General features: G+C 28.8%; 14 protein-coding genes, 1 long non-coding RNA gene, 9 other non-coding genes and 1 pseudogene across 31 annotated transcripts; 5 read left to right on the forward strand and 20 right to left on the reverse strand.

Annotated features, from left to right (window-relative positions):
* Positions 1 to 12,685: 12,685 nt before the first annotated feature.
* Positions 12,686 to 19,259, forward strand: LOC114190050 (putative glutamate carboxypeptidase AMP1). Its single transcript, XM_028078806.2, has 10 exons — positions 12,686 to 13,767; positions 16,441 to 16,683; positions 17,019 to 17,171; positions 17,288 to 17,359; positions 17,559 to 17,646; positions 17,764 to 17,847; positions 17,958 to 18,046; positions 18,260 to 18,373; positions 18,488 to 18,622; positions 18,866 to 19,259. Exons 1-10 carry the CDS (start codon positions 12,829 to 12,831, stop codon positions 19,046 to 19,048), a joined length of 2,100 nt encoding a protein of 699 aa, XP_027934607.1. The 5' UTR covers positions 12,686 to 12,828; the 3' UTR covers positions 19,049 to 19,259.
* A 351-nt stretch (positions 19,260 to 19,610) lies between these two features.
* Positions 19,611 to 21,194, reverse strand: LOC114192666 (uncharacterized). 2 transcript variants are annotated; one of them, XR_014983931.1, is made up of 3 exons: positions 21,050 to 21,194; positions 20,861 to 20,917; positions 19,611 to 19,787 (listed from the first exon to the last, which is right to left on the reverse strand). It is a non-coding gene; the product is annotated as an uncharacterized LOC114192666 (long non-coding RNA). The 2 variants fall into 2 exon arrangements; XR_003606136.2 differs by lacking the exon at positions 19,611 to 19,787 and adding an exon at positions 19,849 to 20,616.
* Positions 21,195 to 21,747: 553 nt separating this feature from the next.
* Positions 21,748 to 21,820, reverse strand: TRNAR-CCU (transfer RNA arginine (anticodon CCU)). Its single transcript has one exon. It is a non-coding gene; the product is annotated as a tRNA-Arg (tRNA).
* A 1,553-nt stretch (positions 21,821 to 23,373) lies between these two features.
* Positions 23,374 to 23,446, reverse strand: TRNAR-CCU (transfer RNA arginine (anticodon CCU)). The gene has a single exon. It is a non-coding gene; the product is annotated as a tRNA-Arg (tRNA).
* Positions 23,447 to 25,570: 2,124 nt separating this feature from the next.
* On the reverse strand, positions 25,571 to 26,985 carry LOC114189989 (uncharacterized). The gene is made up of 3 exons (XM_085675517.1): positions 26,867 to 26,985; positions 26,571 to 26,725; positions 25,571 to 26,374 (listed from the first exon to the last, which is right to left on the reverse strand). The coding sequence occupies exon 3, from the start codon at positions 26,198 to 26,200 to the stop codon at positions 25,571 to 25,573; it is 630 nt and encodes a 209-aa protein (XP_085531643.1). The 5' UTR covers positions 26,201 to 26,374; positions 26,571 to 26,725; positions 26,867 to 26,985.
* On the reverse strand, positions 26,208 to 26,985 carry LOC146884522 (ubiquitin C-terminal hydrolase 12 pseudogene; annotated as a pseudogene).
* Positions 26,986 to 33,719: 6,734 nt separating this feature from the next.
* On the reverse strand, positions 33,720 to 35,220 carry LOC114189990 (MATH domain and coiled-coil domain-containing protein At3g58370-like). Its single transcript, XM_085675332.1, has 4 exons — positions 35,096 to 35,220; positions 34,847 to 35,004; positions 34,032 to 34,611; positions 33,720 to 33,989 (listed from the first exon to the last, which is right to left on the reverse strand). Exons 1-4 carry the CDS (start codon positions 35,218 to 35,220, stop codon positions 33,821 to 33,823), a joined length of 1,032 nt encoding a protein of 343 aa, XP_085531458.1. The 3' UTR covers positions 33,720 to 33,820.
* Positions 35,221 to 52,104: 16,884 nt separating this feature from the next.
* On the reverse strand, positions 52,105 to 53,355 carry LOC114189993 (protein RESTRICTED TEV MOVEMENT 3-like). Its single transcript, XM_028078727.1, has 3 exons — positions 53,234 to 53,355; positions 52,982 to 53,142; positions 52,105 to 52,775 (listed from the first exon to the last, which is right to left on the reverse strand). Exons 1-3 carry the CDS (start codon positions 53,353 to 53,355, stop codon positions 52,105 to 52,107), a joined length of 954 nt encoding a protein of 317 aa, XP_027934528.1.
* A 2,441-nt stretch (positions 53,356 to 55,796) lies between these two features.
* Positions 55,797 to 56,671, reverse strand: LOC114189995 (TRAF-like family protein). Its single transcript, XM_028078731.2, has one exon. It carries the CDS (start codon positions 56,669 to 56,671, stop codon positions 55,913 to 55,915), a length of 759 nt encoding a protein of 252 aa, XP_027934532.2. The 3' UTR covers positions 55,797 to 55,912.
* A 1,650-nt stretch (positions 56,672 to 58,321) lies between these two features.
* TRNAR-CCU (transfer RNA arginine (anticodon CCU)) lies at positions 58,322 to 58,394 on the reverse strand. Its single transcript has one exon. It is a non-coding gene; the product is annotated as a tRNA-Arg (tRNA).
* Positions 58,395 to 59,599: 1,205 nt separating this feature from the next.
* Positions 59,600 to 62,641, reverse strand: LOC114192505 (MATH domain and coiled-coil domain-containing protein At3g58210-like). The gene is made up of 3 exons (XM_028082245.2): positions 62,463 to 62,641; positions 62,044 to 62,204; positions 59,600 to 60,481 (listed from the first exon to the last, which is right to left on the reverse strand). Exons 1-3 carry the CDS (start codon positions 62,579 to 62,581, stop codon positions 59,751 to 59,753), a joined length of 1,011 nt encoding a protein of 336 aa, XP_027938046.2. The 5' UTR covers positions 62,582 to 62,641; the 3' UTR covers positions 59,600 to 59,750.
* Positions 62,642 to 72,583: 9,942 nt separating this feature from the next.
* On the forward strand, positions 72,584 to 74,631 carry LOC114190148 (MATH domain and coiled-coil domain-containing protein At3g58280-like). The gene is made up of 4 exons (XM_028078930.2): positions 72,584 to 72,810; positions 72,945 to 73,090; positions 73,337 to 73,491; positions 73,639 to 74,631. Exons 2-4 carry the CDS (start codon positions 72,969 to 72,971, stop codon positions 74,442 to 74,444), a joined length of 1,083 nt encoding a protein of 360 aa, XP_027934731.1. The 5' UTR covers positions 72,584 to 72,810; positions 72,945 to 72,968; the 3' UTR covers positions 74,445 to 74,631.
* A 3,402-nt stretch (positions 74,632 to 78,033) lies between these two features.
* Positions 78,034 to 79,831, forward strand: LOC114192712 (Adenine nucleotide alpha hydrolases-like superfamily protein). 3 transcript variants are annotated; one of them, XM_028082504.2, is made up of 4 exons: positions 78,034 to 78,319; positions 78,651 to 78,733; positions 79,082 to 79,200; positions 79,662 to 79,831. In XM_028082504.2, the coding sequence occupies exons 1-4, from the start codon at positions 78,085 to 78,087 to the stop codon at positions 79,756 to 79,758; spliced, it is 534 nt and encodes a 177-aa protein (XP_027938305.1). In that variant the 5' UTR covers positions 78,034 to 78,084; the 3' UTR covers positions 79,759 to 79,831. The 3 variants fall into 3 exon arrangements, with proteins under 3 accessions (XP_027938305.1, XP_027938302.1, XP_027938304.1); XM_028082501.2 differs by having other exon boundaries at positions 78,041 to 78,319; positions 78,627 to 78,733; XM_028082503.2 differs by having other exon boundaries at positions 78,041 to 78,319; positions 78,630 to 78,733.
* A 404-nt stretch (positions 79,832 to 80,235) lies between these two features.
* LOC114192711 (nucleic acid binding / methyltransferase) lies at positions 80,236 to 84,234 on the reverse strand. Its single transcript, XM_028082500.2, has 5 exons — positions 83,871 to 84,234; positions 82,780 to 82,938; positions 81,686 to 81,767; positions 81,383 to 81,528; positions 80,236 to 80,646 (listed from the first exon to the last, which is right to left on the reverse strand). Exons 1-4 carry the CDS (start codon positions 84,186 to 84,188, stop codon positions 81,383 to 81,385), a joined length of 705 nt encoding a protein of 234 aa, XP_027938301.2. The 5' UTR covers positions 84,189 to 84,234; the 3' UTR covers positions 80,236 to 80,646.
* Positions 84,235 to 87,041: 2,807 nt separating this feature from the next.
* On the reverse strand, positions 87,042 to 90,081 carry LOC114192466 (small ribosomal subunit protein uS7-like). Its single transcript, XM_028082198.2, has 5 exons — positions 89,939 to 90,081; positions 89,762 to 89,856; positions 89,284 to 89,555; positions 87,366 to 87,569; positions 87,042 to 87,283 (listed from the first exon to the last, which is right to left on the reverse strand). Exons 2-5 carry the CDS (start codon positions 89,852 to 89,854, stop codon positions 87,229 to 87,231), a joined length of 624 nt encoding a protein of 207 aa, XP_027937999.2. The 5' UTR covers positions 89,855 to 89,856; positions 89,939 to 90,081; the 3' UTR covers positions 87,042 to 87,228.
* On the reverse strand, positions 87,724 to 87,806 carry LOC114192857 (small nucleolar RNA Z102/R77). Its single transcript, XR_003606176.1, has one exon. It is a non-coding gene; the product is annotated as a small nucleolar RNA Z102/R77 (small nucleolar RNA).
* LOC114192858 (small nucleolar RNA Z102/R77) lies at positions 87,966 to 88,046 on the reverse strand. The gene has a single exon (XR_003606177.2). It is a non-coding gene; the product is annotated as a small nucleolar RNA Z102/R77 (small nucleolar RNA).
* Positions 88,204 to 88,284, reverse strand: LOC114192859 (small nucleolar RNA Z102/R77). Its single transcript, XR_003606178.1, has one exon. It is a non-coding gene; the product is annotated as a small nucleolar RNA Z102/R77 (small nucleolar RNA).
* Positions 88,700 to 88,782, reverse strand: LOC114192855 (small nucleolar RNA Z102/R77). Its single transcript, XR_003606174.1, has one exon. It is a non-coding gene; the product is annotated as a small nucleolar RNA Z102/R77 (small nucleolar RNA).
* LOC114192860 (small nucleolar RNA Z102/R77) lies at positions 88,981 to 89,061 on the reverse strand. Its single transcript, XR_003606179.1, has one exon. It is a non-coding gene; the product is annotated as a small nucleolar RNA Z102/R77 (small nucleolar RNA).
* Positions 90,082 to 91,826: 1,745 nt separating the features above from the next.
* On the reverse strand, positions 91,827 to 93,187 carry LOC114190384 (small ribosomal subunit protein eS28). Its single transcript, XM_028079239.2, has 2 exons — positions 93,129 to 93,187; positions 91,827 to 92,193 (listed from the first exon to the last, which is right to left on the reverse strand). Exon 2 carries the CDS (start codon positions 92,190 to 92,192, stop codon positions 91,995 to 91,997), a length of 198 nt encoding a protein of 65 aa, XP_027935040.1. The 5' UTR covers position 92,193; positions 93,129 to 93,187; the 3' UTR covers positions 91,827 to 91,994.
* LOC114192856 (small nucleolar RNA Z102/R77) lies at positions 92,480 to 92,562 on the reverse strand. Its single transcript, XR_003606175.1, has one exon. It is a non-coding gene; the product is annotated as a small nucleolar RNA Z102/R77 (small nucleolar RNA).
* Positions 93,188 to 98,837: 5,650 nt separating the features above from the next.
* On the forward strand, positions 98,838 to 104,844 carry LOC114189752 (homogentisate prenyltransferase). 2 transcript variants are annotated; one of them, XM_085676093.1, is made up of 11 exons: positions 98,838 to 98,923; positions 99,075 to 99,349; positions 100,596 to 100,720; positions 100,812 to 100,958; positions 101,210 to 101,435; positions 101,559 to 101,632; positions 102,009 to 102,101; positions 102,314 to 102,431; positions 102,522 to 102,584; positions 103,898 to 103,930; positions 104,555 to 104,844. In XM_085676093.1, exons 2-11 carry the CDS (start codon positions 99,158 to 99,160, stop codon positions 104,627 to 104,629), a joined length of 1,146 nt encoding a protein of 381 aa, XP_085532219.1. In that variant the 5' UTR covers positions 98,838 to 98,923; positions 99,075 to 99,157; the 3' UTR covers positions 104,630 to 104,844. The 2 variants fall into 2 exon arrangements, with proteins under 2 accessions (XP_085532219.1, XP_027934225.1); XM_028078424.2 differs by having other exon boundaries at positions 98,876 to 99,349.
* A 1,034-nt stretch (positions 104,845 to 105,878) lies between these two features.
* LOC114190924 (calmodulin-binding family protein) lies at positions 105,879 to 110,768 on the reverse strand. Of its 2 annotated transcripts, none has more exons than XM_028080002.2 (9): positions 110,528 to 110,768; positions 109,265 to 109,532; positions 108,600 to 108,714; positions 108,439 to 108,504; positions 108,276 to 108,364; positions 108,100 to 108,187; positions 107,765 to 107,995; positions 107,383 to 107,484; positions 105,879 to 107,105 (listed from the first exon to the last, which is right to left on the reverse strand). In XM_028080002.2, exons 2-9 carry the CDS (start codon positions 109,525 to 109,527, stop codon positions 106,398 to 106,400), a joined length of 1,662 nt encoding a protein of 553 aa, XP_027935803.1. In that variant the 5' UTR covers positions 109,528 to 109,532; positions 110,528 to 110,768; the 3' UTR covers positions 105,879 to 106,397. The 2 variants fall into 2 exon arrangements, with proteins under 2 accessions (XP_027935803.1, XP_085532218.1); XM_085676092.1 differs by having other exon boundaries at positions 109,241 to 109,532; positions 110,528 to 110,739.
* Positions 110,769 to 113,297: 2,529 nt separating this feature from the next.
* LOC114189898 (DNA-directed RNA polymerases II, IV and V subunit 8B-like) lies at positions 113,298 to 117,140 on the forward strand. Of its 3 annotated transcripts, none has more exons than XM_028078624.2 (5): positions 113,298 to 113,332; positions 113,471 to 113,551; positions 114,439 to 114,596; positions 116,239 to 116,327; positions 116,815 to 117,140. In XM_028078624.2, exons 2-5 carry the CDS (start codon positions 113,473 to 113,475, stop codon positions 116,924 to 116,926), a joined length of 438 nt encoding a protein of 145 aa, XP_027934425.1. In that variant the 5' UTR covers positions 113,298 to 113,332; positions 113,471 to 113,472; the 3' UTR covers positions 116,927 to 117,140. The 3 variants fall into 3 exon arrangements, with proteins under 3 accessions (XP_027934425.1, XP_027934424.1, XP_027934423.1); XM_028078623.2 differs by having other exon boundaries at positions 113,308 to 113,332; positions 113,457 to 113,551; XM_028078622.2 differs by having other exon boundaries at positions 113,310 to 113,332; positions 113,433 to 113,551.
* Positions 117,141 to 122,742: the final 5,602 nt, after the last annotated feature.

The following is a 122,742-nucleotide window of genomic DNA, read 5'->3' on the forward strand; positions in this document are numbered from 1 at the left end:
AAATACTAACAACTAACATTTGTTGAAAAAAAAAATTGTTCATAAAAATACTATAAAAGGTAAGGTGAACTACAAAAGCTTATACTCATACAATGATAAAATTTAGTTAACTAACTTCACATTGAAAAGATAAATCACAACTTGTTTAGAAAAAAGAATTGAACTAATTCATTTTGATGTGTTGCTTTTAAAATGCTTTTGACCTTGTGTTTGTAATTTTTTTTTATTTAACATAAAAATACAATATTAGTAAATATTTTTGTCAAAGTCCACTTGTGTCTAACAACTTCTCAACTTATCTAAAAGTTTGACTCTAGACTATCGAGCATTCATAGTTTGAGAGGGAATCTCAACATTCGAACTTTAATCACATCTAACTTTGTGTGTGCCTTAACTAGTTCATTAAAATAATTTAGTAATTTAAAAGTATTTTTCAAATTTGATATTAAACATAGAACTATACAATATAAAACTATATGCATCATTATATTCCTCCTTGAATATATACACAAGTATATACATCCCATGTTTTTCAAATAAGAAGATAAATCAAAAGAAGGAGGCAATATTCATAATGCTTAATGTTTTACATTAGTAGCAATCCACTATACTCTACTCCAAGGCAACCTCTACACTAGGATCCTCACCTGTAGTATTTCCTATTGATCACGTGTACCCATACATGATTATAACAAAAGAAGAAAACAAAAAGAAATGGAGAAGGATAAGCTAGTGGATCGTCACTTACACTCAAAAAGAGGTCATTTCCTACTCTCTCTTAGTTTAATAAACCTCCATCGATTCTCATAACTAAATATCTTATTCTATGTGAGTTGAGATATATAGTAGAGTCTAGATAATCTCCTTTAGAATCCATATTCATATATTCCTAACACAACAAAATAAAATTTTACTGATAATACATATAAGAAAAATTTCTTCTTAATTCCACTTCAAATTCAAGTTGTATCGTAGCTCTAACTAACAAAATCTATATCTATTAAAAATAGAAATTCAAAATTCAAAATAAAAAAGAAATTAACTAATACTTGATGGAGTATATATTTTTCATATATGGTTATAATTATTGAGAGATTATGATTTTATATATATGACATTAGTCTTACACATATAAGATATTTGACACCACTTTTACTCTAAAATCTTAAATCAATGGTGTTATGGAACTTTGATCTTATATAGTGTTTAACTTTGTCTATTCTATCCAATGTGTGGAATTTTTGATTCATACTTGAACTATTTCCAACGATACTTCAGTTTTTTTTTTTTAAATGTTAAATTGTAATTTGATGTTAATTTAAGATTCGTTTCACCAGATACAAGAGCTTTATAGATTTTGCACACATCTGAACCAGAAAATGTTCTTTATAATCATTATTCAAGCCTTTTAGTTTCTTATGTAGAATCTTGAACAAAATAGCCTTTGTGCAAAACTCATACACTCAAACTCATATCTTAAGCATATAATATAAACTTGAAACTTACAAATATATTATATATAGAGAGAGAGAGGACATAACAGGGAAAGTAAACCTAAGATATCTGTGTCAGAGGGTTTTGGGTGTGTGATAAAAAATTAGTAATTGAGAAGCACTACAAATTTGGGCCATAAAGAGTACATGATTGTGGTCCAGTGGCCATAAGTGAATTGAATGAACCTGGAATATTTTGATATGGGTTGTCGTGAATGGTAGTGTTTTCATTCGACTATGAAAACGTTGGTTCTGTCTGGTGTGCATGCATATGTTTGTGGAGGTGGTAGAGGCACGTAGCACAACCATATATACAATCTCAGCTAACTGGGACCTATCATGGGTTTGCTTAATCAACCTTCTCTCATTTTCTTTTACACCTTCAGTTCCATCATTAGATATGGTAAAAAAAGATCCATGACTAGATGAACATAAAGATAAACCCTAGTTAAAGTATACCTAAGAAGAAGAAAAGAAAATATACACGTGGAAATGCAGAGTTTGGTGTTTGAGAATGATTGGAAAGAGAAGGGGTCCATGAAAAGCACGTTACAATGATTGCATGGCTACGTAGCACACATCTTTTGGAAAGAAAGACATATTGGAAATGCTCTCCCCCACTGAGTTTTGGCACGAATCACCCATCACTGCTGCAGCGTGGCAATCAAACAAAAGTGTGAGAAAAGACACTATCGATCCTCGTTCATTCTCCATCATCTCTTGCGTTGTTGTGTTGCATGCATGGTGCCAAATAGAGGTGGAAAAACAAACATGAAGCAGTGAACAGACAAAGGTTTTCACGCATGAGGTTCTGTTCAGGGCCACTTTTGAGACAATTTACGGGCCACAAGTTTGGCTATTCTTGGAATCACTGAGCAGAAGACCAAGATATTCATGTGAGTTGTGACAGGCTTTTCTGGTTTTTGATATCCACCTAGATTGTTCTGTAAATAGGTTATTATTATTTGTGTAACAGTAGAAGGACATGAAAAATAATAAATGTTGAGTGTATAATTATATATGTATGTTACTATACTACACTAGTGCATAATTCTCATTTTACCTCGCCTTATATGCCTCGGTTGGCTAGGAACCGAAGCATATAATGGCGCGGTGGCATTTTTGCAATTACAGCCAAGTTTTAGGCCTCGGTTCTCCAAATACCCGAAGCCAAAGAAGGGTATAGGCTGCGGTTCGCTCAAAACCGGTGCCAAAGAGGTGTTTAGGCCTCGGTCCATCAGGACCCGAAGCCAAAAAGTGGCTGGAAGTCAGGGTATAGGCCTCGGTCCAAGGAGAACCGGTGCCAAAAGGGGTCAATGGCTTCGGTTCTTCTGACAACCGAAGCCATAGGGTTTATTTAGGGTTCGAAAATCGCGAACCCTCTTCTTCCTCCCCGCGCCAGCCTCTGCAACTCTCTCTCTCTCTCTGCTGCCTCTCTCCTCTGCACCACACCTTCCGACCAGTGCAACCACCACGCGACCTCCTCCTCCGGCCACCATTTTGTGTCTCTCTCTCGCGCGCTCTCTCTCTTGCGCGCTCTCTCTCTCGCGTGCTCTCTCTCTCTCTCTATTGTGGTTTCTATCGTTGGGACTTCCGGCAAGGGTGTTCCATTTTGATTTGATGCAGGAACGTTATGCAGGTTCGAATCTGGTGCTGCAATGGATTTGGTGCTGCAATGAATCTGGTTCACACGCGTTCATGGCGGTCCGGTGACAATGGCTGACGACATCAGGTTTCCTGGAGCTTTCATGGCTTTTTTTGCAGTGAGCGACTTCAAGAGCGGTGTTGTTTCGTTTCTAGTGCAGGGATGGCGTTGCGGCAACGAAGATGCTGGTGCGTGGTGCTGATTTGTGGAGGTTCGTTCATGGTGTTGCTCGTCGCTGTTGTGCGTTGCAGGTGCAGTGGCTATGGTGGCGGAGCTTCTCTTCTCCTCTGGTGGCTGCTGGTGCGCGAGTATAGAGGCGCTGTTGCAGTGTAGTGGTGCGTGGAGAGAAGATGGAGGTGCTGCTCACGAACGGTGGCTGCTTGCGACGTTGACGCTGCAGTGCGAGGCTGATGGCAGTGGGAGGCGCTGAAATGGTGGTCCGGCGATGTGGCTTGTGCAGGTGCGTGGTGGTCGTGACTAGTGGTGGCTGCCGGCGAGAAGGATGGAGGAGATGATGATGTGGCAATGTATGATTGGCCAGATTTAAAAAAAAAGAAGCCCATATGGCCTCGGGTGTATCCAAAACCGAGGCCAAAGGGGTATCAAATTAAAAAAGAAAAAAAAAGAAGCCCATATGGCCTCGGGTGGAACGTAAAACTGAGGCAGAAGGGGACTCTATGGCTTCGGTTCTTAACCGAGGCAAAAAGCTATGACCTTTTGGCCTCGCCCCAATATGCTTCGGTTCCCGAACCGGTGCAGAATATTGAAAACAACCGCTGCCAAAGACCCTTTCTGCACTGGTGCTAGTGTCTTTAAATTAAGTTTCTACTTTAATAATCAAGAGGGAAGACACCAATACTAATGAAATTTCAATCAAGGTTAGCTATCTATAAAGTTAATTGATATTAGTTATTTTTAATTTATATATGTTTTTTATCTTTTATTATTTTTTTACAAATATTTTAATAATATATTACTTTATAATCAAGTATGAGGTCAGAGTTTTATACAAAAAATACAAATGTGTTAGGAATTCAAGTGAGTCTAAGTCTAGTATTGGTTAGAAATGAGTAAGTGGAACATTATATAAGAATAAAGACTCATAAATTCATTAAATTCATTGTCTTAAGGTTTTGAGTTAAGAGTGATGTCAATATTTTATGTAGTTAAACTCATATCTTATTAATGTTATATCTTTAATATTATAGTCACCCATTTATAACATAGTATGTCTATAAATAACAAAAGGAATCATGGAGAGAATAGTTGTTATACAAAGATGAAAAAGATATAGATAGTAAAAAAAAGGTTATAAAAGGAACAACGAATCATAAAAAGAAAGTTATAAATAGAAGAAAAATAAGAGTCAAAAGTAGGCAAGAACATACAACTTTAAATTATTCAACTTTAAGCATAACTTCTTAGATATAGTATGTGGAATTATCTTACCCATTATTCCATACTTTGAACTTTGTCATTTTTTTAACTATATTCTTTTTGAATGATCTTTTTCCACACACCATTTCCATATTTTCACTCGACCTTAACTATTTTATTACTTATTTAAACATTTTAAATATATTAAAATAGTACGATTAATCCTTGTTATTATAATTTATTGATTTATCAAATCAGTGTTTAATACAGTCTCAGTAATAAGATAAATTAAACAATACCGTATTAAATAATTTTGTAAGTAAAATTATTTCCTAAACCATTTTTTAATTTTTTTTATCGATAAAAAATAAAAATATATAAAAACAAAAGGTTCTAAAGAATTTTAATGATTATATAAAGTTCAACACTATTTAGAAAAACTCTACGAAGGTCATAGCACAAATTTGCTTCAAGATTTCTAAAGATTAAATATTTTGTTTACTCCAAGAATTCTAACAATTAAATATTTTTTTCACTACTCACAATCAAATGTTACAATAAATATATACTTGAAATTTATAAAAGAAAAAAAGACATCAAACACAATAACATTAAGTAATACAAAAATCATCATCCTCTTCTTCTGACCTTAAGTCATTTTCTTCCGACCTTAAGTCATTTGTAAAGTTATTTTTTCATTTATTAAATTATTTACAATGTTTGATACATTTTAGTTTAAATGTCAGTTTAAATCATTATTTAACACATTTATAAAATTAATATGTTTGAATTAAAATAATTATATTTATTTACTTTTTTAAATTTAAAAACTAAATTGTATAAAAAATTTAGACAAAAATAATTACAATTTCACGATTAAGTTTAAGGAATAAAAACAAATCCTACTTTATCATCTTTGTATCTTAGAAATGTATGGTTTTGTAACTGAAATACCTACAAATAAAAAGTAAAACTAATACTTAAGGACTTGAATTTTGTTTGGCTCCAAATATTTTTAACTTCAAATCTCACTTTTTATCCTTTCCCCTTCTTTCGTTCTTCCATTTGGAACTGTAGATTCTTAACCGAAAAAATTATCATTGAAAATACAAATATTATGACACTCCATTATCCAAATATATGTATAATAACGAAAGAAAGTAATTAACACAATTCAAAAATAATTACTATATTTTAAATTAATTTAGTGAGAGACTTCTAAAAAAAAATAGTTATCAAAATTATACAAGAATATATTTTATTATAAGTTTTATAAAATCTTCATTAAATCATGTTCTGGATATGTCAAAGATGAAGAGAGAGATGTATCACATTATTGGGTTTATATTTAATCTAAACTTTAACACTTAGTATATAAATATAATATAATATATAAATAAAATTAGTATCCTTGAAATTACTTAATCTTAGGGGACCTTTTGGTGTGTGGGTTTCAAGAATGGGTTTATATTTAATCTAAGTTTCATCAGAAAGAAAAAAAAAATATATTAATGATTATTGACGATAAAATTTTGTTAGTATCAAGTTTATTAATGAATATAAAAATTTTGTCAATAATTTTTTAATGGTAAATATCATGGTTTATTTTTCTTCTTCCTTTGTTATATTTGATTTCTTCTCTTTTTCCTCGTCTCTTTCTCTGTTGCTAATGTATTGTCTCCTCTTCTTTCTCTTTCTCCTTCTCATTTTTATCTTACTCATCCCAATTAATTTATAATAAATATTAAGTGAAACTACAGGAAATTTGACATATTTTAACACACGGATAATAAAATTTCTAAATTATAATGATTTTAAGTTACACATAAAATTTAGTGACAAATTTTACCGATTGATCTATTATCGACAAATGTTTTCATTGGTAATGAAAATTTTAAAATTCATTAATAAAATTTGTCAATAAATTATATTTTACAAAAACAAATTTCCCTAGAGTAATTTATTAATTTTTTGTAGTATTTAGGTTTACCGTTGATAGTATTAATTTAAGTTTGACCAAAATAAGGGAGGACTTAACCCACAAAATATATTTTTTTAAAAAAAATTTTAGAGAGGACTTTACCCTCACTATTATTAATATTTTTTTTTAAATATAAAATGTTAATGACAGTTACGACTAATATATTTCTAAAAATAAAATATGGATACAGAGGAATGACGAATGAGCTTTAACATCATTTTTGTAAGTCAATCGTGGCAGTCTCACTCCAATGAATTAGCTCTCCCTATTATAAGGATGAACTCATTTGTTGAGATTTATTTTTTTATTTTCTTTGCACAATTTGTAATGTTAATGATGTCACTTAAGGATAAGTTATTCATATATACCCGAAACCGGTTCCTTAACACTTAATATACATTTAAAAAGAAAATAAAAATAATCAATTTATAAGTTATATAATGTGATACGAAGAAAAATAGAAAAATAATATATATATATATATATATATATATATATATATATATATGTAAGTATGAATAATTACTATTTGTGCAACTTTAATAAGTTGTATATTAAAAAGAAATACATTAAAAGAAATTATCATATTTTTTTCTAAAATTGACAGGAAGGACAAGTGTATTCTACTGGGCTTGTTTGTTTATACATACTAAATTAACTGTTATTTTTTCAAATAATTGGTAATCAGCGTAATTGATAATAAACATGATTACTTATTATATTATATGATTGATACGTATGATACTTATATGATGTATTAATTTTTATGTAAATATTATTTGTATTAACTAGTTGATTTATTATTTATTTTCTTTATGGATTACATGTTGTATATATAAGTAGAAATTTTTTTATTATTAATAATACATAAATGAGTTGTTTCTTATTTTCTCATTTTTCTTTCTTATTAGATTCATTTCATATGCTTCAACCAACTGAGGGTTACATGAAGTTTTTTTTATTTTTTAAGGACAATGTTCTACGTGTCTCAATCCTTTCTTCATTTATAATTTTATCTTATATTTTTATTCTTGTGATAAGAATTGTTTGACTTTATCAATTTTCTTCTCCTGTCTTATTATTATTATTATTTTTATTATTATGGTGATTACTATTATTATTATTATTATTTTATGTGCTAGTTCTAAACAAGCAAAATGTTACAAAATTTGAATTTGTAACCCTTGATATTACAAGGAAAAATTACTTATATTAGATATTAGATGTTGAAATACATTTAGATGCAATGGTCTTGGTGATACCATTAAATAAAGAAATAAAGCATCTGAGCAACTAATTTGTTACTGCGAGAACAATATTGTGAACAAAGATTTCACAAATATTATGAATTTATTTCATGCCTTTATATGGCTGAACAAAGCAATGAAGCTTTTGATGAAAAATCATGAGAGCCATCCAATCTGCTCCATTCCCAGAAGTGAATGCATCAATAAATATTATGAATTTAATTCATGTCTTTGTATGATTGAACAAAACAATGAAGCTTTTGATGAAAAATCATGAGATCCATCCAAAATCTGCTTCATTCCTATAAGTCAATGCATCCATAAATATTATGAATTTATTTCATGCTTTTGTACAGTTGAACAAAGCACTCAATTTTTAATAGAAAATCATGAAACCTGTCCAATTGGTTGCTTCATTTCTAGAAGTGAATGCAACAACATTTTATTTATATTTTCTTGATCGTGGTATTGATTATAGACATGGTTATAAAGAAAATTTCAAAGACACATTTTGTCACCAGAAGTGGCATAATAATGTGAAAAAGGGAAAAGAAAAATGTGAAAATATTGACAAATAAGACGAAAATATATATTATCATTACGATAGTAAAGACCATTTGAGTTGTACTTGTCGTACATCAAAGCATCTTACAAATAATAGAAACATATTTTGCTTATGAAGATGGTGATTCTGATTATGGCCATATGGATGTTACTCATCTTAATATTATTTGTTTTTTTGGTTAAACCAAATGGAAGCATTGATCACCTCATTGGTTATGAGAGTGTTAAAAAAAATCTCATATTGATATATATGTTTATATGAAAAATGAATGTTGGCACCAACATTGATGATGAAGATATGTGTCTAATTAATAGTGCAACAACTAATACAATTCTTAAGAGTAATTTTTTGGTAATGTAACACATCAATGTTAGTATTATTTATATTACTACAAATATATGTGAAGGCTCCAAAAGAGCTATTATACTTCTATCCAGAAGTTGAATAGAAACTTATTAAGTTTTAAGGATATTTGTCTAATAGATATCATATTGAGACAAACAACGATGAAAAAGATATGAAATATCTTTATATCTCTACAATTGAGTTGAAAAAAAATGTGTATTGGAGAAATTATCAAACTTTTCTTATAGTTTACACATATATTAGTACAATTAAGATGCATGTCATGGTAAACTAGAAGTTTACGAATCAAAATGAATGCCTTGTTTGGCATTATCAATTGCATGGTTTGTACTACACATATATCAGTACAATTAAAATGCCTCTCATGGTAAACTAGAAGTTTACGAATCATAATGAATTCCTTGGTTGGCATGATCAGTTATTATGATGTGAAAAGAAAAGGTTGAAAAACTCATGTGGACGGACATTTAAGAGTCAGAAGACTTCTTCAGACCAATGAGTTCTCATGTACTATACATTCACAAAGGAAAGTTGATAATAAGACCATCATAAGCAAAATTAGAAATGAGTCAATCTCATTTTCAAAACGAATGCAAGGTGATATTTGTGGTCCAATACACCCACCATGTGGATCATTTCATGGTTTTGATTGATGCATCAACTAGATGGTCACATCTTTTTTTATTATCAATTCGCAATCAAGTATTTGCAAAGTTATTAGTACAATTCAGAGCTCACTTCTCAGATTATCCGATTAAAAAGATCATTTTTGATAATATTGGTGAAATTACATCTCATGCTTCTCATGAGTAATGTATATCAATTGGAATTGAAGTTGAGCATCCAATAGCACATGTTCATACTCAAAATAGACTTGCGAAATCATTACTATAACGTCTAAAATTGGTTGTAAAACCATTACTTATGAGAGCTAATCTTTTGATGGCTACTTGGAGATATGCGATTTTGCATATTGCATTATTGATTCGCATCAAGCCAACAAGTTATCACAAATACTCTATTATGTAGTTGGTTTTTGGTTGGTGACCTAATATTCTCATGTAAGAATTTTTTGAATGTGGTGTATATGTTTCAATTTTCCCACCAAAAGGGACTATGATGGATCCTCAAAGACGATTGAGAATATATGTTGAATATGATTCTCCCTCAATAATAAAATATCTTGAACTAACAATAGTTATACTTATTTACAGTTCGACTTTTCGACTATTACTTTGATGAATAAGTTTTTCCAACATTAGGGGGAGAAAGAAAACAATTGGAAAAGAATATTGGTTGAAATGAATTATAATTATCTTATCTTGATCCTCGTACAAAAGAATGTGAACCATAAGTTCAAAGGATAATTCATTTACAAAATTAGTCAATCCATTACCAAATGTTCTTATATACCAACTGCTAATGCTTCAAGTATATTACTCTTTATGTAAATATTTGTATTAACAAGTTGATTTGTTTACTTTATGGAATACATGTTGTTGTATTTATATATAGGACTAATGCTTCAAGTATATTACTCTTTATGTAAATATTTGTATTAACTAGTTTATTTGTTTACTTTATGGAATACATGTTGTTGTATTTATATATAGGACTCTTCTTATCAGTAATAATACACAAATGCACAAATGAGTTGCTTCTTATTTTCTCGTTCTCTATCCTTTTTCTCCTTCTCCTCTTTCTTATTAGTTTCATTTCATAACAATTATATTATTTTATTATGTTAAAATTTAATTATTACATTTTAAATATTAATGTGTAATTTAATTTCACATTTAATAACTTTTTAACACATTTGTTTATATAGCTTTTTCTTATGCTATTTTATTTAAATTAAAAATATTATTCGTGAAATCTAAATTTTAAAATCAACATAAAATGAATTCATTGAAAAGAAGAAGAAAAAACACGGAAGAGAGTAAAGAACTTAAAAATCATCACAAAACAAATAAAACCATTAGTCTTAATAATTAGTTAGAAGACGAATAAAAAAATAAAATAGTTATATATATATATATATATATTAAAAGATATATTAGACAATAAATACATAAAAAAAATTAACTTTATATAGTTTACTCTAACATTACTAATTACTTTTTATCAATTTCTTTTTATTAAATTATACATATACTTTATTTACTCGAAAAGAACCCTTAATTTATTCTGTTAAAAAAAGTAGAAAATTGCTTAAATTGGAAATAGACAATTCCATTGAAGTACGATTTTTTCTATTTCCATACAGATAACTGAATCCAGACCATGTAATGTAAGCCTTCATCATACGAAATTCACTTACTTCGACTATCAACCTAACAAACCAAACTTCACTTTAATAAGGCTTTTTTTCAATTTTAAATCCGTATTTATAAAATAAGATTAATTGACTTTCTTTTACAAGTTATTTCAATATTATTGTTTTTAATTATTAAGAATAAAATCAACTAAAAAATAGATTATTTAACTAAAATAATCAACATACATACATGACAACTTTGATCTTTAATTCAATTAAGATTACAAAGAAATCATTATTTATTGTAATAACTTTCCTTTCTTAAAAAAAACCTATAAATCATTACACTTAAATATTTAAATTATTTTATTTTTTTACAAGTGTAAAAAATTATAAGATAAAAATGTAAAAAATAAAATAATTTAAGTATTTAGGTGAAATGATTTGATGTATATATTAAAAAAAATTATTGTAACATGTATATATAAGTTGTAATTAAGTTTATTTACTAATTTGGTCTCAAAATTGAAAATGAAAAAATTAGATTATTTTAAAAAATAGGGTGCTAAATTAAACCAAAAATTTAATAACATGACACATGGCAGATTATAAATTTTCAGAAAAAATAAAATTTAAAAAAAAATTAAAATTAAAAAATTAAAAATTTCACAATTTGACACGTGTTCTATACGAACACAATTTTAACTCCAACTTAACAGAGATGACCAAATTATATCCTTTTAGATAATTGGAAAAATAAATTAAACTAACAAACTATAGACACCAAATTGAATTAAACCAGAAAATTAGGATATCAAATAAATAATTATACATAATAAATATTAGTGTTATTTCTCTTTAAAAATCTCAATCTTATTTACACTTTCTATAACATACCACATCACATTACAAATTATCCACTATTTATTATATAACTATCATTACTCTTTTAATATACAAATACAAAAATATTATATTTACTACTAATAATAGTAATAATATTTTATATTATTACATATATAAAGATGACTCATTTTCTTAACGTATGTTGAACCATTTTATTTATTTTGTTTTATTTACATATTTTCTTTCATTTCTCAAGTTTCATTTATTTTTTGTAATCACTTTAAAGTTTTTTATTCTCTTAAATCTCATTTTTTTTCTTTCTTAAATTAACTTTTTAAATTAGAAAACAGCATCAAATAAATAAATATATATTAGATTAAAAATATAAATTATTAGTACTTCTAGCATACTTTGAACATTGAGGAACTCCAAAATTTTCTCCATCTAATCTTAGCAGTGATTGCCTTCTCATTGCAATAATAAATAAATGTTAAATCAAACCTCCTCACCACACTCCATGAGAAGAAACCCTAAAATTTTTTATTTTCCAACTATTGCAAGTATAGGACGACGAGCAAGAATGAATGGGAGACATTACGAGTCTTAATAAATGATAAGACAACTTCAACTCTTTTTCAAACCCTTATTTTCAAATGTTAGGAGAACATAATCTCTTTCTTAAAACGTAAAGCAAGAACTGTTTGCCAACAGATAACGGAAAGGACTGATTTAATATACATTTACAAAGATGAAGACAAAATTGAGATCAATAAAAATAAGATGACCAATTTAAAATTTCTGAATCAAAACGAGAACCAATGGAATATTTTAACCTTAAAATAAAATAAAGTAAAAGACATGATAATACCGAAACTAATAGTAATAGTATATTATTTCAAGTTTCAAAACTATCGAGTTTCATTACAGAAAAACCAAAAACGAACACCAATAACCATTCGAACTCCATTACTAAACTAACACAAACTCTCCGTTCCACCGTCATTACAGAGCCTCCTACTCCGTTCGCAACCACTTCATTCACCAACAAAGAATGCTTCAGTCTCGGTTAAAACCTGTAACGGCATTCGCGGCGAAGCCGTCACCGTTGGTGGCTTTCGTAACGGTAATCGTCATTGGAGTGGTGGGGTTTTATTCCCTGCATTTCCCTTTCCGTTCCGCCGCTTCCCTCGACGCCTCGCGCTTCGACCACGTGTTCCTCTCGTCCTCCTCCAACGCCACGATCTCCAGCTACCTGCGCGCGCTCACCGTGCACCCTCACCTCGCAGGAACAAAACCCGCCTCCCTAACCGCGCGCTACGTGCTCAACCACTTCACCGGCCTCGGGTTCCGAACCACCACCGCGAGGTACCGCCCGCTGTTGTCGTACCCGCTGCGCTCGTCGCTCTCGGCGCATTTTAGTGACGGTTCGAGTTTGGAGTTTCGGTTGGGGGAGGGAGAGGGGAACGGGGAGGTGGTGGCGCCGTACCACGCGTACTCGCCGTCGGGGTCGGCGTGGGCGGCGGCGGTGTTCGTGAACTACGGGCGGGAGGAGGACTTCCGGTTGCTGGCGGCGGCGGGGGTGGGGGTGGCGGGGTGCGTGGCGGTGGCCAGGAGCGGCGGTGGAGTGGGGCGTGGGGCGGTGGTGGAGGCGGCGGAGAGGCATGGTGCGGCGGCGGTGGTGGTGTTCGGGGATGGGGATACGTGGCCCCGGGGTTTTGAGAGGGGACACGTGATGAGAGGGGGGATTGGGGACCCGCTGAGTCCTGGGTGGGGTGGGGTTGATGGCGGCGAGAGTTTGGGTTTGGATGATAATGAAGTTTTGAGAAGGTTTCCTAAAATTCCTTCCATGCCTTTGTCTTCTGAGGCTGCTGAGAGGATCTTGGCCTCACTTGGTGGAGCTCCTCTGCCCTTGGATTGGAGGGGTACCCTAAAGTCCTCCAAGGTTAGGAATGTTGGTCCTGGCCCCACCATCCTCAACTTCACTTATCAGGTAATTTTGTTTAGCTTCTTCAGATTTTATTCCATGCACATGCATGTAAAAATTGAGATTTGTTCATGTTTTGTGCCATAAATTTTCTGGAGAAGAAATTTTGAATTTTTAGGCTGTCTAAGCTTGTTCACTTCTACATCTTCTATCGCAAAACTCAAACAATTTTGATTACATTTATGGTTATTGGCTTTTGATTACATTTATGGTTATTGATTAACAGTATACAATTCTCGTGTATCCATGATGCACTGAGAGTGAAATTTTTTTTACTAGTCAGTTGTTTTAGGTTCGAACTTCAAAGTAATAATTAGTATAAAAATAAAGAAATTTTGTATGTTGTGACATCCCATTTAATAGATAAGTTATAATAAACAAAATATCATATAATCATAATATAAAATAAACCACGCAAATAGTATACAAGAATTAACCTTTTACAAATATCCAAATATATCGGAAAAGGAATACTAAGACACAAAATGCTACAAAAATTTTTCATGATGGAAAAGGAATACTAAGGCACGAAACAATGCTACAGACATGTTTCATGACGTAAATTCAGTTCTTCAAAGAGACTCAACAATGAGCAAGAACCATCATCACTTATCTAAACAACATCTCCTTCACCATGGTGATCATCAGGAATTTTCACATCTGCTCACCTCAAAGTTGGTGATCATTGCAAAAATGAAAAATCAAACAAGAAACAACACATATAAAAAGGGTAAGCAAGTGAAAATAATTTTGATATACATGCAAACAGATAATAAGCAGACAATTCATTGAGCACACACAACATGTAATAGCAAACAATCAAAGACCCTCTAACTTGATTATCTGGATAAATGTAATGGGATCGAATCACGAGTTGTTTGCACTTGTAGTGGCCTCTACTGCTCTGCAGAGTCATTGCGAATGGGTTTCACCTTACCACTTACCAGTCTACTCTATGTGAGTCTGACTGATTCATTAGACCTTGTTTGAATCCTCATTTCATTACATACACTACAACAACAACACCATAAAATCTTTCCTAGAGACTCATGAAATTACGTCAAGCACATGCCATAAATATATCCTCACACATCCATTATCATTTCATATTAAGCAAAACAATTTCAGTCTCATTACATCACATAAAACATACATGGCATCATTCTTTGTACTGTAAAAAGTAAATAAATCGGTCATGGAACCAATTCAGTAATTACAGTTTCCCTACACAAGTCTCGCTCATGCTAGAAGTCTTCGCTCATCCTCTTCCTCAAGCGAACACTTTTCGCCTGGACGAGAGTTCAAATAGTGGCATTGTGGAGTTTTTGCGAGTTCTCGCTTGAGCTAGATTACTCTTCACTCAAAATAGAAGTTCGTCACCTGAGCGACAACTCGAGCAGAAACCTGGGCGAGAGTAGCAAAAAACTCACCCAGGTTTCTGCTACTCTCGCTTAGGCGAGAGTTGCTCGCTTGGGCGAGAGTTGCTCGCTTGGGCGAAAATAGCATGCAGATCCAGAAACGCAAGCACAACTTCACCCAACATATTCATATTTTCAATCAACACAAACGTCAAACAAGCATTTAAAAATGTGATTCAGCAACCAACATACATGCAATACTCTTAAAAGCTTTAAACTCTAGTTTCCCTTACCTTGAAACTGAAAGCAAAACTGCGGGGAAGATGCCCTGACGGTAGCATCACCACAGCTCCAGAAACAAACTAGAGGGCTGAAAAACATGACCACAGGATCGAAGATGAGGTTCTAAGGAAGAATCCATGACAAAACCAACACAATAAAATTGGAAAAGGAGAAAAAAATAGAAGTTTGAGCTTAACTTACATAAAAGAAAGAACGTTCTGCTAGCTGAGAGGAGGGTTTCGCAACTGCCCTAGCTCAGTTTTTTCTTCAAAGGAGAAGAAAGAGTTGGAACTGTTTTGCATGCATGAGAAAAAGAGTGCAAAGCTGAGTGGGAAAGCTGAAGGGTTTTCTGAAGTGGAAACAAGTGGCTAGCCTAAGGCCTTTTTAGTCATCTGGGCCCAAAAGTTTAAAACAGAAGTGGGTTTTACATATGTACTATTTTCTCTGAAAGTCTTTTATACAGTCAACTAACTAAAATCACTCTAAATATAATTTAAGACAACCATGACAAAAGTGAACTCTTTCATCATACGCAACCACTTATGATTAGATGTGTAATCTAACGAAATTCTCGTTTGCATTATTAACAAAAATAGATCAACTTAGATATTGTCAATTTAATTTTTTTTTTGCATTAATATTTATCAGAAAACACATAATATTTAGATGTGGTAAAATAGTCAAATTCACTAATTATTTGTGCGAAAGAAATTAACCTTGTACTTAAATTAAAGGACAAAAGAGAAAATATTCAGTGAAATGTTGAGTATTTTTGAAGTTCAGGTTTTTGGCCATGTCTAATATGTGCCTAGGTAAACGTTAACCAAAACCTTGTAACACGAAAGCATTTCTAAACATCCTGGATATAGTATCCAATTTATTGTTCGTGTCTGTTGTTGGAATGTTTTTGATTATGACAGTATATCGAATTTTTTTATGCTCATCTTAACAACTAATAGACATTAATGTAGTACAACAATATTTAACTATGCTGTATGTTTTCTGTGCATGTTTTCGTCTGGCTTATTTGGTTTTTCAGGGAGAAATGAAAGTGGCCACCATTGAAAACGTTTTTGCCATTATCAAGGGACGGGAAGAATCTGATCGCTATGTTCTGCTTGGGAACCATAGAGATGCATGGACATATGGTGCTGTTGACCCCAACAGTGGGACAGCTGCCCTACTTGACATTGCTCGTAGATATGCTATTCTATTGCGTTTGGGGTGGACTCCACGGAGGACCATCATTCTATGCAGTTGGGATGCAGAGGAATTTGGAATGGTAGGTAGCTCCACTAATCTTGCGTTCATCATGGTTAACCACTTTCATTATGTGGCCACTGGATATTCATAAATGATAAGTCAATGAATCTGGACACATCTGGTGAAGTGAAAGTGAAACTCTACTTCCATTTGTCTTATTTACCTAAATTTGTTGCCACTATCTTGAGTAAGTCTCTTTCACACGCGTTAGAGTCTTTGATAAGATTTTTGCTTTAAAAGTTAATGCATAGTTGGTGCTTTTTATCTTGATCAATTTGCTTTATTTCAATGATGATGATGATGGTGTCACTTCTAGTAATGTGCTCTCTAAATCAAGTTTATCTGCTTCTGTAGATAGGATCCACAGAGTGGGTTGAACAAAACCTTGTTAATCTTCGTTCAAAAGCTGTAGCATACCTTAATGTAGACTGTGCTGTTCAAGGGCCTAGTTTCTTTGCTGGCTCAACTCCTCAGCTAGATGATCTCCTTCTCGATATCATCAAAAAGGTATTTGAAGTGATTATACATGCATATGCAAATCTGCATGTGGGTAGTGTTTGAACATGGTTGATCATGGTATTTGATTAATGCTTTACATCAATTGCCATGTCTGTTTATTTCAGGTCAAGGATCCTGACTCTGATGAGGGTACAACGATTTATCAGAATTGGGCAGCTGGTGGTGGAAAATCTAATGTAGGACTAACTTCTTGGCTGTATAGATGCCTTTCGAGTTTTGATAGATTCATATTTATTGTTTTCCCTTTTTCCTCTCACTGTTTTATTTAGGAAACTAATTTGAAATTGAAAAAAAAAAAAAATCTTTCAACATTAATTGATGATGATGAAAAACCATATATTTGCGGCTTAGCAGTTTTATCTTGGTTGATTGCAGATTCAAAGGCTGGGTAGAGTTGATTCTGATTTTGCTCCATTTGTGCAACATGCAGGGGTTCCATCTATTGATATGTATTATGGAAAAGGTACAGATTTCATTGATATGAACTAAAAGGGTTCCATATGATTTGAGAAAAAGTCGTGCAAAAATGTATCAGATACTCATGCATTATGTGTTGAATAATGTTATGTCTTTTCTGTAGATTATCCTGTCTATCACACTGCTTTCGACTCCTACAACTGGATGACAGAGTTTGGAGATCCATTCTTTCAGCGCCATGTTGCTGGTTTGATTTCTTGCTTAATACCCTTCTTAGCAAATGAAATTACTATTTTATTGGCGAATCCGTGTGTCAATCACGAGATGATATATCTTTTCTGTTCTTTGTTGTATCAGTTACTGGAATTTGGGGGCTTCTAGCCCTTCGCCTTGCTGATGATTCCATTATACCTTTCAATTATGTGTCTTATGCGGATCAGTTACAGGTATTCCTTTATCGTCATAAGTATTGTGATCTACTTCTTGCTAAGTACTATCTTTAGATATTAGAATTTCAAACCAGGAGTAAGGTTTAGTTAGATGGTTGATGACAAAATTATATGTTTATGAATTTTATCACTGCACTTCTATATCTTCCATCAATTCCAAAACATTCCTGTATCATTTTTGATTACTTAATCTTCGCCCACTTTGGACAGGTGTACAATGACAAATTGAGCAACTTGTTAGACAAGCAAATTTCTCTACATCCACTAACTGCGTCGATTCAAGAATTTGCTTCTGCTGCCAAAGAAGCTAATGAGGAATCAGAGGTAAAACGAAACTGCAATGGATTGTAATGTATTAGCATTATTTATGATTTAAATTTGACATAATTACTCTTACTTATCCTCCTGCCTTCTTCTACTTGTCTCTATGAACTGCAGAAACTGAGACTGCAAGAAAATTCAGATCATTTTGTGAATATGAAGATACGAGCATTGAATGATAGACTAATGCTTGCGGAAAAAGGCTTCTTGGATGTTGACGGACTTCGAGGAAGACAATGGTTCAAGCATCTTGTGAGTGTGCTTGCTTTCACTCTGCCTGTTAGAACTTTCATTAATGTTTAAGTTGACAAATACTTTCCCACTTATGAGATTAGATACTCTTCTGGTGCTAGTTGTAGGTTGAAAGATGTGATTGTAAGTTTAGGTTAAGAAACCTACCAACTTGACTGTCAGAGATCACCAGATTATGGTTATATTTAAACTTTTCATGTGATAAATTGCTTATTTGTATTAATACATTACATTACTGTACAGGTTTTTGGGCCTCCCAGAGACCAAGAAAGCAAGTTGGATTTCTTCCCTGGAATCGCTGACTCTATGTCCGAGATGTTTAAAATGAGTGAAAAAGAAAGGTTGGCTGCTATTCAGCATGAGCTTTGGAGGGTTGCCAGAGCTATTCAAAGAGCTGCTTCAGCACTAAGAGGAGATTTGGCCTAAGCCTAGTGGAAAAGATGGAAATATTTATCTTAGTTGAACAGTAAATTTCAGTTTCTATTTTTTGCAATAGTATGATTAGTCCAAGCTTCATTTTTACCTGTAAATGTCGCACTCTACATTTAGGTTAAATCACTTGCCTTCTTTGTTTATTTGTTTCTTTGATGAGAATTCTCTTTTTTAGTCGGCTTAAATGAACTTCATTGTTTTCTCTGGTTTGCTTTTTCCTTTTAAAGACTTACCAAAACAATATGGTAGTTATGATCTACTTTACTTTAATTATATATGGAGTTTTTCTTTTCAATAATTAAAATATGTAAGATGAAAACAAGTTGATTTATTGTGAAACACTGAACTGAACAATATTTTGCCATAACAGGGCAGATGCAAATTCAACCTGCTAACCTGCTAACATGTTGAGACATCCCTTTAATAGATAAACTCTAATAAATAAAATATCACATAATCATAAATAAATAGAGCAAGAAATATAAAGTATTAAAGAATTATTCTTATATACTTATTCAAAGTATCCTGACGAGAAGGGAAGATCAATGGCACAAAATAATGCAATAATGTGTTTTATAAAGCAAAATAGTCTAGTCAAAGATTGCTCACATAATAAAGAATTTAAAATAAAATTGTTCTTCAAAAAAAGACTCTAAGCAAAATCCAAGACAGCTAAACTACATCGTAACACCATCATCATGGTGGTCACCGGGGGTCTCTACATCTGTTCACACTAATATTGATGATCATTGCAAGAGGAAAATCAAACAAGGAAACAGACACAAAGAGAAAGATTAAGCTAGAGAAAAATAATTGTTAAGCAAGTAGATTTTAAATAGACAATTTAGTAAGCATATAAGACATATGATAGCAAACAATAAAAGATCCTCTAACTCAATTATCCAGATACATGTAATAAAATCAGATTCACTGGTTTCTTGCACTTGTGGTGGCCTCTACTACTCTGCAGAGCCATTGTCAATGGGTTTCACCCTACCACACACAAGGTTAGGTTAGTCAATGATCATCTAAGACCATTATTCTGCTAGAGACTAAGACTTCCTACTACTCTCACAACTTGAACCAGTTTGTTCTATGTGAGTCTGACTGATTCATTAGAGTGTCAGGATACAACCTTATTGAATCCTTATTTCATTACATACATTACAACACCACCACCACCAAAGTCTCCCCTAGAGACTCAGGGAATTACGTTAAGCTCAAATAGTACACATATTATCTCAAAACATAATCATCTCATGCCCAACATATGAAATACAGTTCCAAATATAACACCATACATGAACAACATCATTTATCATACTTTTAAGGAGTAAAACAGCCAATCATAGCAGAGAGCAAGTAATAAAACACATCCTTGCACCAGTCTCGCTCAAGCTAGAAGTTTTAATTCAAGCGACGAAGGTTCTCTCGCTTAAGCTAGACATTCTTGCCTGAGCGAGAGCTCAAACTGTGGCACTGTGAGTTTTTCGTGAGTTCGCTTAAGCGGGACCTTCTCGCCTGAGCGAGATTGTTCTTTGCTCAAAACTGAAGTTCCTCACCTGAGCGACAACTCGAATAGAGACAGAGGTGAGTTTTTGCTACTCTCGCTTATGCGAGAGTTGCTCGCTTGGGCGAGAATAACATGTTTCTCAAATGCTCACGCATGCACAGCCAAAATCCAAAATCAAACCATTGACAATTCATTTTCATACCCACACAAGCATCATCCAAGCATTTTAAATAGGAAATAGAACCAAAACAGGCAAGATATTTCAAACACGTTAAAACCTTAGCTTCCCTTACCTTGACTGAAAGCTAACTTGAGGAGAAGAAAGCCCTTAGTGGAAGGAACACCAGAACCTGAAACAACTTAAGAAACTGAAAACATAAGCACGGGTAGACAAAATTGAGACCACAATAGATATTTAGGTTGAACCAGAGTTTCAAAACAGAAAAGAAACAAAAAGAGATACGGGATTGAGTTCTACTTACGCGGAAGGAAGTGTTCAATAAACTCAAAGAAGGATGTAGCTTAAACCCTAAATCAGTTTCTACTTTTGTAGAGAGAAAGAAAGGTGAGAACTGTTTTGAGTAAATGAAGGAAAACTTAGTGAGAGGCCCAAAAATCTAAAAGAGAAAGTAGACTTTACACATGTCATGTTACTTGAACTTGTCCGAAAAAAAAAGTAAACAACTTTCAATTCATTCTTTTTATTAAAATTGTATCAATTTCATAGAATTTATTTATATACCTTGGTAAGACTCTTGGAGACAACAATTTTTTTTTCTATAAAGAGTTTAAATTAACTTATGCACTTAATTTGTGAAAAAAATAATTATTTATATGATTGTTAAAAGTTGTTATAGGTATTGAGAAGAAGTTCATCAAAATATATTCTTAAATAATTTGAAGTCATAATTTATACATTTAATTGTGTGTATGAGGAACTGATTTTATAGGTAAAATAAAGAAGCCCAAATAACATGAAAAGGAGTGAGTTTTTAACATCAAATAACCCAGCCTTTGTTATTCATAAAAGTTGGTGATGTTTTACAGAACTAAAGCAAATAATCAGTGGTTGGTTGACAAGAAATTACTTTAGAAATTTACAGTTAAATTAAACTTATTATACTTATTTCTTAAATTAGAATAAAAAATCATAACAAGAAGAAAAAGATAAAACAAAAAACGCGCCAGGTAGGGGTCGAACCTACGACTTTCTGCTTAGGAAACAGACGCTCTATCCACTGAGCTACAGGCGCTTGCATACTTGTTGCATCTTTTTATCTAATTGAACGCATCCTTTTTTAACTAAATTATATTTAACTTTGTATTTTTGCTTTGAAAACAACAAATTAATTTCAAGATATCAAAATATCCAATTTTTTTTTCGACTTATATAAATTCTTGGATAGTTCCCATATTCAAGATATGAATTATGATATAAACCTTATTTTTAAAATAATTTATTATAATAAATACTACACTAAAGATAAATAAAAAATAATAATTTAGTTTTTAAGCTTTATTTTTGTACGATAAAACTTATTTATAAGTATTATGTATGTATCTTAGATGTTGTAATTACACAACACTTACCATAGTCTGATAACCTATTAACTATAATGGAATAAACTATTATAAATATTATAATACTTAAACAAAGAGTTATTCGAAATACTTACCAAAAAAAAAGTCTTCTTTTGATTTAAAAAATATTAGAAATCAAAATCTTTCATATGTCCCAATTATAAATGATGTAACTCTTTCATGACTCAATTTATAATTGATGTCACACCAAAAATCATAATACATGCATATTCATAATATAATTGTACCTCAGCTCAAGGTACTCAAATATCAAGATACTTGAAATTATTTTTAAGATATTCAAAGGTAATATAAATATATATATGGAGTTGATTTTGAAATATTCAAAGTTTAATATAGTTTAATATGTAATTACATATACTCTAACTTTCTGGTTATCTAAACAACTCGGATCAAACTATTTAGATTTTAATAATATTGTGTGTAATTGAGTTTGTTTGTAGTCTTTAAAGGGCTCAAAAGAAGCCAATATATTATACAAAATATCATCGAATAATATTGTGTGTAATTCTTTCAGTGTTGCGGCTCCAAATCATAATCACTATCAAATAAATAAATAAATGGGCCACATAGTGAAACTATATTCATTAGATTGTGGGAAGATTAGTTTCAAATTATTATAATATATCACAATGTTTATTAATCTTTGATGCAATTAAAATACGTAGAATGTTACTATTCCTGACAGCAGTATAAGAACTTACTAAGTTTGCTACTAATAAATTGGAAGAATTAAGTACTAGTGAAATATAACTGTAGAGAAATTTTTACTTTTTTTTTTTTTCAAAAGTGAGTTATATCAATATTTTCTACTACATGTGCAAATATTTCTCATCAAAGTGGTATTATAGACTCGTGTGGTCATTGAAAATATCAAATTAAATTCTACATAAGTAATTTCTCAGAATTTTCAAAGCGAAAATTATTGTGTCCAATATGTTATGAGTAGGATAATTTATTTTCATAAACCTTTAACTTTCTAAAAAGTTAAATATCATTTTACTAAAATAATATTAAAAAATTATATGTTAGTTGCTTTTAAATAGAGAATTTTTTAAGTAGATCACTTAAATTAAATTAGGAAACAGTTGGCTGGGAAAATATTACATTAGGAAATACACTTAAATAAATTTGGCTTAAAAGATAATATATTATCTCTTTAATAAAAGTAATAAATATTAAAAAAATAAAATAAAAATGAGATCGCGCCAGGTAGGGGTCGAACCTACGACTTTCTGCTTAGGAAACAGACGCTCTATCCACTGAGCTACAGGCGCTTACGTAAGTTTGCACTTGATTACATTTATGGCGTGGTAGCATTAAAAAAAAAAGAACTAATTAATAGCTTCAATTTAATTAATTATTGAATTAATATTTTTAAAAATGAATTACAATATTTATTTATATTTCCAATTGATGAATGAAAAAGCATGAGATTCTCTTAATCTGAATCTTATCACAACTTGTAACAATCTATAGGATAAGATTGAGTGCATTATATAGATTATGCATGATTCATCTGATTGGGTCAAATTTTGGTCTCAAATTGGATAATATTTACTTATTCAGCTTAAATTTGAATTTTGTACTTATATTTTATGATAAAAAAGTTAACTTTCAACTAATACAATTTTTTTAAGATTAACTATTCCGCATTATTCATATAACTTTTTATGTTCTAAGTCGTGTTAATATTTTACAAATTAAGAAAATCAAACCCCGAACCTAACACTTTGAGATGTGGTGGTGACTATAGATCATGAATATAAAAATAGTGATTACATATAATCATTTAAATAAAAGAAATGTCAATCTTAAATCAAACACATTAAACTTAATGTCTACTTGTTTATATATAATTATTTAAATAAATTAAATGTCAATCTTAGATATGTAGGGTTAAATATATTTTTGTTCTTTTGATTTTCAATCAAAGTTGGAATTTGTCCTTTTAAAAAATTTAGACCAATTTAGTTATCAAATTTTAGAAACGTATGAATTTAATCCTTTTAACCACATTTTATTAAATTTATTTAACGTTTGATGATAGCATTTCAATTAATATTGAAGCAAAAATGTATCAAACGGTGTAAACAACTCAAATACTATCATAAAATGTGTTTAAAATATCAAATAAACTTAACAAAATCTGGTTATATTATATTACTTCATTTCTAAAGATAAATGACTAAAAATGATCAAAATTTCAAGAGGATACTAATTTCAACTTTTATTAAAAGTGAAGAGACTAAAAATATATTTAACATAACACAACTCAATAAATTGATATTTACTTCCAGTTTTTCAAGAAGCGAAGACGTACCATGTGTTCAAAGAGTTCTTATTTAAATAAAAACACTTGTATCAACACTTTTCATTGAAAATTAAATATTTTTAAACCTTTAAATTTTACAAACTAAAATATAAATATCAATGATGAAACCACACCAACATTTGGAATATAATCAAACTATGAATACAAATTCATCAATAAGTAACGTTTTAACATCCAAGTAACTACTATAAAATATAAAGATTGTAACATAGTTACCAAATTTTATGTTTTGGTCATCCCTATAGTAACAAAATTTGCCTTAAGATAAGTATGTAGTAACAAATTTATCAAGACTCAACAGATTATATTAGGTAAAAAATAAAATATAAAATATAAGGTATAAACCAAAATATAGAAAAAAAAATATAATAATTATATACTATTCACAACAACAATTTGAGATCAATTAATTCTCAATTTAGAAATTAAGTTTAAGTCTCACAAATAATGAAAAAGGAATAACAAATAATTGAAATAGAAAAATAGAATCATTAACGAATATAATTTAATACCCATTAATTTTTTTCTCATCAACTAAAACAAATTAATTAATTAAGAAATTAAATTTCATAACTTAACGTTTCAATTGAAATGAAATAAAGAAATTAATTAAAAACATTGGTCTAATTCAAATGAATAGTTATTGTTTACCTATGTAATTAATTATTATAATTAAGTTTTGAAAACCACCCTATACTTTAAATTTATCCAAAATTGATATAAAAGCCAAAAGACTTTTAAATGTCTTTATTATTTTTAAAGCTAATATAAGGTACTGAGATTTTAATTAACAATATAGAACAATATTCAATTTAACTTTTAAATATATTTGTCCTTAATCGTTTGTAATATATAACAATATTCAATTAAGATAAATAAGTATTTATATTGCAATTTATAGAACGCTATTCAATTAACATAATTAGTATTTATATTCTATTAAAAAAAAGTACTGACAAACGTAAAAGGAAGATTAGAGATAGTAACGGCTGAAGTTCATAAACAACACAGAATATAGAATGCATCATAAAATAAACCCCAAAACACCAATCTTCATGAGTCTTGACTAGAACCCTAAAAATAATGATTTTCCATATCCAAGTTCAGCGTCCAAATCACACTCTTCGGATCCTTTTATAGCTTTCACCAGATCTCTTTTTGCCATTTCAAGATTTACCTCTGCTTCAATTATCTTTCTCCTCAAAGCCTTTGTTTTCTCCTCTAAAGTACACACATTCTCCTCTAAAGTATCCACATTCTCCTTCAAAGTAATCACATTCTCTTCCAACCTTTTCACTTCAACAACTTTCTCAACACGAGTTTTAATGCCTAAGGCAGATTCAACATGTGGTTTTAACCAACCCAAATCAAATCCAAATGTCTGAAGTTCCTCCCATAAAGTTTGGAGATGATTGCAAGATTCATCATCCATGTCTCTCACCTTTTTAGTCTTCAGAAAATGAAGAACTCTACCCAGAGCTGTAAAAGCCCATTCAGTAAATCTTTGACTTTTCCTCTTCTTGCTATCGATAAGTGATGGATAGCATGAACAAACTTGTTCAAGTAGAGGAACAAAGTGTTTCTCTACTCTTCCTATGTCCCTAAAATCCACCATCTCAACAAATGATGAGGTTGGGATCATTTCCTTGGGTGAAACATTCTCGATGCTTCCAGCAACCTTTTCATCAATTTTCATCTCTGATTCAACAACTTCTTTCTCTTGTTCTGATTTTTTGAACCAGCATATGAACTTCAATTATACAAGTATCATTCATTATGAAACCACGACTAGAGTCACAAAGATCACCCAAAGGTACGAAGGATTTGTAACCATGATCATCCTCTACTAAATTGAAGGTGTGACTAGTTTCTGACAAATTCATATATGAAAAGTCAGTTGCTTATAAAATAGTTTAAAACATATATGAAATTGGAGAGTCTGACTATTCAGGAATTTAAGGTAGAAAAACATATTAAGGAAAAACATATAGATAGAAAAAGCTAGTTTCATTCGCCTGAGAAAATAATATTAAAATATCAACAAGAGAGAAAAGTGTGAAATATACCTTTGATTATATTCTTTCCGTGATCGAGCTGATTAATAAGATTGATTTTGAAAACTGCAAATTTTTGCCATCCATGAGGCATAGTAGCAGCACCAGAATCCAAATAAAGTGACAAATCCTCAACTTCATTCCCTTTTGGAAAGATAAGAATCCTCCTATAAAAACAAAGTAACAAACTTAATGAGAAAAAGATTTATCCTCCTATAAAAACAAAGTAACAAAACTTAATGAGAAAAAGAGACGAAATCATATGAAAGAGGAAGATAAAAAGTATGTATAATAATTAAATGAAGCACCATGTATGGCCATGGAGAGAAAACTTTTCCGAGTATATTTTGGAGTCTAACTTGGAGAAGTTGGTAATGGTCCATGTAAATTTCTCAAACACTTTATCCTCAGTATTCTGATCATCCATTTCAGTAACTCCTGAGTTTCAACCTTGCCACTGACAAAACAAACAGTGTTGAGTTTCACTTAGGAAGATCAAACCCATGATTAAACATGACAAATAAAGACATTTTATGGTCGAATAAAGTTTTATCAAGGATGGAAGTCGTTAGGAAAGAATCGGTTTCGAGTGAAACCGTTTTGGATCCTATCGGTTTTGCTTTTTTATTTTTTTTAAATTTTCATTTTTATATTACAGGTAAATTTATTAAATAATACTACATACAGTTTTATATTTTATGTTTATTAGGATTAAAAAATAATAATGTAGTTGACACATTTTACTAAAATAATATGTTTTGGAGTATTATATTGAGTTTTAAACTAAAATATGTAATACTGATATTAATTTTTAATATTTTTTATGTTTAAGCTTTTTTTAATTAATAGGCGTACTTTTTAGGAAAAAGAGGTTTAGAAAATTAATTAAAAAAGCACAACAAAAATCTGAAAATTAATAATATAAAATAAAAAAAAAGTATTACATTTTTTAGTTTTTTCTTAAAATAAACTCTAACCTTATAATATATTCTGCCATGACATGAGAGATGCAAACTAAAATCATGTAATAAAAATTAAAATAAATGTAATTGAAAAAATTTAAAAACCAAAACCGTTAGATCCAAACCGATTTTATTTGAAATCGGTTCTAATCCTAACCACTTCTATTTCTATTATTTCTATTGAAGTTGTTATCATTTATAACGTTTTTTACTTTTTAAAAATTTTAAAAGAAGACGGTGCCACTAACGACTATCTACTTCACTTAATGTATCGTTACCCATTTTCATTTGATGTATTGTTATCCATTATTTGATGTGTCGTTATTCATCATGACGATTTCACCCATCTTGTATAATATTTTAATCAATTGATTCATATTTGTAAATTAATCTTCAAGTGATCCAAATCTGTAATTTTGCCTATGTTGGTTGTTAGTTATTGGGTGTTTGAAAAACATAGAAGGCTGAAACATGAAAAATAAGCAAAATTTGAATAGCAGAAAATTATATTTTAATGTAAATTTAGGGAAATAACTAAATGAAACTTCATTTGGGTAACAGTAACAGTGGAACCTCAAAGATATCTATAAAATGGACAGCTATAGAATTAACATAGCATGTTACACAGCACTGACAACAATAGGAAATTCCGATGAATGAGAGAGATTGTGGCAAAATGAGAGCCAGTGAAGGTTTATATAGAAAGCCAAATGCTGCAGGTTTAATTAATAAATATAAATTTTATGATGAAACTTACTAATAAATAAAAATATTATTTTAAATTAAAAAGTATATATTCTTAAATTAAAAGAAGTTGTTAATATAAATCATTCATTACAATTTATAAACAATTTGTACGTATGAAATTTAAAATAATTATTTTATTTTTAAGCAATTCGGCCTTGGTAGACGCGATTTTATTGGGTTGCTCATTGAGAACAAGTTTAGAAAGTTGTTTTTACATTGTTAACTCTGTTTTCCAATGTCCTGGAAATTTAACCACACAATGATAACTGTAAAAGTCACAAATTTTAATAACTCTTCTTAGTGTCTAGTTTCAAAGTTGATTCATTTTCTTGGATGAAATTGAGTTCAATTTTATTTTCCCTGCTCAGCCTTTTTTATCCTATTCTTATTTTTATTTTAAATAAATTTACTCATATGATAAGAATACATAATTTTGTGAATAATAAAAAATGATGTTATAATTAATTAAGACAATAAAGCTACTTTCATTATATTATAATTATAATCATAATATCATTCTATATTAATTATAAAATAGAAGTCACTTCCGTCGTCCATTCTCTCAAATATTAAAGCAAACAAGTCACAAAATTTAATAACTCTTCTTGCCGTAGTATTTGAGAAATGTTTATTGATTTTCTTGGATGAAATGTCGAGTTCAGTTTTTCTGCTTTCTGTTTCAGCTTTTTTTAATCTATTTTTATTTTTTAAAATTAGTTTATTTATGTATTAAGATAATAGAAATTACTTGTCCTTTTAATACTATTCTATATTAATTACAAAACGTTACATTTTTCTAAACAATGAAAATGAGTAAGATGATGATAATAGTCACGCTATTTGGATAACAAAAAATTAAGATAAAAATAATTTTTTTTGAGCATTCAAGAAAAAAAAATTAAAAATTTTAAATTAAAAATATTTAACTTTTTAAGGGGTTTAAAATTTAATTAAATAAAAAACATATAAAACACTTGTAATAATAAAAGAAAATTGCTAATATATGGTAATAAACACTTCAAGAAAACTGTTTTGGGAAAATCATTTATTTTATTTCAAACATACGAAAATTTTCATATAGGTAGAGTAGTTTCAGAAGTTAATAGAAGTATGACAAAATATATATATATATATATATATATATATATATATATATATATATATATATATATATATATAAATAAGGTTGTAGGTTCAACACTTTCCTTGATAATTTCGAAATATAAGTTTGTATTACTAATACCAATTTATTTATATCATTAATCTTCCTATAGTTTTTTTTTTAATTTGAAATTATTATTAGTTATACCTCTCGTCATGGTACTTAATGAAATAAAATAAAATAAAATAAACAAATATAAAATAAAAAGTATAAAAAAAGTACCGCAAAAATACTGTGCACAACACCAATTTAAGATCAACTTTCCCCTTTAGAAATTAATTTGAAGTCTAAAAAAATATAAAACTGATGAAAAAAGGATAAAAATATTTTGAATAAAAAAATAGAAATTAATTGAAATGAATAATTATCTTCTCAATACTTGTGTAATTTACTATAAAAAGTAATATTTACAATTTCACTACGATCATAAAAACCCCTTATAATCTTAATCGTAATTTCAATTTTAATTATCTATATCACTCATGTTAATTAAGATTACGAACAACAAAAAGAATATACCATGCATCCTAAAAGAAATACATAAATGAACCCTTAAATATCAATTTCATACTCACATCATTTGTGGTCAAAGAAGTTCAAGACACAAAAATCATAATGATTATGAGAACATATAATTGTTCATAAAGTTAAAAAAAAAAAAAAAACATGTAAAAGAACTATAATAAATTATTCGACAAACAACATAAAGAATCATGATTTTTCATATCCTAGTACAGCATCTAAATCAAAGTCTTATAAGCCTTCTTTTAATTATATTCTCGTCCAATGAGCTACAGGCGTGCAAAGCGTTTGCACGGATTCGAGTTGGGTTGGATTGAGAAAATTTCAACTTTTTCAAAAGTGGGTTGAACTCAACCCGGCTCACTTAATCCACGGATTAAACGGGTTCGAGTCGGGTTGGCCCACTTAACCTACCAACATTTTTTACAATTTTTTAAAATTTTTTAAAATTTTTTTTTAATTTTCTTTTAATTTTTTTAATAATTATTTACTACTCCTATTATATATGTTCACAATTTCATATTTTTAAATGCTAGAATGTTGCTTAATTATATTTGAATAGTTTGAATGTTTAATTAATTTGATTGTCAAGTTATATATGTTGATACTTTAATCTGTAACTATAATCTTTATAGTAAATTATTCAAGTAATCGTCTTTTAAACAATTGTTTCTAAATTAGCATGAAAAAAATGTATAATTTTTTTATTTATATTTTGTTGAATAGCATGACGGAAAATTTATAATATTAGCTATGTTTTCTTAGACTATATGGATACTTTCTTAGAAATAATTCTTCATATATTGGTGGTGAGCATGATCAACACATTGGTTCTTGATTTTATTATGATTGTCATCTCATGGGTTACTTAAAAATTTATTTAAACATTTGAATACTAAAAAATAAATAAATAATTTTTTTAGGTGGGTTGGTGAGCCAACCCACTTAACCCACCAACTTGTGGTAGGTTAAGTCGGGTTACAAAATTTATGGCTCACCATAAAGTGAGCCGGGTTGAGTTCACTCATTTTCAATCCGGCTTGTGGTGAGCCAACCCGTGTGAGCCGGGTTGGTTCACTTTGACACGTCTAGTCCACACTTAATTATGTTTATTCACAATTATACTTTAGAAAACAAAAGAACTAATTAATAACTTCAATTTAATTAATTGTTTTGTCGAATTAATTTTTGTAAAAAGGAATTATAATATTTATTTATATTTCCAATTGATGAATGAAAGAGGATGACATTCTCATACTATAGGAGTTATGTAAGGTTAAATGGATTATCAGATTGAGTGCATTATTTAGATTACGCATGTTTTGGCATTTTTGTATTTTAGGATTTTTTTTACTCGAATTTGTAAAAATTAGTTTGTTGAATTTTTTTTTTGTAAAATAGGAACAAATCGTTAAGGCAGAGGACGACATTATAGGTGAAGTCGTCCTTCACCCTGCCAGTTTTCTTTTTTTCTTTTTCAAAAAGTGAAGTCATCATCTATAAAACCTGTTTTTATTAATTTAAAAAGTGAAATCATCCTAGCACATGACGACATTATTTTTCATTTTTATTTTTTGATGTTATAGTTATAATTTTTAGATGCTCTTAAAGAAGGATATTTAGGCATTTTTCATGGAGGGAGCAAAATCTCTACACCCTACTATTCTGCAGCTTTTTCTCCCTTTCAAGTTTGAATACATGTTTATATCTTATCATTTTTTTCAATTTTTTACCTCAAAGAACAAGCTGGGATTTATCCTTTTGGATTCTATGATAAGACTTTTAAAATAAGATATATTGAATGGAATGTTTACAAATAAATAAATTAGTTATATATATATATATATATATATATATATATATATGAATTTTACATAATTTAATGACATGACAAAAAAAATTGATGGATAATATTTGAAGCTAACTTATAACTTGATTTAAGAATATAGATCTTATAAAACTAAAATATAACCGTGTCGTAAAAAAAAATGAAAAGTGAATCGTCATGTACAATGACGACTTCACTTTTTAAGTTAATAGAAATCGGCTTCACCAATGACGATTTTGTTTTTTAAAAAAAAAGAAATTAGTTTGAAGACAACTTCACCTATAATATATCGTCCTCCACCATGACGATTTATTCCTATTTGACAAGAAAAAAAAATAACTGACCCACTTTTATATATTTAAGTTAGAAAAGACTCTCAAATAAAAAAAGCCGCATGTTTCATTTGATTGGATAATATTTATTTCTTCAGTTTAAATTTGAACTTTGTTCCTATTACTTAGGATAAAAAAAAGTTAACTTTTACCTTCCGTGCACATCTTTAAACCATTTTTTAAGGTTAACTAATTCGCATACATATAATTTTGTTATGTTCAAAGTCGCATTAGTATTTTACATATTAAGAACATCTGAACCTAATACTTTGATACGTGGTGGACTGTAGAGTCATGAATATAAAAATATTGATTACTTATGATAATTTAAATAAAAGAAATGTCAAACACAATAAACTTAACGTTAACTTTTTTACAACAAATTGGTTTCACCATTTTAAATTTAGTCATTTGCGTGTGATTTCAAATGAATGTTTCATAGTATCATCCCTTGACATGAGACATATTTTTCAAATAGCAAAGAAACATTGTGTCCAAAGAGTTCTTATTTAAACAAAAACACTTATGTCAATACATTTTTGTTGAAAATTAAATATTTTTAACCGAGTTAAGGATAAGGTATATTCAACGAACTAAATTATAAAAAAACCAATATGAAACAACCATACACGTTTGGAATATAATCAAAGTATGAATACAAACTCATCATCAGTAAGTAAAATTTTAACATTAAAGTAGGTACTAGAATGATAAAATAAAGATCGTAACGTAGTAACAAATTCTATGTCTTGATCAACCCTTTAGTAAAAAAACTTCTCATAAAGTAAGTATATAGTAACAAATTTATCAAGATCTCTCTATATATTGAATTAACTCTTTCACTTTTTCTTTTTCTTCAACTTTTTCAAAATGAAATTAAAGAAATATAACAAAATAAAACAGATCAATTAATATAAGTTATAACAAAAATACAGCAAAGATTATAAGAATTATATACTATTCACAACAACAATTTGAGATCAATTAATTCTCAATTAGAAATTAAGTTGAAGACTCAAAAATGATGAAAAAGGAATCACAAATAAATAAAATATAAAAATAGATTTATAGACAAATATAAATTAATATCCATGATCTAAAACTAACTAATTAATTAAGAAATTAAATTTACAATGCTAACGTCTAAATCCAAATGAAATTAAGAAATTAATTCAAAACATTGGTTTAATTCAAATGTGTACTTATCGTTTCAATAGCTGTGTAATTAATTGTTATAATAATGTTTTGAAAAGTCCAATAATTAACTATAAGATTTGGGTTTTAAAACTTCCCTAAACTTTTAAACTTCTACAAAATTGATTTAAAAGAAAAAGGTCTTTTAAATGTCTTTGTTCCTTTTAAACCAAATAAAGGTACTAAGATTTAAAAATTCAGAGATTCAAAGCCCTTTGTTTTAAAAACTAACACCCGCATTTACGAAAACCATCTTAGATATATTTCATCGTTTGCAATATGTAATAATATTCAATTAACATAAATAAGATAAACATTTATATTACAATTAATAACAATACTCGCAAACATAGTATTTATAGTAACGGTTAATTTCTAAAACAACACGGAATATAGAATGCATCATAAAATAAACCCTAAAGAAGTTAACACCCAAAACAAATGCATTTGGAAGCCTAAATTTAAAGCATATAATTATAGAATAAATAATTGAAGGGTTGAAGGCTTAAAGAAAATCATAATGATTTTCCATATCCCAGTTCAACGTCCAAATCACACTCTTCGGATCCTTTTTTAGCTTTCTCCAGATCTCTTTTTGCCATTTCAAGATTTACCTCTGCTTCAATTATCTTTCTCCTCAAAGTCTTTGTTTTCTCCTCTAAAGTAGTCACATTCTCCTCCAAACTTTCCACATTCTCCTTCAAAGTAATCACATTCTCTTCCAACCTTTTCACTTCAACAACTTTCTCAACACGAGTTTTCATGCCTAAGGCAGATTCAACATGAGGTTTTAACCAAGCCAAATCAAATCCAAATGTCTCAACTTCCTCCCATAAAGTTTGGAGATGATTGCAAGATTCATCATCCATGTTTCTCACCTTTTTAGTATTGAGAAAATGAAGAACTCTACCCAGAGCGGTAAAAGCCCATTCAGTAAATCTTTGACTTTTCTTCTGCTTACTATGAATAAGTGAGGGATATAGCGAACAAACTTCTTCGAGAAGAGGAACAAAGTGTTTCTCTACTTTTCCTATGCCCCTAAAATCCACCATCTCAACAATTGATGAGGTTGAGATCATTTCCTTGGATGAAACATTCTCAATGCCTTTAACAAGCTTGTTATCAACATTCTTCAGTGATTCATCAACTTCTTTCTCATGTTCTGACTGTTGAACCAGTATATGAACTTCAATTATACAACTATCATTCAGCAGGAACCCACGACTAGAGTCAAGAAGTTCATCCAAAGGTATGAATGATGGGAAACCCCAAGAAACCTCCTTTGAATTGAACGTGTGGCTAGTTTCTGACAAATTCATAAACCAAGAGCCAGTTGTGTATCAAGTTTAAAACAAAATCATACGATAATTGAGAAAGCGTGGTAAAAGAGTCATTAGGAACTAAATAATCTGAATCTTCCAAAAAGTTAAAATTCGTCCAATTAAAGATACTCTGTATATGAAATTGCTAACAGAAAAATAGTTTCATTCACCTTAGAAAATAATATCAATATCAAGTTGAGAGATAAGTGTGAAATATACCTCCCGTTACATTCATTTTGTGGTCGAACTGATTAATGAGAATGAGTTTGAAATTTGCAAATTTTTCCCATCCATGAGGCATAGTAGCAACACCACCACCATTCAAATAAATTGACAAACACTTCACTTTATTCCCTTTTGGATATATAACAACCCTCCTAAAAATAAAGTGAAAAAACTTAATGAGAAAAACAAATGAAATTATAAGAAAGAAAAACATGTAGAGTAGACAGGAAATGAATGAAGCACCATTTGTGGCCATCGAGAGAAAAGGTATCCGAGTACAATTTTTTGGAGTCTAACGTGGAGAAGTTGGTAATAATGGTCCATGTAAACTTCTCAAACACTTTATCCTTTGTATTTTGATTCTCCATTTCTGTAACTTCTAAAGCTTCAACCGTAACACTGACAAAATCAACAATATTTGATTTTATCTGATGAAGATAAAAAATAAAGATCTTGGATGGTTGAATAAAATCATACGTAAAAATTAACAACATGGTAAGTGTTGCTTGTTTGAAAAATATAAAAGGCTGCGACATGAAAGAAAGAAAAGAGAAGTTTGAATCTGTGAAATGACGTTGGAGATAAGGGTGTTGTAAATAATGAAGTACAGTGAAGGAGAAAGAAGAGGAAGGAATAAGTAAAAGAGAGAAAGTGAAGGTTTTAATGAAGGGTTTCTTTAAAGGAAGTAGCAGTTGTGAGAGATGCGAAAGGACGTGATGTTTCAGAAATGGTGGAGTAGTGTGTGATGTTTCGAATTCCATGAAGTGAAGGGTTTTTGATTAATATGAAGGGTTTGGAAATGCTTTATTTGTTTGGAGTGATCTCCTAAAGTGGAGTAAGAAAAAACGAAAGTTGATCGCAAGAAGAAGTGATTTGCAATGATAATAGATGTGCAGAAAGAGATTTGAGGCAATAAAATTTCATTTACCAAAATACTCTTGTCAAATCACACACTCATTTCAATTACAGCCTTGTGCGAGATTTCTGGAGATGGATCACCGAATGTGAAGATGGTTGGTAGGTGGAAAACTTAGCTGCATTTGAAGGATCATGATGCTCAAACAAGGAGTTTATGATTTTTATATACACCGATATATTAGTATACCGATCGTATTTGTTTTATTTTATATATTAAAATAATAAAATAGAAAAAGTATTATTCAATAAAATATTATGAAAATTAAATTATATTATTGTAAATATTGTTATTAAAATAATTAGTAAATCAAAATAATACAATAATAATTTCAATTTTAAATATAATAAATAGAATTGATATCATAATATAATACAGTTAATTAATTTTACGAAATAATTATAATAGTTTATGATTCATGCGAATATTTTTTTTTCTTTTATTTTAACTTTTTTTAGAATAATAATATAATTGTTATTATATTTATTTAACCATTAAAAATACTAATAATATTATTAATATAAATTATAAATTATAAAAAATTTAAAAGATTAAAACTCTATTTAACAAAAATATTTAGTATAACGATGTTTTCTATAATTAAAAAAACACGCTTATAATAATAACACCATTATGAATAATAATAATAATAATAAAAATAATAATGATACCAATAATAATAACATTTATTGTGAGATCCAGGAAATTTATGAAAATTAATAAGTAATGGAATGAAGAAATGAGGGGTTGAGAATACCTTAAGGGAGTTCTTTGATAAACCTTAGACAAGAAACAATGATAACTTAAAGGGTTTAGAGTACTTGGTTATGTTGGGAGGACTTGGGTTCAAGTCTAGTGTGTGCCATTAGTGTGATTTAATTGTGTTTTATATTACCAAAATATTATGAATGCGGAAACATGGTTTAACCTTATATGAATGTGTGAATTAACAAGAATAATGGGATAGCTTGTTGGTGTGCATGTGTTTGACGAATTGGGAGGTTGTGGGTTCGAATCTTGACTAGAGTAAGTAGGCTATTTATATTTTTATATTTTTGCCAAGTGGTTAAATGATCTAGAAACTGTAGAAATTCTCTGGAAATCAAAAAGGTAGCAGTTTAGGTGTAGTAATGGCTATTAAAATTTAAATTAATTTCGTTTTATAAGTTTTTTTATTTATTTTGGGCTGAATTGGTGAGAGGGGGAGGAGTGAGTGAGAAAACAAAGAGTCATATTGTGTGGCTAGGGAGTTCTGAGAAATTGCAATCCAGAGAGGGAATTAGAGTGGAGGCAAGGAGGGGAGCTTTGGGAAACAAGGAAGAATTCATTTGGGATTTGTTGAAGCTAAAACACCAGGTAAGGGGAGTTGATTTTGTTTGTTGTTTTCGTTTCTTCCATTGATTGTGTGTTGTATGAGAATTGATATAGGAAATGGGTGGATATTATTTCAGAATTCTGTAGTGGGTTCTTGCGCCCTTTGTTTGTGTACATAGTGTGGTGTTTGGCCCATTTTATGGGTGGTTAAGTTGTCATGGTTTCCAAAAGTATGTTATACTTGTGTTTATGCCGATTTAGTTGTCTCGCTGCCTCCATGTTGACACAAGCATGATATATGTATTGTGATGTTGTTCTCAGTACTCTTGAATGTTCTTTTAGTGGAGTAATTGCTTATAAATTTATGTACTCGTTGATGGTTATTGGAAGCCATGGCTGTGTGAAAATTTTATTGGTTTCACCTTATTATTTTTAGTGCTGTCATTTTGTTTCTGGTGTGGAGAATTCCTACTGCTATATGAGATCCTTAGTTGAGTGATTCAATGAAAAAGAAATGAATCTGGTAGTACTGTTATATTCAGACGAAGTGATTCCTACTGTTGTAGGGGTTTGACCCTTTATCATTGATTCATGCATGGGTTTCGTTTTAGTTGACATCCTTTAGTATAAGTGTGTGCACGGAACCATAGGGTAAAGCTTGGTCCTTGATTGGTTTTCCTACTATTTGTCTTGGTGCATGTCAGGTGGTAATTATTAAGAAAAGAGGTCATGAATCAAATTCTTCACAATGGGACTCGTGGTGGTACGATCAGCAGTGTTTAGGCTTCCTCGTAGAATTAGTTGGCCTTTATATTTGTTTATGGCTTTGGTACCTTGGCGGGGCCCATAGAAGTATATAAGTTGTAATTTTCTTTGGGGTGCAGAGCTTGCATTAGTTAACATGCGTGACTTTTCAAGTAATAAAGTATTTTAAGTTTTCTTTTCTTTATTATTATATTATTTTAATAATATGAAAGGGGGCCACGTGTGCTAATAAAAGTGTAAGCATATTTTTTTTATGGAGGGCCGTGAATGTTCAGGGTCACAGTGGTAGAAATCATGATGTTCCTTCCATTTGCTTGCATTTCCAATATAGTACCATGTGTTGGAATTTGACCACTTTACGGCTAGTCCCTTTTTTTTTCTTCTTCCTTTCTTGTTTTTCTTTTAATGCACATGTTAATTGAATTGGTACAAGAAATGGCACACATGTAAATTTAATTGCAATTTACGTGAATATGTATTAGTAAAGTTATTAGTTAAAGTTATCTTTATTATCTATATATATATATTACATTGTTGTCTCATAAATATATAATTAGGGGACTAATATGAAAGTGTGGTTTTGATGTTTAAGATTAGTGTTTATTAAATTTGTTATGTGGTGGCATAAGAAAAGTTATAAAGGCATGTTCTATTAAGTATTTGTCACATGTAGTTGGATATTTAGTTTGTTATTTCCTTGTGATGTTTTGACAATGGAATAATTAAATATATGTATATATGAGAAAAGTAAAGTAATATAATTGATAGCCAGGAGTATTACCTTTTTATAAGAAGGGAGATTCACTTAATTGGATAAGTGAATATACTTTAAATTAAAATAAAATGTGTGCGATAGTCACAAACCAGTGGGTTTGGAAGTGTCCAGTGCTTGGTGGCGCTTATACAGCGACAAGCGATAATGTAGGGGCAGAGGTCCATTGCAGATGGATTTGCAAGGATGGGCTTGATGGCTTGGTCAGGGATATGCTGGATTAGTTACGAGCGGGGAGGTTCGTAACGGAGATTTGAGATGCGTGATTGATGCGGGCGGGGAGGTCCGTATCTGTTGTACTCTTGTGTGGGGATACGAGCGGGGAGGTTCGTATGTTCCGTGCTCACACTTGAGGCTACTATGAGCGGGGAGGTTCATAGTAGGTGTTCACGCATGTTGGACTACGAGCGGGCAGGTTCGTAGAGTTGGACTACGGGCGGGGAGGTCCGTAGAGTTGGACCACGAGCGGGTAGGTTCGTGGGAGCATGATAATCCCTAAGGACCAAGGTTGTGAATGGATCTTTCTCATATAGGTTATGAGATTGGGGTATAATGTTATAGAAAGGTCAATAATCTAAAATTGATTAAGTTGGACTGAGTGAGGGTCAATTCTTATTATTTTATTGTTTGTATTATTTTTCTTTTCAGCTCACCCTTGCTTGTTTGTGTGTTTGTGTTTGGCGATGATTACGTGACTTGTTACGTGGGAGCAGACGTGAATTCAGGTGATCATGCTGACGCTTAGCAACAGAGCGGGGCTACCGATGGGGGATTTTCTTTATGTTATGCTTTCCTACCTTTTGTAATAGACATTATGATGTTTTATCCATTATGGACTTGTAATAAAGATGAGATAGTACAAATGGATTATAGCGAGACAAGTTTGAAATTTCCCGCACTTGGGAATTTATTGTAATGTCTGATTTTCTTAAAGTATATTTTGTGAAAAATCAGTTTTATCTAGTAATATCCATCTGGGTGTTACATTTATGCTATAAATATTAATATTAATGTTAACACTAAGGCTAATGTCAACTATAATAATTTATAAATATATATAAAGATATACATTAACAACAAAATAAATAAAAATGACAAGTAATTGAAATATGATCTCGTATTAAATTAATTTAAGATGTGTGTCTAACTATAATAATAATAATAATAATAATAATAATAATACCATTATAATAATATCTTGTAGTGATAAAAATAAAAATAATACAATAACTACATATATAAATAAATATACATTTGTTGTGTCCTCTTTTGTTTATACAATTTTATGCTCTTAATTATTATTTGTTAAATTAAAATAATTATTCATAATAAAAATTATTTGTCTATTTTATCATTTTAATAATTTTAGTAACTATTTTTTTAATTCAAATAATTACAAAGATATAAAAATAAAATGAACAACAAAACAAATAAAAAGTGCAAATAATAAAGATATGATCCAGGGGTCCACCCACTTAGTTTCATAAGTATAAATGATTTGGGGCACAGAATCTGCCATGGATGTTCCATTTTCTAATTTTCATTCTCATATTTCTCATCACATGAATGAGACATAACTGCTTATCATAAGAATAGTAAACTAGAAATCATATTTTGATTGGTTTGAGGATTCCGACCTTGAACTAGAAGAGGTTCTATTTTCTTTGGACAGGCAACCCGGAAAGAGAGATCAGGATGATGGAGACTTGAAGAAGTAGTAAATATGTGTTTAACTATAATAATAATAATAATAATAATAGTAATAGATAATAATAATACTAAAATAATATCGTGTAGCGATAAAAATAATAATAATAATAATAATAATAATAATAATAATAATACAACTACAAATATAAAGAGATAAACATCTTTTGTGTCTTTTTTTGTTTTTTCAATTTTATCCTTAATTGTTATATTTTAAACTTAAATAATTCTTTAAAATAAAAAATTATTTTTCAGTTTTATTATTTTACTAATTTTAGTAACTATTTTTTTGAATTTAAATAATTATTCAAATGTAAAAATAAATAAACAACAAAATAAATAAAATAGTCAAGTAATTGAAACATGATTCATAGATGTAAGTAAAAGTAAAATATGTATGTAACCATAATAATAAAAACAATAATAATAATAATAATGATAATAATAACTATTATAATAATTATAGTTCTAATTAATAATAATAGTAGTAATAATAATAGTAATATAATAATAAATATAATTTTAATTAATAATGATAATAATAAAACTTATAGTAATACTGATCATAATAATTATATTTGATAACAACAATTATAGTTAATAATAATTATTATTATTATAATTAGAGCTGATGATAATAATAATAATAATAACAACAACAATAATTAGAGTTATAATTGATAATAATAAAAATAATATAAAAAAAATATCATGAAAATTAGGTTATATTATTGTAAGTGTTATTATTAATGAAATAAAGTTATAAATTCAGTTTTAAATATAATAAATAAAATTAATATCACAATATGGTGTAGTTAATTGATTTTACAAAATAATTATAATAGTATTTGACCTATGTGTGCACGCACATTTTTTTTATTTATTTCGAATATGTTTAGAATAATAATATTATTCTTATTATATTTATTTAACCATTAAAAAAATAATATTATAAATTTTAAAAGATTAAAAATCTATTTAGTAAAAGTATTTAGTATAATAACATTTTTTATAATTTAAAAAAAACACTTATACTAATAACATCACTATGAATAGTAATAATAAAAATAATAATGATACTAATAATAACAAACAACTGATAAAAATAATAATTTTTATGCTATAAATATTAATGACAATGCAAATACTAATGCTAATGTTGACATATTAATAATCTATAATTATATATAAAGATATACATCAGCAACAAAACAATTAAAAATGACAATTAATTGAAATATAATCTGGTAGTAAATAAAATTAAGATGTGTGTCTAACTATAATGGTAATAATTGTTATGAAATAAAGCGAATAACATAGAGAATGACGACAGATAATAGAGAAGAGAAGAAACAAGAGAGAATAGAGAATGAGAGAATAGGGAGCAACTCATCTATATCTTATTATTGATAGGAAGAGTCCTATTTATATATACAACATGTATTCCATAAAGGAAACAAATCAACGTAGTCAATACAAATATTTACATAAAGAGTAATGAATAATCATATGGGTAAATGTATCAAATCAATGGACAATCATTAATTCATTAATTCATAACACTCCCCCTTGAGTGTCCATTGATAAAAGAATGTGCCTCGTTAAAACCTTACTAGGAAAAACCCTTTGGGATAAAAAAAACCTAGTGAAGGAAAAAGAGTACAACATTCTGTATTCTGTAATACAATATTGTTCATCACATATTCTATTTCTCCCCCTCATGTAAACTTACATCATTAAGGTGATGGAGTCCGAACTTGTGAATCATTTGCTCAAAAGTTCTCCTTGGCAAAAACTTCATAAATGACCTGCCATATTTTCACATGAATGAATTTTTGGATATCTATATCATCCTTTCAATTGAACAATACACTATTGTCTTCATATATGGTTGTTGATTCCATCTTTCTCGGGGATAGTCACAAGTTTCTTGCACATGTTGAATTATAAACCTTAACCAAACATATTCACAACTTTTCTCGTAATTTTATATGGTTTGTTTCATATACCTTCATGAAACCATTGTGCTACCACATGTGAACAAACATCTTGTTTGTGATCAACCATTGTGACATTGTAAGAATATGTAAAATAACATGCATATCCATAACCCATTGGTCTGAATCTGAATCATTTGGATGGAATAAGCTCATATTACCCTTAAAGTAACAAAGTATATGTTTTACTCCAAACCATTATCTTCTTGTAGTTGAAGAATTATATCTTGCTTAACAAATTTACAACAAATGCAATATTAGATCGAGTATAATTAGCAAGATACATTAGTGTTTCTATGACACTAAGATATGATGCTTCTAGACCAAAAAGATCTTCATCATTTTCTTGAGGTCTAAGAAGAGTCTTTATCAACATTAACGACCTCACAACTATTAGAGTGCATAATGGACATGACTTGTCCATTTAGAACATTTTAAGCACCTTAATTATATAAGCTTCTTGATATATAAAAACACCTTTATTTAAATACTCAATTTATAATTTCAAATAAGACTTTGTCCTTCAAAGATCATTCATCTCAAATTATTTCTTTGAGTAATCAATTGCCTTTGTGAACTCATTAGGAATTCCAACGACGTTTATGTCATCTACATAAACAATAATTATGGCAAATTCATTATTTGGATCTTTTCATATAAATACAAGACCAAATAGGATCATTTTTATATCCTTCTTTTAATAAGTACTCAATAAGACGGTTATGCCACACACGTCTTGATTTCTTTAATCAATAAAAGAGCATGTTCAATTTTATTGAATAACCCTCTTTAGAATTTGTCTTGTTGGGCAAATAAAATCCTTCAGGGATTTTCATATAAATATGATTCTCAAAAGAATCGTACGAATAGGTTGTAACATCATCCATTAAATATAAATGCAAACCTTGTTGTGCAACTAGGATAATCGAATATTGCAATGTTGTTGCATCCAATACTAGTGAATATGTTTTTTCACAAATCAATACAAGGTTTTGTGAACAACCTTGAGCAACCAATTGTGCTTTGTATCTAACAATTTCATCATTCTTAATTTGATTTTTGTGCAAAAATCCATATGTACCCAATGGGTTTCATAACTTCAGGTGTGCGAACTATATGTTCAAAAACCTTTCGTTTAGCAAAAAAATATAATTATGCTTCTTTGCATATTTTCATTTTGGCCAATCTTTTTTTTGCCGACAATCTTCAATGATCATTGCTTATTGATCCTCATTGTCATTCATAACATTCATCGCTATGTTATAAGTAAAAGTTTCGTCAATGTTAACTTTATTTTGGTTCCATATTCTATGAGTCATGACATAATTTACTAAGATCTCATCATTTTCAACCATTTCAGGTACTTGAGGTTCTTCTAGAACTGAACCATTAATTATGTCAAATGAATCTTTTGGGATTTCAACCTTTTCGATTAGGTCATTTTGCATATTAACTCACTTTCTCATTCAAGAGTTTTTATCTTTGGAATCAATAGGTCTACCACGCTTCAAACGTGTCCACATGAGTTTTTTCAACCCTTTTTTTTTCGCATCATAATAACTGATCATGTCAAATAAGTCAATAATTTTGATTTGTAAATTTCAGTTTACCATGACATGCATTTCAATTGTACTAATAAACTTGTAGTACAAACTATAAGAGAATGTTGATAATTTCTCCAATACACTTTCTTTTTCAACTCAATCATAGAGATATAAAGATATTTCATATCTTTTTCATTGTTTGTCTCAATATAATATCCATTTAGACAAATATCATTGAAACTTAATAAGTTTCTATTCAACTTCTTGGTAGAAGTATAGTAGCTCTTCTAAAGTCTTCAAATATATTTGTAGTACTATAAATAATACTAACATCGATGTCTCACATTATCAAACAAGAGAAAAATTTATTACTCTTGAGAATTGTATAAGTTGTTGCACTATCAATAAGGCACATTCTTTTGGTACTAGTGCAAACATTCGTTTTTCATATAAACATATATAAACGTAAATATCAATATGAGAATTTTGTTTTAACACTCTCATAATCAATGAGGTGATCAATGCTTCCATTTGCTTTAGCAAAGAAAATAACAATATCAACATGAGTAGCATCCATATGGCCATAATCAGAATCACCATCTTCATAAGCAAAGTGTGTTTCTATGTTCTTCTCATTATTTGTAAGATGCTTTGGTGTACAATAAGTACAACTCAAATGACCTTTACCACCGTAATGATAATATATACTTTCATCTTTTTGTCAATATTTTCACATTTTCCTTTTCCTTTTTTTCACATTATTGTGCCACTTCTGGTGACAAAATGTGTCTTTGAAATTTTCTTTATAACCATGTCCAAAATCAAGATCATGATCACGATCATGAAAATATAAATCAAATGTTGTTGCATTCACTTCTGGGAATGGAGCAGAACCAATTTGGACATGTTTCATGATTTTCTTGAGGTCAAAAGCTCATTGCTTTGTTCAGCCATACAAAGGCATGAAATAAATTTATAATATTGATTGATGCATTCACTTCTGGGAATGGAGCAGATTAGGCGGATCTCATGATTTTTCATCAAAAGCTTTATTGCTTTGTCCAGCCAACCATACATAGGCATGAAATAAATTCACAATATTTGTGAAATCTCTTTTCACAATATTTTTATCATGTTGCTTAGATGCTTTATTTCTTTATTTAATGATATCCCAATATCTATTGCATCTAAATATATTTCAACATTTAAAATCTAATATAAGGAATTCTTCCTTGTAATATCAAGGGTCACAAATCCAAATTTTGCAACATTTCGTGTGTTTAAAACTAGCACATAAAATAATAATAATAATAATAATAATAATCACCGTCAAAATAAAAATAAAAATAATAATATGGAGATGAAAATTGATAAAGTTAAATAACTCTTATCACAAGAGGAAGAAAATAAGGTAAAATTATAATTTGAGAAAGGATTAGAAAGAGCCTGAATTGAGACGCGCAGAGCATTGTCGTTATAGAGAAAAAGCTTCCACTAGTCGTCAATTGGTTGGAGCATGGTGCTGATAACGTGTTATGAAATAAAGCGAATAACATAGAGAATGACAACATATAATAGAGAAGAGAAGAAATAAGAGAGAATAGAATGAGAGAATAAGGAGCAACTCATCTATATCTTATTATTGATAGGAAGAGTCCTATTTATAGATACAACATGTATTCCATAAAGGAAACAAAATCAACATAGTCAATACAAATATTTACATAAAGAGTAATGAATAATCATATGAGTAAATGTATCAAATCAATGGACAATCATTAATTCATTAATTCATAACAATAATAATATTATTATAATAATATCCCGTAGTGATAATAATAATAATAATATCATTATAATAATATCCCATGGTGATAATAATAATAGTCCACTAACTAAATATATAAAGAGATGCACATTTTTTATGACCTTTTTTTATTTTTACAATTTATCCTCTTAATTATTATTTATTAAATTTAAATGATTATTCATAATAAAAAATTATTTATCAATTTTATCATTCTACTAATTTTAGAAACTATTTTTTTCAATTCAAAAAATACCTAAGATATAGAGATAAAATGAATAACAAAACAAATACAAAGAGCAAGTAATTGAAATATGATCCCGTAGTAAATAAAACTAAAATATGTGTCTAACTATTATAATAATAATAATAATAATAATAATAATAATAATAATATTGTTGTAATAATATCGCATAGTGATAAAAAATAGGCTTAAATACCTTTTTCGTCCTCATTTTTGTAGTGTTTGTTGTAGATGGTCCTCATTTTGACAGAATGTTTAAAATGGTCCTCATTTATTCAATTCGTGTTTTATTTGATCTTTTTTCGTGACACTGTTTAAATCAGTAACGGGCAGGTGGCACTGTTTGAATTACGTTGCATTGGGGTGTGTTAGGTGTATTGTACAGGTGATTTGTTACTGATTTAAACGGTGTCATATAAAAGGACCAAATAAAACACGAATTACAAAAATGAGGACCATTTTAAACATTCGGTATAAATGAGGACCATATTTAAACATTCTGTCAAAATGAGGATCATCCGCAACAAACACTACGAAAATGAGGACGAAAAAGGTATTTAAGCCAAAAAAATAATACTAATACTACTACTACTAATAATATTAATATTAATATAACTAAATATATAAAGAGATAAACATCTTTGGTATCCTTTTTATTTTATCAATTTTATCCTCTTAATTATTATATTTTAAATTTAAATAATTAATTATAATAAAAAAATTATTTTTCCGTTTTATTATTTTACTAATTTTGGTAAATATTTTTTTAAATTGAAATAATTTTTCAAATGGAAAGATAAATTAACAACAAAACAAATAAAAATGACAAGTAATTGAAACATGATTCCTACATAGTAAGTAAAAGTAAAATGTTTATCTAACAATAATAATAAAAACAATAATAATAATAATAATAATAACTATTATAATAATTATAGTTCTTAATAATAATAATAATAATAGAAATAATTATAATTAGCAATAATGATAATAATATTCATAGTTGATAGTAAAAATGATTATTAATTACAGTTGATAATAATAACCCGTGACGGATCTTGACCAATAATTTTGGAGGAGCTAAAATAATTTATAGTAAAAAATTTTGAACTCATCAATAATTTATTTGGAATAAAAATCTTCAGTTATTCCTTTTTGAATGTAAATAACCATATTGTGTTCAAGAAATTCATCTTTCATCTTATTCCGAATTTTGTTTTGATAATCTTCGTTGTAGAAAATGAAACATTAATAGTTAAATAAAATGAATTAGACAATCAATATAGTAAAATATCTTTAATTTGTTTGTTTTTGTCAAAGATTGACATAATTCAATAATGGTCGACAAATCCTTCAAATTTGAATACGAACATCAACAATGAAATGTTGTAGTGAAATTTTAAACTAATCATATATTTATCAATATACCTATTTTTCTTAAGTTTAAGACAAAGAAATAATTTATCATAATCTAATAAAAATTGAGACATAATTACTAACAAAAATATATAATAGTAATAATATTATATATTACAAATAAGATTAATAACTTTACTGCTAATAATGTTAATAATACTAATAGTAATAATATATAATAGTAACATATAATAATAATAAAATCAATTATTATTATTATAATAGTACTAATATTTGTTATAATTTGACTACTATCAATATAAATAATATCTATAATAATAATATTATTAATAATTAGAAATACTAATACTTATAAAAATATTACAAATAATAATATTATTTATAATTAATATTATAGTTGAAATCATAAATAAATAAAAAAATAAAAAAAAATTGACTTTTGTAGGATTTGAACCCGAGTTCTTTTGTACCAGAATTTTAAAATGACGAAAAAACTAATTTTTATGACATGTGTCAATAAAAAAAAATGGGTAATGTAGTAATTTTGGTAGTATCTTCTTTTCTTAATATGTAATAGATAACTTGTTTAAATATTTAAATAAATATTTATAAATCGAAATGAAGTTGTTCATATAAATAACTCTTCGTAGTTTATAAGCAACTTCTACTTTTTAACAATATACATGTATGAAATTTCTATTAAAATAATATTTTTATAACTTAAATAAAAAGACACAAACCAAAATTATGAAAAGAAAAAACTCTATCACGCTTAAGGATGGCAACGGAGTGGGACGGGGACGGGTTTCGCTATCGTATATCCATCTTCGTAGAAAAAATTAATCTTCATCCCTATATCCAAATCCAACTGATATCAAACTTTTGTCTCATCTCCATCTTCACCGAGTAACGGGTATAATCTCGTACCCATACCCGTTTTCTTACTACTTCAAAATTAATTTTAATTAATTTTTATAAAATAATATAAAAAATTACAGTAAAGGAAACATAATATTATCAAATATTCAATATTAGGAGGATGATTGTTTCTTCGATATCAAATACTTTGAAATAAAATATAATTCTTTACATTTTAAATTAGAATACCAAATCAAATTTCATGAGAACCAAAACATTTATTAAATTTGCAAACATTAATGAAACCTAGTTGATAAAATTTAAAAATATTTTTAAAAAAATATAAAAGGAAAACAAATATTCAAATTAAAATATATTTTAAATGTTTGTTTACTTAAATTTGTTAAATTCTAATGAATTTTTTTATACACCAATAAAAGTTATAATACATCACTTTATCAAAATGACGCAAAAAATAAATAATAAACATAATAATAAAATTTTAACATAGATATTGTATCTTTTGAACTCCAATATATGTTAGATGGTGATAAAAAAATATTCATGGCAATTACATTAAAATTTTATATTGTAGTAAATATAAGTTATTTATAGTATAATTGATAATTAGTTAAAAAATAAAAAATAATTAGATAAAATATATTGAAATAGTATTCTACAAGATAAAAATAAACAACAAATAAAAATATTAAAAAATTAACAAATTAACAAATGTGTGTCTTATAAGTAATTAGAGAGACTATTGAAATAAATCGTACAAAGAAAAACAAATGTATTATTAAAGGTATAATAAGATGAAAAATATCTTAAAGATCTAAGAAAAATGTTCAAATATCAATATATATACTCAATGGTTAAGAAATAACAAAAATTATTTTAGCGAAACAAAATAGTTTTTCAAATGAAACAAAAGAGTTTTTCAAATGAAACAAAAATTAATAATAATAAGTATTTTTTTTATATTACCTAGTAAATTAAAGATTTATGTTATTAAGTACTTAAATTGAGAGTATTAAACATTATTATGTGAAATGAATTTTGCTTTAAAAATGTAGATTTAGGAGAAAAACAAACTTAAATGAATGTAGACTTAAACCAATATTTACTGTACATATTTAAGATTATGATATAATAATTGATTATTCAATATTTCTAGAATATACTAATATCTCTACCCATCCCACATTTTTTAGTGGGCTTGGGGCCTAGCCCACCAGAACAAGTCCACACTGTCACCCTTACTTAGAAACATTGGTCTAATTCAAATGAATAATTATTGTTTTCATACCTGTGTAATTAATAATTATACTTAAGGTTTGAAAAGTCCAATAATTAGTTACAATATATGGAAATGTGTTTTGCATAGAACTACAAATACACCGTCGTTATGATCTGAAAGGGGTCTTTACAAGGAAGATGTACAGATGATGATAAAATCAATTGCAACACAACATTGAAAGATCTTGATCTAAAATATGAGTTTCATATGGATAAAAAGTTGCGAGAATCCTTACTGAAGTAAGTTGTTCCTAACTATCACTTACGTCAGTAACAAATTTGCAAATCATAACTTGAATTTCGTTTTCTGGTGAAGGCAAGTTCTTGTAGTCACAACATAGAATTGATTACATCCTTCTGTTGGGATTACAACCTCCTATCCCTTTTTTAATATAACTTAATTATTAAAAAAACAATAATCTACATCAATAATCTCATTTGCCTAGTCACTCTTTAATTATACACAACTCTATCCACTCACTGTTTCTTTAACACCATTTAACCCAATTTATCACAAAGGACATGATTGATATTTCTTTTAGAAAATATAGACCTAATTGAAATTAATAAAAATAAAGGGACCAAATTAATGTTTTCTTACCAAAATAGAGACAAATGCATAATTTAACCTAACAAATTTATCAAGAACATTAACTCTTTTACTTTTCTCTTTTTCTTCAACCTTTTCAAAACGAGATTAATGCAATATAATAAAATAAAAGTTATAAACAAAAATACACCAAAAATTATAAGAATTACATGCTATTCAGAACAACAATTTGAAATCAATTAATTGTCCACTTTAGAAATTAAGTGAAATTAAGTGTGTTTGATGTTTGGGAATTCAAATCCAAGTTTACTTTGCATTGAAAATGACTAATAGTGTTTGGTAAAAAAAAAATTATCTCATTGATCTCAAAAGTGAGTTGGTTTCAAAACAAAATCATAAAACTTTTATGGTAAATGAAATTTTCAATTTCATTCAACCAATCTTAATTTTTTTTAACTCCAATCCAATCACGTCTTAAGGTTAATAAGTCTAAAAATGAAAAAAATAATCACAAATAATTAAAATAAAAGAATATTTATAAACGAATATAAATTAATATCCATTACTTTTTCGATCATCTCTAAAACACCATGATTTAAAAATTAACATTATCTAAGAAACAAATTAATTATTTAAGAAATTAATAGTTATCGTTTCAATACCCGTGTACTTCACTAATTATTATAATTAAGTTTTGAAAAGTCTAATAATTAGTTACAAGATGTGGATTTTAAAACTTCCTTCAACTTTTAAACTTCTCCAAAATTGTCTTTATTCTTTTTAAACCTAATATAAGGTAATAAGATTTTAAAATTCAGGGATACAAAGCCCTTTGTTTTAATGACTAACACACATTTACGAAAACCATTTTAGATATATTTCATCATTTGCAATATGGAACAATATTCAATTAACAATGAAAAAGATAAGTATTTATATTTCAATTTATAGAACAATATTCAATTAGCATACTAAGTATTTAGGTTACAATTAATAAAAGTAGTGGCAAACATACATGTTAACGAAGATTAGTGATAGTAAAGGTCGAAATTCATGAACAACACATAACATAAAAAAATAAATCCCTAAATACCAATCTTTATTTGTTTATGTTTAATTCCATTTGAGTCTTAACTAGAACCCTAAAAAAGTTAACACCCAAAACACCTAAAATGTTTGCAATTGGGTCACCGATACATGTTTGATAGGTTTTGTGTTACTTTTTTGATATCAGTCAAGTCAATATTAATTAGTTTAAGTTCATAATCATTGGTGGTCGTAGATGTAGGTCGGTGTTAAAAGAAAAAAAATAATTTTATAAGTTTTGATAGACTTGTATAAAAAATCTTTTTCAACTCCTCGTTTATTTGTACTTGGACAAGTTAACTTAGTTAATTAGTTAATTAGTTTGAATTCCTAGCTAATTGTAATTACATTATTGATCCATATCAAGTACATGCAAGTTAGTATCTAAAAATAATAATTTTAAAAGTTTTGATAGACTTGTACCAAAAATTTGTTTCTCATTTATTTATTACTTAACAGGTTTTGTGTCATTTATTTGAAGACTAGTTAAGACAATGAATTACCACTAAACTTCAACCAATAATAGGCTAAACAGAACAAATGTTTCAGAAAAATTTTTGTTAACACTATCCTCCCTAAAAAAAGAAAAAGTTTAAAATTGTTATAGAAAGAACATCCCATTTTCATTTTACAAACAAATAAAGATTCCAGCCATAAATACTTGGCTTGCATTCCAAGTACTGATTCAACATCTGACCCTTAAAAACACCTAATTTACTTACAAAATTACTAAAGCACCGGAACTTCTTAACATCTTACCATTAAAAGCACCTAACTTACTTATTAAAGCACTGGAACTTCGCATTTTAAAGCACATACCAACATTATATTTCATAAATTTGGCAAGAATTGTTGAATAGCTCTTTTATGCTCCAAAGGCAAAGTTGGGAATGTTCCAAAAGATAAATAAAAATAAAAATTAAAAGGTCACATCAGAGAATAACAAAGTAGTCAAATTTTGGTGTTCATTACATAATTTTCCGATAAATTATGCAAGAATCAACATAATTATAAATCATGGTATTCCGTACCCTAGTTCGACATCCAAATTACACTCTTCAAAGCCTTCTTTTAACAAGTCTCTTCTTGCTATTTCAAGATTTACTTCTGCTTCAATCATCTTTGTTCTCAAAGTCTTTGTTTCGATCTCTAATGTACTCAAATTCTCCTTCAACCTTTCAATCTCCAGAACTCTCTCAACATGAGTTTTCATGCCTAAGGCAGATTGAACATGAGGTTTCAGCCACACCAAATCAAATCCAAATGTCTCAAGTTCCTCCCATAAAGTTTGGAGATGATTACAAGATTCATCATCCATGTCTCTCACCTTTTTAGTCTTCAGAAAATGAAGAACCCTACCCAAAGCTGTAAAACCCCATTCACTAAATCTCTGACTTCTCTTCTTCATGCTGTGAATAAGTAATGGATGGCGTGAACAAACTTCTTCAAGTAGAGGAACAAAAATTTTGTCTAGTTTTCCTATGCCCTTAAAATCCACCACTTCACCAAACGAGGTTGATTGATGAACCAGTTTCTCATGCTCCGGCTTATGAATCAACATGTCAACCTCAATTATACAAGTATCATTCACGATGAACCCACCACTAGAGCCACTAAGTTCATCCAAACGTATGAATGATGCGTAACCACAAGACCTTGCTTTCGAATTGAACGTGTGGCTAGTTTCTGACAAATTCATACACCAAGAGTTTCAGTTGTGTAGAAAAGGTAAATCAATGGTCATTAGAAGCTAAATAATCTGATTCTTCCAGAAAGTTAAAACTGGTCCAACTAGGGATAGTTTGTATATGAAATTGCTACCAGAAAACTAGTTTCATTCACCTAACAAAATAATATCCCTATATCAATAGGGGGATAACTGTGAAAAATACCTTTTATTTTATTGTTTTCGTGGTCGAACTGATTAATGAGAATGAGTTTGAAATTTGCAAATTTTTCCCATCCATGAGGCAAAGTAGCAACACCACCACCATTCAAATAAATTGACAAACACTTCATCACTTTCTTCCCTTTTGGATATATATAAAGCCTCCTAAAAATAAAGTGAAAAAACTTAATGAGAAAAACAGATGAAATGATAGGAGAGAGCAACATGAACAGTAGAGAGGAATTGAATGAAGCACCATGTGTGGCCATTGAGAGAAAACGTATCCGAGTACAATTTCTCGGACTCTAACGTGGAGAAGTTCCTGATTGTCCACGTGAATTTCCCAAACATTTGAATCTTTGTATTCGGATTCGCCATTTCACTAACTTCAAAGTGAGTGTCACGTATGAATATCAGAATACACAATGAACTCACATAAAAAACAAAAATGTGACATAATACTAATAATTAATATTTGTTCAAGAAAGGTAATTAATGATTGTTTGAAAAACATAGATGGCTACATCATGAAAGAAAGAGAAGCAAAATTTGAATAGCAGAAAACCATATTTTGTTATGTATCAGAATGTGAATTTAGGGAAATTAAAAAACTATTGGCAGCTTCAATAACAGTAACAATGGAGCCTCAAAGATAGCTCTAAAATGGAGAAGTATAGATATAAAAAGGTATATATATAACACGACTAAAATGAGTGGCACAAACAAACCACACACACCAACAATAGGAACTTCTAATGAACAAGAGAGATTGTGACAGCAGGAGAGCCAGTGAAAGGAGGTATATATAGAAAAGTAAATGCTGCAGGTTTTAGGAATTTATTAAAAAATGTATATTCTTAAATTAAAAGAAGTTGTTCGTATAAACAATTTATATGAATAATAACTCCTTCTACTTTTTAGCAATTTATGTGTATGAAATTTTAAATAATAATTTTATTGTTAGGCAATTCTTATGAAGTTCTGGTAGAAACAGTTTATTGGTTTGCCTCTTGAGAAAGTTTTGGAAGTTGTTTTTTTCTGTTTTCGAATATTCTCAACCAGAGGATAATTCTAAAAGTCACAAATTTTAATAACTCTTCATAATGTACTATTTAAAAATAACAAGAGACATTTAATAAAAGGCTGCAGATTTTATTGGTTTCTACCAAAACATATGCAGATTTTAAAAGAATTTCAGTGTAGATATGTTGTGCAGATTTTATTGGTTTTTACCTAAATATGTTGTGTAAGCAGATTTTATTAATTTTCCCCTATTTTTTTAAGTTGAACCTGTCATTATATCTCTCTTACTTTATTTTGTAGACAATTTATCGATTATCAATATTATTCGCAAGAGATTGAACATAACATGGCATATATAACAGCACAAAATGAGTGTCACAAACCCACCCTTTACACCAACAATAGGAACGTCCAAAGAATAAGAGAGATTGTGGTGTGGCAACATGGGACCTAGAGAACGTTAATATCTCACGAGATATTGTTAATATCGTATGAAGTGAAGGTTAATATCTTATGAGATATGATTAATATCTTCATAGATATGGAAAATATTTACTTTTAGTGCTGGTTCAGAATTCGGTTTCCTTCTTTAGCTTAATCTTTTTGTGTTTAGTACTTGATCTTTTATTTTTAGAAGAGTTTTTTTGACTGCTCAACTTCATGAATTTGTGTTTCAAGTAGATCTTCTTGCAGAAAAGATTTCTTTACAAGACTCAATTCCATTTGTTATATCACTTAGCCAAAATGTCAAAATATGATGTCGTGTCTTTTCTACTCCACTAACTCATATCTTCCATAATTGTGGTTCAACTATATACTTTCTTTCATTTTTACTATTCTATACATAAATAGAATTATTTTATGTGTCAATTTCAAATAAAGATTATACTTATTCTTACATTTATCGGTGTTAGTTATCTTTAACCAATGTCTACATTGGTTAACAGGACTCACATTCTTTATATTTAATATAAATACCTTTAAGTCTAAAAAATATGAAAAAGGAATCACAAATAATTGAAATAAAAAAAAAAGATTTATAAACGAATGTAAATTAATATACATTACTTTTTTTATCATCATCGAAAAATACAATGATTTAAAAATTAACATTATCTAAAAAACAAATTAAATAGTTAATAAATTAAATTTACTAAATTATCGTTTCAATTCAAATGAAATTAAGAAATTAATTAAAAACATTGGTCTAATAGTTATCGTTTCAATACCTGTGGGTTTTAAAACTTTCTTGAACTTTTAAACTTCTCAAAAATTGATTTAAAAGGCAAAAGTCTTTTAAATGTCTTTATTCTTTTTAAACCTAATATAAGGTAATAAGATTTTAAAATTCAGGGATACAAAGCCCTTTGTTTTAATGACTAACACACATTTACGAAAACCATTTTAGATATATTTCATCATTTGCAATATGGAACAATATTCAATTAACATACACACTGAGTATTTAGGTTACAATTAATAAAAGTAGTGGCAAACATACATGTTAATGAAGATTAGTGATAGTAAAGGTCGAAGTTTATGAACAACACAGAACATAGAATGCATCATAAAATAAACCCCTAAATACCGATATTCATTTGTTTATATTTAATTCCAAATTTGAGTTTTAACTAGAAGACTAAAAAGGTTGAATTTGGATTCTTTACTGAATTTTTTTGTGTTATTTGTCTACTGTGTTTGTATAATACACTGGTTACCATAATTATTACTTAAGATTTTAAAATCTATTAAAAAGATATTTAAAATATCAACACAATATATTTTTAATGCTCGAGAACAACACCAAAAAAATCAGTAGATGATCTAGATTCAAAAAAGTTAACACCCAAAACTACAAATGCATTTATAGACTAAATTATTCAAGGGTTGAAGCCTTAAGCAAAATCATAAATCATGATTTTCCATATCCCATTTCAGCATCCAAATCACATTCTTCGAATCCCTTTTTTGCTTTCTCAAGATCTCTTTTTGTTTTTTCAAGTTTTATCTCTGCATCAATCATCTTTGTCCTCGAAGCCTTTGTTCTCTCCTCCAAAGTAGTCACATTCTCCTTTAAAGTATTCACATTCTTCTTCAAAACATTCACACTCTCTTCCAACTTTTTCACCTCAAGAACTTTCTCAACACGATTTTTCATGCCTAAGGCATATTCAACATGAGGTTTTAGCCATGCCAAATCAAATCCAAATGCCTCAAGTTCCTCCCACAAAGCTTGCAGATGATTGCAAGTATCATCATCCATGTCTCGCACCTTTTTGGTGTTCAGAAAATGAAGAACTCTACCCAAAGCTGTGAAACCCCATTCACTAAATCTTCGACTTTTCCTCTTCTTTATATCAATAAGTGAGGGATATCGTGAACAAGCTTGTTCGAGAAGAGGAACAAAATCTTTCTCTACTTTTCCTATGTCCCTGAAATCCACCACCTCACCAAATGATGAGGTTGAGATCATTTCCTCGGGTGAAACATTCTCAATGCTTTCGACAACCTTATCATCATCGATTTTCCTTCCTGATTCATCAACTTGCATATGAACTTCGATTATACAAACGCCATTCACGATGAACCCATAACGATCACCCAAAGATATATGTGATGTGAAACCATCTTGTCCTAAATTGAAGGTGTGACCGGTCTCTGACAAATTCATATATATGTAAAGTAAAAAGGTTGGATTTTGAAGTATCAAGGAAACAACAATGATACCAAAACTTACATTTTTTATTTTTTGACGTGATTTAGTGTAGATAATTGATTAATAAATCATTATCTTTTCTTTTTAAATAATCAATGATTCAGATTAAATCACCTTAGAAAATGAAGGAAGAGAGTAAAGAAATAGAAGTGTGAAATATATACCATTTATTATGTTTTTTGTGTGGTCGAGCTGATTAACGAGAATGAATTTGAAATTTGCAAATTTTTGCCATCCTTGAGGCATAAGAGCAGCACCAGGATATTCCAAATAAATAGACAAATAGTTACCTTCATCCCCTTTTGGAAAGATAAGAATCTTCCTAAACACAGAGTTAGAAAACTGAATGAGAAAAACAAATGAAAAATCATCTGAAACAGAAAAATGTATAATAATTGAATGAAGGAAGCACCATGTATGGCAATCAAGAGAAAACTTTTTCCAGTATATTTTGGAGTCTAACAAGGAGAAGTTGGTGATGGTCCATGTAAACTTCTCAAACACTTCCTTTGATTTCTTATTTCCCATTTCAGTAATTTCTAAGCTTCAATCGTAGCACTCACCAAACAAACAATATTTGATTTTCATGGAGGAAGATCAAACCAATAATTATGGAGGACAAATAAAATTCTCATGAACTTTCGCCATGCTGGTAGAAACAGTTTATTGAATTGCGAATTCATAACAATTTTGAAAGTTGTTTTATATTATTAAATCAATTTAAATACCTTCAAAATATTAAAAATATCTTTATGATATTTACGTAACTAATTATTATATTATATTATATATTCAAGATATTAAGATATAATAATTACACCATCAAAATATTATTAATTTTTTTTAAATAGTTATATAATATTTTATAATATCATAAATTTATTATTATATTTTATTAAATATTGAAAATGTTATTATATAATAATTGGTTATTTAATATCCAAAAAATATAATACATGTAAATTATTAAAATTTTATGATCTAGTAAAACCTACACTTGCCACAGGAGTACACACTAAGTACTAGATAACCAAGACTCAATCTATATTTTTTGGTGTACACTTTTTTTTCTATGTTTACCTTTTATTTTACTAATTTTAATCTTTCTTTTTTTTAATTTAACAGTTTTTTTAAAATTCAATCCTTATTTAAATTTAATTATTTTTAAACAAAATAAACCGCATTCTAAATTGCTTTTAGTTTTTTTAATTTGTTTATGATTTTTTCTTAATTTATTTTCAAAATTATTTTAATTTTTTAAATTATAAATAATTAAGCTACGAAATTATGAACAAAAATAAAATATAAATTATAAATTAAGTAAAAAAATTAAAAACATGTAAAATTAAATACATAACAGAATTTAAAATTTAGTTAAGAAAATTATCAAATTTCTAAAATTTGTTAAAGTAATTACGGATTTTGAGATTCAGTTAAAGAAAAATATCAAATTTCAAAAAATTCAGTTACAAGAATTATCTAATTTTAAAATTCAATTTAAATAATTACCAGATTTTGTATCTTAAATAAATTTGGCTTAAAAGATAATATATTATCTCTTTAATAAAAGTAATAAATATTAAAAATAAAAAATAAAAGTGACATCGCGCCAGGTAGGGGTCGAACCTACGACTTTCTGCTTAGGAAACAGACGCTCTATCCACTGAGCTACAGGCGCTTACATGATGTAAGCATTTGGTCACATTTATCGAGATTAAAATGTAGAAACAAAAGAACTAATTAATAACTTCAATTTAATTAATTATTGAATTAATATTTGTAAAAATGAATTATAAGATTAATTTATATTTCCGATTGATGAATGAAAGAGCATGAGACACTCGTATTGTGAATCTTATCACAACTTGTTTACACCAAATTGTAGTAAATATTATCCTTTAACATATGACATATTTATTTACACATTTTCAAGTAGCAAACACATACCTTGGTTTCAAAGAGTTCTTATTTAAACAAAAACACCAATGTTAACATATTTTTTATTGAAAATTAAATACTTTTAACCGAGTTAAAGATGAGATAGAACCTTTAAATTTTATAAACTAAATTATAAAAATCAATAAAAAAAATAACCTTACACGTTTGGAATATAATCAATTTAAAATCACAATTTTATAATTATGAAATTTAAAATAAATAATAAAATTATAATTGTCCAAGGATTTGATGTAAGAATTTTTTTTTTCACTCTAAAACAACAACAAAATCCATTTGGTTAAATAAAATTATTATTTGAGAAAATTTGTATAAATGTTATGGATATAAAAAGTAATATCTTTATTATATTGAAAATTTTATTAAAGCTTAATTATGTTTCGAGTTCCTAATAAATTTAAAAAATTTCAATTAAGTCTCTAATAATAAGTCATGCAAAATTATTGATAGAACAAATTAACATTAAAGGGAGATTGAACAGAACCTTAAACTCTTTATATTTGATTATGCACTAATAGATTATTTAGTTCACAGGGATTAAATACACACAAAATTTTATACTAGTTCACTTAAATTCACAAACTATATCCAATTTTTTCATAAATTTATAACTTAAGAGGATTCATTAATCAATAAATAATTACAACCAATACATCAATCATTCTAGGTTATATCAGTTACACAAAGATCCCCAAGTTATCACCACTTATTTGGTTTCAAAGGCTTAGAATCTCCAAATCACAACAAAATTTACACATTAAATTTATCAAAAATATTAGTTCAAGGGTTAGTTTCGTCAAATTGTATACATGAAACAAATATATTTAAAACTTATTAATTCTTCTTTGAGAGGTAATTTTACCTCAAGTGTTCAAAAATGTTACATAACAAAAGTCTTTCAATAATAACTTAAAAGCTGGAAGATGTATCACAAATTCACACATCATTAAGGATATCATTATGTGATAGGTTACAACAATTTTCAATTATTATGCACATTGTCAATGTCCACAATCATATTCAAATATTTACCTCTAAACATTATGATAATGCATATACAATGAACTTTTTAACAAATTTATTGTCCTCCATATCCTAACCCATCATCCAAATCACATTCTACAAAGGCTTCAGATATTTTAGTCAATTCTCTTCTTGTTATTTCAAGATTCACCTTTGTTTCTATAATTTTTTCCTTGAGCATCTTTATTTCCTTCTCTAAAACACAAATCTTCTCCTTCTTCTTTTTCACTTGAACACTTCTCTCCACGTAGTTTTTCATGCCCAAGGCTGATTGAACATGGGGTTCCAACCAAGTCAAATCAAATTTGAATGTCTCAAGTTCCTCCCATAAATTTTGAAGATGATTACATGCATCTTCGTTCATATCTTTCACCTTTTTAGTCTTCAGAAAATGTAGAACTCTACCCAAAGCTGTGAATGCCCATTCAACATACATAAGGGTTCTCTTCTTTTGACTATTAATAAGCAAAGGATGTTGTGCACAAACTTCTTCTAACAGTGGAATAAAATCTTGTTCGATGTCCTTTAAACCCACTAGCTCAACAAATGTTGTGAACGTTTCCTGAGGTAAAGGTTTATCAATATGTTTGGTAGGTTTATCCTTGATCTTATTGTGTGCTTGATCTACTTGATTCTGCTCTTTTAACTTGCTAACCAAAATCTCAGCTTCAACTATGCAAGTATCGTTTACAATAAATCCATTGTTAGGGTTATGAAGTTCATATAAAGGTATGAATTGTAAGAAACCCCAATCAATCTCTTTGGCACTGAATAGGTGTTCAGTTTCTGGAAAAAAAAAATCATATATCAAAAGTCGCTCGATCACTACATAGAGAAGGATTTATGTGCATTAAACAAGAACGGAACTCACAAATAAAAAGGAATTGTAGAGAAAAAAGGGTAAACCACCTAATTTGAAATTTGGAAACTTCGTGCTACTAAGTTTCTCCTCTTAATTTGATTTGAGCACAAAAACTTTGATGTATACCCTTTGTTACACACATACATAGGTAGGGGTGTCAAAACTAGGGGTGACAAAACGGACCAGTTCGACCCGTTTTGGCCTGGACCTGCCTGTGGTTGGCCAAAAACAGGCCGGGTCGGGCTGGCCTGTCTTTTTTTTTTTTAACTTTTTTAACTTTTTATAATTTTTTGTTTATAAATCTATTATATATATATATATATATATATATATATATATATATATATATAAATTTATTTATATAATATAAAAAGTATTATTTTTAATTTTAAACATAAAAATTAAAAAAATGGGTTGGCGGGCTGGCTCATTTTGGCCCGCTAAACTGGCGGGCTAAGCGGGTCAGGTTACCGCGGGTTGGCGGACTGAAATTTTCAACCCAGTCCATCCTTTTTTTGGCGGACCTAGCCTATTTTGACATCCCTAGTCAAAACGGGTCAGATTGGACTGACCCGTCACCAATAAACGAATTGGATATTGCAACCCCTATGCCACTTTTTTTTTATATTTTAAATTTTCTTTTAACTTTTTAAAAATTTTGTTTATAAATTATGTATATATATTTATTTATATAATATAAAAAAGTATTATTTTTTAATTATTTTTAATTTTAAACATAAATAAATAAAAGGTTGGCAAGTCAAGACGGACCCATTTTGGCCCGTCAAATAAGCAAATTAGGCGGGCTGGACTACAATAGATTGGTAAACTTAACTCGTCATTTTCTAGAGGGACTGAGAGACCTAATCCGCTTTAACATCTTATACATAAATTTGTATAACTTATAAGTATTGCATCTGTATTTTTGTACTTTTAGTTTTGAATGATGTATACTAAAATTAAAAACTATGTTAATCAGCTCTGCTAATAAAATCTATAAAATCCATTAACTAAACATCTTAGGCTCAAAATTACATATTTTAATAAAAGACCTATATAGATCATATATGATCTACAGATATCCACGGTGTAACAGAGTCTACTAATGAAAAAGCTTACCATTATAATTTATCGAAAAAATTATTAGAATGAGAAAATTTGAAAATAGTTATATATGATTGGGTAAGTCATTGTTGAGAACTCATTAAAAGAAATTATTAAATAATAATTAATTTAAAAACAAAAAATAATTAATCACTAAAATAACTAAATTAGAGACTATTTTATAAACTAAAATCTATTCATCTCTAAAATAATTTATATCAATAAAAAATTATAATTAATTTATAAATTTAAATTTAAATTGATTTCTAACATTAATTATACCAAGATTTTAACTACTTTCATTATTAGCTTCTAATACGCACTATATTTCAGTTTAAGAACATATTGTTATACTGAACTGTGAAAAGAGAGAAGAATGTACCCATTGTTTTACTCATTTTGTGGTTGATCTGGTTAATTAAAGTCAACTTGAAATTTGCAAACTTGTACCATGCCCCACCCAAATTTTCGACATTCCCACCACCATCTAAATAAATTGATAAGTAATCCACATTGTTTCCCCTCGGATAAATCAGAATCCTCCTGAAAACAAGTTATAAAATGCATTATTAAAATCATGTCAAATAATATATAATATATAATACACTGATTTGTTCGAAATAATTTAAGTGTGAGTCAAAGTTTCATATTAAATAAAATAAACAAAATTAAATATTATATAAAATCAAAAGCCCATAACATCATTATCTTAAAGTTTTGGGATTAAAATGATATTAAAAATCTTCAAACTCATAATATATAATATATGAAACATAACCTAACATAATTGAACCAAATTACCATAAATGGTCATCAAGGGAAAATTCTTCAGAGTATTCATTGCAGTCCAATTTAGAGAAGTCCTGAATCGTCCATGTAAACTTCTCAAACATCTTTTGCTTTGTGTTCTCATTCTCCATTTCAAAAGCTTCACAAATTCAACCTCAACTTTGAAAAAAAAGAATAATATTAAAGCATAAAAAAGCTAGTGATTTAACAAAAGGAAGAGTTTTCTATCATTGAAGGAAATATACCTTTGTGTGAGTGCGAGAAAAGGAAGGTATATACAAAATCAAGAGGGGTTAGGTTTTAGTAACGAAGCAAGAATTTTGTAATATTTTGTTAGGTATTAGTAATTAAAATTCTTAACTTGATACTTCTAAGGATTTTCTCACAAGTTTTGAACTTTTAGACCTAATAATATAAAGTTATTTTGAGAAATAATCCACGTAGACAAATATTAAGGACAGTGAAAGTGGGGTTTTGTCTGTTGTATTTTGAATAGTTTTTTTTTTAAGAAATATTACAAAATTGAAATTAAATTTGTTTCCATTTGTTGAAAGATTAAATATATTTTTTGTTTATTGGTATATTAAAACTATTTTTTGACTATCGATATATTAAACTGAATATAAATTTAAAGTAGCCAAAAACATGTTGGTTTTTACTCTCCCTGCATCTCTACAATTTTTTTCGCATATTCTCCAAATTTTTAAAATCATCATTTTACTCTAATATTTAGATTATATCTTCTGAAAATTTTCAGGAACAAGTCAGAAATGAATTTTCAGAATATATGAAATGCATTTAGAAACAAATATTTTGAAAAACTTTTCGTAATACATGTAATGCTTTTTAGAATGAGTTTTCTGAAATACCCACGTTAAATATATTTTAGTAAGAGCTTGTTTGGACGACTTTTTTTTACGTTCTTTTTCTTTTTTTCTCCTCTTCTACAACGATGACGGTAGTGTGATGTAATGATGAAGAGTATTTAGTCTTTTTCCTATAAATGGAAGGTGCAATTAGTAATTATGAGGATGCATTTAGTAATTGTGGGGGTGGAGAAAGTAGTAGCCGGACATGTATGGCAAAACGTTATCTATAACTATATAATGAGGATTAGAGAGTTATTAATGTTTATAATAATTGCTATAAATATTTATTGAAAGGAAAAAATTAATTATAGAAGGACGTATTTCATTCTTCTATTTTTTTATTTTATTTTGTAAATTTAAAATCAAGTTTCGTTAAGATTAATTATGCATTAACATTAATATTTTTTAACAAATACATAATGAAAACCATACACAATTTAATTAAATTAATTATTATTAAAAATTAATTTAAAAATAATAATTATATATTAATATTAATTTTCTTTTGAATAAATATAAAACAATTATTAAACAATAAAATGCGTATGTAATTATTAACAAAATATAAATAAAATTAATAGAATTCAAGTTGTTGTATTGAGTATAATTATTTTACGGTATAATTTTTTTTAATTTAATCACTAATTATATCTTTGCCTTTAGAAGCTCTATGTTCGGCTGCACATCATTAAATCTGCTTACTAAAAATGAGTTGCTTAATGTTGAATTCGATTGATTTCGTGAATATCAATTTTTTAATATAAAATCATGAATAATATACTTTTCAAACCAAACTCATTTTTCTCTAAGTTGAAAGTCAAAAATAAAAAATAAAAAAATACTAGAGTAACTAAAATATTCATTAAATTGTTTGTCATTAAAAACAATCAAAAGTGAAAAATTAATAAACTTTCAATGAAGCACTTCAACAATTTTATGAACAAAAAAACATAATCATATACAAATAAAACAGAAGACATAAATACTTGTTGTGTGTAATTCATTGAATCTTGAACCACTTATAACAGTAGAATCAGAACTCAAAATTATGAACATAAAAATAACTTAATTACAAAACAAACGATCTCTAGTGAGCAGAATTTTTAATATAAATTTTATGAAATAATGAATTTTAATCTTTCATAATTTTATAAGAGCAGTTTTTAAATTCATCTTATCTTTATCAAATCTCTAATACATATTTTCAAGTTAATATATATATATATATATATATATATATATATATTAAGGGTGAGATGAAATATAATAAATTTAACAAATAATAAAGGTTCTTATAAAAAATAGACTTTAACTCTATTTGATTTTATAAAATTAATTTATAAATAATGATAGAATCACATCCCAAAACAATTAAATAATTGAATAAGACGAGTCAAAGCCTAACATTTTCATATTCCTTTTATATTATTGACTATACAAATAGTTTGTACATACACACAACACAATTGTTGAATATCTAGAAAGTGAAGAAATAGATGCAAGATATTAAGAAACAAAGTATGAGAATAAATGGAGAAGTGATTAAAAGTTTTGATTGACTATATATGAACAAATTGATTATGAATATTAATTAAAGATGCATTAAGTTGCTTGCATAATTATTTTTGCTTTCTTTTGAATAAAAACAAACAACACATAAAACTCAATCAAATGCTTTTGGAGGCACTGTGGCTCCACAAACAGGACTTCATTGTTGAAAAGTGTTCAAAGTAAAAGAAAGCATAAAGAAAAAAGTAGTGTATTTCAGTGTAACTACCAAACTCAAACTTAGTTTAAAAACTTATCTATTTCGGTGAAGCGTAATTTTTACTACAGGTTTTTGTATTGTTTTCTATACTTTGTATTTTTTATTTATTTTTTTAATAAATATTTGTGTGATGATATATATTTTTTATTTTATTTTATTTTTTAATAAATATTTGTGTGATGGTAAATGATAGATGAATTTTGAAATGTGAATTTAGTCAAAATATCAAAATTCATAATAATGTGTATCAATAACATTATTTAGGAAAACTTAACAATACTGCTAAAGAATTCTATATCTAAGTATATAGAATATTAAATTAATAAAAATAATTATTTATAATTAAATATATTTTTGGTTACTTAATTTTATTATCAAGAGCTACAAATTTACATATAAATTCATTCATATTTTATATATATATATATATATATATATATATATATTCTTTATAAGAAAACTTTTTTTGTAGGTAAGTTTTTTAAACTTCAACCATTCATATTATTCAAAGATAGACATTCCCCTTTCAAACCTCGAAACACCGGCTTTTTTTTTTTTTGAGTATTTATGTTTGTTATTTTTTAATTTAAATCTTAAAAGTATCACTCTTTATGTTATTAAAATAAGGTTAAAAGTCTTTTTTTAGTTGTGTAAATTCAATTTTAATATATATTTTTTCAATCAATCCAACTTTAGTTAATTTTGTTCAATTTAAATTTTTTTTCTAATGTCTTTTAAATAATCAATAATGATGAACTGTGACCATCACGTGTCACTTCATAGTTTATTTATTTATTTTTTAATTTTTAATTCTTTCTATTTTTGAAAAAAGTGTTTACATGTAAATCTAGCAATGTATCACGTGTTAGAATCAATGATTTATATTCAAATTAGTCCTATTATTTTTGTTCAAAATTTAGTCACATTTTTTTTAAATGGAGTCATTTTGTCTCTTCTCAAATTGAGACCAAATTTTTAATTTTTATAAGAATGTTATATAAATTTTATATCAATGGTGTTACTCCTCCTTCTTACCATATTCGTTCTAATTTTAAACTAATTGTAACTCTAAACAAAAAATATGTAATAAAAATATTATTATAATATTTATATAAAAATTAAATTTGGGTTTCAATTTGGAGAGAGATAAAATTATTTCATTTTACAAAAATATGGGATTAAATTGAACAAAAATAACAAATATAAAGAACAAATTCAATATAAAATATTGACTCTTACATGTGCCACATGGTTGAATTTACATGTACACATTTTTCAAAAATTAAAAAAATTAAAAAAAGTTATTTAAAAGAAAATAAAAAAACAAAAAATAAGTAATGGTCATTATTCATTATCATTAATTTTAAACAACATTGCTAAAAAAAATAAATCGAACAAAATTAATAAAATTCGGAATTTGATTGAAAACAAAAAGTATTAAGACTGGATTGAGACAACTAAACAAATATAGGGAGCAAATGTATATTTTAATATGTAAATAATTACATAAATAATAATACCAATAAATATTTAATATTATTAAAATAATATAATGACTTCAAAATAAATAGTCAACTAATAGTTTTAAAAAATATTTTATTAAAATTTACCATTATTTTAGTATTTGTCTTCTACTTGTATTCGTTACAACTACTACCTTATTATGAATTGACTAATATGGTATATTGTTAAAAGGTTTTATATCTGAAAATGGTTGCAAATTAAAACTAGATATTGAGGAAAGAATATTATAAAGAGGCTTTTTTATGTCAAATATTTTTGACATTTTATATTAAGTAACGTTGTCACGTGGGTGGATATGGACAATATCAATTTATCATAGACCTACTTAGAACCGACATAAACTTTTATGTTTTCTTTTTTAATTTAATTAATTTAAACTTGAATCAAAATTTAAAATAAGAAACATATCAATATTAATTTACATATAATAACCATGTCGTTATGAAAATCATAGCCAAAATGGTACAATAAAATTTTGGCTGATACGAAACAAAACGGTAAACAACAATAAACTTTTGGTATAATTATTGATTTTCTCCTCCAATTTTTTTAATTTGTTTAATTTAGTCTCTAAATTTTTGAAAGATTTAATTTGATACTCTTATTTTTTAAAATTAATCAATTTAGTATCTCACATTATATTCCAGTTCACGTTGTTTGTATAATGATGAACACTGTACAACAAATTAAACAACTAATCTTAATACCATACTGAATACACATGATTAAGAAAACATAAAAAAAGAGACTAAAATAATGTTGACTACACCCAACAAACAAACAAACCCAATTAACAACTCTACTCACGTTTTTATGTTTTTATTTGATTGCACAGTGACACTCACCAGTGCACAAACGACGTTAACTGAAATATAACAGTAGGTACTAAATTGAATCACTTCAAAAAATAAGAATATCAAATTGCATCTTCCAAAAACTCAAGGACTAAATTGATCATTTCAAAAATTCGGAAACTAAATTAGACCAATTCAAAAAATTAAGGGACCAAATCAATAATTATACCTAAGACAAAATTATTGAAAACATTTATAAATTATTGTTATTAAAATCTTTAAAAACAATTACCATTAAATTTTATAGTAAAAATATAATCACCTACGATTAATGTATTTGGATTCACAAAATCCAATGTAAACAAAGAAAAGTCTTCAGCACCATGTAACACTCACAATTATCAATTTAGACCGCAAAAATAAGTTCCAAAACTTTCGCAAACACCACGTAGCAACAACATCATTATCTTCGATATCACCTAAAGAAACAAGAAGAAAATGCGAAGAGAAAAATAAAATAAAATGCTTCGAAATATTAGAGATCCAACATAAATAAATATTTTTATATAAAAAAATATTTCTGCATAATTTTTTCTCATCTTTCTTTTAATTTTTAATTTCGATATTTGTAAAAATGACCGAAAGACTACGGACTTTGAACTTTAATTTTTTTTGTTGGACATCACAGAACAAATTTTACTTTAACGTACTAATTTCTCAATGGTATTATTTAATAAAAAAGCAATTTTTAATTTTAACACTTTTAAAAATTAAGTAAAAATTATGTATTATTTCAAAAATACTAAGACTATTCAACCTGCGTCATCGAATGATTTTAGTAATGGACACGTGACCTTGTTGGTACTGTAACTTTGACACTCTCGTCGCCCTCCGACAAGTTTTTTTTTTTGGTTTGACATGATACTTTAACTCTGTGCTTATTTTGTTTTACATGGAAACTATACCAAAAACTCAGACTTTCTAAAGATAATTTTATTGTTGTTGATATTTGTTGAAAATTATAAAATAAAATATAAATATAAACAAGTATTTTGTAATTTTCAATAAACAAAATATAAAATGTAATAAAGATGAGTCAAGAGTCACATGGCTTCTGAAGTATCGGACCAACTTGTTCATGTGACAATGTCGAAACAGCCTCTTAAGTCATATATGACTTGTTCAAAAACAATTATCATATAAGTAAACAATACAAATTTTAAAAAATTACATATAAAAATTATTTTATAGATTAATTTATATACAAGATCATATTAATTTATAAAGGAATTAATTTTAGACTTATTTTTTTTCGTCCTAAATCTTTAAAAAATAACTCGTCTAAACATGGTACTAAATGTTTTTTGAATAATATAATTGAAAATTTAGTAAATATCATTTTACATGTAGTCCAAGTTATTAAATACTCTATTAAAATTATAAGAATTAAATTTTTTTTTCACTAAATATAATAGTTAAATGCATTAACTTTTACTAAACTTTAAAACTGTTTATGTACCTACTATATCACTGAGATTTCATTTAAAATTTTTGTTTAAAAAATATGATTTTATGCAAATAAAGTTATTATGCAAGTAAAAAAATAATTAAGTCAATCATTTTTCATTTAAAAATACTTTCTACATCGATTGCGAACTTAATATACGTATAAAAGGAGGACAAAAATAATGTACAGGTTACCTTTTAAAACTCTTTTTACTATAAATCATTAACATTGAATATGAATGTTATATGATGATTGTTTAATTGATATATTTGTATCTATGTCAATTTTAAAACCATCCAAAAAAAAATATTTAAATTATCATAAATAGCAAATTAACTATTATAAAAAAAATTATTTATTATGTGTTTTTCTATATCAGCAGGACAATAGTGTGTAATCCTAATCCTATATTGGTAACTTAAATGATATTCTATTTTATTCACATTGGAATAAACGTTATTCGTGGAAACTTTTTAAGTAAGTTTGACTAGATTTCAACATTCGAGGAAATGCTTTAAAATTTAAAACAATTAAAATAAGAAAACTAAGTTAAAATATAAGTTAATTATACTTGAGCTTAAATATAAATTTTCACATCAATGTGAATATAACTTTCCCTTGTCGCACAATGAAAATAAAAGTGACAAATCGCATGATAACGATTTTTCTGAAAATGAATGCCCAACAACATATTTTTAAAACTTATAACTAAAATGGAACAAAAAAAGTCATATTCGGGAAAATTATGTTTCAAAATCCATCAAATAAATTCAACGTATACGAAAAAAATTGTGACAAAAAATTAATTTCATGATTTTTTTTCTGTTATAATTATACTGAATAAGTTTAGTTATAAGGTTAGGTGGAAGATTTATTTCACATGTTCCTCCTTTAGACAAAAGAAGGAGACAAAAAGTAAATGAAGCAAGTGCATGGAAAATGGTATTTGTATAATGTTCAAAAAAGGACTTACTATTGACTCGTGATAAGGGTAGACACTTTTATTGTTGCATGAAACATATACATAATTTAATAACATTTTTATTCTTATAATACTTGAAGAATTAATTCGCACAATTCAAACTAAATAATATAATTTCGAATGTTGACAAAGAGTGTAGTTAGTATTTTTTTTTTCTTTTAAACATTTAAAGATGAATTTAATTACTAAGTTTAAAATTTCATATTACATAATTTTAAATGATGTTATATTACCAAAACCATTATAAATAAAACAAAATTATGGATTTCATCATATTTCTTTCCACCATATTAATGTTTTTTTTATTTAAAATATCTCAATATAAAGTTATCAAATCTTGTTAGAAGAGGAGTTTAAAGTCTAACTCAACCTCACAAAACTAATTTTAAAAGTAAGGTTTGCACTCCACTTATGTAGAATGAAATTGTTTTATCTTTAGTCAATGTGAGACTTCCGATAGACGTCCTCACTAAGATATAGACATCTCGTGTATGAGTCTAGAAATTGGTGATCCGTTAACGGTTTGATAGCGGATGGAACTGAATATCTAAGAAAATTCACTATGATAGACTCTAACTTGATTATGATACCATGTTAGAAATGAATTTTAAACTTAATTCAACAAAAAAAAAACTGGTTTGTAAGGTGAGGTTAGAAATTTCACTATAATAGATTTTTTTTTTTTAACATGTGAAGAATGCATATTTAATCTTTTCATCACATTAATCAAATTCACTATGAATATTATTTTTTTCACGTTTTGTTTACTTTTCTCCTTTTTGTCCAAATTCAAGGGACCTCGCATCTAGTTATTCTCTATTCTTTATTTTCGTCTCCATCAAAATCCAAAGAAAAAGATGTGAAATAAAAATCACTTGATTTGATATATAGGTGAAAGAGAAACGTACCAGTGAAATGTTGACTGAATCATATACAGAAAATGATTGGTGTGTTAGAATTTATGAGGGAGGAGTTCTAAACTAAGTTATAAACTTGCCTGCAGTTGAAATGTCAAGCACCTAAAATCTAATGGTCCAAAATCTTCCAATTATATTTTCTCAGTGTTTTCAATTTTATACTATTCAATACACATAATTTGTAACAGTACATGCTTTGACTTGGTTTTAATATTGCATAATGCTTAAGCCACACTCATAATTAACTTAATAAACCTTTTCTTGAGATCAGATTATGACTTCCCTGAAAGCAATTGAACTGGTTTTTAATAACATTATATGCATACTCTCTACCATGATTCATTGTGACAGATATAAAACTATGATCAAGTATTTTTAAAGGGAGAGAGATAAGCGTTGGAAGACGATTGTTGTAAGCAACATCTCTAGTAGTTCGGATTCTATACTGACTTTTTTTCTTTTAATTTTTTGTTGAGCCTTCAAAAATAGGGATAACAGTGTGTGGTCCGCTAGGTTGCAAAAAAAAGTATGGATTCTCTTTTATAGATTCAACCTAAAGCGGGCGGATAAATTCGGATAAATTGTGAACTATTTTAAGAGAGGATTACCGGAACATACAACATCAATAAGATATGAGTTTAACTTGTTAGAAAAATGATTATTCAAATATTACCATTAATGATAAAAATATAAAATAATATAATAAAAATTATTAAAATAATAATAATACTAAGACATATATATAAATCAACGAATATTAATCAGAAATCCAACAATTATAATAACAATAAGAGAAAAAAAAAACAAGGAAAGGATAGAAAAAGTTTAGGTTGAGGTACACATGATGCTATCTTTAAAAAGAAAACGTCTCCACTGCACAAGGTAATACAAATACACAATACACAATCATATGTGTTTCAAATTATATGCATTTCTCTCCCAAGATATAACAACCCATCAAATCGATCAAGTGTAGCGAAGGATCTCCGAACCTTATGAACATCAATGTCTTAAAGATAATATAAAGAAGAAAAGAAGAACACTTTGGAGAGAACTCTAGTGTTTGTGGTTGTTTTGTTGTGTCATTCCCATGCACCTAGGTGGTATTTATAGGGAGCAAAAATATATACAAAATTAAATTGTAATAAGAAATGTAGTCGTTAATCATAAATAACATTAACTCATAAGATTTAATAGGTATAACAATGCGTTTGACTAGGTTGCAAAAAAAAAGTATGGGTTCTCTCTTACACATTCAACCTAAAGGGGACGGGTAAATTATCAAGTGTTTCGATAGAGGATTACTAGGGACATACATCATCAATAAGACATGAGCTTAACCCACATGTAAGGGATTGACATCATTCTTAATTCAAAACAGTAAAACAATTAATTTATGAGCCTTCATCTTTATATGATGTTCAACTTTATTATTTTTACTCGAGATGAAACTTAAACTCACATTTAGATTTCTAATATAAATCCATGTTTTCATCCCTGCTTCGAAATATATTAATACTAATATGTTAAAAGAAATTAATATTTTTTAAAACATCATTAATGTTCATATTATAGAGATAACACAAAAATAACTCAGGAGAGAATCTAAATTACTTCTAGTAATGAACCTCCAAAAATGATATCTTCCCATGTCATTTCCTTGAACTTTCATAAGCGTAGCTTTGTGCCTCATAAAGTTGTGGCCTCCTCCAGTTCAGTTTCCTTTAACTGTTTGCAGTTTGAAATTTCTACACATTAAAAATCCCAGTTTTCTGATTCCTTACACCAAACCATCCTATTTGCATTTGACTTGACTATAGTGCCATTATTTTATATCTCTTTGCTTTTCATTCTCTCTCTCTCTCTCTTTCTCTCAAAAGCATTCTCTCTCTTTCTCTCTCTCTTTCTCTTTCTCTCAAAGTGATAACAAGCATTCATGACTACAAGCCTTTGATCTCCTTCTCTTCTCAGCACCAGCAGAACCTTTTACAGGATCTTTGTGAGTATATAAACTTCTGGGGTTTTCCATAACACATATATGTATATGTATACGTATACGTATATGTTCTTGCTATTTTGTTTGTATCTTGTAATATTGATTTCTTTCATTTTTTTTTTCGTTTGTGATTACAGGCGGCACCAGATGAACATACCGGAATGGTGAATGAATTGAACAGAAGTGTTGACTTTGAGAAGTTCTCATGGAGAATTGAGGATTTCTCCAAACAAAATATCATGAAATTGAAGTCCAAGCCTTTCAAAATCCGGGGCTGTACATGGTACGTGAAAATGATAAACCTTTGACTGCTTCAGACTTCTGTTCTTTTCATAATAACCGCATTACATAGCCTCACCAAATTGAAAACAAGCACCGAAAAGTTTAGATCACATGGTGATGATACATGACGAGTAAAGGAAAGAAAAAGAAAAACTGAACCTCATCCTTCACTTTATTTCTTTGCTGTGATGACAGAAAGATATTCATGAACCTTTGTTTCTATGAATTAATTTTCATGATGTCACAGGAGGATCCTTGTGCATCCACTGAGGAGTGATGTGAACCATTTTTCAGTGTATTTGATGGTTGCTGATTCTTTACCACCGTACGGATGGAGCAGAAACACGTTCTTCAAGTTGGTTCTCATCAACCAAGTGGACAACAACAAATCAATCGAAAAAGGTACTCAAGTTGTCGAATTTTTAGTTGATTCGGTGGATGGAGATGCATAGTTTATAAATCGATTTTGTGGGTTGAGTTAATTGAGTTTTTAACATTTCTTGCTGGTGTATTTCTGTTGAGAAAACCGATTCTTGTGATGATTTTCAGAGACCAAGCAGAAGTTCAATGGGGGACATCGTAGCTGGGGTTCATTTTTCTTGAATCTAAGTGATTTCTACAACCATAACCAAGGATATCTTGTGAGGAACACCTGCATCATTGAGGCACACATCTGTGTCTCGGATTTAGCACCCAACATTCAGGTTCACCCAAACTGTTCTCCCTCTCATGACTCTTCCTCAGGTGGTCAAGCAACAGAAACATCCTCGGACAGCATCAGTCCAAGAACCTCAGGATCCAGTTCAGCAGAAGGGGAAACTCAAAATGGTTGTTGTTCAAACAGTTTGACACTGAGAGAAGTCGTGGATTTGGAGAGTTTAGCAGCAGAAGAAGAAGCCTTTATTCCACTCCTGGAAGAGGTTTGCATATGGCATCCAAACCTTATACAGTGCCAGAAGGAGAGAACTCGCAGGTTCAGACAATGGGCATTCGCATCATTAGCCCAAGTTCTGCACTTTCTCAAGACCAAAAGGGTTAAAGATATGACTGAAAAAGACATAAAGAATCTTCATGATTTGTGGAAGGAACTTGTGAAATCCTCGGGCTTTGACTTGGCATGGCTTGAGCCATATGTTCAATCAGCATTGGGTTTGAAAGCTTACATGGAAAAAGCAAAGCAATTGAAGAAACTCAAAGACACTGTGGTTGGTTTGGAGATAAAAATGAAGAGACTGAGAGGGGAACTTGCTGCTGCTGAAAGACAATTTGAGGTTTCAAGAAGAGAGTTATCAGAAGTAAGAAGAGGTTTCAATGAGATGGATACGAATTCTCCAATTGGATATGCTATGTTTTAGTGCAAACTGTTTGATATGTGTATATGATGATGATGAACTGGTTTTTGATGAGGCTCGTGCACAAAGTTTTTCAGTTCTAGATTTGTACAAATTATGTTGGAACAATGTTAGTGGCTTTCGTACGAAGCTGGCTAAATTTTTTGTTCAGTTCAAATTTGATTAATGTGTAGATGTACTTTTTTTTTTTGTCTTATGATTACATTTGAAGATGACTTTTTGATTACCGCTTAAAATGATACACCATATTTTACGATAAAGTTGTAAAAATTTAGTAAATAGATCAAAATAAATAAAAGAATACGATAAATATCATCATTGTCAAAATTATTTAGACAGGGTAATTTTTTATTATTACTTTCAAAAATAATCTTATTTTGTTTGTTTTATATTTATTGGGTTCATAATTAGGATGATTTTATATTTTATTTTCTTGATGTAATTAGTGGTTTATAGAATAGATGTCTAGCGGAGGATTTTGGAAAGAGAGAGGGGTGCGCTTAGAGTTTCATGGGTGCAAATAGAAGAGAAGAAAAACATATCTGCCGACGCACGGAAGCATGACTCAAATATCCTCTAAATTAAGATTTATGTTTATTTCTCTTAAATTTGCATTTGAATATGTTTTTTCACATAAATAATTATGTGTTAACAAAAAAAAAATTACACTTTAAATGTGAAACAACCTCTTTGAATCTTAACTTAATTTCTAAGTGGTGATTTTTCATAATTTTAAGAGTTATTAAGTGTTGATTTTTCATAATTTATTTTGGTGAAATATATAATCATATCTTTCTACTACGAGTTCCTTGCTTCCCAAGTCTTCTCGTATGCTGTCGTTGTTTTTTACTTTGCATTTGAGTCATAATCTTGTTATTTATTGTTTGAATGATATTCTTTTGTCCTTATTCTATTCATAAATGTCAACTCTGGTATTTATATAATCACGTCAACTAAATTAGTATTCTGCTTTTATTTTTCTTAAATCATTAAACAACTTTAAACAAATTAAAATTTTCACGCTAATTCATTATTGGTTTGTTTGCAAAATTAAATTTTAATTTATTTCTAACTTTTATCATTAATATTATTAAATATACATAATAAAAGGTAACTATTATATTACAAATTAAATAATATTTATTTTAAAATTTATTTTTCATAATATCTATGCCATTTATATCTTTAAACAGTAGGAGCAACAATTATGATCCCAAATCATTTATTTTTTCTTTATTGCTGATATAAATGATGGATACTGTTAATTCTTTCAACACACAAAATTATCTAGTCTATATAATTCTCACATCTAAAAGATGAATAATGAAGGTGATATATGTTCGCTCCTCTATTTTGTCTTGTTAAAATTTAATTTTGTTTTTCGTATTTTAAATGTTAATTAATTAGTTTCCAATTTTTAAAATATATCAATAATCATTTTATATAAAATCGTCATTAAATTTTATTATTATAATATTGTTAATATTTCATATAAATTTTCTTGTAAATTTTCTCTAAAAAAATTATAATGAATGATTTTTCTTTTTGTAACTTTTCTATGAATTTTAAAAGTTTCATAGTAAGAAAATTTATATCAAATATAAAATATTTTAGTATATCACATATCACATCTCATCTACCACTACAAAAAAAATTTAATTATAGTAAAATCTTTATTGACAAAATAAATTTGTCAGTAAAACAACATTTATCGATAGACTTTATTAATTGAAATAATCAATCGGTAAATTTAAATTATCAATAAAAATTCATAGGTAAAATTTATAGATAATTTAGAATTAGTATCATAGAAGAATTTTTTTCTAATACAATTTGACAATAAAATGAGATCATATTTAATGCTTTGATATTTTTGTGAAAAATTCATTGATAATTCAATTTCTTAAAAGACACCAGTAAAGTACAATTTTGATTACGAATGAAAAATCTGTTGATAAATTTGTAAACAAAAATTGGGTACCAAATTTTTCATCCAATTTAACGAAATGTGTTTATAAATTAAGTAGATATGTATGAAAAAAAAAAAGAGAAGATTAAGAAGAAAGAAGATGAGAAGAAGAAGAAGAAAGTGGGTGAGGAAGAAAAGAAGTGAGGAGTCGGAAACGGTGCATCAACGACATCAATGACAACAACGACATCAATGAAGCGGCGAAAGTAGAATGACAACAATGATGGAGGTGGTGGTAACAACGGAAAAAAAATAGGAAAAGTGAGAGAAGAAGGAAGAGAATGAAGAGAGTCAATGGTGGCAATGATGGATCTGGAGGAACCAATGATAATTCTGGTAACTTAACAAAAAAAAAGAGATGAGAAAAAATCAAATCGAAATATTTATTGACAAAAAAATTCATCGATAATTACTAATGAATATTGACTAATAAATAATAATTATTAACAAAAAATTATCAATTTTTTTTAATAATTAGTAATTACATACAAATTTTTTGATGCGTCAATAAAATTTATTAACGAAAATTTTACTATTATAATTTTAGTTTACCTATAAATTTTAAATATTATCAATGAAATTTGACCAAGTGTATATTTTTTAACCGTAACTTTTTTACAATTGTGTGAGAATAAAGAATTGTCACTTAAAAGTATAAAAAGATTAAATGACTTATTTTCTTAAACAAAAATAATGTTACCAGTGATTTGAAATTGAAAAAATAGAAATAAATTTGTAAAACAAATAATACAATAAAAATATGTTAGAAATTTCACATTTATAATAAATAAAGTATATTTACATGGGAATCTCATTTTACAAGTTTGTACAGTTAGGTTTAAAAATCTTTTCAAATCTCTTGTTACAATATTTATTATTTATTAACATTAAAAAAAAATATATATATATATATATATATATATATATATATATATATATATTACAAAAAATTTTATTAACCAATTTAAATACTTATTTATAAAATAAAAAATTATTATTTATTAAAATAATTATAAATAAAAATTTATAATTATTTATTAATTAATTAATTAAAGACTAATTTAAAAACCAGTTTATTTAATAACAAAAACTTTCATAATTAATATTTAGTGATCATTGTTAATTTTAAAAATCAATTTAGAAATAATTATAGTTTATATTTATAATAATTATTATTTTAATAATTAATAAATTTTTATTTTATAAATTATTATTTAAATTTATCACTAAATTAAATTAGTTGCTAATGAGTATTATGTTATATATATATATATATATATATATATATATATATATATATATATATATATATATATAATATAATATAATATGTGAGACAAATTTATATATTATAAATAAGTTTTTGTGTATATTGAATTATTCTTAAAAAAATTATCTCTCTTTTTTTCAATAATAGAAGTGAATAATGATGACATTGAAGATTTGTGCATGAAGGGCATGGCAGCATTGATGTAAAAGGTTTACACGTATTCACCTGTCTTGCAAACATGGACTGTGGAGCTGCCAAGTCTCAAACATTTGCATGAGGAAAACGACACAAAAACCTCAGAAGAAGCAAAGTGTGAGGGGCAAAACCGTGAGAATAAGATGATATAGAATTATAAATATGGTGATAGAAGGATTGAACTGTTAGTGATAAACCGAGGAAAAGCCATGGAAGAAAGTGTTGGAGCAGAACAAGAACAACGAAGGATGAGGATGAAGGTGATGGTTGGTGTGGATGAGAGTGATGGAAGCTTCTATGCTCTGAAATGGGCCATTGATAACCTCTTCACTGCCATGGCTACTGTGGGAGAAGCAACAGAGGAAAATGAGGGCATGGTGATTCTGGTTCATGTTGAACCTAAAGTTCAAAACTTTGTTTACCCAGTTGGACCTGGTGGAGCTGGTTATTTTCATTCCCTATATATTAATTTATCCATGTCTTTCAAGTATTTATTAATTTATCTTTGATTTCTTAAAAAATAATATTTGTTTATATTTTGACTATGTTGTTGTGCTTTTTTTTTTTCGATTGTGTTATTAGGTTTGTTTATATTGTCATGTTGTTGTTTTTAAGTGATTCCTAAAGTAAATAGGACTAGCAATTAAGAAAAATAAAAGTGTATTTCAAAGGCAAAAGAATAAAATATGTGTGTGTTTTTTGTTGGAGTGTATTTTTTGGAGAAAATATATGATTTTTATGGTGGCTTTAGCAGCATTTTATCCTGCAAATGTAGTGGTGGATTCAGTGAAGAAAGCACAAGAAGAACAATCAGCATCTGTTCTCTCAAGGGCATTGAAAATGTGTCATAATAAGCTGGTAATTAATTAATTGTCTCATTACCTTGCCAAAACTTTTATTTTTAACACTAATTATTGATTAACAAAATTTTGATGAGTAGAGATACTATTACACAAACAGAAATTAATGTGTCTTTTAAATAAACATTTTTTAAAGTAAATTTACTCAAAACATATCAGAAATCATAATAAGTTTTTGTTTTCTAAAAAAATTAAAGAAAAAAAGACCAATTTTGAGTTCCTACAAGAATATAAATTATACTTAAAATGCATTTGATTTGATTGAAACACAATTTTGTATTTTATTTTGATCTCTGAACTTAGAATATTACATAATAATGTTCCATGAATGAGGATGAAAATGCAGGTGAAAGCAGAAAGCATGATTCTGAATGGAGATCCAAGGGAGATGATATGTGAAGCAGCAGAACAAATGCAAGTTAATCTTCTTGTTTTGGGGAGTCGTGGCCTTGGTGCCCTCAAAAGGTTTGAATTACTGCCCTTGCAAATACTTTTTTTAGGTTAAAATACAGTTTTCATCTCTTATTTATATGTTACATTTTGAGTGTTTTTTTTTTAGTTTAAAAAAATATTCTTTTACAGTTTTCTTCTTCATACACCAATCCACATTGGTACTTTTTCAATTTTCTTCATTTTTTTATACTGGGGATGTTGACATTCATTTTGACTAATGTGACATGTTTTGTAATTTATTAGTGCTTTTGATCAAAGTAGTATGATATTATAAAGTAATAATCAATTTGATCTAAAAGAAAATCTTTTAAAAATCAAGGTGGAACTCGTTCAATGTAAAACTTCACTGAAATTTAAAATGTCAATTATTACTATCTATATTTATCCTTTCATTTATTTAAGTTTATTCATAGATTAATTTTGATTTTCTTTGAAAGAGTGATGATTCTATGTATGTGTACATTTGGTTGCAGGACACTTCTTGGAAGTGTGAGTGATTACTGTGCACATCATGCAAGAACACCCGTCCTTATTGTGAAACCACCTCCAGAGCAAAACAAAAAGCAGTAACCCTAATTTCCAGTCTCTTCAGCCTATGTTTAATGATGAATAAAAATGTTTTTAATTTTCTTTTTCTCTGAAACCATCTTTTAATTTTATCTGCATTAGAATAATTTAGATGGTGCTCCTTTATTTTGTACTAAAATATTTAAATAGCTCCCAAAATATCATTTCACATAGTTTTACCGTTGAAAATGAATGAAGAACTAAATTTGGATTTGCCATGAAAGCTACACTAGCCTGCCAAAAATGTCCTGAAGTCTTTATGGGACTTTATACTCATCTTTGTCTTCATATAAAATATAGATAAAATATATAAAAAGTCTTCATGGGACTTTATACTCATCTTTTAAAATAGAGTATAAATAACTTTCTTGCAATCATCATTGCAACTTGATATAAGAGAAAAGAAAACGTAGTATACAAGCATCCCTAATTCAATGCTGACATCTAGGAACAATATTTTGTTTTGTGCAACAGAGTCAATTATGAACTGTTGACAAACTACTATAAATCACTTCAAATTAAAATGATGTTGAACAAAAATCCTTGCCGAACCACACAACTAGATTCCATAGCGAAATTGCCCTTGGCAGCACATGCTGCTGTCATTCACAATAGTCAAAGACTTACCTCAACTTGCAAATATCAGAAATCTAACACGACCCAAAACTGTGCCTCTTGCAAGAAATTGAGACAAATGGAAAATATATTGGACAATTATCTGAAAAATTCAAATACACTTGTTGCCTAGAGGCTGATATCAATCCACAGAAACGTTGACATTCTATCAAAATTTCTAGCAGAATAACTTCAATGTCTTTGTAGTGGCAAACATGATCATCCAATCAACCCAACGTCATAATATATGCAACTGCAGCTTCATACACCTACTACCTACATCATATTTCAACTATCATTTTCAAATTGGAAAATCCCGAATGGACCACAATTTATTCTATACTCACTTTCATATGCACATTCCTTATAGAATATAATTTATTCTACACTCACTCTCATATGCACCTTCCTTATAGAACATATGGGATGAAATTGAGTTTCTGACCAGCTATAGAGGGGAAATATATTAAACTTAAGGGTAAGATGTGCTTCAAAAATTGGCATAATTTTATAACTTTTTTTCAAATTTGGCTTTAACCCTTAAAAAAATTATCTTATTTTCTTCCCTTTAATTTGGAGATACTTTACTTCTGATCCTTTAAAGTGATTCTTGTGACGATTTATAACTGTCATTAAATGTTAATTATATAAGTTTATAACCACTTTCACGACTATTGAGTGGAGAATTTTAAAAATGAGATACATAAAAATAAGACAATTTTTGAAAGAGTACAACCAAATTAGGAAAATTTAAAATATATATACAAATTTATTATTTTAGTATTGTAAATGTTTGTTTGGTTCTTGTATTTTCTAAAATGTAATGGATTTCGTCCACGTTCAAGGCAATGAAGTCAAGAATAAAATCTTCAAAATCACCGCTTTTAAAATAAAGGAACTAAAATTAACTTTGACCAAATTTTCAGAGACTGAGAACACATTTATCCGAATCTTTACACAGACATGTAATCAGAGACATGAAAGGCAAGGCAACCAAAGGAAAAGTATGTACCTATTTTTCCCACCCTCCTAGTCTCGTTTCGGGGTCATAGTTAGAGAACAACCGAAACTCATTTCCAAGTTTGCTGGAATGCTGAGGCCTAAATCCACAAGGATACAGGCCCAAGATCTCTGCTGCCCTTTCTTTCTGCACTTCCCCTACAAAAGTGTAATACAAAAATTACAATACCCAACAACGGATACAGTTATATTTCTTAGTAATTCTTCAGACTGATCATTTCGTCATAAACATTACAAGTAAATTATCATTTTTAGAGAAATGATAAAAGCACAATATGATAAAATTCATTGATACCTGTCAGCAGAAGCACAAATGACTCTCCAGGTTGTATGAGCAGACGAATCGTTTCAGCAACTTTCTCCAAGCACTCTTTGCTCTACTACCAAATAATTACGTCAAGAAAATCATTAGTTATGTCACTATGTTTTAAGGTGGAAGTACTGTATACTGCCAGTCTAATAGCCTCACACTTGATGTCTTTTCTATCTCCCCACCCCAACCCCAACCACCAAAGGGACAAAAATTCCATTACAAATTGAATAACAAAGGCTCACCAATTACATTCACTCCTATTCCTAGATTTTGGAGCTATTTGGATGAACTTCTTAGAAGAAATTATTCGGGGATTACGATACTGGTTCAAGACTGATTTTTTTTTATCTCTGGTCAAGCTATTCACCCAAATGAATCTTTAGGCAGTAATCTAACTTTTTTTCTTTAGATTAGGATGGAAGGAGAGAAGGTTTGACATGTCTTAAATAACACCAGATTTTCTTTTAATCTTGCATTGTGGGTTCCTCTTCTAGTAACAAGTACAAATACAAAAGTCAGTTACGGAAAAATAAAGCAGACTGGTGATTCATTGCCAGAAGCTGTGAATACACGAAACAGGCTTTAAATTAGTTCACAATGAGATATAGAAACCTATGTATCCATGAAACATGCAATTCAACTCATTGAAAAGAGATGTTAAGGAATGCACCGTACAGCACGGCCTTTGGTTTGTCCAACACGGCATAATTTTCTATGAAGCAAAATAAAAGACTAGCTGCATATTGATTTCTAATTGCAATCAAACGTACAGGGGAGGAATATCTGCTTCATACCACAGTACTGTTATTACTTTAATCAGGAGACGATGGGGAAAAGGTATACCAGAGATGGAGGAATCCAACTTAATTAAGGTATACAGTTCAAACTCTTTTAACAACTTGCACACTTAAGTTAAAAAAAAATCATTTTTCACAAGAAAAAGACTTGATCAATTTATCCTCAGCCAATCGAACCATTTATAGTTTCTGTGAAGTACAAAGCAATTGACAGAAATGGAAGCAAAAGATACAGAAGACGCCAATTTACAAAGTAATACGTCAGCAATTAATTCTCACCAAGTAAGGAGGATCTGCAACTACAATTTTGCAGGAATGTTTCAATTCTGATGGTATTTCATCAGGAAGATTGTAGTCATAAAATGTGTAATCACTTCCATATTGCTGAAAACGTTTGTCGTACTCAAGAAGTTGCACAGTAGCATCAGGATTCATTTGCTGAAGATTGAAGAAAGGAAAAAGAGAATGTTAGAGCAAAAGCAAATCCAATGGATTATAATTTTCATACAATATCTTTTAACATTGTCAACTAATTAGAAACTAGAAAACACTCTAAATATGATTTTTAAAAGTCTTATAAAAAAATGAAAAATCTTATCGTGCATGCATTTGACAAATGTATGATAGTATGAACGAGTAAAAAATATATACTGTCAGTGTATTCTAATTGAAGTCATTAGATAAGACTAATTGCTGAAAATGAGGCCTTCTTCGTCTCTTTACCAGTCTCAAATGAGCTTAATTTTCATAGACTGTGTTAGTGTAAAGATTTTTACTCTGTCAACAAATTAGATAACATCTCAAGTATTACTTATTAAATAATTATCATAAAAGTTCACAAATTTATGATAAATAACAATACATGATTCAATGCATTACAAATAAACTACCTCCACCTATAAGGATTTGAAATTCCAAACATTTTCTACACTGAGACTTTTTATATTACAAATTAAACCAGGACCACAACAACCTTCATATATTTTTTGGGTAATCATGTTATTGCTCCAAAATGTCCAGACTTAGCACCTGAGTAATCTTCTCGGAAAAACCTCACTCACTATCTCTAGAAGAGTCTTCCTGCAGTTACAATTTTTTCACGCGCAACAATCAACCTCGAACATGAGATCAGACTTAAAGAATCTAAGTTCATTTCAACTGGAACCAAGTAAACTTGTTCTAAGCAAACTTCATACGTAATCCAATCTCTTAAGACAATGCTCAATAACTTTTCAACTATCATGCAAATTTCATACCAAAATCGTGATCGGTAATCCCAACCACTCACACTCAAACAAAAAGGTAAACCCATTTACTAATTAGAAGAAAAATAAAAATAAAATTACAATATCAGAGGAGCAAAAACAAACCTTGAGATAAACATAGAGAGTAGGGCAAGCAATGCAGGCAACGCGAGCGTGGACGCCACCGCAGAGAGTGAGAACTTCCTCGGACACGGTTTTCGCTGTTTCTGGAGTGTACCAGAACTGGCTCAAATTCCAATTCTCGGACACGAGAGAAACCTCGGACCCTTCTTCCGCGTCGGACTGACGCTGCTGCTCGGCGAGGAATTCCTTGAGAGCGGCGAGAGTGTGGGAGCTGAGAGAGGGTTCATCATCGTCGGAGGGCGCCGAGGACTCAGTGAGTCCGGCCACCGAGTTAGGGTTCAGTTGGAGTTGGTCCGTCATTGCTCTAATCTGGTGTGGGAGGAAGAGTTGGCGAAGAGGTTAGTAGGGATTCGAATACAAGCTAATACATTATCCGATTCGGGTTCGGGTTTGAAATCATCGGATCCAAACCGAACCAACATGAAACTAGCCGGCTTTTTTTTTAACTTTATTAAGATATTTATTTTATTATTATTATATTTTAATAGGAACTTTTTTGTAAAATTATATTTAAGAGTTAAAATTATATTAAATATTTAAGTACAATGTCTAAATAGAGTTTAATAATGTTATATAAAGGAATTAAATAATGAATGAAATTTACTGTATTATATATTATAATCTCAAATTATTCATATATTTTCGAAAGTAATATTTATAATAATAATAATAATAATAATTAAATTAGTAAACAGATGTAAGCAATCATTTTCGTTTTTTGTTATGTATTGTTGAGAAAAATGTGGTTGGTGTAATTAAAATTAGGCTTTAAATACCTTTTTCGTCCTCATTTTCGTAGTATTTGTTGTGGATGGTTTTCATTTTAACAGAATGTTTAAAATGGTTCTTATTTTTACCGAATGCCTAAAATGGTCATCATGCAATTCGTGTTTTATTTGGTCCTTTTTTGTGTGACACCATTTAAATCAGTAACGGTGTACAGTACACGTAACACACTCCAATGCAACGTAATACAAACAATATCACATGTACAGTGCTCCCTTACTGATTTAAACAACATAACATAAAAGGACCAAGTAAAACAGGAATTGTGAAAATGATGATCATTTTAAATATTCGGTCAAAATGATGACTATTTTAAACATTCTGTCAAAATTAGAACCATATGCAACAAACACTACGAAAAAGGTATTTAAGCCTTAAAATTATATATTTTTGAATTTTAATAATTACTATATATTGGATAAAATTTGCAAGTACAATATTGTTATATTATATCTAATATGATTATATATAACAAAAATGATGATTATAAGTTGATATTGTGGTTTTGAAAGTGTATTACAAAGATTGATATCAAAGGTAAGTTCATTTAGTGCATTAACTGTAAGCTTTGAATATTCATTTTTGAAATAGCCTTGAATGGAGAAACACGACAACTATGATGAAAAATGAAATGTACCATAATTATTAGTATAGTACCCGATCCAATTATCGAAGACCCTTGTTAATTTATATGAAGGGTCCAATTTTATTAAATACAGAGTTTCTTCCTTCACCTCCAACTTTTCTTCTCCACTCCCAAAGTTTTCTAAAATTTTCTAATGAATCTTGACTTTTTCACTGGGGTAAAAAATAATTTTCAAAATTCGGTAATTTGTTTAATCGAATTTCGAAATTTGATAATTTCTTTTAGTGGATTTCAAAATTCAATAATTTACTTAATCAAATTTTGTTAATCAGTAACTACCTAAACCACATTTTGTTTTTTAAATAAAGAATTTAAATAACTTTCAAATTAAGAAAAATAATATTTAAACATTAATTTTTTATCAAAGCTCCTAAAAAATTATTGTATATTTGTAGAACATTTTTCAATTTACATTAAATGGTATTATTTTCAAGTTATAAAATGTTAAATCAAGTCAGATATAGCTAAGATAACACTAGGTCAGACTTATGTAATGTTAGTTTCATGTAATTTCAAACCAAGTTAACCCGAGTTAATGTCAAGCCAAGTCGGCCTAAACTTAGGTTGAGTTGAGTCGAGTTTGGTCTAACTTAAGCAAAAAAGTCATAGTCCTAGTTAAGTTGAGTTGGCTTGAACACATAGAAGTTAACTTTGTCTCAATTTGAGTTGATTCTAAGTCAAATCGTACTGGGAGAGATCCAAATCTAAACAAATAAGTGTGGGTCTATGTTAAGTCAAGTTAGACCCATTGCTGATTAAGTTAGGTCAATCCTGATCAAGGTCGGGCAGTGTTGGTAGAAATCCACATTGATCCAAGTTAAGACTGATCCACATTCATCTTAGTCCCATGTTTCGCCAAGTTAGTTTAGACTAATAAAAACCGATCATGGTATGCTCAAGCCATATTAACTTTAAGTCAAGTTGAACAAAACCAAAACACTTAATCAAATTTGAAATTTAAATAATTCTAATTAAAAATCTGTCAAACAAAGTCAGTGTCGAGTTGAATCCAAACCAAGTAAACTTGAATCTAAGTCAAGTAGTTAAGAATCTAGAATTCATGTCAAGTAAAATTTCATCATAAAGTTTCATCATGATGAAACTTAGCCAAATGATACAAAGTAATAAGTTAGATTTACCCATACCAAAATGGAACGAAACCGCCTAAACACACCAAAACAAAAATTTGAAAACATAAAGAATTTAAAATAAAACTATAGAATTGTCATTTGAATTTTCTTTAAAATTCTACAAAAAAAAATTATAATATTGAAATACCTCAATATTAATAATTAATATTGAAATATCTCAATATTAACTAAGTTTCTAACACATGAACACGATAAAGCACAAAACAAATTATATTTTAATTGTAACCATATTAATTATTTATCACTTTTCTATTGGCAATCGAATTGACAAAGTATTTCATCTTCAATTTCGGTTAATGTTATTTGAAGGTAGTTTGATTAATATTTATCTCCATTACATTTACTCATTCGCAAAGAACAAACAGTCAATTATACACCGACATGCATATTAGTTAAATTAAAAACTGCATTTCGTTATAATATAGTTATTAAAATTAACAATGACGTTTGAATTATACTTTATACCGACATTACCGTGGCCCATGTAACAGCTTTGATTTTAACAAAAATAAAATACGGGAATCAAAGATTATTCCCATTTAAATCATAACAAAAATCCAAAAAGCAGGGTACTAAATTCAAGTCTTGGAATATAAATTTACGTCCAAGAATAAAAAATCCTTCATTTAAATCCTTGCTTAAAAGGAACTAAAAATAAACTAAAGCCATAAAAAAGTATTAGACAATATTCGATATTGTAATAAATGAAGTACAAAGATCGAATCAAAATCTCTGGTACAGTACAACTTCGAACTGCTTAACGATTAGCCTTGGCAACTCTTTCAATTTCATCTTTTTTCTTGATCGCATAACTGAAATAAAGTAGCAACCTTAAGTAACACAGTATAATTAAATACGATAATGTAATTTCACTTGATCAAAGAAAAATTATACCTGTTGGATGAACCTTTTGCGGCATTAATAAGTTCATCAGCCAAACATTCAGCAATTGTCTTGATGTTTCTAAAAGCAGCTTCCCGTGCACCAGTTGTTAGAAGATAGATAGCCTGATTAACACGTCGTAGGGGTGAGATATCAACGGCTTGTCTCCTCACCACTCCAGCAGATCCAATTCTCGTGGCATCTTCACGGGGACCACTGATAAAACAATAGCAAATAAATAACTACAATAGAATAACATAATATTTAATCCACTACATTACCAAAAACTGAAGACTTCATAAAACAGAAGAGTATTCCATAAAACAATAGCAAATAAACAATAAATATCAAAAATATCAAAAACATAGGAGAATGATCAGATAGAGCTAATACAATAGCGCCATCATCCTGGCAATCAAACCAATAGGGAAATACTTAATCGTCATGTCATTCTCCACATGCTGCATCATTGACCTTTCACCCCAAAAAATAAAACTAAACCCAAAACCTTTGAATACCTTTTCCCTGAACTAATAATAAACAAACACCAAAAAAACAAGTAAAATAACTAAAGCATCCGCGTAAGATAAAATGAGCTAAACCCATATAGGAGAATGATCAGATAGAGCTAATGCTTTTGCCATCATCCTGGCAATCAAACCAATAGGGAAATATTTAATCGTCATGTCATTCTCCACGTGCTTCCTCATTAACCTTCCACCGCTTAAAATATAACTAAACCCAAAACCTTCGAATACCCTTTACCTGAATTAGTAAACAAACACAAAAAAAAAAAGTAAAATAACTAAAGCACCCTCGTAAAGACAAAATGAGCTAAACCCATATAGAAGAATGATCAGACAGAGCTAATACTTTGGCCATCATCCTGGCAATCAAACCAATAGGGAAACAATTAATCGTCATGTCATTCTCCATTTGCTAAATCATTGATCTAGCAACCCTAAAATTGCACCTAAGCCACGAAAATTTAATTTCCTAACCCCAGAAGTTGTAAATCAACAATTAAAAACAAGTAAAATAGTTAAATCACAACATAAAGATATCATGAGAAGTACTATTAACAAATGAAATAATAGGTTTCCCTTTTAAATACTATATAAATATAAAATATAGTTTTACGACAATAGAAGATAAAGACAATTACCAATCATACTTAACTACCAAAATATCATGAAACAGTAAAAACAAACAAAAAGGAAATAGATAATTAATTTCACCTAAGAAATTACAATACATTTCATGATATATTTTTAGCACAGAAACTACTAGAATAATTCAAACCAGATGCAAAAAAAATCATAAGCTTATTTTTATTTATTTAATGAGAATGATCAGATAGAGCTAATACATAAGTGCCATCATTCAGGCAATCAAACCAATAGGGAAATAAATGATCATCATGTCATTCTCCAACTCTCCAACTATCATCATTGATTCCTAAAATTAGGTGGCCCTAATCAACTAAGGATGTCCATTACTTCTAGTATAACCAGCCAGTGTACCACTTCAAAGAATGCTCTTACGTCAACATACTTAATAACTTCTACCCCCAAGCCAAAATATTTTATCACGCACAGATAACAGTAAGTAACAAATATAATTACGAGAATGGTCAGATAGAGCTAATACAAAACGCCATCATTGAGGCAATCAAACCAATATGGAATTCATAATCATCATTCCATTCTCCAAATCAATAGACACTGACTTCCCCAATAAATTATACTACAAATTTTAAGTTCAAAAAATTAAAAACGGAAAATATTTGTTAATGTGTGTCCAATTTCATCGCATACTTTTAAAGAAACAAGTTTACAGCATCCCAGCGACATATACACAATTAAAACCAATTAGAAAGTCATCCGTGCATAAAAACATCACAAAAACAATTACAGGCACTAGAACATACCTATTGATGATAGCATCCACAATAACCTGAATTGGATTCTGGTCAGTGAGCAAGTGAATGATTTCCATGGCATGCTTGATAATCCTAACAGCCAAAAGCTTCTTTCCATTGTTTCTTCCATGCATCATAAGAGAGTTAGTAAGCCTCTCAACAATGGGGCACTGCGCTTTCCTGAACCGCTTCACCGAGTACCTGCCGGATGTGTGAGGAACGTACGTGGCATGCTTCGAGGACACCACTCCGATATAATCAGCCAACGAAATATCGTTAACCTAATAACAAAAAAAAAGGAAGATAAATTAAAAAAAAAAACTGTCTAATCAATTTAATGTCAAAGTATTACCACTAACCTAATTACTAAAGAAAATCTCATAATAAACAAACTACATGGATACACATTTCAAAAACTTTCATGAAAAGTCGTGTAATTTTAGAATTTAGCAAGATTAATAGCTAGATAACAGCAAGTGATAAGTACCTGAATGTCTTCGAAGCTCCAACGGTTGAACAGTTTGACATCTAGTTGGGTGGGATCTGGAACGGCCCCAGCTTCAGTGACGATGTCCGCCATGGCTGCAGAGCAAAATGAAAAGAGAGAGTTAGCGAAGAGAAGAATGAGAAGAAGAAAAGCAGAAAAAAATGTGAGAGAACGAACTGGTTTGTAGGCACAGAGGGTGCAGTGGAGTGGCGGAAGAAGCTGCAAGTGCAATTGCAACGACACAAACCCTAGGTTTATCGAATTGACATTTGGTTATTTATAGTGATCGAAAACCCTAAGTTGAACGGTTAGGCCTGGCCCATTGAGGTTTGGGTATTTCTCTTCGGCTGTGGACTTGGGCCTTGGTGGTTTGCGTAGGATGTGTTTGCTTTTGTTTTCATTACATGGAGAGGGCGATTACCTGCACCATATCCTTCCATTTCCAAACTTTATTTTGCGGAATATAATAAATAATTACACAATTTTTTTTTCGAAAGTAAACATTTCCTCCTTTTAAGGAAAACATTTTGAAGGGGTGGGGAAAGGGATATGATGGGGTGTAAGAAGTAATTGTCAAAAATTGTATAATGTTACCCGCGTATTGTACAGGGTTAAATATGTTTTTTGATTAAGTGAAATTTGGAAATGGTTTTCTTCGAAAATTTTGATCAATTTAGTCTTTCATATCTATAAATGTATGAATTTAGTCCTTTTAACCAGATTTTGTTAAGTTTATCTAACGTTTCAAACGCATTTCATGATAGTATTTGACATCGTTTGACTCATTTTTGCTTAAATGTTAACTCAAATATTATCATAAAATGCATTTGAAACTTGAAATAAACTAAACAAATTTTGATTAAAAGGATTAAATATATGTATTTCTGAAAATGAATGACTAAAGTGGTCAAAATGAAGGACTAAATTAGTTAAATGTTTGAATGAGGAATTAATTTTAAATTTCAGTGAAACTTGAAGGACAAAAACATATTTAACCAAATTATATATTATGTATCATCGCCGGAAAATTGATCTTTTTTTCTTTTCTCCTTTGCCATGCCATAGAATCAGCTTATTAGAGTAAATCAGCATATTTACTCTTTTATTTGAAAACAAATTCATTTTGGTGAGTCTAAAGGGTTCATCAATTTTGAGAAAGATAAACGTTTATATTTAAGAAAAAACGTTTATATTCAGCGCATGTGCATGTATTAGACGCTTATAGTTAAGAACTTGGTTGGATTCATTTACTTCAAAAACAATGGAAGCAAGTCATGATGTTTTTAAAAGACTTTTACTTTGTAAAAACTTGTTTATCTTGAAATGAATTACAATCCATCGATACATTATATCTGCACACTGAACAACACTGTAAGACAAACGATCTTTGTTATCATACAAATTTTAAAGCATCAGACTTGTCGTATCATATGGTTTTAGTTCCAACACTTTTTCACATCCAGAGAACTTTGTGAAGAACAAAATTGGAACAGTCCTCGATGTTAAAATGAATGAAAACTTGAAAAGTAGGATCCTAGGATTGTAAGCAAAATTCATTTTTTTTTTTTACATTTAACATAACCAAGAGGACCATTATTCACCATGCCAAAAGCTAAAACCATTAGGAGATAAATACCATCCTATATCAGATTCTGAACTTTCCCCTATATAATGTCATTTCTTAATTTTTAAACATTCCCTCCCCAATTGGTGATTCCGAATTTCTATTTACTTTTCAAGTATCCACCGCCAATCTGTTGTAAGTTTTAATGACAATTGTTTGGCAGAATAGATGCCTTAGAAATCAAAGTTCAGGTCTGATTAGAAACAAATTCGGTGGACAATGTTAATCTAAAAGCATGATGCTTCTTTGAAATATGAATAAGTGGATAACAATCTGAAACCATGAAAATCTTAACGAAAGTGCTGAACTATAAACAAATTTGCTACATCGCAATTGGAAAAAAAAAACACCAGTGTAATATTTTAGATACCAAGAATGCCAAAAATTATATTGGATTGATCACATCCATTGCAAAAGGAACATAAAATGAAAAGCAGTACATAAAACCCAAACCACAATTTTACTCAAAACTCTGCCAGCTCAATAACATCAAAAATAGAGTGTCACAGTGTAATAACAGATTCAGGACAATAAAATATGGCATTGCTAACTACCACAAAAAAACAGCATTGTTTCACATGAACACTGAATCAAACAATCAAAAAGACTCTAGCGCAATCTCCTTGCTTCTCTCTCAGACTCAAGAAGGGTGAGAATGTCTCCCTCTCTCACTGGTCCCTTCACATTCCTCATGATGTGACGATTCTGATCATCCAAAAACTTCACTCTAACCTGAGTCACCTGCCCTCTGGACCCAGTTCGGCCCATAACCTTCACAACAATAGCATGCTTCACCTGAGATTCCATCCTGCTCAAATATAAGCCATTTTTATAAGTATGTAGTTAGTAAGGTCTGCATATCACATTAGCAGTGAAAAGGGAGAAACATAAAAACAACACAATCAATGTCTACAATCATGAATTCAGCATCAAATTTGAACAAATGCAGTGAAAATCAAAAGTGAAATACTAACAGGACATAATTGAGTAACTAATACGCAAAAAGGTTTATCAGGTGTGATAAACAGTTTGTTCAAAATGAAGTCATACACTGTATATAAACCAACCATGAACTCATTTCAACTTGCTATGGAGAATGATCAGATAGAGCTAATACATGAGTGCCATCATTCAGGCAATCAAACCAATAGGGAAACAATTAATCATCATATCGTTCTCCAACTTAACATTGTTCTATCTCCTAAATCCCAAACATGAAAAATTCCATAGCATTACATGAAAAGCATGTACATTATCATTAACAGAGCAAACAGCTTGATTTCAATTCCAAGTCTAACACAGTGGATCGAACATAAAAAAAAAATATAGAACCAATTTAAATACATTTCTTTACTACGGCTCCTACAAGAAAATATTAAAACAATCAAGCTAATAAAGTTAAAAAAAAAAAAAAATCTACAAATTAAAGACAATTATATTTTCTAAACCGACTCAAACCAAAATAAAATAAATTATTGTTCACTGGGTGTGATGCGACAAATTTATCATCAAAACCAACACAACTCAACAGCAATCATAACACTGAGGCTTCACACCGTCGTAAACCACTACCAAATGAAAATCATTAGGATCATGAATAGCAAACAAATCACATTATTAAGATAAAATATACTATTACGGCAAATTTATAAAAATATCATTAACCTTATATGAATCAAATTTATAATGAAGAAAATGAGTGTTGAAATTCAATGCAGATTTCAGAAACACCAATGGGCATACCTGATATTAAGAAAGAGGAAGAGGCTAGGGGTCGCAGCCGCAGCTTTCACTTCAAACTCCACAGAAGAAAAGCAACAAACCCTAGGTATTGAAATTTATATGAACACTAGATTAGTTGTTAATGACAATTTTATCCATGGAATACCATCTAGGTACATAATATGAGTGTGGACCTTATTGGAAATTACGATATTCAATTTTAAATATTTTTATAACATAATTGTAATATGAAAATATGTATTGTTATATTATTTAAAAGTACACGAATACATAATATGATACAGTAAATAATAAACATTTATAAATTATATTCTAATTATTCATTGTATTCTTGTTCCTGTCAATATTAAAATAATAATCTTCAACTAAATTATAGACATATATTATTTAGTTAAATATTTATATAACTAAGTATGTGTTTAATATATATATATATATATATATATTAGTATATATATATATTAGTATTAGTATAAATATAGCGTTATGCGTATGTGTGTACACATTTTTTAAATATAGATAATATTATATTAATAGATGATAATAGTATAATGTTATTAAGTTAATGTATAAAATACATGTATATTTATTAAAAATAAAATGAAATTAATAAAAAAGATAATTGTTGATAATAAAAAAAGAAAAAAAGATAAATCGTTTTATAGAAAATAGGTAAAAGTTATCGTTAATTTTACAAAAATTTAATAAATAATTATATTGTAAAGGATATAATTAGTATAAAATGTGGACACAAAAAATAAATCTTCTTTATATATTGTTATAGATATATAATAAAAATTTTAAAAAGTCAACTTGGTCTCTGATGTGGTATTTAACTACGACCGACCATCATTTAACATCTCTATGCTAATATATGCAATTATTGTTTATATTTTTCTTCATGTAAAATTACTTAATAAATAAATAAAAGAATTACAAATTATTATTTATTTATGTATATGTAATATTCATTAATTAACAAATGAAAATTATAGAAGTAATCAAAACATAAGAAAAGTCTTATGATTATATTCTATTCTAAAGTTTACTTTCAGTTTCAATTATGGTGATGAATAATTGGGATTTCCTCCATGATAGATTATCTTCTAGCTCAAACTTTTTTTATGATGATTAGTTATGGAAGTTTTCTCGTAAGATAGAATTTCTTTATAGTTTAACTCTTAAATTTGGTGTTCAAGGTTTATTTGCTCTAAAGTTTTCTTCATATTACTTAAACAACAACATTGTTGCTCAAGTGTAAAGGACATATTTAAATTATGATCTTACAATCTTTCACCCCTTAGCTATATTACAATTCACACAAAATAAATTACATTTCCACATATTTGATTTTTTCATGCCTCGTTTTGTTATTTATAAGTAAAAGATAGTTAATTTAGTTAAGATTAAGTCAATCTCATTCAATGTAAGTGTCGAAATCATGTATAAAATCAAGAAAAATAAACATTGATGGATGAGAGTAACAACTTGTGATCCCTTTTCCTTGTTTTAACAAAGTTTCCATCTCATATAGAGATAATCTATTTTCATCTTGATGCTCCTCATAACCCTTTTGTATAATCTCCAAAAAACATTGACAATCTTGCGACGCTTTCATATAAAGACACCATCTTTTATAATTTTTTTTTTTAAGACGAAGAGATGAAGGAATTAAAAGTTGGTATATCCATTGATTGTCATCTCTCGATTATATTTGTCTCTAGCAAACTTTTTAGATCAAACCTATCCATTGATACCACTCTAGTAGAAAAAGATGTTATAAGAGAGCTTCTAAATTTCCTTACTTGAAAATGTCAAATACAAGAGGTATTTATAAGTGCTAATGGAAATATATAGACTCTCTTCTAAGAGTTCTCTAATTTAAAACTATATAATTTCCTATATCGTTTCTAATTAATAACTTTATAGATTTTATAAATTTTACTTAGAGAAACTCAAGAGTCGTTATACATATTTCTATATTTCAAAATTACAATAACATTCATATATCTTCTTCATGTGCTTATGTTTAAAAATTGTAACCTCGAGTTCATGTTGTTATAATTTTTATGGGGATTACCTTTCATAGTATGTTTGCATTTCATCTCTAAGTTGCTTATATGTACATGTTAGTTTATAATATTTACATTTAAATTTCATTTTACTTTGATTCTACAGTCTACTAGTTTTGAATATGTTTTTCTTTTAAGCTCCTTAAGCTTGCATGCGTTTTTATTTAAAATCTTTAACCTCAACTTAAGGTTGGTATGTGACATTTCACGATACGTCTTCATCTTGTTCTAAGTTGCTTATTGATTTTATGTGCTGACATCTTTCGATACATTTTTGCCTATTAAGTTGCATATATGTGCATGTGATTTTGTTTGTAAATTTTGACCTCTTGTTCTATTTTTTAACCTCACATTGTTCTAATTTTAGCCACGACTATCTTTCATATATTTTATTTTGAGTCTCATTTATGTGTGCATATTGCTTTTTATTTCAAATATTTTATGTTCAACTTCATTTTTCTTTAAATTCATATGTCAATATTTTTTCATATATATATATATATATATATATATATATATATATTATGCATGTGCTTTTGTTTAAAATTTTAACTTTATATTGCTATAATTATATATTGGAATTATATTTGGCAATATGTTTGTATTTTTCTTCTAAGTTAATTTTTATACACGTGTTAATTTTGTTTTATATGGTTTTAAGTTCAGTTTCATTTTAGTTTGATTCAATGTATTATTACCTTTTAGTACATCTTTGCCTTTTGTATTGTTTATATCTTCATTTGATTTTGTTTAAAATATTTAACCTTAATCTGATATTGTTAATTTTGTATAGGGATTAGGTTTCACAACATATATACATTTTATTTTAGTTGCTTATTTATATATGCATTGTAGATCTACTTACAGTGTTTTATACGCTAATATTTTTATTATTAAATTTAAAATAATAATATTATTTAAAATAACAATAATAATAATAAATTACAATAACAATTTAAAGTATTTTAAATTATATCAATAAAAAATAATAATGATAAAAAAATATGACAATTATATAAAAAAAATTATATCCTAATAATAAAAAATGTAATAATAAAAAGTAATATTAATAATAAGAATTACATAATAATGACATAAATACATGTATACTATAATAATAACAAATTTAATAATATTAATAATATAAGTTATTAATAATAAAATATATAATAATAATAATATAAATACATTTAAATATTAATAATATATAAATTACTAATAGTAATAATAGTAATAACTTTTATCATAAAGATAATCTGATCATTTTACAATGTTATTTATTAAAATATTTTTATCCAAAGTATTATTAACAATTAATTAAATATGAACGATATATATATTTATATATTGAATATTTGTAATCAATGACCATTTAATTAAACTATATATTTCTAAATAAGTGTGTACACTCTTAATCATACTCTTATTTCATTATTGTTGTATATATATCTCACACTCACTGTTCCCAAATACATTTAAATTATATGTTTAAATGCCAAAAAAATAAATAGTTGATTTCGAAAAACATTAACTTTCAATTATTTATCTAACAACTATGATTATACTTAAGTAGTCTTATTTAATACAACATTCAAAACTTCATATTACCAAATATATAATTACTCATCAATTCCTCTTATATATATTTTGGTTTAATTAGTGGTAAATTTAAAAACTTTTAAGTGAAGGGATAAATTTAACTTTTGTGTTTTATTATTAAATTTATTTTTTTAATTAAGTTATCGCAGTTAATTATTATTTTTTTAATTGGGTGTTGTAACTATTAACCGATTGACGCAGTTATTATTTTGTCGTATCATTTTGTCACCTTCTTCGATTATTAATACATGTCATTTTATTATTTTAAAATTTTAAAATTTATAATTTACAAATTTATAATTTAATAATTTATAATTTTAATATATTAATTTAAAATTGTATAATTATATTATTATGATTATAAAATATAAAATTATGATATATTTTTAATTTTTATTCAAATAATAAAATCATAATTTTATAATCATACAACTTTGAATTAAACTAAAAAATTATAATTGTCCAATGTTTGATGCAATATTTATTTTCTCTCATAAACAACAAAAATATTTATTTTGTTAAATATAAGTATTATTTAAGAAAATTTGTATAAATTTATAGATATAAAAAGGAATGATATTGTTATGCATTAAACTTTTATTTTAATTATGTTTAGTCGTACCACGAGTTTTTTTCATAACTATTAAATTAGAGACCAAATTAAATGTATATTTTAAAAATTATTGTTTTTCTAAAATATTTAAATAATTAGACATGGTAATTATATTTTCTCACATTTCACATAAAATAAAACTATTTTTTCAAAACTATTCTTCCATTAAAGTGTTTGTCGCTTAGAGCATTTGTTTTAACAGAGTTGAATTTCCAACGCTGAAAAAGTGTAAAATTAACTTTCAATTTCTCACCAGGGAATCCAACAAAGTGTCTCTCTTAAGATAGAAGGTTACAAGAATTTTTCAAAAATAAAATTATTATGATTTTATGAAATATAAAATTATGATATATTTTTAATTTTTATTTAAATAATAAAATTATAAGTTTATAATTATACAATTTCGAATTAAAATAATTATATAAAAATACAAAATGATACAATTTAAAAATTATAAAATTATAAAATTTTTAAATAATAAAACAATAAGATAATATGTGGTGACAACTTAACAATGTAACATGATAAAATAATAACTATATCAGTTTTTTAATAACCACATCATCTCATTAATAAAAAAAGTTAACTGCAAAGACTAAATAAAAAAATTTACAATGAGAGACTTAATTAAAAATATCCAAATTTATGGAAGTATATATTTATAAATATAAAATGTAATGCAAGTGAGAAAAAAAAACCTTATTATCATAATTTTTAAATTCATACATTTATAACCCTATATTTAAACTTCATATTTGTAAAAATAACTTATATTCATTTTATTATTATTTTATGGTTTATATTTATTATAACAATTATATTATTCATTATAACAATTATATGGTATTTGTTACATTTCAACAACATTTTATTTCTAATCAGAACCAATATTCATTTCAATTATATCTAAATATTACCTAAAACACTTCCTTAAACCCATAATCAAACACCAACTTAACTATTATTATATATTTTAATATTTAAAAATCTACATATAAATATGTTTTAGTATATGTAATGATATAATAACATGATTATTTAACTTTTTTAAATTATTAAACTTTTCATTTTGATACCACATCTATATATTATACATAATTATAACAGTTAAATATGTGTATTTAAGATTTATTTATTTAAATATATCTTTTTTATAAAAGAAATTAAAAAAGAAAATTTCCTTTTAAATTTTCCGCATCTTATCACCATTTATATGTAATAATATGCTGATATGTTGAAACAATTTAAAAAATCATTGTTTTCTGTTACATTTTTTTGGCCTTTTGATGTTTTTTTTTTGTTTAAAGTTGATGTGTTCGTCAACATAACGTTACATAATGTGAAGGTTGAAAAACAATTTTAAGGATAAATTTCGAGAATTTTTTTGTATAAATAGTAAACTAAATATTATTATTCTTGTTATTATTTAAAAAAAAAAAACAAGGAAAACATAATCTAAGTTCAGTGGTGGTGGCCATAGAAGAATGCTAGCTGGTTTGAGTGACGGATAGGTCTGTCAAAATCAATGCCAATGAATGTTAATCAATTTGCATAAAAAACTATGTTGTTCTTCCAAATTTCATGTTCTTAACTTGCTTTTGAGGCATTCACCATGAACTTAAACGTATCCTACCACACTATGCAACTGTGACTGTGTTTCAGGAAACACTTTTCAGACAATTCTTTTGCCTTGTGTCTGAGATTTGGAGTGGTTTTTTTCGTTAGCTAGCTGTGTTCAGCTTCGCATGGAGCTCTCACTCTCTCCAACTTCACATCGGGTTCCTTCCACAATTCCCTATTTGAATTCAGCTATACTGTGCACTAAGGCCACACTTGGATTTTCCAGTCACTCCCACTCAATTGGGTTGCAACATCACCGACACAGACGCTGCTCAATTCCGGTTTCCAAGACACCCCAGAGACCAAGTTCCATAAGGGTATGTTTGCTTTCCCTTAAAGTTCCAATTTTGATTCATTTACTTGTGTTTTCCTGAGAAAAAGAAAACAATAAGATTGATGGGTTTTGCTGAATGTTTTCAAATTGCGATTCCTGCTGTGCTTGGAATAATGGGCAATTTCTCAATCTGTAAATATGAATGTCCGGAATTCCATTTCTTTCGAGCATGTTCCTCTCATCTGGTGTTCATGACTTCGTTTAAGAACTGGTTAAAGTGATCTGGTTGTTCAGAAACTGGTGACTGTGATTGGTTCTGTGAGGCTGACCCAATTACCTTTTCTATCCTCCTTTATGTTTTTTAATATATATATATAAAATTTTGGTTTTATTCATTATATGTTTATGATTTAGAGAATATGCAACTGCAATATAAACTTGTTATTTTCATTTAATATAAGTAGGTTTTGAAGGATTGTTTTAACCCCATGTGCTAGAGTTTGAGATTGTAAAGTTTCCTGAGTGAAGTCATTGACTGGAAGGAAGTTTAGCATTGAAGTTTGGCCTTGGGGTGAAGATTTAGCATTTAAGAGAAATAAAATATTACAGTAGACATGTACAAATCATGTTTGAGATGGTTAGATTATGTAGTGATTTAATTGAGTCTACATAGAAAACAATAAAAAAAAAATAGTGACGATGATACCAATGGAAATGTGGTCGGAGTAAGATAGAGGCCACTTCTACAAAGGCAGTCAACGGGTGAGGCTTTTTGTTTGGTGATTAATAGGATCAATATTGCAATAATAATATAGAAAAACTATGGTATCTTGACAAACTAAATGATGGCATTGGCATGGAAAAATGATCAAAACAGTTCAATGTGGCAATAGAACAATTGAAGTAAAAGGTGTCAACAATAACATGCGGCGATGCTGATGATTGTAGTGAGGTGAACTGCAAATAAAGAAGTAACAAATATGAACTGACATGTTTTATATACAGTAACAGTGTTAGTGGATTGTGGCTGTCACAGTGTTAACTAGATATAAGTCAATAAGTATGTCTTTTTGTGATCATTTCATAAAAATTGCATCAATGATACTTGGAAAATTGGGCACTGAAGATTACAATTTAGCTGCAACAGCAGCTATGTATTGTTTAATTAGTCTCTTAAATTTACTATAGCTGACTTTATTTTGGTTTAAAGGACATTTTCTACCCTACTTTTTTGTTTTGGAAGAGATTTGAGTCTTCTTTATCAGTTTAAATGAAAAGGATGCTGGCAGGCTTGCACTGGAGTTGGAGCTGCTGGATCTGATCGTCCATTAGTTGAAAAACTTTTAGATTTGAAAGATGCTTGCTGGAGATTTCTAAGGCCACATACTATACGTGGTACAGCACTAGGCTCATTGTGAGTAACTTTATAACTAGCTACCAACTGTTTCATGCAGCTTCATGGCAAGTATACTTTGTCTAAGCTTCATTTTCTCTTTGTTTTACAGTGCTCTGGTGGCAAGAGCATTGATTGAGCACACAAATTTGATAAAGTGGTCTCTTTTGTTCAAAGCTTTCTCTGGTCTTTTTGCGCTGATTTGCGGAAATGGTTATATCGTTGGCATTAATCAAATCTATGACATTAGCATTGACAAGTATGGTGCAGAAATATAAACAACTGTATTGTTACTTTCTGTCTTCCACTAGTTTTTTCCTCTCTATCATCCACATTTCACATTTCTTACGAAGTTTCAATATTTTGTTCTTGAACATGTTTAACTGCACAGGAATTTCATTTTAAGATTCTTCTGCTCTGGTTCCAAAACTTTTCCAGTTGTAATTACATGTCTATGAAATAAATCCTGATAATAATATTAGCCTAAGTTGGTTTTATATTCTTTTTCAGGGTAAACAAACCGTATTTACCTATAGCTGCTGGAGATCTTTCCGTCCAATCTGCATGGTTCTTGGTTATATTTTTTGCAGTAGCTGGCCTGTTCATTGTTGGGTTCAACTTTGGGCCCTTCATTTTGTCTCTTTACACACTTGGCCTTTTCTTGGGTACCATCTATTCCGTTCCTCCATTTAGAATGAAACGCTTTCCTGTTGCTGCATTTCTTATAATTGCTACGGTATGATAAGTCCCAAACTTTTGTCAATTTGTTTGTTTTTCGTTTTGGCAAATTAAATTGGCAGTTGAATTTTAAGTAGTTGGGGATATATTTGAACAAGATTGACAGAAGAGTCTTATGCAGGTACGAGGGTTTCTCCTTAACTTCGGTGTCTACTATGCCACTAGAGCTGCCCTTGGACTTGCATTTGAATGGAGGTGGGTTATGGCTTATAATTTGTTGCTTTGTATATGTAATTGGTTACGCTGAACAACTGAGCTCATGGTTTCCAATGTTTAAATAGAGGATCACCGAAGAGTACACTGATCATGAATTTTTGATGTTTTAACCAAGAAAATAATTGAAACAAAAGAATAAAATATCTAAGGTAGAGTTGCTAAATTGAGGGCACCTCTGATTTATAACAGTCATAATGTTAGAAGGACGAACTCCACACCTTCAAATAAATTGTGCTTCGCTAACATCAGTGAAAGCTTGTGATGGTGTTGTTAGCCTTTCACCACATTTTTTTTAAGTGTCCAGCTTATCTTTTGTGAGCTTATTATATATTTCTTCTTGTATCTTTGGCTGCAGCTCTCCTGTGGTTTTCATCACAACCTTTGTTACATTTTTTGCATTGGTAATCGCTATAACAAAAGATCTTCCTGATGTTGAAGGTGATCGCAAGTAAGTTTTGGTACCCAGTTGCATGCACATTGCAGGTTTATTGAACTTATTTTCCTGAGCTGTTGATTTTTCTGTTCACCTCTATTCCAACAAATATGTATTTTTGCTTGTATATGTGTCTAATATATATGTGTGTGTATGCATATCCTCTGTATACAGCATTATCTGCTTTCACGCTTTAACATGGGGCTGCATTTCTTAACTAACTTCAGGTATCAAATATCAACCTTTGCTACAAAATTAGGAGTTCGGAACATTGCTTTCCTTGGTTCTGGAATTTTGCTGATGAACTATATTATTTCAGTATTGGCAGCCGTTTACATGCCTCAGGTGAATATCAACTTGCATCATGTGCCTAGCATGAAATTCTTTATTCATCCATGAAAACAAAACCTGATGTGCTTTCTGAACTGTTAACAGGATTTCAGGCGTTGGTTGCTCATACCAGCTCATGTGACTTTTGCAATAAGCTTGATTTACCAGGTTTGTTCATTGGATTAATAATATTGCAAAGGTTATCATTCTAGTTTAGTGGATTTTCATAAATGTTTTATTTAGTCCAATTTACTCTGAATTGTATTTTGATAATTATTTTCGTTATATTTGTTTAGAGCTGTCGATTTTCTCTAGATTTTCTTGAGTTCAACTTGGATATATGTGTTCCTGAACAATATGGATTGTAGTATCACATCGGTCCTCTATTATAAGACTTTTGCTGTGACTATCAATTTTTTATTTTCTTAGACAACTCGAGGGAGGGAAAGTTGGGGGAATAATGAATAGAAAAAGAGAGGAAAACAGAAGAGAGTCACCAGAACATAGAGGAAGAAGCTTCAGCTCTATTAAATCAAAACTCGTGAGCTGAAACATGAAGAAGCTAAGAAAGCAAGCCTCTCCCTGAGAAAGTATGTAGATAGAGAGATTCTCACAAGATATTCTAGCTAAATGCATCAAAATCCAACATTAAAGAACCCAGTTGCCCAAGGCTTTGCTCTTGTTGAAAGAGGAAAAGAACAAGAGACATGAAAAAATTCCATGTGGGAAATTACACAGCCAATGATGGTCTTATTCTCATGAAATAGGATGAACAACTGTTGCCCTAATTACCATAATCACATTAGCTTATTATATCTCATAATATCTCTAAGTACAATGTTTCCCTATTAACATAAGCTCTAGCAACACATAATTCTATTTCCAAAACTAATGAACTAAACATAGTAGAATTCTGTCAAGCCTTAACTTAATCTTCACAAGGTTGTTGAATCATTCAGTGTCAACTTCACAGAAGTTTTCCACCTTTCCTCTAAAAGTTGGTGCTAGTATGCAGTCTGTGATATTAGTTGACTGCCCAGTGCCTACTTTCTGATTTTAAGTCTAAAAACCAAATTGTCCACATGAAAGGAAGCCAAAATACCCGTTTTCATCTTAATATTAGGTGGCATAAGATATAACCTATTGTGATCAAGACTGCTAGTGCTTTAAGATATCCTTGGCACCATAAACTGTAGTATTTTACCCGTATCTAACATTCTTAAGATTGTGGGGGCATGTTATACTGATTGGAGTGCATTCACAATATATGCTTGGTGATATTACAAAAGCAAAGCATTTCCCTCATCTAGTGTTGTTGAGATTTTGTCTATCTAATGCATTATATGCTTATTGGGACCTTAGTGCTATGCAGGATAGACTTGTCTGGTGCTTTCTCATTTTTCTGTTTCTTTCTTTTTTTCATAATGCACATGTGGTTGTGAAATTGTAAGGTAGACATGACTTGTTTTCTTGTATTTCAGACATGGGTACTAGAACAAGCAAATTATACCAAGGTAATATTCTATCTTCTGTAAGAAAATGATTGTAGCAACTTATTAACTGCTTTTGATGCTCAGATATTGGACCTCTATTTTTGTCTCTTGTAGCATAGCAACTTTGGATAACGTGAATCACTTCAACTACTTATCAATACCATGAACCTTCTTCTGGCACATTAGTTAATATTACTACCTATTTATTTGTTAAATACTCTTACTGTGGCACTAAATAATAGATTGCTTGATACAACATTCCTGCAGTTTAGTATTATTAGATCAGGATAACATAGCAATGCCAATTGGCTTTTAAAAGAACTTGCTTTGCTTGTTCTGGTAATTCCACTTTGCCCTTTTGGGGTCCATATAGAGACCAAGATTTTTTATCAATGCAGTATGAATAGTTCAATACTCGATTACTCTAGGTGGCAAAAATACAGTGACCAAATTATTCTTTTAAAAATATGTAGATTCCCAAATCAATGATTTTATAATAGGACTAAAATCAAAAACAGTTTCCAAAATATTGTGTATACAGCTTTCTGTACACCATCTCTACTTGCCTAAGTGATGCACTTTTGATTTCTTATCTCTTCCACTAGTGTTTAAGCTGCTTTTAAAATGTCTGCCTTTATGATGCAGGATGCAATATCAGGATTCTATCGATTCATATGGAATCTGTTCTATGCTGAGTATGCACTATTTCCTTTCATATAGCAAACATCGCTATGTTTTTCTTTGGAAAAGGTGCACACCTGCATAGTTGGAGAGATCTTCTTTGTTGTATCAAGTACATCAACTAATAAACTATCTATTCTTATTTTAGAATTTTTATATGTAAATGTTTGATAGTATTTGCTTTTACTTTGATGTAATGCCATTAACATATTTCATAATATTACACTGAAAATATTTTGTACTGTTTTTGTACCTCTGCTATTCTTTGTGGACCATTTTTAGCTAAAGCATGTGTAGTTTATTTTACAAATATAGAGATGTAAACTGTAAAAACAAAATATGTTTATGTGGCATCACTCAACTTTTGGATTTCTTTTTAGGACATTGGGTCTGGTGACCAATGTGCATAATTTTCCTTATTACCGTTGTACAACTCTAATTTTGATTACAGAAAAGTTAAAACACAAGGTTTGATCTTTGGTGATACCTCCTTATATAGTGATATATAGAGAAACAATAATCATGGTATTACATAACACATTTAAAACCCAAGTAAATACAAAAGATAAAACACATAACGTATATTTAATATGGATTTTGATGAGTGCATGGGAGACATACAATGAAGGGTGAAGAAAGAGACTCAAAGGCTACATTGTATATTAGAAATTGTATAATGTTGTGTTGAACTTTTTGTATTTCTTTCTATCCTTTTGTAATTAAGAATTTGTTTTGGCATTATTTGCTATTAGGCTAATTAGATAACTTGTTGAATCAGTTTAATTAGTCTTAGCTTTATAATATAAACAGACATTTGTTAATTTTTATAATTAGTTTTGACTCATTTATTTATGAAGCTTTTTACATGTGGAGAGAAATTCTCTTTAGATTTTGTGAAGAATTTTTTATTCTTTTCTTTAAGTTATTGATTTAGGGTGACAAATTTTTCTCAACTTATCAATTAATCTTATTTTGGCCTTCTGCTTCATCTTTTATCTCTTCTGTACTTTCAATTTTGTCAATTTTAATATTACCAATTTCATATTCAATCCAATTATCCTAATCCAAAATTAGGCGTTGATCAAATGTTTGTTTGTATAACATATAAGATAACTTATTGACGTCTGATAAGAGTTATTGAAGATGTACCAAGATGTTCAAGAAGTATCAAGATGTCAACAAATTTAACATTTGTAATAGTTTGTGTAAAGTTCTTTTATATTATGAGTGTATAAACTATTTACTCTCGTAATGGGTTAAGTGAGTGCACCTCTACTACTCATACATGAACTTCAAAATATAGAGGCAGGTATTATTGTATAGCATATTGTACATAACTCAAATCTCAACCTAATCAGGGTGTTTCTTTATATCTGATATTAAGGATTGAAACCACTATGTAACAATTTTGGTGTTGGTAACAATTAATATATTCTGACTACCCTATTTCATCTCGTCCATTCCCTTTCATGCTATAATATAAGATAAACACAGTACATGTTTTGAAGGATAACACAAAGGTGGGGATTTGAGAAATTTTCTGCGTAACTATACATGTTATTAATGATTTGCAAGTTGCTATCATCTCAATCTAGATTGGATGAAAGAAGCCAATCAGATTCTATCCTCATTAGGAATCAGAAGATACAAAGTTATTTTGTTCCTCATCCATCACATGACCTACAAAAAACTATATGGCTTAGAAGAATGGCACTAAAAGCATGGCAAAAAGAACTCCTATGTCATTTTTTCAGCAGAGTGGCATCCCTTAATTACCACTTCATCCTATGTATTGCAAGCTGATACACTAGCTGCTTAAGGCACTTGGAGCATCAGGCAAAGAAGGTGGAAAAGCAACATGAGGGCTGAAGCGGGATAAAGATGGTAGCCGGGGAGATGGATGCGTTGTTCTTATCCTTGGAGACAAATTTTGCTGCTCCAAAATCAAATTCTGAAGCTCTAGTGGGTAGTCTCTCATGCAACCAATTCGAGGGCCTGCACCTGTTGTCCATTTAGTAGACAAGTGATTAGCCAATTGATATGATTTCCTTCCCTTGTGTGAATCTATCCTCTTCAAGATTTGCTCCTTTGTAATAGTATTCCCATCTTCATTTTGATGTTCAACAAACATGTTTGATTTGGAAACCATGAATTCCTCCTCATTTATAAATGATTCTTCTGCTGTCTCATAACCACTACTGTCTGACTCAATTGGAGAATAAAACTGGGTACGAGGACCGCTTTCTTGCTCTCCGAAGAATTCAGGCACTATCACTCTTTTTGGTATCTCAATTCTTGCTATTTTTGATCCTAGTCTTAGAGACAGTTTTGACAATGGTGGTTGAGAGGTTGAATGAGCATTAGAATCCTCATTTGTCAAGTCAAGGACCTTTTCAGGTGATGTGTTGTGACTTTCTGTTTCAATGTTTGGAGGTTTCATGGCCTCTAAAATATTGTGTTGGAAGATATCTTGGTTGTTTTCGGCTGTGTGTTCTTCTTCTTCATCTGGATTTTTCTGGATATAAGAAAATGGCAATCAGCATTTCACAAGAACTTTCATTCATGTGATGTAATGAAAATGGCAATTAGCTAATTTTTTGTGCATGGTCAAAGTTAAAATCTATGTATAATTCTATCCCAAGTTAACTCTAAAGAGATCATAGTGAATATGCAGTTATGTTAATCTAGGAGTTTAATTTTCTTCAGTCATGCAAATCCTGAATGGAAATTTGCATTGGATTGACAGATGTTATATCTTATACTGAAGAAAAGGTACCATTTAGTCATTTTACCTTTACATCTGTAAGATCCACATTATTCTCCACAAGGAATGACATGAGTTCCTCAAAATTTTCTTCTGTTGGGAGATAATGCCCACTGTGAGGCCAAACCGCCTATGGAGTTGAAAAAACTCTATTGTCAGTATGCAAACAATAGCATATAGAAAGAAAAGGAAAACAACATTATATCCGTTGTGAACATGAGTAATGATACTTTGACACACATTACATTCATTTGACACACATTGTAGGGGTAAAATAATCATAAAAAAGTGAACTTTTGTATTTGTAAAGGAAAGAAAGAGTGAAGGGCGGTGTCAAATGGATGTAAAATAATTATGTGTCAAAGTATCATTACTCTATGAAAATAAGTGGTCTGTGTCCTTCTTCATACCCTAAGAACACCATCTTCTGCCACTAGTCTACCAGCAGACAATGTGGCTCCCCCTGCTAGGAAGCTTGAATGTTGAAATGTGCCCTTGGTCTTCTGCCCTACATAAAGAGTCTTGGATGTACTAAGTACAAAAATCCACTTTGCTTTTCCTGTTGTGTCAACAGGTTTCCCACTTTTCTTGAACATGAGTCTTCCATTCTCAATAACTACTTCATAATCCATTCTCTCCACCTGCAAAAACAGCTTTTAGAATTACTTTTACATGTTGCTTGACAGTTAAGGTACATAAACAGAAAGAAGATAAAAAGGGAAATCAAAGGGAGCAATAAACTCACTGGACCAAGATATTTGATGCACTGCTGCTGAAGTTTTAATCTGGAACATCTCTCAGAAAGGACTTCCTTACCTTCCCCAACATCAAGCCTACACTTGTAGGTTGATTTATCCATTAGCTTGATCGAAAGTTACATGTTAAACAGAAATTGGACTTTCATTCTTGTTACAATCTTACCAATAGAAGAAAGGTTCACAGCTATCACAGCGAAGCCATTTGACGTAATAAAATTGAAGATTGTGACCATAGCGATGTCGAGGGTCAATCTGTTCAAGTTGGTAACTAGTTAGAGAAATTATCAGTTTAATTTGAACAATGTCACGTTAGCTATGAGACTTACTGCCTCTAGCCAGTGCTGCAAGGCAAGTTTGCGAGCCCTCACATCCTTAGACAGACCCTTTCCAACCTATTATTAAATACAAAGTGAAAACATCTTACTATCTTTCAATCTACAACATCAACAGCTCATGATATTATGATACAAGTAATGTCAGAACCTACCTTGGCAGCTCTCTTCCTCGCCCTAGACCACCGTGACACGGCGGTCTCCGGTTTCTCAATGTCAAAAAATGATATTGAACTGCGCTTAAGTTCGGCAAAATCCAAAGCCTTCCACCTATACATATGAATTTAGTTCAGTGGCCTAAACAATATTATGGATATCTTGGTCTTTCTTAGAGACCACAACCACACGAGTTATGGAAGTTTTTTTTAAATAAAATCATATTAGGCATCAGATAGAAACGCGTTCTAACAACCCAAAGCCCATTATGAGTTATTGCACTAATAGAAACACGTCAGATAGAAGTCAAAACCTTAAGATAATGAGTTATAGAAGCTTTTTCAATCCCCTCATATTTCAACTTAATTTGACAGCACTCTATGAGATTGTTCAAGACTCCTAAATCTAAAAGTGTACGCTCTCACACAAAAGATGAGTAAATATGCATGGATAACGTAAGTTATTTTTATTCTGTCATCCAATCACAAATTGTATGGTAAATTTGTTGACATTTGCAATAATTGTCTGAAAAATTATACCTACCTTGATGTCTGGTTGGTTGACACTGTAAAAAATTAATTGGCATACGAAGTAACAAATAAAATGGATAATGTTTTACGTAAATTCCAATTGTGTTTACCCAGGTACATGTGTTGAAACTAACCATCTCTGCTCTGCAAGAACTGCACAATCTGCAAGTTGCCTCCTTGTCCTAAAACTTTTGTAAACTTTCTGCAACCTCAGAGCAGCTTGATCCCATATACTATGTGCCCCCCGCAATGGCATGTATGTGTTTTTCTCCAACCAGTTACCACTACTGTCTCGACTCTTTGTGCTTTCTGGTTTACCAAAGTCCTTTTCCAAATCTGCTTTAGGAGATCTTAAAGAAAACATGGTTTCTAACTCGACCGAACCTCCAACCATCATCTTCCCTGCATATTTGGATTTCTTTGAGTCAAGTTTTAAGTCTTAACCATGGAACTAACTTACAGACAAATATGTTCTATATCTTCACCTCTGAAGTTGATCCACCTCAAGAGAAACTTTCACAATAATATCCAAATCAAGTAATGTGTAAGGTAAGGTTTTTCTCGTCTAAAAAATTGCTATAAACATAACTCAAATGAACAAAAATTAAGGGTACAATCAAGTTTAGAAAAAGAAGTAGGAGAAAAGCTCAAGGCTTCATGGACTCTTAGCATTCATGACCCTTTATAGAAAGAGGAAGGAAAACCAATGCATGAATGGGCATAAATTCCAATCATTTTTATTTGGTTCAGAGCAGAAAGAAAAGTGAATAAATTCCAATAATCGCCAGATAAAATTACTGGCCTCTGAGCTTTAATTTTATTTTCTGTCTCAGTGTCTTATCCAGCAAAAACCAAATCCAATAATTCCATAAATAATTATATGCAAAAGACTTATCCGTTGCTTCATCAGATAGGTTTCTATAGAATCCAAAAAATGACATATAGAACAAAGAATCAAATCTTCAACAGTGACTGTTTACAAAAAAAAATAATAATAATCAAACATCGTCTTGTCTAACATTTCAGAAAAGGAGTTGAGGGACATTGTCATTGTCATTGTTGGAAAATAAATTTATAACAAACCAACAAAAAAAAAATGATCAAATTGTCCCTTAATCCTCCTTCCCTTGCTTTGATGCCATTTTTCTCCTCCCTTAATCCTCACTCACACCTCCCCAACGTAGCAAAAACCAATGCCATGGTTGTCATCAAACCAGAAAACATGCAACCAACATGGGACATATTCAATCATAAGAATCATAAAAACATTGTCACATCTTTACGCATGTTTGAATATTGAAAAAGACAATGACAGCATCATATAACAAGAACAACATCAACACCAATGTTTTGTCATTGTGATTGTGATTGATGATTATGAAGGAGCATGAGCGTACCTGAATATGTGAATTCAGTAGGATCAAGGAAGAGGAAAGGCTGAAGGGGGTGTTCGGCAGAGACACGGAGAGAGAGATGAGAGATTGAACAACAACAGCTACAAACAAACAAAAGGGTAGAGAGAGAAGATGAATGGGGAGAGAAAAGAAGGAAGGGATCCACCCAGAAAGGAAGTGGCACAATGGAGGGTGGCAACGTAAGAGAGAGAATGAAAGAGAGAGCGAAGAATGTGGGAAGAGAGTGTGAGGAGAATGAAGAAAGAGTTCTTTTTTCGGAGTTAAAGGGTGCCTAGGTGTATTGCTATGCTGTGCTCTCTCTTCCTTGCAATGCTCATTGCAAACAAACACCTTGTGCCATGTTATATATGCTATTCTTGCACTACCCTTTTTATAGAATGGAGGAATGAAAACGCCATGGAAATGGAAACACAAAATTTAAAAGGTTGGTTTGTTTGTTTCTACAATGTTGTTTGGAGTGAAGTGAGACATGCAAGCTGTCTCTCAAACTCTGACTAACTCACATAACATAATTTTTTTTTCTAAAACATTTTCTACACACTTTAATGACTTCATTCGTTTATTTTCTCATTATAATTAGGGTTAAATATGTTTTGGTCTCTTAACTTCTGGTGAATTATGGAATTAGTCCATTTTGAAACTTTGAAATACGTGAATTTAGTCCTTTTAATCAAATTTTGTTAAGTTTATTTGACATTTCAAGTGCGTTTTATAACAGTATTTGACTTGACATTAAAGCAAAAATGTGTCAAACAGTATAAACAACTAAAATACAATTTTGAAATGCATACGAAACATCAAATAAACTTAACAAAATTTGATTAAAAAGACTAAATCTACATATTTTGAAAGATGAAAGACTAAATTGGTTCAAAGTTTCCAAATAGACTAATTTCAAAATTTACTGAGAGTTAAGAAACTAAAAACATATTTAATTCTTATAATTATAATCTACATTTATATCTCTTAATAAATTTTACTTCTAGGTAAAAAAATGGTTAGCGGGAGGAAAAGTTTCTAGGGGGATGAATTATACTTTCAGTAAAAATTAATTATTGAACAGAATATGTGATCCTTTGTATAAAATTTGTTTTTTTTTAATATGTTTCGTTAGTTACAGTTGCATCCTTGTTATAACAAATGTGTAATGTCGGTATTTTAATATTTCTTTTTTAAATTTAGTAATCTGGTTTTGTAAGTTATTATAAATAAGTAGATCTGATAAATAGGTTGAGTTGGTTGGGTCCAATCTTACCTAAATAAAGTGAAAAAATTACATTATGATTAATAATGAGTTATAAAATAAAAAATAATTAGATAGAATATATCGAAATATTATTCTACATGATGAAAATAAAAAAAATAAATAAAAATATTAAAAAACTAACAAATGTGTGTTTTAGAAATAATTTGAGAGACTATCGAAAAAAATCACACAAAGGAAATCAAATGTATAACTAAGGTATGATAAGACGAAAAATATCTTAGAGAATTAAGAAAACTTTTCAAATATTAACATATAATTAATGGTTGAAAAATAACGAAAATTATTTTAATGAAACAAAAGAGTTCTTCAAATTAAACAAAAATTAATAATAATAATAAGTAAAGAATTTTTTTTATATTATCTTAAATTGAGAGTATAAACATTCTCATGTGAAAGAAAAATTTATAATAAATAAAAATATTAAAAAATAATATAAATATTCAAATGTGAGGCATAATTTTTTTTTAATTAACATACATCATTTTAACATAATTACATAAAGGTTATGATAAGATAAAAAATATATTGGAGATGAGAATGAGTTTCATGACAAATGAAATAATTAAAAGAAATAAAAAATAGAAAAAATATATATATATATATATATATATATATATAGGGGTTACTTGATTAATTGTGAATATTTTAATAATTTAAACGAGAATGGAGATATGGCGGGGACGGGTATTATGGCGGGTATATGTACATCCCCATACCCATCCCCATACCCAACTGAAAAAGTCGGGGATTCCCCATACCCATACCCATACCCAGTCAATGCGGGGATTCCCCGTCAAAACGGGGACGGGTTCGGGCAATACCCACAGGGACGGGTTTATTTGCCATCTCTACAAGAGAATAACATGTGAAGCTCATGTGGACTCTTGTTGATCTAGCCACTCTTAAATCTTTTTTATCATATTTTTAGTTATTGGGCCTTTTGATGGGTTTGACCTTGAGTTGAGAATGAGTCATGTAATGGATTTTGACTGAATCCATCAACTTCTAATAGAATGTGGAATTATTAGATATTCTGGAATAACATGTAAGAAATAAGTATACTAGCTTGAGTAGAATTATTTCATAGATCTATTTTTGAATTTACAAGAAACTACCTTCGTATATAAATGTGATAAAAACTCTCTGACACTCGATTAGCACAAACTAAAATAATTATTTATAATAAAATATTATTTACAAAATAAATAAAAATTATTAATAATAAAATTATAAAAAGTATTTATATTTATTTCTATTAATTATAATTTTATTATTTTTGTTCTTTGTAATAACAGGGCGCGACAGAAAGAAAAGTATAAAAATTTAGTTATTTTATGTTTTCGGGGTGGGTGGAGATATTAAGGTGTAGAAAGAAAAAGCCGTAATAAGGTCCAAACCGTTAGTGCAGTGGAGCACAGGCCATTGAAGCCCAGGCCCATTAAAAAAATTCTCCATTCCCTGCTTCTTTTTATTTCATGTCTATTACTTTACTTTTAGTCCCTCTAAAGTCTTAACGCAGAGTATGTTCTGACAACAATCTTCTTCTAATCTTGTTTGCATTTTTTCGATTCAAGCTTCTTCTTAATTCGCTTTTCTCTGTTTTGCCATTTTATATTTCAGATTGTTGATATTTTGTTTCACAAGATTTTGTGTTTCAGCCATGGTGGAGAATAATCTCTTCGAGGATATTTTCAGAGTAGAAAAACTAAACCCCGATGACAAAAAATTATTTGATAAAGGTATTATTATTATTATTATTGTTATTTGCATCTGTAGTACTTCTTCAATACTTCGGTTCTCTTGATATGTTGTTTGTTTAGTTTAAATTGTCATGCTTAATTGTTGTACGTGTCTAGGGTTTTTCCTTTTGAGCTCTCTGTATTATTGGCTCTCGATTTTATTTATTTATTTATATACTTTTGGAATCTCGTTTTGTTATTTTTGTAAAATGGATATCAACATTTTGTGGAATTTGAAATGCATGACACTGTTAGTGCATGCACTTTTAATCTATCAGGAACGAGGGTGACAGTGGAGAAACTCTCCGTGCATATATGCATGGACTATTTTGTCTTTTGTTATTTCAATTAGATTCTTTTTGATTTTTAAACTAGTTAGTCTGGATAATGCGAATTAAGTTTAGTGTGTTTAAGATTCATTGTTTTGTACTTGATGTTTTGATTTCAACGTAATTAGGAAGAAGCGAATTTTGTTAACTTCTAAGATTCATAGAATCGCAAATTAAGAAAAGGGAAGAGTGGGAGAGAGAAAAGTGGGTGGGGAAGATAGAGAGAGAAATAAGGAACGCATCAAAGCTTTGGAATGAGAGTGTCCAGTGAGACCGTGAAAAACAATAAAGAATATCCCAAATTTTCATTTTAGGTGTAAAATTTCTATCTAAAAGTTCTTTACATTTGATGTCTGAAGAAGTGTTTTTTATGTATGATATTTTAAATTCACTTGAAGATTGAATTTCCTTTCTTAAAATTCCCCATCAAAACTCGTCATTAAAGTTTGTCTGTTGTTATTTGATTTCCATTTGTAGCGTGTCCTTGGTCTTACTAGAGATGTTTTTGATCTACTTCTGTGTATTTCATTCTAATACTTCGATTTTGTGCATCTCTAGTTACTCGAATTGAAGCAAGAAGTGAAAAGTTTGACATGTTTATGCACCTTGATATCAATTCTGAGATATATCCATTAAAGGTTGGTCAGAAGTTCACCCTTGTGCTGGTTTCATCACTTAATCCTGATGGAACACCAGACACTGGCTATTATACACAGGTAAGAAATTGATTATGTACAATACAATGAACCTTTCTTTCACTATGAAGGATTGCTATTATGGTTATCAAGTGAAACCATGGTACAAAACATTAGTTACTGTTAGAATGTGCATTTAACGCTGTATGTATGCACTCATTCTTGTCAATTGTTATTACGTTTCATGTGGCTGGGAGCTTCTGTCCCTCATCATGAATTTGTAATTCAAATCATAAATTGGGTTAATGGTGAGCGTAGACAAGATTGATGTAGAAGGGGTGGTTTTGTACTTTTAATGCATGGATCTTGATGATTACATGATACCGTTGCTTAATTTAGTACTATAAGAAGCAAATTTTCTCTGTTCGATAGACAGTTTGCTCTTTCTACGCTTTTATTTAGTGCCTTTTTTTTGAGTATTGGAATATTCAGTATGTTATTTTATAACTCGAGAGTGATACAAAAGTAGTTGATGGGTTTAAAGGGATTTGAATCCAGCCTAAATAGGGACATTCTTCTAACCACAATGAATGAAAATAGATGAAAAACTTCAATTGTTTTTAATCAATCCTTCTGACAACCCTCAGGCTTGAATTTCTTTATATATTAATCCTAATTAAACATGTTTGTGTCCTGGAAAATCATAGTAACCGGGACACTAGTAACATGCAAAATAACATTGCTGTGGAAGATATGCCATCAAGTTTGTCAATCCTAGAGTCTAAACAAATTCATGTAGCTTCTGTCGTCAGAGTATTCCTAATACAAAAATAAAACCCCCTGATTGCATCTAGCATTCAAACATAAAGTCGGGACCCATTGCCAATTTGTAATAGATATACAAAAACAGGGATCTGCATATAACTCATCTCTTGCTTTGGAATTACGGTAAAATGAATGTTCACACAACACAATGACAAACTACGTTTGTATTTGGTTCCAACATGTGATGTTTCCTAGAAGGATATATATTGGTGTTCATCCAGAGAATATTCCATATCAAAGTTCAATACCTTAGTCCTAATGGCTCACCTTCAGTTACCTTATGTGTACATTTGAAAATGTTAACTGCGTTCCTCTCAACAGTGAATAAAAGAACACCAACTCCAAAACTAAAAGTAAAGAACCTGAATTTGGAATGGAAAACTTAAAGTCTTTCCTTGTTGTTCAAGCACTCTTTTATCTAGACATCTTCGTTCCTTCATGGTGAGTTGTCAATAATACTGGGTTATTGTGATTTTGGATTCTTGATAGATACTGGGTTCACAGTTGTTGTGGTGGAAGAGGGATGATCGGTTTATAACATTATGGTGCCAGAACTTATGTTATGTCAAGTGTCGATTGATTCATAGAAAACAAACAGCCAATTTGAGAAGGCTAACAATAACGAGGGTTTCACTTCTTGTGATTAAGTTTTTCTCTGCCTAGAATCTTAAGATCAGTGCTAGTCTTTGTACAATCATGAGCTCGAAGACTATCCCATATTGCTTTTAACAGACTTTGTGTCTATGCATAACCCAATTTATAACTAATAGTTTCCTTTGTGTTTCGTAATTTTCTTTCTATTTTTATCTATTTCTTCGCTTATATTTTCTCTATTGGTTTCCAACTCAGTTAATTTAATTTATCTTACGAAATTCTGCTCTATATTTATTTTTTCCAGATCAATCGACAATCACTGGCCAACAATTTTGAATATGTCATGTATGGGAAGCTCTACAGGATAACAGAGGCTTCTGGGCGTGAAAAGGCGTATGTCTATTTCTAGTTTTGAGTTTCAAATGCATCATCCTTAATAATTTGCTAAGTGACTAAATTCATGTTAGTAACTTAATTCAGTATGGCCTGCATATATTGCCAAATAGCCATTTAGATGGTAGTTACTAGGAACAATGGCTTCGTCCTTCGGATTTGAATTGTTTTTAATTGATTGTGAGCATGAAATGAATAAGTGAATCGCATATTTGTAGTTCATATAGTGCCGATCGATTCATTTTGTTTATAAATTATCTTTGCATTGTATAGTTGTGTTGTGCCAATCAGTTATGAATTATCTTTTAATTGTGAGATAATGAGTTATCTGAAGTTACGAGATTATGAAGCAGATTTTATTCCTAGTAGTAGGTCTCCCCTAGTCAGAGATGAATGCGATCATTTCATTAATAATTTAATGTTGCAGCGAATGTTATTTTGGCCATTCTTTTTAGTAATAATATTTTTTACGGGCTTTGAATTGTAGGGAGCTAAATATTTCATTTGGTGGGCTTCTGATGCTGCTGAAGGGAGATACCTCTCATTGCAACAAGTTTGAGCTTGATCAGAGGTTGTATCTTCTTATAAGGAAGGTCTGAAAATTGTATTTAAAAAGAAAGGAAGGAGCCTTGTTGTGGAAAGAAACGAGTATCTCTACTATGAGTCTCAAATTTAATATTTAGGTGTTATAAACAAATTTTATTGTTGGTTCATGTTGATGAGAGAGTTTTAAGATTAAGACTTACGAGTTGTATAAGACTTTACACTTTAAAAAATTAAAAAAAAAAATGATACCTATTAGACTTTAGATTATTTTCTTTTGGTATTTGCCTGTATCAGGGCCATTTAATTGTGTTTACCTATCAATGCTTTTATAAACTTATCGTGTTTTCCTAATTAGGCATCAAATGCTATGACTCGTCACACCCACTACATTCTGTTTTTAGCGTTTATCTTTATGTTTTGGAACTCAAAAATGAAGTTAAAGTTTATATCTATTTTCTATATTTTAATATGATAATACGTAAACATTAATTGTTCATATTATCTGAATTCACTCGGTAATCGATAGGACTGGGCAAAACATACTGAACTGCACTAAACCATTAAAAACTGCACTGAACTAAAAAATAGTTCGTCTGAACTGTACTCAACTGAAAAACAATTCAGACAAACTGAACTAAGCTGTTTTTGTTGTCTAATAAACTGAACTGCATTGCACTATAATGTGAATTGAACTATTATAAACAGAATTGTTGTACAAACTGCACTATTTTTAAACTAAACTGCACTATTTTTAAACTGAACTACACTATTTTTGAACCGTTTTTTAACCAAACCACATTAATTTTGAACCAAATTGTATTATTTTTGAACCGAAATTTACTTCATCATTTCAATTGTTAATAAATTATTACATCAATTTAAATTATTGAATTTTTTCTTCAATTTTTTTTGTTGTTTTGCTAATAAACTTAACAAGTATATTAATAACGAATTAAGTTAAAGTATTTTTTGCGATACGTATTCATGTACAATAGTTTGAAATTAACGTGTTTTGTTACATACTAAAGCGATAATAAAAATAAAACTTAAGATATTATTTATAAAATTTAATTCTTCCACTATTATACCCTCTTTCATGAATAATAGTAATTATATGATATATAAAAAAACCACATTTGATTCAAGAGGAAAAGAGGAAATTACAATTAAAAGAGACAAATTTTATTTTGTGTTCGATATAAAAAAATATTTAGAAAATAAGTGTTGGAAGTATTAAATTTTTTTTATCATAGATAATTATATTAATTAATATAAATTAATATAAATTATATATAACACTATTTTTTATAAAATAAAACAAATATTACAGACTATTTTTTATAAAATAAAATAATTAATATCAAGTAAACTGTAACTTATAATATAACCATAAAATTCACTTAAATATATTATTATAACATAACCTAAAAAGTGTTACGTACGTTTTTTTATTATTGTATATGAAATGAAAAAAAAAATCAAAGAATAAATTTTGTGCATAGTGTACATGAGACGAGAAAATCACATAGTGTCGTACATTATCAGTACTATCTAAGCGTGAAGCACAGAAAAAACTAAAAAACAGTTCAGTTATAGTTAACTCATTTAAGTTTAGTTCTTAAAATCTGTACTGGATAATAGTATAGTTCAATTTTTAATACAATCAATTCAGTTTATTTTAGTATAAAACAATACAATTAACTGTAGTACAGTACAGTTAAATTAATTATGCCCAGCCCTAGTAATCGATGGAACTTAAAGGCAATATTCCTGATCCTTGACTAAATCAACAATCATTAATTTTAATTCAATTAATATTTTAAGCTTAGTTGAATTGATGATGTATCAATGTATCAACCTTAGTCGAATATACAATGTCTCACTCTCATATAAGTAGACAATGAAATTTATGAATTGTCCTACAGTGTAATTAAATATTTAAAAGATAGTATAAAAACTAAATGTAAAAATATATTTTCTAAATATAAAAATTCAGTTGCTAAGAATACATCTGAAATTAAAAAATAATTAAGAAAAATGATCAGTGAGCAAGTAAATTTTAAAACTATATATATTCCTTAAAGCTTCTATCTACATTTTATATATCGTTTCCTGAAATCGTAAATCTCAACAACACTCCAAGCTAAAGTTTATAATAATATTAATATTGACAATTACATCTAAGAAAAAGAATAGTGAAAACCTTCAACCTGATAAAAACATAAGAAAATAATCTAATTTAAATAAAAGTTAAATATGTTTTTTTCCCTTAATTTTTACTGAATTTTGAAATTAATCAAATTTTATTAAGTTTATTTGACATTTTAAACATGTTTCATAATAGTATTTGATTAACATTAAAGCAAAAATGTGTTAAATAGTATAAATAACTCAAATACAATCCTGAGATGCGTACGAAACATCAAATGAACCTAACAAAATTTGATTAAAAAGACTAAATTCACATATTTCGAAAGATGAACGACTAAATTGGTCCAAAGTTTTGAAATAGACTAATTCCAAAATTCACTAAAAGTTAAGGGACAAAAACATATTTAACCCTCTAAAGAATAATATATTGAGTATACTTTTACTTTTCTTTTTTAGCTATACCACTGCTCATTTTGTTCTACCAAATACAACTCAGGAAAATAAAATCATACAACTATTTTTAGGTGCTTGAATTGATTCCAAATTAAATAAATTCACTTTGTGTAATAATTTTGTCAAACTTCACACAACTAATCTAATACTATATACAATTGGGAACTAACAAAAAGCAAGATTTTCAATTGAATAATATATCTGACCTACTTCTCAATTCAAATTTTTATCTACAAAAGGTAAAAACGCTGATGTGTCAATCTCTCAGCATTTTGAAGTCTGAAAAAAAATGGAAAAGAAATTGAAAACCGAAAGTTTTAATTAAAAGTTCTTTCTCTCTCTTCCTTAGTCTTCCTCCTTCTCAATTCTTTCTCTCTCTTTCTCATTCTCTCTGTGACCGCCTTCTTTCTTCTTTCTCTCTCTTTCTCATTCTCTCTGGCAAACCCTTCATCTTCTTCATTTTTTTACCTTAAACTTTGTTTGTGTCATTTTTTTTCGTTAATGGTATTTTTTAATAATGCACTGTATCACCAAATCTCTTTATTTTTACCCAATTTTTGACTTTATTCGGACATTTTTCAAAGAGTTCTTCATATTTTTCCAATCACCGTTTACTCCATCAAAACCATTTTGTTTACAAAACATTTTGTATTCCAACCCCTTCAAATACAACTTCGAATTTTTTCCAAATCAACCTGTCAATCAGTATTCAAACGCATTAAATTTCGCACTGCTCGAGATAATGATGAATAAACTGTTCCATCATCTGCCACACGTTATAATTATTAAACTTTACTCTATTCCAATATTAAATACCCCTTCCTGAAAAAAATCAACATTAGTAAATTACATTAAATAATTCTTCTTATACTTTTACGACGCTTCATAATTCTTTTTTTTAACGTATTATTTTTTAATTCGTATTTATTATCCTGTAACTTTACCAGTTCAGACTGTCCAGTATGTACGGATACTTCCAACAGCTATGATTTCTCCTATTCTTTTTATATATATATTCCATATGTTTACCAATTCAAAGTCAGACATCTGATTTTTCTACTGTTACCCATTTTCTTCTCTTACAATTTTACTTCATCACCAACCTATTCTCCTGCAATGAAATCCATGCCCACACCACAATCCATACTTTTTTCAGAAATGGTTGGCAGATTCATTTCTATGTTTTTGAAAGATCAGGTATATTTTTTGATTCAAACTCATTTATTTTTGTTATTTATATTTATTTATTTCTTTATTCTTAACTTGCTAATCTTTTAAGGACTTTGGACACGTCGACCGAGTGTTCATAATACGCTGTTGGAAGGACCTTGCTACTAAATGGATTGTTGTTGATTACCAAAGTAATGTTCACCATGTTACTTACAACATGGATATTCACACTTCAATGATTACCCAAGGCTGGAACCAACTAAGATCTTTCTATGGAGATCATCAACTCTCTGCAGAGGATCACCTTGAATTGTTTTTTGAAGTTGAAAGTGAAAGAACAAGCAGAGATATCAAAGTTCTTTATCCATTTTTTTGGTATTAAAGTTGAAAATTTTGTATGTAATTTTGTTTGAACTTCTTATATATATCAATATATAAGAAGATTTCAATTGGACTCTTATTTTGTATGCAGTTATTATATATCTCAATATAAAAGTTATATTTTATTCTCTTTTATTATATGTATTTTCCTTTTTTTATTAGATTTTGTTCGACTTCATTTTAGTCAATATAAATTAGTTTTAATTAGAAATTGAATTAATTAACATTAATTATCATTCCATATAAATTGGAAATTTAAAAGTCAGTGAAATACAATAACTATAATAATTATTATTATTAAAATAATATAAGTTATAAAATAATTAAAATATTTTTCACCATTTTCATACTCAGAAGAATTTAAGATCAATTTTTATGGAAAAATAAATTTAAAATGACTGTTTAAAAAACTTTTTGTATTCCAACGCCTCCAAAAAGTGGTTCGAATTATCTCCAAATCAACGTGTCAATCAATATTCAAATGCATTAAATTTTGCACTGCTCGAGATAATGATGACAACGTGTGTCAATCAGTATTCAAATGCATTAAATCTCGCACTGCTCGAGATAATGATGATTAAACTGCTATATCATCTACTACACGTTTTAATTATTAAATGTTTTCATATTCCAATATTAAATACTAAATCGCCAACCAAGGAGAGTTTCATTTTTTTAAATTTCTCTTCATTATGGTTTTCACTTCTCAAGATAAAATTAATTGCACTGTCCAGAGTTATCAACACTTCTCAAGATGATAATTATGATTGCTCTACGTAATATTATTATCACTAACACGCTTTGATTACCGGTACCTCTCTTCACACTCAAAGAACGCTGCTACGTCTACAATTTACAACTTATCTTCTTTCAAGGATACTCATATGGGTTCATATGTGTAGATTAGATTTCCAGACATGTATTGGAATATACAACATTCATTTATTATAGTAAAAGAGTGTCATGTCCCAAAAAAACATAATTGGTGGTCTTTATAATTAATGTTTTGGAGCAGTAAGTGTCATAAGATGACATTTTAGGAACCTTTGCAAAGTTTTTTAGAGAAAGTAACTATTGTTTTTAAAATAAATTAAACTAAAAATGGTAATACAATAAATTAATTAGAATTTGGTGTGGAATTTACAAAATATTACACGATATTTACTGAAATGTTTCGTAGTTTTGAGAGTGAATACTTTCAAATATAATTTTTATGTTATTTGATACAATAATATTTACTGTTTAAGAATTATAATAGTGAAGTAAATGGAAATCATAAGTTACAATTTATTTTTAAAATAAATGCAAATCGAGGTAAAATCTAAATTTTCTAAATTTTTCAACAAACAAAATTGAAATAAAGCTCATGCTTCAATAAATATTTATTAAAGTTTAATAAGTTAAATCCATGAATGAAATATATTTGTTTGCTTCCTCATTCCAGTCCCACGTCTTAAAAATTTCAAAGTACAAAAATTATTAATAAATTAAAATTAAAAGAACACATAATGATAACTACCAAATATTTTTACATAAATATTAATAGTTTCTCCTTTTTTATAGACAAAATTAGTTATTTTTTTAATTTTTGTTTTAAAAATAATATTACATATTACACTTTTGTGAATCTGATTAATTAATAATTTCTTATTAATAAAAAATGCAAATAAAATTATTTACTTTAAATACATTTATTTACCAAATTAAAAATTAA

Source organism: Vigna unguiculata, chromosome 7, assembly GCF_037176805.1.
Source record: "Vigna unguiculata cultivar grain cowpea cultivar isolate G323 ecotype 2 chromosome 7, ASM3717680v1, whole genome shotgun sequence".
Classification (NCBI taxonomy): Eukaryota; Viridiplantae; Streptophyta; class Magnoliopsida; order Fabales; family Fabaceae; genus Vigna; species Vigna unguiculata.

Coding starts and splice junctions, on each gene's coding strand:
- LOC114189995 (XM_028078731.2), bottom strand. CDS start 56,671: ATGAATTTGTCAGAGACCGGTCACACCTTCAATTTAGGACAAGATGGT.
- LOC114192466 (XM_028082198.2), bottom strand. CDS start 89,854: ATGGCGGACATCGTCACTGAAGCTGGGGCCGTTCCAGATCCCACCCAA. Junction 87,570..89,283: donor GTGGATGCTATCATCAATAG/GTATGTTCTAGT, acceptor TTGTTTTATCAG/TGGTCCCCGTGAAGATGCCA. Junction 87,284..87,365: donor GCAAAAGGTTCATCCAACAG/GTATAATTTTTC, acceptor ACTTTATTTCAG/TTATGCGATCAAGAAAAAAG.
- LOC114192712 (XM_028082501.2), top strand. CDS start 78,085: ATGGAAGAAAGTGTTGGAGCAGAACAAGAACAACGAAGGATGAGGATG. Junction 78,320..78,626: donor AGTTGGACCTGGTGGAGCTG/GTTATTTTCATT, acceptor TGGTGGCTTTAG/CAGCATTTTATCCTGCAAAT. Junction 79,201..79,661: donor GGCCTTGGTGCCCTCAAAAG/GTTTGAATTACT, acceptor ATTTGGTTGCAG/GACACTTCTTGGAAGTGTGA.
- LOC114190148 (XM_028078930.2), top strand. CDS start 72,969: ATGGTGAATGAATTGAACAGAAGTGTTGACTTTGAGAAGTTCTCATGG. Junction 73,091..73,336: donor AAAATCCGGGGCTGTACATG/GTACGTGAAAAT, acceptor ATGATGTCACAG/GAGGATCCTTGTGCATCCAC. Junction 73,492..73,638: donor CAACAAATCAATCGAAAAAG/GTACTCAAGTTG, acceptor GATGATTTTCAG/AGACCAAGCAGAAGTTCAAT.
- LOC114189898 (XM_028078624.2), top strand. CDS start 113,473: ATGGTGGAGAATAATCTCTTCGAGGATATTTTCAGAGTAGAAAAACTA. Junction 114,597..116,238: donor ACACTGGCTATTATACACAG/GTAAGAAATTGA, acceptor TATTTTTTCCAG/ATCAATCGACAATCACTGGC. Junction 116,328..116,814: donor GCTTCTGGGCGTGAAAAGGC/GTATGTCTATTT, acceptor TTTGAATTGTAG/GGAGCTAAATATTTCATTTG.
- LOC114189993 (XM_028078727.1), bottom strand. CDS start 53,355: ATGGCGAATCCGAATACAAAGATTCAAATGTTTGGGAAATTCACGTGG. Junction 53,143..53,233: donor TCTCTCAATGGCCACACATG/GTGCTTCATTCA, acceptor CTTTATTTTTAG/GAGGCTTTATATATATCCAA. Junction 52,776..52,981: donor CGAAAACAATAAAATAAAAG/GTATTTTTCACA, acceptor TGAATTTGTCAG/AAACTAGCCACACGTTCAAT.
- LOC114190050 (XM_028078806.2), top strand. CDS start 12,829: ATGCTTCAGTCTCGGTTAAAACCTGTAACGGCATTCGCGGCGAAGCCG. Junction 17,647..17,763: donor TGATATGTATTATGGAAAAG/GTACAGATTTCA, acceptor TCTTTTCTGTAG/ATTATCCTGTCTATCACACT. Junction 18,047..18,259: donor CTTATGCGGATCAGTTACAG/GTATTCCTTTAT, acceptor CACTTTGGACAG/GTGTACAATGACAAATTGAG.
- LOC114192711 (XM_028082500.2), bottom strand. CDS start 84,188: ATGACGGACCAACTCCAACTGAACCCTAACTCGGTGGCCGGACTCACT. Junction 82,939..83,870: donor CTCTCTATGTTTATCTCAAG/GTTTGTTTTTGC, acceptor TTCAATCTTCAG/CAAATGAATCCTGATGCTAC. Junction 81,768..82,779: donor TTGCAGATCCTCCTTACTTG/GTGAGAATTAAT, acceptor ATTTGGTAGTAG/AGCAAAGAGTGCTTGGAGAA.
- LOC114190924 (XM_085676092.1), bottom strand. CDS start 109,527: ATGATGGTTGGAGGTTCGGTCGAGTTAGAAACCATGTTTTCTTTAAGA. Junction 108,715..109,240: donor GTTTCAACACATGTACCTGG/GTAAACACAATT, acceptor TCATATGTATAG/GTGGAAGGCTTTGGATTTTG. Junction 108,188..108,275: donor TGTGAACCTTTCTTCTATTG/GTAAGATTGTAA, acceptor CTACAAGTGTAG/GCTTGATGTTGGGGAAGGTA.
- LOC114189989 (XM_085675517.1), bottom strand. CDS start 26,200: ATGAAAATTGATGAAAAGGTTGCTGGAAGCATCGAGAATGTTTCACCC.
- LOC114189990 (XM_085675332.1), bottom strand. CDS start 35,220: ATGGAGAATCAAAATACAAAGGATAAAGTGTTTGAGAAGTTTACATGG. Junction 35,005..35,095: donor TCTCTCGATGGCCACAAATG/GTGCTTCATTCA, acceptor CTTTATTTTTAG/GAGGGTTGTTATATATCCAA. Junction 33,990..34,031: donor AAAGTTGTTGAAGTGAAAAG/GTTGGAAGAGAA, acceptor GAATGTGGAAAG/TTTGGAGGAGAATGTGACTA.
- LOC114190384 (XM_028079239.2), bottom strand. CDS start 92,192: ATGGAATCTCAGGTGAAGCATGCTATTGTTGTGAAGGTTATGGGCCGA.
- LOC114192505 (XM_028082245.2), bottom strand. CDS start 62,581: ATGGAGAATGAGAACACAAAGCAAAAGATGTTTGAGAAGTTTACATGG. Junction 62,205..62,462: donor TCCCTTGATGACCATTTATG/GTAATTTGGTTC, acceptor ACTTGTTTTCAG/GAGGATTCTGATTTATCCGA. Junction 60,482..62,043: donor CAAAATGAGTAAAACAATGG/GTACATTCTTCT, acceptor TTTTTTTTCCAG/AAACTGAACACCTATTCAGT.
- LOC114189752 (XM_085676093.1), top strand. CDS start 99,158: ATGGAGCTCTCACTCTCTCCAACTTCACATCGGGTTCCTTCCACAATT. Junction 101,436..101,558: donor CATTTCTTATAATTGCTACG/GTATGATAAGTC, acceptor AGTCTTATGCAG/GTACGAGGGTTTCTCCTTAA. Junction 101,633..102,008: donor GGACTTGCATTTGAATGGAG/GTGGGTTATGGC, acceptor CTTTGGCTGCAG/CTCTCCTGTGGTTTTCATCA.